Below are 143,334 nucleotides of genomic sequence, written 5' to 3' on the forward strand. Positions count from 1 at the left end.
ATGACTAGGTCGGAGTCAATAGGAGAGATGAATCTCTTCAAGATCTTTTCATGCCTCTATAGAGAGAACTTGTGTAATCTATGGTTATGTTCAATATCTTTGCTGTGCGTGAAAACAAATTTATTTCATTTCATTAAAACCTGAATCCAGTTGCTTTATTAAATCAAGTACTATCCACTGTGCATGATAATGGCTGTGTGTTACTATGCTTAATGGATGTTGCAGAAAGGAGAACGCTTAGCATCACACTGGCTGAAATAATGGACAGCTGGATTTCTTACCTCCTGCACAACCACCCTTGCACACTCACACCACATACGTTTTCTCCTTCAAAGCACTCCTGTGCAAGGTCCGTGGTTCCCTTCTCTATCACCCCAAAACCAAGAGGGGGATTCCCCAGCTTCTCTGGTGGGTTCTCTTCCAAATGCTGTTTTCTGCTTCTCTGGCTCTGTAGCTTGGCTTCAGCCCCTCAGCAGTCTTAGTGCAGCCTTGCCCTACTGCAAAGCCCAGAGATCACCTCATTTTCCTTTATAGAGATGTCATTGGCAGAATTTTATCATGTGGACTAGACCTCGGATTGATAATCCTGGGTTTATCTGCAATATAAAACGTTTTATTTGATAAAGTCAAAGCACCAGCTTTGAGTATTCTTAGTTCAGCAAATTAGTGAAAACATTTGAAGTTCATAATATGAAGAAGCTTCTGTTGAGATCTTTGAAGAATCCTCATAAGATTCTGCAGAATCTGGGATTTTCTGTTGAGGAGCTTTTCTGCTGGAGGAAAAAAAATAATAAGGCAAATCTGTTGATATTTCCGTCAATCTCTTGCCACAGCTAAAAGAAACATATTTTATTTTCATACATAACAAGGTGCTCTGACAGACAATCCTATTGTTTTTTCATACATCTTTTACTTCATATCAGTTGAAGCTTCTGTAGTAATGCTGTGGCACAGACCAGCACCCCAGAGATTTCACGCAGTTACACGTGGTGGTTGCTGCCAGAGCAGCCTCAAGTCTCAGTGAACGGCAGAGAGGGCGCTGAAGGAGGAGGACAGATGGAGATGGGTCAAGGCTAGACCACGGAGCAGCAGCTGCTGGCCTGTAAGAGGTGTCAGTGCCTTTCAGGTGCCTTGCTATCAAATGCAATCGTGTCATACCACGGTATGTATTAGTTTTACTTCTAAATTCATTGGATGGCTGGAGGGATGTGTTGTAAGAAATGCTGGTGGTCAGGAGATTTGCTGGCATTGCTTTTGCTGTCTGCTTCTAGGAGAGCTTCACATCAAAAAGAGATTTCTTGCTCCCAAAGGTCATGCCTTGGAAAAGGGTGTTACAAATTTTTAAAAATAAGCAATTAATGGACTTTCTTCAACTTGTCTTAGTTGACCAAAACTCACATCTATGGAATTTAAATTTCTAACTTACCCAGTTATGGAAGAAGACACATGTAAGGTACATATTAAAACTTTGCAGCTGTGTATGAAGTTGTTCTGTTCTAGACTTCAGTTCATTGCTTTATCTTCCATTTCATCACAGAAAGTGTAGGCCCAAGGAATAACATAAATGTGAAATTCCGTACTGTATGAATACTGCTTTCATACAAACTGTGAGTAAGCGTTAAGATTGAGATGACTCAAGCCTTAAGTCATATCTTCGTGGGTGATTTAATATTGCACAGATGTTTTTGCTTAACAATAGAAATATATTTCCACTTCATTCCTTGGTTTGTGTCTTTTTTTTTTATGTTTGTTTGTTTAATTTTGCAAGCTGACATACTCAATTTTATTTCTATTCTTACCCTGGGAGGTATTGTCTCTTCTGGTTGAACACTCAGCCAGGATAGTGAAATGCATTTACTGAAGGATGAGCAAAGCAAAAGGAAAAGATTGCCACCCTGTTCCCCCTCCTCGTGTTTGACTTGTAAGTATATTAGCTAAAGCATACTCCCTAGTATGCTAGAGACTTGTTTATCCCAAAGCTTCATCTAAAGGGTTAAACTCAGTTTTGTCCTTTTGTAAGATCTCCAGGAGGTGTGGGCTTACATTCAGAAGTGCCTGCTGTACTTTCAGCCTGTGGGCCAGATCTGCACTTAATCCTCTGCGCAAGTCTTTCTCCTGTCATAATGTACTCGAAAAATAGTACAAAGTTGTTGGGTGGCCAGGCTGTGTGTCCTTCAGGGAGTTTTCACTGGACAGTCAGGCTACTTCTTGGATGCAGTATGTAGCCTGACCCTTTGGGGAGCATGGTGAGCCTCAAGTTCTATGCCAAGGAAACAGAAAATGTGGCACATTTACTTAGATATAAATGCTTTCCCGTGTTACCTGAAGATGTTTTGTTTTTTTTTTTTTTTAAGGGCTGAAAAATAAACACAGGGACGTCTCTTGTTAGGAGCATGGTTTGAATGAATCACTGGCAGTGCTGAGCCTTCCTTGTCACTCTCTCCTGGTACAAGTTAGGCATTTTAATTTACTGATTTCTTTCATGATAAGGTAGAATGCTTCATAGGCTTATTAAGCATTAACATTATTGCTTTAGACATTAAAAACTTAGGGGGTTGATTTTGAGATTTTGTTACAACCATGTTGGAAATTAAATGCAACTTGAAGGCATTGACTGTGGCTGGAGAAAAAGCGGCAGTCTTGTAGCTAAATATGAGCTTTGCCAAGAGATTATGAGAAAGCTGGAATGGTGCCTGACCTAAAAAAACAAGCCTGCTTCTGAATCTATTGTTTTTGTTTGAATCTTTATTACTATGAAATCAAACACAGACAAAATGAGTTAAGGAGGCTGAGACTTAGAAAGTCATATGTTTTGGCCTTTCTCTCAGCTTACTCTCATATCTAAAGATCTGTGGAGTTCGGTCATTGTCAAAAAAATAACAAAAAAAAAAACATTTGCCTACTACTTGCACTATGATATTGAGTAAAGCTCTCAGGCTAATCTGTGTGCCATTAACAGAGATCAAATTTGGTTTTCTTCTGTTGCCACTTGACTTTAGCATCTGCCAAAGAAGGAAGAGTTGCTTTTCCTTACATTTCATATTTATTTGTTTGGTGCGACAAAGATTTCCTGGTGTTTCGATACCTGCTGGTTAGTTAGCATACTTGGGTGTGTGTGCTGTGCAAACAGACTGTTGAGAAGGGTAGCTGGTTTTTCTTGCTCCCGTATATGGTGTGCTAGAAGCAGTCTGCTTTTGTTAAAACAGTAAGAAAGGTGAGTTGGGCAGTACCCTCTGAACGTGGTAAGTTTTACCTTTGCTAAAGGTTCTTGATATGAAATGCCTTTTATGTCTTTCTGCCATTTTATGAAGCTTGTTAGTAACAGTCCTTCCCATCCTTCTCCCATCAGAGATTTGTATACAGCTGTGGGCCTCAGAAGAGAGAACTGGACATCAAGCATTGATGGCTACCTAGTAATGCCATCTTAGTTTTGTCTTTCATTTCAGACCCCTGTGTTAATGACCTCAGGCTACGTAGGACTGGAGTGTTTTAAGCAGCACACATGAAATGTGCCCCTTTTCATTTGTTTGACAAAGTTGGGTACATCAGATCAGAGTCCAGCATGTTGTGTTACATCGTGCCCGCACTGGGATTGGAGTTGTGGCCTCTTGAAGCATGTGCAAGAGGCAGCAGTGCTGTCATGCCTGCTCCAGCTTTGCCATCATGCTTTGGGCAACTTCGATTCAATTTGTGGTCGGCACCTTTATGAGAGACAACACATCTCAACTTGTCATCTGGTCAGTTACTGCCCACCACACCGTGCTGTGTTCAGCTGCTGTTGGTAAGAATTTCTTCGCCAGTATGGAAATCCTGTTTGTGCTTGTCCCAGATACTCCTGTGACAGTAACTACCTGCAGCGTAGACCACGTTTCTGTGCTGGCAAAGGAATCCCGACCAGCCAGCAGCAAGTGATGCTGCCTCAGTGGAGCATCGTGAGGCAATGCCATGGTCCCCCTGCTGCTGCAGCACGCATGGAAAACGCAGCCCCTGTTGCTGAGTCACGAAATGGTTCCTCGTACCAGCTTCTGACTAAGTAAACATAATGGCTTGGTGGCAGGAGTCATTTCCTGCAGCAAACCTCTTGATAATAACACCACTGAAGAAAAGAGGATGAGTCCTCACCTTTCGTCTCGCTGCCTCCCAGCTCTGCCTCGCTCCCCGGGGCAGGATGCTTCCCCGCCTTCCTGTGGAGACGGGAGAGATGGGGAAGGTGTCAGGGAGCTGCCGACCTGCTGCATTCAGGGCACGTGCAGCAGGGACAGTAGCAGTCACCGTGCCCGCAGTGGCAAGCAGTGTAGCAGGCTGCAGTGGGTTCACTGTATTCCTCTGGTTTTATCAGCATCCCTCACAGACTCGGTTTCAGGGGTGCCGCATTTCTAGTTGTCACAAGCAGCTGTGCTAACCATTAGCAAGAGGAAATGGCATGTTCTTCCATGCAGCAATGCTGGGGTTTCTCCTCTTTTTAAAGAAGCCTTAACCAATTCTTTTGCTCTGGGGGAGTGAACAAATGCTCTCTGGATGGGCTTGGTACCCACGTACAGTGGGGATAGAGAGAGTATGCAGTGGATACATAGGATTCAGCAGAATAAAGTGCACCTTATTGTTCAGCTGTGTCTAACTTTTCAATCATTGTGCTAACAAGTATTGTTTCTAATGCATCTTCCCTCAATAGCAGCTTCAGAAAGGGAGTCTCTATTCTAGAGATACCATTCCCACAGGGATCACAGAAGTGGGAAAAGTACACAAATAATCCCCTTGAGGGGTTCTTTACCCCCTTTCCATGAGGCAAGGGAAAACAAACCCATACTCAAAAGGCTTGGTTATATATAGTCTTGCCATTGTGGCACTTCATTCCTCTCTAAACCTTTACTAGCTCTACTGCAAGTCCAGCAGCGGGTCATTGCCTTACCCTGAATGAAGAAATCAATGCTCTGGCCAGAATTAGACGTAGATGAAAATTAACCCCATCCCATTAGGGGGCTTTGCATTTTTCCATGTGCTCTAATTTGTGATTTAGCGTTCACCAAATGCTCTGCTGTGTGAGATCTTCATTTGGCTTAGGATGAAAACAATGACAGTTCCTAACTATCCACAGGGCTGCTTAATAAAACATCAAAGGTCTGTTAAAAGGAGGACGTGCTTACTTAGACATTGTCAGTTTCTGAAAGTTAGCTGGTTTGTTCTGTTTTCAAGCTTTCAAGCCCTAGGTTGGTTCATATATTCAGCTTTTGTCAGCTGATTTATTCTGGAGAGAGAACAAAAGGCAGTGCAGGAGAGGAGCCATATTTTTTGTTAAATCTTAATCTGAAACACAGGCCCGGTCTCCAGTCATGTGTCGTCTGAAGCAGGGAAGTCTTAAGTGCTAGTGTGTTAGAAACAGTATCTCATTTACTTATTAGCTTCCTGTTTTTATGGAGAAAGTGTCTCTGTTTTTTCTGTAATTGCTATTCTTTTCTGTTATACATATATTTGTTAAACAAATCCACAGAAGGCATGGGAGCTAAACCAAAATCTGCTGCTATAAAGTAGGTGATGTTTTGCGTGTACCCATGCGTGGCACCTCGTGTTACAGTCCGAGGAGCAAGGAAGACAGTGTTTGAATTTCAACACATTTTTTAATGATGTCCTTACCATTGTAATGTTAACTAAGAAGTGGGGAAAAAAATTAGCTTATGGGACTGAAGGACCTATTATTCCCAGATACCGGGATTTTGTTGACTAGGCTACTGTCCATTGAGTCTGCTCTAGTGTTTCTAAGCCAATCTCATTTGGCATGCCAGGCAGTGGTACTCTGGAGATCAACTGCAGTGTTATGTTGTGGCTGTGGGCAATAGCCATCATTATTCCTATCTCTCCTTCACTGCCCTCTTGCCGTGTGTTTCAAACCAATGCTCCATGGCTTCAAACCAAGGGCACTTCCAGCCACTTCCCCTCCTGTTCCTTACCATGGCTGGGGTTTGCAGTGACTGCCTGTTGATCTGTGGCTCTGAAGTGTCTCCATTCACGTGGACGTCAGATCCTACCAGCTTTTCTACCAGCAACTGCTTTCCCTCGCCCTTAACTGGTACTTAGTTCTGCTCCAAAGTCTACATCCTTGACCTTACGCTCCAAGTGACAAATGAGCTAACCTTGGATTCTAAGTTTGTGGAGTTTTCACACTGATGGCTAACTGAACTCCAACACACCACTCTTCCCTTTTGGAGCTGGCTGGAGCTGGCTCTGGTCTGTCATGGGGCAGCTGCTGTGCTCTGCTCACAGAGGCCACCCCTCAACCCCCCTGCTGCCATATCCTTGCTGTGTAAGCACTGTATTATACACCCCTCACCTCTGTGAAAAACACATTTAACAATTTATCATTAAAAAGTACATTCACTGGCATTCTTCATGCAGTCTTCACAAATTTCTCTTACAACAACAACAACAACAAAATTCCCCACACCAAAATGAACATAACATCATAACACTGACAAAGGTGGACAATTTATACACGTTCCACCCATGATCCCTTCACCACGTTACAACACAAATTCTTCACCATTATTATATTCTCTAATAATGGCCGTTCCATGTTTTGCCTGTTACCTCTCCAAATTACTGTCCTTATCTCTTCTCACAGAGGCTGCCCTTGCAGCCCACCCCCTACCAAAACCATGCTGCATAAGCCCAATACACAGTTGTGGCATGTCACCTTAGTAATTTTGGACCTCATATTTTGGAAAAACCTGCCTCCCCCTGTTGAGGGCAAGATCACCCAGGATATCCAAGGATAGGCATTATGCTTAGTCAGAGCGAATTTTTGAGGCTTCCAGATATTCTGCTAAGAGTTCCAGCTTCTTTAGAGTTAAATAAAAAAAACTAAGAGAATATGTCCAGATATCAAGGTAAGTTGCAGTCAGAAGGGTCTTCTGGAGTGTTTTTTCTCAACCCCGAATTCCCAATACCAGAATATATCTTACAAGTTATGCTGTTCTTATCAGCCTGCTTGTCATACTGCTGCATTGTTTTCCTGGGAGAAAAAAAAAAGAAAAGTTACCTGCAGGGTATCATCATGATAGAAATGGTGCTATCAGAAGCAATTTTTAACACTTTTATTGCACTCAGTTTCTAATTGCATTGCTCGTTCCTTACCCTTAACCTGTTGGTTTTCCATTTTCCAATAGAACTTGTTTTTCTCCATCAAAAAAATAAAATTGCTGGAATTATGCTATATGCCACCTACTCTACAGCTGCAAGGCAAGCTTGCAATCAGAAATTCAGAGCACCCTGACCCATCAAACAACTTAGCTTCTTCTCTGACTACTGAGCTTGGGTCTCCATTCTGTGCCAAAGCCTCACGCTCCCTGTCCCACTGTGATGTTAAGACTTGATTGGGATGAAAGTACTGCAGTACTGCTTTCACCAGCCCTTTGGTAGGCAGTTCAAAAAAAAACTTACCCTTATCTATAAGTTACATGTTGGATTTCTCCCTTTACTTACAAATAACTTGGCCTTAGGGATGGTACTGAAAAAATGCTATTTTCAAGGATCTAAGGATAAGCATAATGGTCTTTTCTTTTCTTTTCTTTTCTTTTCTTTTCTTTTCTTTTCTTTTCTTTTCTTTTCTTTTCTTTTCTTTTCTTTTCTTTTCTTTTCTTTTCTTTTCTTTCTGTTCAAAAATAAGCGTAGAGAAACAAAGTAGAATTTTTCCACGTGTTGTTCATTCCATGACATTTATATGTTTAATATTACAATCTAGCCAGAGTTAGCACTCTGTGGTTAATGTTTGTTTCCCACTTTTCAGTGACAGTTAGTCCATCATTGGCAGCCCTGAGTTGTATTTCAGACTTGCATTGACTGTGTGCTGCTTGTTCTGTGACTTTTCTGTCCCATTTTCTTACCTGGTAGAAGTGACACCAGTATGGTTCTGTATTGCTGAAATAATCCCAAGGTTTATGTTAATATTGTACTGGGGAAGAAATAAAAGAAAAACTAGATGAAAATACATACATTGCCATTTGTGTATAATTTATTATCATCTTCATTCATTTGAAAAAAAAAAAAAAGGTTAATTGAAATAGACTTTAGGAAATATCCAAAGAAATTCCCATGCAAGAATACTGTAAGGATCTCATTTAAACTTAAATTTTGACTTCTGGTATCCTTTGCTAATAAGTAGTCAACTAACTTGGGGAATAAAGTTAATCAAAACCAAGATTCTGAGGTATATTAATGAAAAACAACACAAGAATTTAATTTAATGCTACTGGCAACTACATTTGCTTCTTTAGCAGTTGTTATGAATGAAAACTGAAGGATATTTTGTCAGATGCCCATAGCCCTTTTAGAATGTGAGCTCTGTTGCTCCAATTCTCTGTGCTATTTATCTTTGTCAAAAGCTTTCCAAACTGTTGAAAGCTAAGGAAGCAAGGGCTGCCATTAAAATAAACATGTCCTGGAAAATGAGGAAGAACGCTAACAGGTTTTATAACAGCATTGAGCATTGTGGTTGGGCACTCTCCTGTAAATGACAAAATTCTTAAAAGCTCTTTTAGTTCTTCCAGCATTCGTAACAGAAAATAAACCTGCATTATCCATAGCCCATGTGCACCTATATTTGCATATAGTTGTATTTGCTCTTACGATAATGCAGATACACTTTTTTCAGTGTAAATGTGTTTAATGTTTATATATTACACGTAACAGGCATGTGCTTTTCAAAGTACAGTATGTATTCACATAACTATTTTTTATTATTTATCTTGGAGGTCGTGCATTGTTTCAATATGAAACTTGATGTGTACTTACAAGACTGTGAGGGCTGGATGTTCCAACTAGTTGACCAGAAGTTTTAGATGCTTTTTCAAGCAGCTTCCTGGTGACTTTTTCCAAAGAGGGTCGAGCTCAATGCTCCACTGCAGGGTAGGGTGCCTCTTCTATTTTCACTCGGAAGTTGATTTGTGCTTAGATATGACAAAACATACAGAGTGACGTGTGTCTTACTTTCAGGGTGGCTGCACATTAACAAGTAGTTCTTGGGTTTTGTTGTATTTAGTGGGCTCTTCTAGGACTTGTAATCTGAAACTAAATGTCTACAGTAGGTGGATAAATCACTCCTTAAGAGTGTAAATAAATCACTCCTTCCTGTTTCTCCGAATTGACTGTGAATTGAGCGTGATGGGTGACTTGCTGAGACGCAGATAAATACATGTTGTTGGGCGAGTCTTACCTTCAGTGCAGCCTTTTGAAGTCTCTCCACTTCTTAATTGTTACTTTTCTCTTAACGTGATTTCAGAAGAATGAATAGATCCCCTCCACCCCTGATGCTTATTACTATTAGGATGGAAGAATTACAAGGTGAATACAGTCATTTAAGTGTATTGCAGTAGGGAAGTAATTGTAAATTGTATTGCACTAGACAGAGCCCTCGTGGGAGTATGATAATCATCCATTAGAGTAAGTAAACAACAACATAGCAAATAGGAGATATATGCATTCCCTGAGACAACCTGACAGTGCAAGTAGGCATTCCTTCTTTGGTGGTTTTCAAACTAGTATTTGATTAAGCCTTAAATCAGACCACAATGGTAATGTCAAGATGATTTCCATTTGTTTCTTTTGCTTTTCAGATAGTTTGAAATAATTATGCCCAGCTGTTTTGGGGCTCCAAACTACAGTTATGCCAGGAAGTTGATTCTGCGGCTGTTTCTGAATACAGACTGAAGGCCTGCAGTGTGCCAGAAAGCATCAGCCAGGACACAAGGGCACTCAGCAACCAGGAAAATTACTGTCTTTTTTTGAGGAAGAAGCAAAGGGGAAACCTTTATTTCTTGTGTAGCTGGAAAGCAGAACAATACAGCTTTGACACCTGGTTAACTTAAAGAAGCATTTTTCAAAATACCTTGACTGTGAATCTTGTAACTGGGACACAAAAGAGTCTTTGGACTTGTGCAAATAATTCACTGGAAGAATTGCTTGGACAGAGGACTCATTGGAAAATCATGGCGAAGCACTTAGAGATCATCAATCTGTCATTTTTGTTGGAACACGAAAGGGAAATGATATTGGGAGTATTGAAGAGAGATGAATATCTGAAAAAAGTTGAAGATAAAAGGATAAGGTAACCCTTTTTACTATTGTTCTTTAAAAAATAATTCGCTGGTGTAGATATTTATATGGCCCTCAGTGAAGATTTTCTAAATGTCTTGGGAGAATGATCAGTTTTGTGAGGTGGCACAGTTAATTAGAAGGCAAAATGTGTTAAAAGAAAGAAAATTGCTTGCTTGTGTGGCCTTCTGTCAATGGAAGATTTTGATGTGTCCATTGCTTCAAAGCAAAAGAGTAAGAAAGCTAATAGACCTCAAACTTCAATCCCAGGCTATGTATGGATGTAGGGAACTGTAAGAAGGCTAGCGATTTTGTCCTGGTAATCATTTTTGTCCTGGTAATCAATAATAAGTCTAATTTGCAATGTATTGCCTATTCATAGTTCAAATTTAATAACATTTAGAACTACAGTATTTCTTGGAAAGCTGCCATTCGATTTTCATAAGCTTGTAGAAAGCTTAAAATGTAATGGAAATACGGTGTAATGAAAACTGAGTGCTTACTCTAAAAGTACATCCAAATTCTCTTGCTTGATATTAGTACTACGTTTAAAATCCCAGAATTCGTTTTCATTCTCTCAAATGTTCAATTAGCCTCAAGGAAATGAATATATAAGCTGGGTTTCTGCATGGATGCCCTGAATTCAAGAACATCTTTCAAATACTAGAAATGTGTTTCACTAAAATAAAAGATGGTTTAATTTTCCTAGAAATGAAATACTTTATTTTCTAGTAGACATGTTCAGAGTGTCCTTGAGAGCTTAACACTTATGCTGGCAACAAGTGCGAGAATATACAGCAGTGGTTTTTGAATTTCAGATTCTGTAGATTTTGCCTGGTTTGGCTAAATTTTTCCCACGTGAATGGAAGGTTTTAGTCAGGCTCTTGAAGCTTTGTCCTCTGAGAGCAGCTGTATGCATTGTGTCTTTGTGTGGGAGGGGGATACTGTGAGGTGTCACAGGGAGAGAACGTGTGTGTGCGTGTGTGGCTGTATACAGGAGGGCCATACAACACAGGGGAAATGTGTGATAACAACCTTTTTCTTTCTCTTGCAGTATTTACAAAGGAGGAGGGACACTTCATTTTTCACATGGCTTAGATTTACTAATAAATTGAAGAATAAAACTGAAGGTCTCAGGTGTGGTTCAGAACAAACTGATGGGCAACATAGAGACTTCAGGGGGTGTTAATAGAGCTCATGTGTTCTTTTCTGAGAAAAAAAGGTAAAATCAGAGTTGAGAGAACAACTTGGGGAGGCAGTATGAGCTTCTGTTATTTCAGATGATGACTTAAATTCAGTTAGTTCAGCAAAGTACCAGTTCTGCAAAAGTTCAAATGCTTTTCCAGTATGTTATTGCTGCTTCCCATCACTTCTCTCTGCTGTCTTTTTATCTAGTGTCGGTTCTGAGAAACAGGCTCAGTGTGGATAATGTGCAGCACTTGGTGTCACACTCGAGGCTGCCAAGCATAATGGATTACAAAGGGAAGATTTCCAGCATTTGCTGGTTTCTGTCCATGAACTCCAAGGCCAGGCTGCATTGTTCTTCCCTTTGATTTCCTAAAAAAGCCTTTTAGGCATGTGCTGCTGAGGCTTCTTTTGTACAAAACTATTATTTGGGAAAATATGCAGAGTTAGCCACTGGTTTTGGAAGGCTTCTTCTCTTGAGATAACCCAGTCTAAGTGCAGTGACCCTGCTGGTGTGGAGCCCTTTGAACTGGGCAAGCACAGTGGTTTATCTAAATGGAGTGGGCTAAAACTGGTGTGCCTGTCCTGGTGCAGGAGTGGCAAGAAAGGGAATTTCTTCATGATGGAGTGGGCAAATTAATTGTTTAACCTCTTCCATCGTTTGTCAGACGAAGAAGAAAACAGAACACAAGAAAACAGATGGAGCACTGTTTGTTCTAGGCATTGTGCTCTGTTTTGTAATGGGATAAGCATTTCAAAGTAAGTTTTTTGTTTTAGAAGGCACTGGCCTCAGAAATGTATGCCATGTATCAGCCATCTATCAAAGGTTTCAGTATTAAGAGCAAGAGTGTAACAGGTCACTAGCTTTCCCAACCCTCCCAAACCTTTCTTTCCTATTATTGCTGTGTACCAGTCTCAAGTAGGACATGGCAGTAATAGGTGAGTTAAAAATTTTGTGTGTTTTTTGTTGTTGTTTCTTCTTCTTTATGATGTCTTAAAAAATGCTACTTACCTGTTCCTTTATTTTGTGGTACTGAAAATCACTCTGCCAAACCTAGTGAGAACCAAAGGCACCTCTGCAGGACTTGGTTCAGTTAAGGGACCGGTGGCATTAGGGTTATCTGTGCTTCAGTGCAAATGGAAAGAGCACCTTAAGAAAAGGTTGGAAATTAAGTTCATCTGAAATGTGATGCTAATTAGGATAACTCAGGTGTTGGTATTAGGCTCATACATAATTCTGGCACCTATACTAACCAGTTGGTTTTACATTTAGGGCATTTTTGGAGTATTGTCACTGGAACATATTGTGTCTGATAAGGGTGGAATGGAGTCTGTAAATGGCTTCCAAGATATGCAAACTATAAAAAGCTGGGTGGGTAACTGCTTCCTGGGAGGCTTCATAATTTTTCTTTCTGAATACAACTTGGCAAGGATTTCTTTAATTATGTCTCATAAGTATACTTCAGAGGAACATGTGTTGTCTTTGAAATTCCATTTGGTGCAATCTGTTACATATTTTATTGAAGTACTTTTCAGAAGAACAAGCCCTTTTGTATTATTTTTTTAATGCATTTTTTTCATTCTGGCAAGATACTTGCTCCTAGTCTATACTGAAGAATTTTTATTTGTCTGCTGTACTCTGAATCTGTGTTGATAACTTTTTATTTCATTTTATTTTATTTTTCTATGCCCATGTCTTCAAAAGCCATCAGGAAAAACAAAACAACAACAACAACAAACACAACACAGTAATAATACCTTGATTCCTCTTAAAACAAACAAACAAAAAAGCGGTATCAACTCCTTACAGTGTCTTTCTTTACAAGTCTCTATTCAGTGTGAAAGCAACAGTAAGTGTAGGAGGACGTCCTAGTAATGAAATTGTTAGGAGTTATATTCACTCTGCTCATGCTTCTGTTCTGGAATGCAGGTGGCTGTTCTGATATTTTGATAAGATGTATAAATATTTCACCTACGTGTGAGAAAAACACAGAAGGCAACATGTATGCCTTCTGTGGTCTAGTTTTGATACTATAAAAATGTAATAAAAAAAGTAACCCATTTTAATAAATACTAGGATTTAGTTGTGTTCTTAAAGTGCATGTTGTATGTCACTGGAAAATTTGTTTGAATATGGATTTAAAGTTGCAGATTACTTGTGAAAATAGCCTACAGTGTCTTAAATATTGCTCTACTGTACATTTGATATCAGTTGAGTAGTCATCATGATGGTTTTTAAGACAAGATTGTTAGGGTCAAATCATTCAATCACACAGAGCTAAAATAGCTACAAATAGTGAAATGGAGCATAGTGGGGGAGAAAATGTAGGGTTGAACATCTGACTTGCTGGGAGAAATTAGTATCCAGAGTGAAATCTGCATCCAGAGTATGTCAGTGAATAAACTCTGAACTGAATATTCTTGACTGAAATGTATATTTTTTCCTATTGTTTTACTGGTTTTGAAGTTTTGTTCTTTTAAGACCCCTTTTATGCAAACCCATATGACATCATGAAATGAAAACTAAACCATTAGAAGGATCTATGTGCTGAAAGGGAGGCATGTCCTGTAGCAGCTGCATTTCATCTCTTTCTTGGTTTACTTATGTGCCCTGCTGCATCCTCCCCAGCTGTGGTGTTATGGAAGCAACTGGGTCTGATGCCTGTGACACTTGAAGCATTTGGAGCTAGCACTTCACCTCAATATGAATATGCTACCACAGAACAAACGCACATGACACGCTTGCTGCTAATGTACACTGCTTTCTCACCTTGACTGTGTTCCTAGACAGCTTTTAAAATACAAAGGCTCGTGTCACTGTTTACAAAGCCAAGCTGTGAGTTGCCAGGCTTTTAGAAGAGGAGACACCAGTCTAACAGTTGCTGAACTGAGAAAACAAAGAAGGAACATGCCAATTTCTTCCAAGAGTAAGGCCTTATTGAGTAATTACCTAAATCATTCCCCCTGTGTTTAGGTTTCCAGAAGGTGTACAAGGATTGCATCAACCTCAGTTCTGTATAGCCAAAGAAAGTTGACATTCCTGTCTCTTCGCTTAACTAAAATGGCATCTACTTATCAGTCAGAAGCAATTTAACATAGTAACTCCATTACAGTATAGGAGAAACTTAGCATGGATACCACCCTGTGGTAACTACAGGCAAATACTTTGGCGATTTTATTTTTTTTCAGTCTGAGTAACAGGAGTGGTAAGTGACTTACCTGCTGATTATATATTTGGACTTGTTTGTAAGCACAAAATGATTATAAATCAGTATATAGTATGGTATATGGTCTGTGTTTTTTGTAACACTGATTATAAATAATATCTTAAGGGAAGAGTTCACATGTTAAAGCATATTGTTCATCCATATGGGAAGGATGAGAAGAAGGGAGGTTGTGTGTCTGGCATCTGTGACTTTTGAAAAGTAAATTATTTTTTTTTTTAACACACTGTTACTCTTTGAACCAGAGACTTTTCAAAATAAAGTAGTTCCTGTTGCTGGTACTCTAAGGGTAGAGGTGCCTGTTTTGCTCTCCATTGTTCTTTGTTCTGTTGCTGAAAGAATTTCTGATGGTGGTTAACTCTGATATTCTTATACTCTGCTTGCAATTGACTTTATTGAAGGTAAGTGAGAAACCAACAGACAATTTGTGCATTTGGGGTGGTGTATTGTTGTTGGGGTGTGTGTGTGTGTGTTTTGTTTTTTTAATTTTGGTAATAGTTTTTAGTGGAGAGGGTGAAGAAAGGTCATGAAAACGTTCATCTGTGGAAGGTGTTGTTATTCCCCTCCAATGTAATTTCAGTTCCCATGCCTCCTTTCCATTCTGCTATTCATTGCTCCAGTTCTTTTCCTTTGCACATTCACTCTTTGTCATCCCCTTTTCATTGTCACCAGTACACCTCCATACTCAGATATCCTTAAGACAGTTTTTATCATTAAAAAAAATCCCTGTTCTATAAGCAAAATGTGGAAATCTTTGCTTGTAAAACAAGTGCCTAACACATTTTAGATACTCAAATGGCTATATTTTTACAATGCAAGGAGAAGCCAATGTAAATATGGTAATAACTCATCATTTTCTGCGTTGTCAAAAATATTTACTGTTACTTTCCAGATATCATGTCAGACAGTGAAGGGAATCTGGCTGCATTTACAGAAGGCATTTGGAATCAGTCTGGTGAAGAAATTTCCTTTCTCCACAGCTCCAGGAATTGTTTTTACCACTTTCTGCTCAGAAAAAAAAATAAAAAAAATTGCCTTGCATCTGAGTTAGCAGCTGCCCAGCTCTAAATGGAGAATGTGGGGACCCACTAGTGCAGGAAACATAACTTTCTGATGAACAGGTGCAAGATTCATAGAATCCTAGAATGGTTTGGGTTGGAAGGGACCTTGAAGATCACCCAGTTCCAACCCCCCTGCCATGGGCAGGGACACCTCCACCAGACCAGGCTGCCCAAAGCCCCATCCAGCCTGGCCTTGAGCACCTCCAGGGATGGGGCACCCACTGCTTCTCTGGGCAGCCTGTGCAAGGGCCTCACCATTCTCAGAGTAAAGAATTTCTTCCTTATATCTAATCTAAATCCTCTTCTAGTTTAAAGCCATTGAAAAGATTGGAGCAATTTCATATGTTTAAACTTTTTTTTTCTTTCCCTGCTTTGGTCTTCAATTATAGTTGAGTGAGAGCAGTTTCTGTTTTTTAGTTTTTTAGTTTTTTTTTTTTTTTTTTAATGCAATTTTTTACACTGCTTGAACTCTGGGAAATTTAGAATAGCAAAATAAAATTAAGAATACTTGAATGTAGGAATACTTGAATTCTGTTGCTCTATATCTTTTAAGATTTTTTTTTTTTTAAAGGGGGAGGAGAAGGAAGATGCAGGAGCAATTTTAAAAATCAAACTGAGGAATCATGTATTCCATGCTTCCTATCGTGCATATCAAAAAAAAAAAAAAAAAAAAAAAAAAAAAAGTAGCTGTGAAGTAGATTTTTTTTTTTAAATGTTTTCCAAAATCCTACTGAAATTAAAAAAAAAAAAAAAAAGGAGGGGGGAGGGCTTGAAAGAAATGAGTTACCTGAGTCAAAGCAAGTAGATCATGCTTACAGCGATGACATTTGTTTAAGTGAATGGCTTGAGCAGTGCCTGTCTCACCTTGTGGAGCAGTATAACTGTTCAACTTTTCTAAACTCGGGAATAAATGTTCTCTGAGGTAAAGCACATTAAGAAAAATGTCTCTCTTAAGGCTTCTCTTCACTTCTTCGTCTCTGCAAGATGGTAAGGGTTTGTGATGTTACGTCTCTGGAGGCTGCAATTGCGAGGGAACGAGCACCTTTGATGCGCAGAGCCAGGAGGCAGTCGGTAGGGAAGGGCCAGGCTCTTTCAGGGGCTGTTTTGTGCCTCTTGCAGGCAGTTGGTGACAGAGCCTACGGTTGTGACTGCTCACCATTCCTTGGCTTTGCTGCCTGCATGTTTTTTTCCTCATGTTTTCAAGGCCTCGGCTTTTCATGTTGACTTTTTCGATGGACCTAATTTGGGATATGAGCCATTTCTTAAATCTGCTGTAGGTTGTCTTCTTTGTCTCCTGCTTTGATACTCTGTAAGGTATTTTAGACCCCATATGGAAGAGTTCAGATTAAGTCATTCAGTGCTGCCTGGAATACTAGTTACAACAAAACTCTTCTTCAATGCACTTCTATATTTTGTCAAACAGGAGAGAGATCTTAATATAAATTCACAGCTAGAGGAATGGCAAAATATTCTACTATCCTTGCCAGTAACAATTTTCTTCTTAATATCTATCATACGTCAAACAGCTATTATTATAGACAGTTTAGAAACTTCAGTGTATTATAGGACTCTTTCTCCAATAACTTATTAAACTGGCTTCTGCAGAGTTTATTTTCTGTTTACTATGGGCATGGACCTATTAGAAGCAGTCTTCAGAGGAGGGCCACAAGGATGATCGGGGGTGGAAGCACCTCTTCTGTGAAGAAAGGCTGGGAAAGCTGTGATTGTTCAGCCTGGAGAAGCAAAGGCTCCAGGGAGACCTTACAGCTACTTTACAAAACCTAAAGGCAGCCTACAGGAAATCTGGGGAGGAACTCTGTCAGGGAGACTAGTGATAGGACAAGGGGGAATGGCTTTGTACTAAAAAAGGGTAGATTTAAATTATTTTACTAGGTTAAAGATTGGACTAGATGATCTTAGAGATCTTTTCCAACCTGAATGACTCTATGATCAGATATTCGGAAGAAATTCTTTACTCAGAGGGTGGTAAGGCGCTGGCACAGGCTGCCCAGAGAAGCTGTGGGTGCCCCATCCCTGGAGGTGTTCAAAGCCAGACTGGATGGGGCTTTGGGCAGCCTGGGCTGGTGGGAGGTGTCCCTGCCCATGGCAGGGGGTTGGAACCAGGTGATCTTCCAACCCAAATCATTCTGTGATTCTCTGATTTCATAATATTACTAGGAGAGGATCAATAAAGGTTGATTGTTGTTTAATATTTGAGATTAAAAATGTCTAACTGCATGATTAATTAGGTTCCTTTAAAAATAAGGAGTGCTCAAATGTTGAATAGCAAAAGGAAATTGGATGTTTACGGTACAGCTGGTTCCCATACTGGGGAGATAAAGGGTATCTATCGGCAAGTCAGGCCAGCTACGTGCTTGACTTACCACGTACGTACTTACGCACATGCAATCCCTGTTCAGTATTATGTAGCTGGTGCAACTAGGCTGTGGCTGTTATGAGGATGGATTTTTTTTTCAGATGACTCACCTACTGCCTTCTAATCTTTCTGGCCCTCAAGACATTTTGTTCTTTATTTTCATAAGATACAAACATATTTGTTACAGTCAATCGGTAGTTCAATTCAGTAAGTGGTTTAGGGAATCCCATAGTTCAGATTCAGTATATCTGTCCATACGTTGTTTGCTTGCATTTTAATTTTTGTATTTTACATGTTTCAGTGAGCAGGGAAGTTGTGGATTGATTTATTTTACATGTATTTTGGTTTTCTGATAGTCCTTGAAGGCAGATCTGTATTCAAAAACTAACAAATCACGCTTTTCAAAATTCATGGTGTTGGTAGATCAACCAGCATCTGATAAGAATTTGAGATTTTGTATCGCATGAAGAGATGAAAATACTGTTGTGGCCACCATCAATAATAACAAGATAATAGGAACAATGCCTTTGTAATGCCAAAGGAACTCTGAAACACTGATAAGTATTTCTCAACATGTTGCTCTCAAAGAAAGCACCTTGTTTAAAAATCTCTGCTTGTTGGTTTGGGGGGAGAGAGATTTCCTTATTTAAAATTGTAACTATTTAAAACAAATATGTTGTGCTCGGTGATGCTTCTTGTTAAGGAGGGACCTGAAAGCTGGGGTGGAGAGTAGGCAGGGAGGCCAGAATGAAAGGAGTTCAGTGAAGGTTTTGTTTTGACATTAGATGCTAGGATCCAGCCTGAGGGACACACTGCTAGGTACTAAAAAGATAACGTCAGTGTCCATAGAGTTCCTGAAATGCAGTGAGTCCCTGATGGTTTGTTTGTTTGTTAGGATAAATGGTCCCTTGCTTCCAACACCTTGCCGCGTAAACTCAGCATTGATGCAGAGGGCGGTTTTTTTTTGTTTGTTTGTTTTTTGTTTTTGTTTTTTTCAGGTTTGGGGGAAGATGAGTGAAACTAAATATGCCTTAGTGGCTGGCTGATGGTTGTACTACTTAGGAGAAATTGGACATGGACCTGTAGCTATCTGTATCTCTGCAGGAGGTAGAGAGAAGTGAGATGCAATCAATGAACCGCAAGAACAGCTAGAAAAGCTCAGACTGGACAAACTCTTGAGGTCTATGGCATGGGAGAAGGTCTGTCTGGATTGAACATGGAAAAGGAGAATCCAAAGCTGAACCTTGCATGAAGAAGAAATCACTTCTGAGTAGAGACCAGCAGAGGAAAATGCCTGCCAGGATTTGTAGTTACTACCCAGAGGAATGGGACATGCCCTTCTGAAAAGCTGTCTGTGGCTGAGCATCTGTGGACCAGGTGGCTGCAGAGCAGCTCTCGTTCCTGGATACCCCAGTGGGAAGCAAAATGCCAGCCATCCCTGTAACAAGGCCACGTAGCCACAAATAACCCACTGCTGTCAGAGCTTAGCCCCTGGTGACCTACACAGTGCACTCAGCCTCCTTCACTGGGGCTGCAGCCCATAACCTCTTATTGGTTTTGTTTTCACAAGGTCTTTTTCTTCCTGACCTTTTCACTGATCCTTAAGTGAAACTGGTAACCAGGTGTTTTAAATCTCTCTTGAGGTATGTGTGGAGATGGTGAGTCCAGTTAGCTGCAGTGCTTCATGGCAGAGGGGCCCTGGAGGCTGGTGGCAGTGCATGAAAGACAGCATGGAAAGGAATGGGATGGGGAGACAGCAATACCCAGCTGCATAAAGCCAAGGGAACTAAGCACTGCTGAACTGGGGCCCTGGAAAGGGGATCTTCTGGGGTAGATTGGAGCATGGAAAGTGTTTGAAAAGGCAGAGGAACTTGAAATGAGAGAGGTTTCGACAGAGGGAAAGTCAGGAGAGAGTCTGGGGTGGGCAGGGATGTATTGAGAAAACTGAGAGGATAATAGGAGCCTGGGGGTTGAGTGGACAGAGCTTCTGCTGAGGTGTGTTGAGAGGACGTAGCAAATTTGACCCCATGCAGGGCGTACGTTAGCAGTTGAAGCTAATGATTATCCCCTCTGCTGAGCACTTGTGAGACCATAACGGGAAGAGAATTTCCAGCTGGGGGCTCCCTGGTACAAGAGAAACGCTGACACACTGGAGCGTGTTCAATGGAGGACCATAAGGATGGTTGGAGCCCCTTCTACATCTTGTAGGCTGAAGGAAATGGGTTTGCTCAGCATTAAGGCAAAGGCAAGACCTGGTGGCTGTCTTCAACTGCTGCTGCTCTCAGGCCTGTAGTGGAACAAAATTGTTCTGGTCTCCACGACAGTAAAAGAACAAGAAGCATTGTGAACAATCTGGAATATGGGAGATTCTGATTAGATATTTGGAAGCTTTTTTATTCCACTCCTTGTTTTGTAAAGAAAATCATACAGTTGGTCGGACTGTGGGACCGGTGTCCAGAGACATTGTGTGCTCTCTTCACTTGGAGTTACTCAAGGTTCATTTGAATGGGGCCTTGAGCAACCTGTTCTTGTTGGCCATGCTCTGAGCACCAGTTTAAGCTATGTGACCTCCAGCCTAGATGGTTCTGTGGGTTGGGGTGTGAGGGGTGAGAGCTCAAGGCTCTGGTGTGGGAGGGAAAGCTCTGGAGTAGAGGTCAGGAACAGAGGTACAAGGAGCTGTTAGTGAGAGGTCTGGGTTATGACGGAGTCCTGCTTAAGTCCCTAGATAGTATTATTATTATTGTTATTTTTATTTGGGAATGTTGTAGTAGTTATTTTTCACACATGGTTATTTTTCCCTTAAGGACTTGACTCGTGCACCCTTGAAATTGCAGTCTATAAAGCAGGTCTTAAATGCAGATACCTTTATCCTTCAGGGTCAGTGGTTGGAACTGGTAGCATTCAAGTTGCATTATTTAAACTGATATTCTCTCTCCCCCCCCCCCCCCCTTTTTTTTTTTTTAATTTAGTGGTGCTATGCTGTGATGCTACATCTATTTAGGTGCTTGCTTTTGTTTTCTTTCAAGATTTGAATGGCCAGTGCAGAATTGCATTTGTTTTCCTAGCTAACTCTACTCTGGCAGAGTATTAAATGCACACTAGTTACAGGAAAGATTTTCTTTTTCTAACGTAGAAGCACAGAATAGTCCCAGTTTTGAGCTGCAGTCAACCTGGGCTCAGCATGACTTGAATTATTGATGAGGGACAGGCAAAGATGGTTTGCCAGTGGTTCAGAACTGCTCAGCTGTCTGCACACCAACCTCAAGGCTGCATATTTTCCTCTTGGCTTTATGTCTGAGAGGTTGAGGATAGATGTATTCTTCTTTGCCACGTGTGTGTTAGAAATACAGTTAATATATAAAATACAGTTACATTGTCCTTATTTGTGTCTTGTTCTTAGTGCTAAATCTTAATTGGTTAGAAAGTTTTTACAAATCACAGGAAGATGGAAATGTTGCTTGATCTCCAAAAGGTTTCATCCTAATACCATGCAAAAATCAGATGTATCTCCAAATTCAAGCCCTTTATTTTCTTCCTTCTAGGAAACTGAAAAATGAACTTCTGGAAGTGAGAAGGAAAGGTGGAAACCGACACTGTCAACAAGACAACAGCAGAGTCTGTATTCGCTGTCAGAAAAGCCTGGGCTTAATCTTTGACAGAGGAGACCTGTGCCAAACCTGCAAACTTAGAGTGTGCACTAAGTGTCGTGTCGTGGGAGCTGATGGGCACTGGAAATGCTCGGTGTGTGCTAAGATCGCGTAAGTTGTGCAGTTTTTATGGATACATTTAGAGATTAATTCTCCGTAAGTAATTTTACGCTGGTGTTAGTTCTATCTCCTCTTAGCATACAAGTATATGCATAGCAGATAAACAAGGTAAGAAGCTTTCTGCTGTTTTGATTTGCTGCACTATTTTGCAGTATCTTTTTTTCTAGTTCCAAGTTAGTTTCAACTAGCTTGCTTTCTAAAGAAAGCTGCAAGCATCACATATACTAGGTCGTTGGTGTGCAGTGCTCTGAAAATCAGTTACAAAACAGTGACAGTCTATTCACAGTAAGACATAAATGTAAGAATCTTGTAATTGAAAATTAACAAAACAAAATTAAGAATAAGCGAGGATGGTACATTCTAACTGATGTGGTAGGTGGATTTGTAAAGAAAGAGATGTAAAAATCGTGAGTCCAAGCATTTCAAGGCATGGTTTTATCCTTGCTTTTCACTGTGTTTACAGTAACTGAGCATTTCTGCATAAAGGGAGAAGGGTGTATTTACAATATTTTCCCCCCTGGTTGTTCAGAATTAGAGAGAGTTCTAAAGTAAGCTGTGCCATGGTGGGAGGTAAAACAAAAGGAAGTAGATTAATCTTCACATTTCTCACTGTTAGAATGTTAAGTACAGAGAATGGAGGAGGATAGAAGAACACAGTGCTGAAAAGCAGATAATTGGTATTTTAACACAGGATATCAAATGAATAAACAGAGATTTTATATGTTCAAAAATATGTGTATTTACTTCATATATACTTGAAGGAATATTGCCCTTTATTGGGATAGTAATATGGAATTTCGTAGCTTGACTCAGCAAGATAACCATGAAGGAAAGGAGAGGTGTATTGTGCAATAGGACTCAGTTAAGTATCGTGATGTAAGAACTGGATGTTGTTACACCCATAAGGGAATTACATACATCAGGAAAAGATGTGATAAAATAATTATGTTAAAAGGGGAAGAATCAGTAATGTCACAGAGGGAGTGGGATTTTTGTTGTTTGTTCATTTTTTAAAGGCTATCAAACTAATATCAGGAAGGTAAAGCTTTTTGTAAGCTGTATCAAAAAGTGAATCCAAAATAGTAGTTATGTCAGACTTTGGCTACCTAGACAATTAATGAAGAATTAATGCAGCAGGACATGGAGTTTAGGGTTTGTGTCCTCTAACTTCAGCTTTAGAAGGCTAACCTCTAAGGGTTATTAGTTAGATCCCTTAAACTTCTCTTGCATTCAGTGGGGGATGCAACCAGTGAACAATGTTTCACCTCTTTTAAGATGAATCATGTTCAAGTACTTGATTTTGTGAAATGTTGAAAAACTACTCCTTGTGGTTTGCTTCAGCCAGTTCCTGAGGTGACCTGGGTGTTGTGCCTTTCAGAAATGATGGGGCTCAGGTGAGATGACAGAATGGAGAATGGCAAATAAAATGTTATTCTTTAAAATACAAAGAAAGGAAGAACAAGGGATTTGTTGGCCCTGTCAGATTACCTTTAACTTCTCTAAAAATACTGAAACAAATGATCATGACTGTCTGAAAGCTGAGAGAAGCTGACAGGATGATGAGTAAGAGCTGGCTCAAAAACAAATAATGTCAAAAGCAATTTAATTTCCTTCTTTGATAGGATGAGAGACCTCATGGATAGAGGAGGATCTGTAGATGTCTTATAATTTGACTTTAGTGAACCTTCTTTCATACTGTTCTCAAAAGCTCATAAACAAGGGGGACTGTGCCCCAAAACAAATTATGTCAGTGTGATTGCATACCTGCCTGGAGAACTACGAAGCTCTGTTCTCAGAGCGTTTCATTATAAGCAGTGATACAGAGCAGAATTTTCACTGGGTTTTTACTGGTCGGTGTTTTAGTTTAGGACTTAGATGATGCAGCACATGAGTTTACCAATTACATTTGCTGGTGACATGAAATTGTGAGGTGTTGCAGACATGTTGAAGGACTGACTTGGGGTTCAAAGTGATACCATTTAGAGAAGATGTTTGACGTAAAAGTAAATGGTGGCTCCCTGTGGGCACGTGCAAGTACCACTTGGGCAAAGACAGCTGCAGCAACACAGAATGAGAAAAATAAAAATAGCTTATGCAGCTGTTCCTTAAGAATGAATCTGGATGTTGTACTGAATAAAAAGCTGAACATGGATCAACAGTTTTCTGCCACTGTGGAAAAGTCCTCCATCACACAGGATGTCAAACAGAATTACAGTCTACAAAATACATGATACAGTCCTGTTTTGTTAGGAGTACTTTGCCCCATTTTGCGTAGCTGTGGTGGTTTTAATTGGGTGGGCAGCTGAGTTCCACCATGGCCGCTCTCTCACTCCTCCTTCTCAAAGAAGAAAGGGGAGAACATACAACACAAAGAGCTCAAGGTTTGAGATACGGATGATTTAATTAAAGGGAAAAGGAAGAAGGAGAAAGAAGAAAAAAAGGCCGTGCAGAAGCACAGGGAGAGAGGAAAAATATTCCTCTCTACTTCCCATCATTGGGCGATGTTTGGCCATGTCCTGGGAAGCAGGGCCTCAATACATGTAACAGTTGTTCAGGAGGACAGGCCCTTTCACCACGAGAACCCCTCTTTGTATTGCTGTGTGACCCCACATGGTATGGAATATCCCTTTGGTCAGTTTAGGTCAGCTGCCCTGGTGATGTCCCCTCCCCATCACTTGCCCACCCCCAGCCTGCTGGCTCCTGGGGGCTTGGAGGGAGTCCTGATACGGTGCCAGCACTATGCAGCAACAGACACAACACTGGAGTGCTACCAGTGCTGTTCTAGCTACGAGTGCAGAGCACAGCACTGTGTGGGCTGCTGCAGGGAAAGTTAACTCCATCCCAGACAGACCCAGCACAGTAGCACACATCATACTGGTCAGCTGGAGAAGTTTCAGTAGAAAATAAAGATCACAAGCCTAGGACATGCTGTGTACAGAGTAATGGAGGCAGTCAGAACCTATGCAAGGAAAAAAAATGAAAATAACTGAGTTTTGAATGTACAAAGGTAGCTGCATTGTAGATGCATGTAGGCTTTTCTATATACTGACTATGGATAAGAAAAGCAGTGAGATACTTAAATTGCAGTGAAAAAGATTAGGTTAGGTGGTATGAAAACGAATTATTGATATAATTTGGAGAGGTTGCAGAATCTTGTTTTAAAAAACGTTTGGTTAAACTTTTTTCAGGAATGATGACATCAGTAAAGTACATCCTGTTTTGCGGCTGAAAAACGGGTAGGGAAAATTCTCAAAATGTATGCCACAGCTGTTTCTCGTGATTGTGTTGCATTCTGTATGCCAAGCAATGGTCCTAGCAATCATGTAGGAAACCAATTCCATTAGAAGCCTGCATCTAAGTTATTATAGACTGTGGAGTGATTTGTTTAAAATGCTAAGGTATCATTGGTGTTCGATATCAATACTAAATTGAAATCTATTCCTGTCCTTTCTTTTCTTTCATATCTAGTGCTTTTGCAGGGCCATAATGGAAGTTAATGATCTCTAAAATGCTTTTTATGCTCCTAGGAGAACACAAAGAGATTATCTTCTGTATGGACAGTGTAGAGGTGAATGCTGGAGACGGGTAGTTCAGTTAAATCCATTCACTGTGCATAACTCTAGTTTAAATTCTTTCATTTCTGCTTTTCTCTGTCTCACTTAAGTGAGAAATGCAAGGAAAAATGGGATTTTTAGGGTTTTTGAATTACATTTGAAAAAGGAGTTGATTAAGTTAATAGAAAGAGGGCCTTTAGCAAGACTGGAAGGCAGAAGGCAAGGGAAAAAAAAAAGGAAATCGTGTTAAGAGATTCTTAGTTATGTTTCGTGAGTAGGAAACGAAAGACAGGAAGGAACAAAACTTAGCTAGTTAGCATTTATTTGCATATGGTGTTTGAGTCTGTTAAACTGAGTTGTTTTACTCTCTTAGTGGCTTTGCAATATGTGAATGCGTGCTAGGAATTTTTTCCTTTTTTTTTTTTTTTTTTTTAATTCATCCTTTTCTTTTAGCAACCTTGATGAATTAGGTTCACATTGATACCAGCATAGACACTAGCACCCGATATAATATATGTATGTTGTTGTACATGCTGTGAGACCCTTAAAAGACACTGGGAAGGATTCATGGCCTTGATGAACTTTTTCTGGTTTTGGTGCTATACTAGTTCTTGGTTGTTCTGCCAAAATTGTTCCCAATAATGTCTTATTATTATCTTATCTTATTATCTTATCTTATTATCTTATCTTATTATCTTATTATTGTTCCCAATAATGTCTTATTATTAATGTCTTATTAATGTCTTATGTCTATCACCTTCCACTGAAGGTGATGGTGGTAGCAGTAACTGGTACAATACACTATACAGACATCTCCTTTACCTGCAGGAATACATTCAGAACATTTCTGAGCTCTTGGGAAGCCTGCTGTGTTTCATCTGGTGTCACTAAAGAAATTTGGATACTGGGTATTGAGTGTATTTAACGAAGGAGTTGTTGACAAGTACTGCAGGATTTGCTGGAGAAATCCCTTGAATTACACAAATAATAATCCAAAATTGTTGCTGAAACAAATAAGATCAAGTAATAAAGGAAAGTGTGGATAATATCGGCCAGCTTCTGTCAGTTACTTCATTTAGTGCATGTTGATCTTTCCTTTCCTCTGAGCATCTCAAGTCCTGCCTGTCCACTCACAGGACAGGAAGTTGGGATATCTGTAGTACAGCATGTTCTGTAACATGGCCTGTGATGAAGTGTCATCATTGATTTAACATTTATGGTAGGCTTATGTCCAGCTACCAAAAAAAAAAAAGAAATCTGAAAAAAAAAAAAAAAAAAAGATGAAGGCAAATTGCAAGTATGCTGAATTTGATTTGAAGATCAGGTCATTTCAAAATACTTTTTTTTTTTTTTTTTTTTTTTTTTTTTAAGGGTGTGTATTATTTTCTGAACTAATTAAAAAATTGCATGATAGCATGATGGTAGCTGAAAGACTAAGATACCAGTTGGTTTAATACTAAAATCTCTCTCTGTTAATTTTTCAACAAGTGTCTTTGGCCACAAGCAACTCTGAATTATCTCCTCACTGCCAAATAATATTTAAAACCCGTTTTCTCCTGTTTCACTAAAGTCATACTTGCTTGAAGAACACCTTATGGTGATGGAGAAGTTCATTGCAACACAGTAATTACATTCAAAAACACTTTCAAAAAGAGATTTAGTGAATTTGAGGAAAGAAATTGGAACATGAAAAGTGAGAGATGTTTCTCAGGATTTTTAAGGATAATGGACTGAGGTTTGTATATAAATTGTCTTACGATTTCCAGTTACTGAAGAAGGATATTCTCCTTGAGTGTACATAAAGAGAATATTACTGTTTTGTTTTTATTTTTTCCCATGAGAGTTGTTACCAGAATATAAAGTTGCAAGATGAATCATTCAAAGGTCAGGAAAGGTTAGAGCTGAGTCTTCTCCCAAATTCTAGGGTCTGCTGTCACTGAGAGAATAAGATAGTCTTTATTAATAAGATGAAATGAGATGTTGTAGTATTTAATGAGGCAAATCGAACCTGTATGCAGTGATGCAGTTGATGAAAAAGAAAGTTTTCTACTCCATTCCCTGCATAAAAGAAACAAAAGCGGTCATCAGTAGCTTTCAAACATAGGTGCTAAAAGAGAAACTTGCCATCAAGGTCACTTTGCTCCCCCTGCATCTTCTTAAAATGTGGTTTGTTGGTGTTTTAAATTTAACTTGAAAAATGGTCAGTGATAGATTGAGGGAAATTATGTTCTTTGAGCAGTCTGCTGACAAACCAATTTTGCATCTCAATGCTGTCTGTATTTTTCATTATGAATGTGTCTAGATATCTACAAACAATTTTAGAATTATTCAGCAAGATAAAATGCTTAGGTGGCCTGAGTTATTACAGCAGAAAAAAGCAGTAATGGGAAATTTGTCTTCATCCTTGAAATAATTATGTTGTTTCAACGCGTCATGAAAATTCATCAGTATCTTAGTAATATTTATGCACATTAGGAGCCTGAAAATAGATACTTCAATTGTTTTAGAATACAAGTGTTCTTCAGATTCTCCCCTTTCCCCCCAAAATAAAACAAAACAAAAACTTACATGCAAGTTTACCTTCTTTTAATAGGGTCACAGATTTCTATTTATTTAATAAGTCTCCCTAATTAATGAGAATACTCTGAAATTAATTTATGTTATAGAAAATATTCCATTCAGTTGAATGCATGCAAAGATGGGTGTGTATGTTTTGGTGTATTTATTTATAGGCTACACTTTATCCAGGCTTTTGTCTTGCCATATTTTCCAAATTTTTCTTCCCAAAGAAGAAGTGAAACACTTGGACAAGTGGAGAGGGAAAGGAATCTGGAGTGAATCTCTTTCTTCTACTGTAAGTGTTAGGTTAGATGTTCAGTCACTGTTTGACCAATGTTTGTTTGTTTGTTTTCTACAGAAAAAAAAAAAAAAAAAGAAAAGAAAAAAAGATTAAAGTTAAAAATTGGGACTTTCCATCTTAAATGGAATTTTTATAATTAGATGTTTAACGATAAAGTGTCTTGCAAAAATGAGAGTGCATAATCACGAGCTGAGTTCTTGGCAGGGACATAGTCTCATAGAATCATAGACTCATTAAGGTTGGAAGAGACCTTCAAGATCATGTGGTCGAACCATCATTTTCCACTTCGTTTTAAAACAGCTGAAGGCATACGAAGATGCATCCACATTACTGTGCTCATGATATGCTGCACTGAGAGCTTTCCAACTACAGCTTAACTATCAAGACCATTTATTACTGAAAACTAATACCCACGTAATCATCCATGCTGTAACCCTACCTGATAGCCAGAGTAAGAGCTATAGGCTGAATAAGACAAATGAATATGAATGCCAAGTAGTACTTTCAGCTTAAATAGACATACTCAGTTTATAAAAGCTCTACCATTGGCTTGCATTAGTCATACCTCTACCTAGTGGATGGTCAGTCAGCACATGCTGCAAACAGCTTTCCTGTAGTACAACATACGTGTACAAGCCAACATTTTTCTTAATTTGTGCTTCCAGAAAACAGTTAAAGAATTTGCATTAATTAGCTTTTCTCCAGAGTCTAAGGTCTACCCATGCTTAATCTAAATTCCCGACTTCATCCAGCTCTTTGGAGTATCATTAGGAACATACTAGCTTACAAGTTAAATAGACTCTGTGGACAACTTACCTAAATATAGAAGTGTTTGAGTTCCTGCATAAATTTAGCAAAAAAACTGTTGTTTTCTAGTGAGTATCCTACGAATGTCCCAAACTCATGAGTATTTTATAGTATTTCATTCCACAGGTTATGTTCTGCTTTGAAACTGAGCACTGTGTTGATGAACTTAATCTGTTTATTGGGAGATCATAGAGGAAGAAGCATGGAACCATAAAGTAGTCCCTCTCACATATCTATATGAGTAGCTCATTCATTAATTAATGTATATAATGACTTCACCTAATATCTAAGGTATTTTGTATTAAATATAACTACTTCCACATGATTTTCTTCAAAAATTTCTTGGCTGTTTTTGTTAGACTGTTTTTTTCTTTTTTTTTCTTTTTTTTTTTTTTTTCTTTTACTTTGTATGCTACATGCTAACTGAAAAAGGAAAGAAAATGCAGATAATATACCATGATTACAGTCAGCATGGAACTTGAACCCACTTTAAAAACAAGAGAAAACAAACCCGCAAACATTGGTTTTATGTAATGTTGTGTATATGCCATTGATTCTCTTCCCACTAAAACAATTATCTAGATAGAAACGGTTCATTTAAGTTCTGCATCAGAAACAGGAGAAAGATTTGCTCAGTAGGAGAGACAATAATAATTATAAATGCATAAAAATAACATTAATGTAAGATGGTTAGGTCTCATTCTCCAATTTTTGTTTCAGAATGTCGATGCAGTTATGAAGCTCAAACCTCAAGCCAGAAACTAGGACAGTCATTTAATCTGAATTCACTTCCATTTGTGTAGAGCACAAATTATTTTTATAGGTATTCCCAAAATATACGAGTGATTAAGATGATACAAGCACTAGTCTTTGTATGAATTATTGAGCATCCATGAAGAATACGTATACACATATCCCAACCAATATTAATGTTCTAGAAAGTCAGAAGTACAATGCTTTTTCTTTCACCCCCTTATTTCATTAGAAGTGGTAAGTGGTATTTCTGTAGAAGTGGTCTTGGAAATGGACATTTTCACAAAAAATAAGAAAGAAAAAAAAAAAAAAAAGGACTGCTAGCAGAAGCTGGGGACCCAGGACTGAAAGTGGTGTTGGTGATGATAAGGACAAAGGTCTGATGTGAAAGTTGAGGCCTCTAGGCTTGCTCCGGGGAACACTTGCAGTGGATGGCTATTGATGTTTTTTTTTTTTTTTCCCCCTTCACTGTGGGTAACAAAGTTGGGTAAAGCTCTTGTCTAGAGCAAAACAATTCTCCCTTTATTTGCTGCTTCATGCCACAGTTGTGTTGTGCCTCAGACCTGGTTGTGCTGGTGGGGTTGGAGCAGAAGGAGTGCAGGCCTCCCTCAGGGCAGCCTTGCCTGAGGAGCTGGCAATGTGAAGGAGTGCATCACTATTCACAATGCAGTATTAACTGCTTAATAAGATCAGCCTGCTGAAGGAGGTTTGTAATTCAATTTACCATCATTAGCTGAACCGCATGTAGTCCAGCTCCGTCATGGTACTGGCTGTCACAGCCTCTAAGCCTCTAATGCCCACTTGGACCTGCACAGGGGATGGCTGACACCTTCATCTTCTTGAGGGACCTGTTTGTGTTTGTCACAACAGGCAGCGATGGCCTTGAGCTTCCTTGGCTAAAAGAAGAAGAGGGCAGCAGCTGTGTAATTAGAGGCTATTTGATGGCAGTGGGCTACAGCCTGCAGAGGGACATTACTGAGAGTAGATGGCTGATTTATCCTTTGCCAGGAAACACAGGAATCAACTGTTGTTGCCTGAATAGGCTAACCTATCTGGTGTGGCTTTTGGAGGCTGCAAAGAAGGCAACTGTGGGGTCAGTCATTACTTTTACAGGCAAGAGAAAGTCCTTCTCCACAGTCATTCCTCATGGGCTGGTGGGACCATTCAGGGCTGGATGTGGAAATAATTGCAAGTTCCCGTTTGTAAAAGCCTGTAGCTTTGTGTGGTGCAAGCTTCCATGCTTCAAAACCCCTGATCATAGGTGGTTCTGAGTATGGAGAAGGATGAAAATGCTTGCCTGGATAAGGGGGTGGGGAATACTCTTTGTCAAGCTGAGCATTGCTAGTGAGACGCTAGACATAAATAAGATCTGTATCCAAGGGGAGAATGGCACTTGGGGAGCTTTGTGGTCAAACATGGCAGTAAATGAGGAAAAATGAATCAACCACTTAGACCATGTAAACTGTCATTTATATTGTAGTAGAATGTGATGTCCTAGTCAAGGCTATGACAGATTTATGTTGTGATATAAAGCAATAATCTTGCTGTAAACCTTGGCATAAAAATAACTGCACAAAGAAGTGTGGTGTAAATGAATTGTGAAAATAGACATTCTGCAAACATTTTTCATACAGCGTAGGTTCTAATGCAATGAATCCTTTTCAATCTATGTATCTTTAAAATAAAATAAAAAGTATTTTAAAAATTCTGTGTGAAAATGTAGAGATTTTATTTAATGCCTAACATAATGACTGTCTGATTGTGATGATGACAAATTATATGGCTTTTTGTCATTACAAGTCTGCAACAATGAGATAAGACAATCTTCTACTATCTCATTTGTGCACATTTTGTATTTTGATTTTCTTTTAGAGGAATGTGAAGGTGCATAATTTGTTAATAGATGAGGAAGAACTGAGGATATAACGGTAGTTTTTTTAGCAGTGACAGAATACTATTCTATAATTTTTAGTATTTTCCCAAGTCAAACTCTTCATTCAACCAAGGAACTTAATAGAGGAGATATTGATCAGTGCTCTAAATCCATCTGCAGTAATTTTCATGCCCAGAAGACTAGATGATTTCTTTTCTGGTATTGGTTTGTAACTAATTTTTCTTACTGAGCATAAAGTAATCAGGAACGTGCCTGGAGCTAAAGGTTTTTTTTTTGTTTGTTTGTTTGTTTTAAGTATTCATTTAGCTTTTTGCTATCAATTGTACAGAGTGGGGCAATAGAAGTGGTGATGCTTTAGCATAATGAAACTCATTCAGGGAAAGGCTAGCAATTAGCATCAAAAACATACCTATGGAAATCAGCAGTGACAATACCAGATTATTTTTGGTGAATATAGGCAGAAGAACTTGAAAATTTTCCAGTTGCCTCCAGTATAATCAGCATTATCCAAAACAGTAGCAAAACAAAATTTCATTGCTCTGAAGCTCAGACATGTAGCTAATTCATAACAGTGCTATCATGTGAAGAAACTGCATATACTGTGGCAACATATGAAACTTGGAGTACTGCATGAAAAATATGGATGAGCTTGCAGCAAACTGTATATAACCAAACTGGGTCAATGAACTGTTGACTTGGGTGGCAGGTTGTGGTTCTTATTTTTTTCCCTCTATACATTGTGGTTGTTTCTACAGCTCTTACATTTTTGGAGATGCTGAAAACTGTGAAGTTAAGTAGCTCCCTATTCAAAGGACAAGGGAGATAATATGTATTATCTTGTCTATCTTTTAATCTTTTCTGTGGAGATCTGGTAAATGTGCTTGAAACACTTTTTACTAAGTAAATTTCCATTTGATGAAAATTACTTTTAATTCACAAAGCAAAAGGATTTCTTCTGCTACCTGTCCCCCTGTCTCAAGCTTCTCAGTCGGTCTTTTTACTCGTTCTTTTGAACTGTGCAAATGGTGTCCAGAGGTTGTGAAAATAATGGGTCAATGATGAAATATGTGGGTTTAAGCAGCAGTTTTGGTTGACTAAGTTTGTTAATGTGCACGTCTCCCTGGCTTATTTCTTTTTTCCCCCATATAGACAGCTAAGGATTGTGACAGGGGAATGGTTTTTTGAAGAGAGAGCCAAGCGCTTCAGACAGTCAAATCTTGGAACCGATGTTGTCAGACAGTCTATCCTACGCAAATCCCCAGGTAGGGACCTCGAGAGAGAGATTTGTTGTGTATGTTTAATATAATACATTCAAACCTTATTTTCAGAGTTTTGTACTTGTGTTATATTTCATTCTTCACTGTAGAAGGTATAATAAATACTTTAATCTTAAATTCACATTTTGGTATTACTATGCATTGTTTTGTGAATGATTAGTATATAGGAGAGGTAAGCTATAGATGAATAAAGAAGTAACTCAGTGGGGCTAGAGAGCTGCTCAAAATCTCACTCTCCTAACAGGTGGACATCATTGTTCAGCTGCAAAGCCAGAAGCAGAGACTCTTAACATTCATTCTCATTTCTTGCCAGGAAGTATGGCTGTATGCAAAGATCTAAAACCAGCATTTTTTTGTCTTTGCCTCTCTTATTTGTAATGGTGATACATAAAAAGTATGATTCCATTTTATTCATTCATTTATTTATTTATTAATTTATTTTAACTCTGAATAGGAAAGATAAATGTTAACTCCTGTGCTGTATGCTGCAGCGTGGGCTACATCCAGACTACTTGGAAAGCTGAGAATGGAGAGGCACCTTTTACCCAGATATCTCCAATAAATTGCACCTGCAAATTAAGGAACAGAAAAAAGTCCATGGTTCTGAGTGAAGCAAGCATACCATGGCTATGAGCTGCTGTGGTATCTTGCCTGGTATCAGAGGACCACTGGTTTAATAAACTGGAGTGTTTTTTTTGAATCCTGATGCTTTTCTCTTCATGTAACTACTTCACTCTGAACACAGAATCTGGTATTTAGGTAGTCTATTTTCAGAGGTATCATTCATCAGTTTCAGTAGGAATGTGGTAGTTACTGGAAGTTTTTAGGGGAAGGACAGGTTTACTGCCCTTGGAAAAAATTATGGGGCAAATAAAGTGATTGGCAAAATGCTCATCTTTCCATTATCAGTGTGCTTCAGAAACTGTCAAACTGGCATGTGTCTAATGTTCTTGTTTTTTTTGACACTATGCAACCTGTCAAATTGGGTATTTTGTAATTTTTTACTATATGTTTACATTTGATGTACATAGTTGAAAAAATAAGCCATTTTTTTTCCCCACATTTTGTTTCCAGATGAACATACATTTTAATTAAGAAAACATTCTTCCATTTAACACAGAAAATGCTTTACACTGCAAAATTGCGTTTTGGGTCCTTCGGTTTTTAACTTCGTTGGTAAATTCAGAAGCATAGTTCAGCAGTAAAGCTGATAGTGAAAAACATTTCAAACTACTTAAAATTTAATTTCCCTCTATTAAAAAGAGAAACCAAAGCCCTCCCCAGCTGTTTTTGTATGATGGTTTATAATACATTTTAATTTAGCATTGAAAAATGGAAAATCTATTTTTGCAGGTTGTTTGACGTGAGCTGCCTTTATTTGTGCAAACACTGATTTTATTTTATTTTTTCTTTCCCCCTCCACTGAAGATACAGTTTCCAGTAAGGATGAAGAAAGAACATTCGCAGATCAACCCCAAGAGAATGAAGAAAAAGGGCCAGATATATCAACCTCCTCCATAACTGGGCATAAATCAGTCTTTGGAGGACACAGAAAGATAGGGTAAAGCCTTTTCTTTTTTTTTTTTTTTTTTTTTTTTTAAATGATAAATCAGATAACAGCTGCATATATTGGATGGATTTTCTTTTGAGTCTCTCCAGCATTCCACATCAGTCCCAAATTTTGCAGTTAGAAACAATCTTCATTTAAAATCTGCTTACTATAAGTAAACTGCTGTCTCCTAGGAAATGCAGCCGTAATTACCCTTCAGCTATAGAGGTAGCAGAAAAAAAGGCAATTTTACCCTGTGATTTTTCCTGTTTATACTTTGAAGCAACAGTGGATCTCTAAAAGCAGTTTTGCTGAGGAAGCAAACAAAAGAAACAGTATTTGAAAGGCCTGTTTTGATTGATTTAGTTTACAAGTCATGTTTTCCTTTGGCTTCCATATGTGCAAATTTAGTCTAAAAGTCAAGCAGTGCCCCTTTATTTTGAATAACCAGATATGTTGCTGGTCATTTTACATACTGTGATGTGTGTAACGCCAGTTAGGGTATGCCCTTAGAGGACATAACAGATGCAGATGGTTTTGTGGGTGGTGTCTGGACATAGCTTGAGGCTATTGGGTGAGTGGAAAGGAAGATTGGAAGAATGTTTCTGTCGTGGCTGGAGCTATGGATCCTCCCAAACATAGAGTAGGTAGATAGCTTTCTACACCTTTTTGATTTTTGAGGAGTTCTGGATATGGAGTTCCTTGCTCTAGTCATTTGACTACACAAGTAATTTTTCTCTCTTTAATAGTGGGAAAAGAGCATCAGAAAACCTCTGCCTTCTCAAGTGAAGGTGAGGAAGGAACTGGTTTAGGGAATCTACTGTAGTGGAACCTTGACATTGCTCTAAATCGTGCTAATCGGTAGCAATAGTGAGAGTGCATTAAAATTTACTTTTCTAATCCTCTTTTAATTTAAATTCATTGTACAGATCTAGTAGTCATATTTACTTATGAAAAACAAAGTGTTTTTTATTGTCTGCTATTTATTTTAGTGATTTTCAGCATTTTTTTTTAGTTTGCAGCCTGAAATGTTTTCCAGTGGTGACATTCCCCATAAAAGTAATCCTACAAGATATAGGCCACGTCTCTCAGAAGTAATTAATTACTTCTCTTCCTTCCTTGCTCCTTCTTCCTCACTCAAGTTCCATGCTCATATATCTCATGAGAGGATTTGCTTTAGCAAAGCCAGTTTGGGACCAACTCCTTCTGAAATATAGTGTCATGAGAAACCCTACCACACTATTGTTGTTTGTAAGTCCGTGAAACATACTGTTACTTTGCAACACCTCCTTTCCTTTCCGGCTTTTTAGACCACATAGTGCAGGGTAAGGGGGTGACATTATGTTTCTGGAAAGTAGTGTGTTTGGGGCATTGCTGTATATAATTGTAGAAACTGCAAAGAGATCTTTAAGCGAAAATACACATTGTGTAATTTCCTACAAGAAAATATGCACATTTGATCAAAAATCCTTTGCTGTGTATATACTATACAAATATGAGAATTTTCACAAAAGGAATTTTGGTTCAAGGCTGGAAGTCACCATGTTTTGATGTCCTGTCTGTTTATTGTAAATATGATATTGCTTTTGTTTATAGGAATCAGCTTGATATCTAGATTGGGTACTTTATGGACCATTATATCCAGAGTTGTTCATAGTTCAGACATGAAATGAATAAAAAGTGCACTTTGTGATATTTCAGCCAGTTTGCAGTTTCTGGGAAAGATCTTGTGACATGTAAAACATTATTTTTTTATTCCCTGTTTTCATCAGGAAGCTAATTAAGGCAGTTACCAAAGGAGAAATTACATATACAAAAGATGAAAGTGGAAGGAACATAGGCTCAGAAGCTGAAAGCCAAAGTCTGTGCAGTGGCAAGTCAACACCTTGCTTTGAGAGGTAAGCAGCAGAAATCTGTTACAGTTTATGGTGGGGTGACCTAAGGGGATGCTCCAGTCACCAGACTTGCTTTGGCTTTGAATGCCCAGCGTGAGCACTACCTGAGAAGCAGAGCTTATGTTAATAATTAAAAAGAAACAAACAAAAAACTGCTGTCCATCCCCCTTTGTATTTTTTTCTCGCCTTATATTTGCATGTTGATTGCTGTCAGTGTTTTGGGTTTTGTTTTCTGTTGTTCAATTCAACAAAATGTGCTCCTGGTACAGAACTGAGGCCCTTTGTTCCAAAGTTTTTCTTCTGTAATGACGTGTTAATTGATTGTAATTTATATTTTCTGTTTCAAAGGCTCTGTTTGCCCTTCTTTTTCCAAAATTTTTGTCACAGTTATTTCAAATAGAATTCCATTTATCATTCTTCTGGGCCTAATCTCTGTTATTGCTTCTGTCAACTGCATTATAAAATGCTACATGCAATATTCCTCTCATGTCCCACTTCCAAAATGAAGGCAAAAAATGTCTCACTTTCTTCTTGTTCAGTTGGATAATCTATACAGAATATAGACCTATATATGTTGGTGAGGTGTACACACCTAGAAATTTTACAATCTAGATTTCTGTGGAGGGATGAAAATTCCCGCCTTGTATATGTGTGGTTAAATACATAGTAAGATATACAAAGATGCTTGCTTTAGTTCTTCCATTGTTAATTTATAGAGCTGAGTAGTAATTATTAAAAATAACAACCAACTTTCCCAGGCTAACCTCCATAACTCTTTTGAGTTGAAAGTTAAAGGAATGTAACAGTATATTGTGACACTGCAGCTGTCTTAGGTTTTCTTGCATATTTTTGATTTTTGTAATTGCCCTCATCCTTTAGCTCTGCCAAAACTGAAGTATTTCACTTACCATCAGGGAGACCGAAAGAGAATTTTTATTCTTTCCTAACGTTTTGGTTTAAGAAAAGCTGTACTGAGCTGTGAACAGGGAGGCCTGGGCCATGAGTTCATCTCTTGGACTTCTGTTCCAGCAACAATGTTTACTGGTTTTGCAACTGAATGAACTAGGTGGTTGCATCAGGATGCTTCTTGGAGGAATAGTATAGGAATATCAGACTTGTCTACACAAGCACACTGCCCCATCCATCATACTGAGGTCTTGTCTACCACATGGAAATGCCTGGTATAGTCACCTTATAACAGGTTCTTTCTTTTGTTGTCTACTTAATATGTGCATAAAATAAGATAAACCTCTCTCTAATAGCAGACTGGAACAAGAACAAAAGACTAGAGAGGTCTGTACAGTAGATTTGATGCTCAAGTGCTCAGTCTGGCTGATAACTACAGAATCCCTTGTAACACATTTTGAAAGCTTTTTTTTATCCTCGTCCAGTATGACTTCTGAACACTTCTGTTGATTTACATTAGTTTACAGAGTGAGGAAAAAAACTGTAACAACAGCTTTCATAACAGAAAGTCACAACAATCCATCAAAAGTGGTGTGATGTGCAATAAAACTCATGTTTTCAACATTTTGGCTACTTGTCATGCACTGACAGGTTTAGAAATAAATTGTGTGTGCAGCTAAATACAGGAGCTTTGACAAAATATAGATGACAGTCAGGAGCCTTGATTTTCTGACTTTACAGCACTGAAAGCACATCTTTGTGTGAGCAGATAGGATTAAAATTCAATCAAAACGCATTCTTTAGGGTTTGTTGATCACTGATTCATCAGATTAAAAAGTAGAAGTGCATGTATGTGAAGTGCACATGCGTAGGAGTGTGTTTATTGTGCATAATCTACTATTGTTAATACAATAAATTGAATAGCAATTGCTTAAAAGGTTACTGTATGTTCACTAAGGGACAAGATATGGTTGTGCAATATCAATAGACAGTCCTGGTGTTCGGGGTTTTCCTCTGTATTCCTTTTTTTCAGTAACTCCACTGATGTGAATTCAGCAAATTCAGCATCTGTGTTCACTGCTTAGTGTAGTGGTGAGAGTTGAACATATTTTCTCAGTTCAGCAATAGTTCTGATAAAAAAAAATTCCATTGTGGTAGAGAAGATTTTTACTGGAATTACCCTAAACATGATATGACAGGCTAAGCCAAGTGAACGTGAAATTCAGATGTTGTTTAGCACAATGAAGATGCCTGCAGATCTGAAATATTTATTAAGCAAGCTTATTTTTGCTGAAAATGTGCTTTAAGTTTCAATAGCATTTTTTTTACAGCAAAATTGCAGTACCCCTATCCTCTGATGCTGTATTTTCCATGTGGTAAAGACTGCAGTTCCTGCCTCAGTTGCTATTGACCAGTAATTGTTTGAAGCAGTAAGTAGGAATTTATGCAGAACTGTTACTGTCTTGCAAGACTCTTTGAGAATTCTCCAAATTAGGAAGAAAAATGAAAATGGCTGAACTGATGTTTGCAGAGAAAGAGAGAAAAGTGGATTAGCCAGGAAGTTCTACTTTTGCTGCAAATCAAATTTGAAATGAAAATAGAACTTCCACTGGGAACATTAAAATACATTTAAAAGTAATGTTCATTGTTTCAAGAGGCCAAACTTACAAACACAAAACCAGCAGCATATACTTTATTGCACCAATTGTTCACCTAGAGTACTTGATATTTTCTAATAGAAAATGTCCTATGGAAAACAATCTGCCTGTTGTGGTATTAGACAGCGAATGGATTCTGGTATGCTGATGATAGATTCTTTTTTGTCACTTTTACTGACTAACAGGAAACCTGGCAAAGAGCGTCATACAGCTTTCCAAGCTAGTTGAAATAATCAGCCAGTTTAGGTCAAGAGTCATTATCACAATACAAATAGGACAATGCTCTTCTAAGCAGGAGTGAGGACAGTTGTTTTTCTGTAGAGGAAGGAGAGTGTACAGCTGAGGAATTTAGACTCTGTAGGGTTAGTGCAGGCAATACCATCAGCTGCAGACATGGCCAGAACTATCATGGTCTGGTAGTTTTCCTTCAAAATGAGGAGCAGCTTGGTGGGAAGTGTCACACAGGAGGCCTTGTACCTACTCTTGGGATGTGAATGGAGCATGAAACGAACACACAGGAATGTAGCTTCTGCAGCCCAGAGGGCAGCCTGGACAAGAGATGCCTGCACAGGCTATTTACATGTCTGGCAGAAGTGCTGAAAATAGGTGTAGGTATAAAGTAATTAATTCACCCTCGCTTATGTTTGTCTTTCCAGGTGACCATTTCCTTGCAGTGGATCACAGTTCATCCAGGGCGATGTAATTCTAGTAAACTGTTTTAATCACTGTTTTATTACATGGTCTGCTAAAAGCAATAATGCTTTATTACTCGTATCTCCTTCCCAGAGGGAGCACTCTTTCGCTGAACAGCAGCGATATAGAAGCTGCTGCAGGCCATCTGAAAGGGGCTGTGGGCCCTTCAAACAGAAGCAGCGTTTCCATATCTACCCTCCCGAGGTCTCCAGCACTGAGCACACGCAGCATGACTGCAGATTATGGCAGGGTAAGTTCACTGACATAGGACTGACACCAAATACAGCTATACAGCTGGCACCAAACAAGATGGTCTGGCTGGTATCTGCCCTGTTAGATCAATTTGTAGCTCAGGAGGGATAAGCTCAACAGAGAAGATTTTGTTTCTTCCTTAATTCTGTTGGGTCCAGTGAAGTTATCTACTAGAAGAGAATTTGTCATGCTCTATCAGTGGTGTGGTTTGTGGTTTGGCAGATGTTTTTCTTATGTCTAAAAATTGCTGCTAATGTCCAGAATTATATAATAAGTTACAGATTTTCAAGTGGGAAGCACAAGGGATGGGAGTACGCACTTTTGGCACTGCAGGGTCTTGAGTAAGTGCTGTGACTAAGGATGTGACTTTCCAGCACATAGGGTCCAGCGTGCTCCCGCTGACTTCCAAAGGAAGGAGATCAGCACTTGTAGAAAATCAGGCCATACCAATTTTAGCTTTTTTTCTGGATTTGGACACTGGACTCTGTGTAAATTTTGGCATAGCATCTGATATGCACTAGATATTTTATCAAATAGAAAGATGGGATTCCTCTTACTTGCTGTTATGTCTCTAAGGATGTGGATAGCCATGTCTGAGTCAGCAACCTTGGCTGATTCATAATAAGCAGAAGGACGTGGCTCACCTCAGCCCGAAGCAGAAGTCGTCTTCATTCCCGGACAGCCTGCCAGTTTGCCAGGCAGCTGTTCCTGGCTGTGTGCTGGGTGGGGCACCCTGAATGTCTTTCAGTCACCGCTCCTAATAAATCAGGATCATTCTAGAGGGTTGTACAAGTTGCCATGACCTAAGTGTACAAGGAAAGTCAAATTTATAGTCGGAGGTAATGCCTTTTATCATTAATGCTTGGACAGAAGTAGATGAGCCTTTTTGCTCACACCCTCATTGAAGGAGCACATCCATTTTTTCCAGCTTCCAAATACTTTTTCTAATATATTATCCTTCCTAAAAACAAATCGGTATATATGAAGGACAGCTTTGGGAGCTGTAAATATGTTAATACTTGTTTTATTTATATTTTTCTTGGCACACGGGTTGACTTGATTTCAGATACATTAGATCTGGTTGAAAAAGACAAATCCATTTAATTTAGATACAATTATGTTGTTAGCTATTCCTTTACAGGAAGGCAAAAAGCCATAATGATATCAAGCATATTAGCTTTATTTAAGTAGTTATGCTGGCATAATTTAATTAGTTCAAGTCCACTTAGTTTTACCCCGTCTTAAATTATTATGCTAGTATAAAGCCAATAGTTTTTATTTTTATTCTTTTTGTTTCCTTTAGTTTCTAGGCTAAGTTAACATTGAAAGGATTTGTTTTACTTTCCTTCTGTCACTTCTGATGTGTTGCTCTGATTCTTCTGTTGCAAGCACAGGAAGTACACATGAATTGCATATTTGTACAAATTTTATTCATGACCAGTGCTAAGCAACACAGATTAGAATCTATTACAGAATATATCTTGATTATGATCTAAAGGAGCTTTGGAGTTCTTTGAATTAATAGAAATGACGCTTTTGTAGACTGATGGTGAATAAATTTGCTTTTTGTATTGATGGGATGTGCATTTTTTTTTTATTGGGTAGAACACTGGCTTAGAAAATGGCATGGTTATTCCAGCAAGTGAAAGTGTACCTGAAGATTTAGTAAAGAAGCAGCATAGGAGGAAAGCATCTGGAACACCTTCCATTGCAGTTTCTAGAGTATCTTTGTCATCAGGCAAGTATTAAGTGTTCCTTTTTTCTGCCACCCTTTATCATCTGAGGATATTTCCTATTCTCACAGCTCTGCAATTTTTGATTTTAACTCATACTGTACAGTAAAATGTGTTTCATATACTTGTTGATATTCCTTCTGCAAATTCTTCATTTTTACCAATGAAGCTTATGCCACTCTATTATGTTTTGTGTTTGAAAAAATTGAAAATAATGTTAGCATAAAGTTAGTATTTGAGTGAATCACATACTCTTAGTTTTGTTACTAGGTTTAATCCGTGTTTGCACTTTGTTAAATCATTCCCTGCATGGTCAACTGTATAAAATACTACCTGTGTGCAATCTATATAAAATATTGCCATGCTTCTTCAATTATGTTTCACACTCACTTTGACCAGAAACAGATAACCCTGAGAAACAATGAGCTGTCAGAGAACAAGTCCCTTATAGCCTTCATGTCATTTCATTTTTACACATGATGCACTGAACCCGTTGATTCGGCTGTTATTTACCTCGTTTCATTGGAGGCTGTTAGGGAAATGAGGCTTGCACAGGAAGGTGCTGTCAGAGCCACTTTGCAACAGTTGCTGGAGATCGTCCTTTTTCTACCTGAAATAGGAGGCAGGAGTGACATGCACTCTTTTGTTTTTTACTCAGTCATCTCCTTCAGGCCTGAAAGGTGGGTTCAGATTTATAGCTTTCTCTGTGAAAGACAGTAGAGCTTACTTGGTTTCAGCTGAATTTAGCCCAAAGCAGAAGCCTAGTGGTGTATCCCACAGAGCTAATCAAAGGAGTTACATTCTTCACCTTAGATTTTTTTCTACTTGAAAGCATCAGGGTTTCTTTGAGAATATAGGATTATGCAACTCCCGACAGGCTTTCCCGACTACTCCTTTCTTTCTGAAAACATTGATTCTCCTGTTTCTGCTGCCTTATAAATTAAAGGGCTTCTTAGTAATTAAGAACTGGCCTCATGTTACCAAAGCAGATAAAAGCTGAACAAAATTGCAGACATCCTGGGAGCATGCCTCAGACTCTTCATGGTCTTCTTGCTGGAGGATCTTAAAGGACATAAAGCTCAGGAAAGTGACCTTTCCTGTCATGTCTGCTATAGCCCAGGTAGAGAACAAACAGTTGAAACTTCACCAATTCCTACCTATAGGATCTAAAAGTATTCCTTTCCCTCACTTTTATTCTCAATATCTTGAGCAGTGCCACAAAAGATTTTAATGGGGAAGACTAAGGAAATATTTCTACAAGACATGTAAAATCTCTTACGCCATTAACTATGGGATGAGAGATTTGTAGGGCTGAAAAAACTTGCGTGGGATTTGAGACTTAATTACTTTGTCCTTTTCTGCACAGGGAACGAACACCAGTGATGGCAGAAGCACTTGCTATGTCCAGCTGTATCTCTAGCTGCTTAATTCTGAAGGAGATGGTGGAAGGAGTTTGGTGGTGGTGTGAGATGCGATCATCACTACAAATGCTTGGACTGCAGGTTTTGCAATATTCCAAGCTAATAGGTCTAATGGACAAAGTCAAAAGCTTGATTTATAGTGTCGTCCATAAGAGACAATTACATCAGAGAACAGTGCAGGGTAAAAAGTGTTGGCCAGAAGGCTGAGTAGCATCATAAAATACATTTTTCCATTTTTCATCTTGACGTTCAGTTGTCATAGAGTTTGTGACTGATACTTGCAGAAATACGGTTTTGATTTTTTTACTTAAAAAGAAAATTTGAGACAACGCTTATAAAAGAGTGTCAAGATGAAATAGAAGGAATTTTAATACAAATTATAATGGACATTTTCATTATTTTTATTTTTCTAGACCGTAGTCGATCTGAAATAGATTTGAGTGAATCTTTTTCTGAAGGAAAAGAGGATACCCTGAGCATAAGAAGCAAATCTGTACCTAGTGCCTTAGATGAGGACTTGGTGAGTTTATAAATATGTGAATGTTTATCTAGCAGAAATCCTGTTTGTTCAGACTTAGAAAACCAGCACTATATTATTACAAGTAATTAAAAAAACATAATTTTAGTATGTTGGCTGTAGAATGATTTCAATGAGTAACAGTTTGCTATTAATTTCCTGTTTTTTGAGTTTTCAAGTGAATGAAAACTGGCTGGAAAAGAAATTTCAGGTACTAGGTTATACGTGCTACAAAGTTCTGTTAATTCTTACTTCCCTAAATTTTAATTCTGATGTTGAAAAATGCTATGCTTTCAAGGCTTTAATCTTCATCAGTTTCTGGTTTTTACCCCCACACACCTTTTTTTTTTTAGCAGACAAAGCTCCATCCTTCTTTTCCACCACTGTTGCTAATCTCTTCCTGTTTAACATTTTCTCCCATACATTTTCATGCCTCTTTCTATGTATTCTGTATGGACTGCCTTTCCTGAACTGATGATCAACTTCCCCCTTGTATTATGCATGTATTCAGGATACACAATTAGCAGATGTGCATCAATTCCATAAAAAAAATACCAGCTTGTTAAATATACACAAGGAGAAAAAAGGAGTAATTCAAGTATTTCTTCATAGTTTGTTTGGAAGTTTCCAAATGTGTGTGTTTTTCTAAAAAAGAAAGAGAAGAGAAAAAAAAAATTACCTGCTGCAACAGTAATGTTTTGTTTGTTTTCATAGTACTTCCCTACCTATCTGATCTTTTCAAGGGGGCATTGGCCATGGGGATTGTCTCCCTTTCTTGTAGAATTTGATACTTGGAAGTTGCTGGAAAACACGTGTTGGGATTCCCATCTATTTTTTGGTTTGTAACCACTCAGAGAATTTGCCTGCAGCATTGCTTTCTTTGGATTGATTACCTAAGAAATAAAAAATCCATTCCTATGTGTCAGATTTATGTTGAAATAAACTTTCAAAAATAAATGTTTGGGGTTGTAATTTAGAAAAAAGTTGTGTTCTTTATTAAGAAGTTGGGAAAGATGGAAGAAGAAAAGCATGCAATAAGAAAATAAAAACTTTAAATATCTAACATTGGTTTCCTGCTATAGTTGTACAGAGCGTGATAGTTAACACTTAGGGATTTTTCTGAAGCAGACACCAGAAATGCTGAGTCCAGAGTGGTTTTCTGTTGTTTGATTTTTGTCTTCCTTGTATTCGGTGTTGTTTTTTTTTTTTTTTTTTTTTTGCTGACTCCAAGTGCAATTTCAGATTGCATCTCAGCAGCTCTCCACTTCCTTTGGTAAGAAGTTTTTTTCTCCAGTGTTACCATGTTTTTTTTTTAGGGTAGCTTGATGCGTGGGACTCCTTCAGTGTTTGCCTTCATTGTCTTACCTTCTGGCATTCACTGTGTTTTGAGATGAAGGTAGAGCTCCTGCTGGAGTTTAGCTGTTGTGGTGCTCGATATAAGAGACAAAAATGAGGATGTCTGATGAAAGTAATGACAGCTCCTTCAGTCTGGGAAAAGTTATGCCTTCCTTTCTCCTGGCTGGCTGGTGGATGTGGCTGAAGTCCTTTAGGCTCTTACTCCCAGGTGATGGGAGTTGGCAGCAGTGGTGTGGGAGGTGCCACATGTCAATAGGAGAAGCAGATTGCTGGAATTTGTCAGCTGACAGGGTTGGAAAAGCCTTTTAGCTTCTTTGCTCCCAGTTTTATCAATAAAACCCCTTAAATTTGCAGAGAAATGATCTGGAGGACTGAATGGGTATTTTCCTTCTCTAACTGATACTACTCTTGGTAGGGAAAAGGGACAATGCTCAGAAACCTGCATGCTGTGGGAGGTGTTTTTCAAGGAGTACAGGGGGACAGTTAAACATAGGGCTGTGCTCAAGAGCGAGCACCTTATCTAGAAAGGTGTGTGCCAAATTCCTGACCAAGTAGTGTTCATTACATGCTCAGCTGCTGTATTAGAAGTAATTGGATAATGTGCATTTTATAACCCCCCGCTGCAGACCTCGAGATTAATGTCCTACCAGCTCTAACTTTAATAAGCTTTTATAAGCTAATAACACTAACCAATTATGTTGCTGCTGTTCTGTAACACCTCCTGAGAAGCATAATCACGGTAGTGCAAAATGATTTAAGAGCTTATGTTAAATATTAGCCATTTGTCTTTATGTTACATATGTGGTTGAAGACAAAAATTGGTGATCAGCTAGCTGTCTTTGTGAAGCACTGTCAGTATTTGAGTGTCAAAACCTGAAACATAGGGTTTTTTTTGTCCTGTATCTAATTATACAGCAATCAAATTGTAGCATTGTTTATTTTTAAGTCCACACATACGTATACAACAGTGTAAAGGAAAAAGTTTGGGATGTATTACCAGAATTGCTTCTTCCTGATGTATTGGCAGGAACAAAATCAATGAGGAGAGTAGAAGTGAAGTGGTTCTTTTGTTTGTTTTATTTTTGTTTTTGTTTTATTTGTTTATTTTTTGAAGGATTTGGCAACCTGTCTCCCCAGAATAGTTTGCTGCATCTCCATGGACTTTTTCCTTAGAGTGTGAAGTATCCGTGATTTTTCTTTGTTCTGTGGGGTGCCGTATTCAGAGCAGAAAGGAAAGAGGCCGACAGAGGAGGCTCATTGCAAAAACATGAAGCTAAGAGGATTTTTTGCTTCAGTATGTGAATTTTGGTCCCAAATAAAGTGATGGCTTGTCCTCATTTCCCCTTGCTCAACATTAAATATGCACAAATGCAATTGGAAAGTAGTAATAGAAAATTTTGCATCGCTTTCAGCTGGTTTTATTTCAGTACAGTCACTAGAGGAAAGGAGAAGAGAAGTAACAGCTAGCTTTATGCATACTAATAATGAACACTATGCAGATCTTTACAAAAAATGTGACAGTTCAACTCTCCTGCAGCATTTCTTTTCTGTTCTGTTTTTTTCTGATTAGCACAGAAGTCCGAGACCCCTTACTTCAAATACACTACATCTCTGCTTAGTTTAAGGGAGGGAGAGAATGAGTGAGCAATAGTGAGGCAAGTCACCACATGGGACTTCATAGCTGCACAGCAGATATAAGGGGTTTGAACATTCAATTTCAATTAAAACTGAAAGCAGGCCTCAAAATACCTGCCACAAGGCTTCAGGAAACCTGAAACTTCCAAGCTACTTTCAATAGGATGATAGCTGTCTGATTTTTTTCATGTAACTTCAAGTTAACAATCCTATTAGGACTGTCAGTTCGACTTTAAGTTTCATGTTGGATTTTACTTTATCGCTGCATTTGAGAAATGAAAATATTTTTCCCTGGATATAATCTAAAGGTGTTAGAATTCAGTGTTATTAAAATTCAAGCATATATATGAAGGTGTGCAGTTACTGATTTTTCTGCTGTTTTTATTATTGAAATAGCACATGAAAGTAATAATTATAAAAAATATACACATCTGTTGTTTTTTGGTTGTTGTTGTTTGCACTTCAAATATATTCAGTTTGTATGATGTCAGGACAAGTTTCTTTCTATGTGGTTTGACAATAACCTGAGACTTTCAGCCTTGCCTGTTCATCTGTCACCAAAGATAGTATGGAGGGGTACAAGTGTAATACTAACTGTGAGCTTGTCTGTTAGTGTGTGAGAGCATGACTGATATAAATGTAGACAATAATCAGAAAGCTGGATCACTGGATTGTGAAAATAAACCCAATAAAAACATGGAACCTGGATTATAACCACATCAGTCACCTATTGGTGGTAGCTTCTGACCACAAATGGCTTCAGGTAAACCAATATCAGTGATCCCCTGACTGGTATCAGAGCTTAATTTACTGGTTCCTTTTGTTAAGGTTTGAAAAATGCTGACTACATCCCTCTTAACATTTCCAAACCAAAACTCCTGAATGCTAATAGCACTAAGTAAAATAAGGTAATTTGAAGGGGATTGTTAGCAGGTGTGGAAATAGATTTTGTTTATTAGTACAGTTATTGGGCATACAGAGTTATATGCCTACAGAAGAAGTCAGGAAACATGCGTGGCATTTTTTTTCAGTTCTTAAGCAATTGAAACCTGAAATCCTGGTGACCTCTTTTCCCTTCCTGCTATGTGCAAAGATGTGGAAAATGTAAATCAAAATCCCTCTAGAGATTAGAATTTTGAATGCATCATGTACCATCTTCCTGAAGTAGAAAATACATGAAACAAAACCAATTTGGTTGACTAAATATAGAGCAGAACACAATGACTGAATTCCCTGTTGTTGTTTTTTTGTCATATAGGATTACCTAGATGAAACAGAAGAAGATATTGATGACATAGTGACCTCTCGTTATTCAAGGAAACATGGACATCTGAGAAGTGCATTATCAAGAGTAAGTTCCTGAGTGGAAAACAGATGATTTTTCATCTCATGTAAGACTATTCTTCCAAAATGGAGTTTAACATCATACCACTTAGCAACATTCTGTTTTATATTTTAGTAGTTTTCTTAACAATTTATAACAGATCATTTTTCATCCTGCACTTGGGAAACATCCTTTAACTTTTAGATAGTTTTTCTGACTCTTATATTTTTAATGCCATTCAAAGCTAAGATGCTGTTCTGCAGAGCACATGGAAAGCAAGAACCATGTCATGTACTGATTTGCAGATTTCTCTACATATTCAAGTTACTACCAAACTGATGTTTGGGAAGGCAAACCATAGATGTTTGCAGTATGTGACTACTCAGTTTTGCAGAGGAGAACTTAATCTTAATTTACTTGAAATGAAGAGAGCAAGGCTGTGGTGTGATCTGCCATCTGATTTAACTTTCCAAATGTTAAGTTTCTTGGGACACAAATAGTTGTTTGTGCATTTGCATGCATGCCATTTCTGTCCACCCCCCAGCCTAGCTTCTCCCATTCTCCATGAGGTGTTGGGGTTGGATTTGTGACAACTTTTCTATTTCCTGAAATAATTGTATTTTTTTCTGCCATACTTTTTTTTTTTTTTTTTTTTTTTTTCCCCCTTTTGTCATGCCCACCAACTATATAATGCAAATCATCTGTTCGAGTCTCACGGTTATCTAACTGTTGCAGCTTAGTGTTGGTCTTGAAAGGATGGTTGCATTTTCAGGTTGTTACAGGTGCTTGAGATGCAACAAAATTGGTATAACAAGCCCTCTGTAGCACTTTTTACAGTCTGTTATTCACTGGGAAAGAAAATAATTGATAAAAATAGCCTTTAATATGCTTATAAATACCTGCTGTGTTGCACATTTCTGGGGCCTGTCATGCAGGATGTGAACAACTCATAGCATCTTCAGTAAAGTCACAGAGCCCTCTCTGGCCACTGTTCTTCATGCCTTGTGCTAAGAATAGCTCTGGTGAGCACACAGAGTACCAGTAAGCTGCAACAAACACGAAGAAGATGAGAGAGTTCAGGAGGATGAAGAGACCTGAGGAGTTTTATACTAAAAGGAAAGAGATAATACGGTCCATGACATCAATCATTGAGCTGTCCTTTCTAGACTGTATCTGCATCAGTCTCCATGCAGGTAACACCCAGGGAATGCTCGTTTCAATTCTCGATCCCAAAGAGATGGTGTTGGCTGAACACAAGCTCAGCTTACCTGGGGAGGAGAAAGAGCTGAGAGAATTGCCATTGAAGAGCATTGTGGTATTTTAGATCTGACCACGTCCAGACTGTTTTCTGTTCTAATTTCTGTAATTCACAGAAACAGATGCAACAGGGATGTGTGGCACTTCGCACCAAATCAGACCTGAGTAAATGTAGCTTTTTTGGTATTGGTCTAACATAACCCACTTCCCTGAGGTTGACTGTGACTCACTGTCTTCAGTCCTTGCTGGTCCCATTGATTCTGTAGGCAGAATTATTTTTCTTTCCTTTGAAAATTGATATGAGGGTTGCAGATGCTTAAGTGCTTTCTTAGTTTAGCCCATTAACTGAGGGACGGCATTTAGAGAACCTTCCATCTGCGTGCTGTAGGTAGTACTCTGCATTGGGTTTTGTCTGTTTCTGTAGATTTCCCTTTGACCTTTTTCTTAAGCAGAGCACAGCTTTTCTTCTGCTGTAGGTTTGAGGTAATCTCAGATCTCAATGCTCTTGTTTCTTTGTATTCACCCTGAAATGAATGTCCTTGCATCCTATGCTAATGGAGAAGTTTTGAATGGCAAAGCTGCTGCTCCCTGCTGGAGCAGGTCAGTTTTACAGGTTCTTTGTGACTTTCTTTAAGTGTGTTTTACTAGTTATTCCCTCTCTCTCTTATTTTGGCCTTTTCTCTGCTTGTTGTATGCCTTTGAGCCTTCTGTGCTGTAGAGAATTTTCTCTACGTTATTATGTCACATTGAAGTAATGTTGTTATTGAAAAGTAGGTTCTGACTGCATCTTTTTTATTAAATACGATAATTTAAAGTACTGCATAGGTATTCTAACAGTGAGCATTTGAGGTTAGAGGTTATTGAGGTTATTTGAGGTTATTTCAAGAGGGTAAAGACACTTAAATCTGCCTGTATTGCGTGTGAGCTAAAAATGGGAATGAAAAGTGACACTGAACAGGAATTGTATCTCAGCATTAGGGTATTGTTGCCTGTGTTTACCCAAAGCTAATACATGAACTTTGTATTGCATTTTCCCTGCATCCTTCACTGATTCCTCTCCTAAACACATTAATGTGTTGTTGTCAAGGACCATTACGTCAATAAATCTGAGTTTTTCCAGTGTCTTACTGCACCGATAAGAGATGCAAAACAAATGTAATTCTTAGTGAGGGGCTAAAGCGAGGCTCAGCAACCTCCATACATGTATGTAGTGATTGTTTACTATGAAAGTGGAAAATAGGTAGATTTCCCAAGGATATTGCATTTAGCATGTGTAAAGGCCATTGTAAATGCCACAGAAGAGAGTCTGTGGGGAAAGAAGTCAAATATGTCAAATATTTCTACTGAATATATGTTGTTTTGTTTGTGGATTTGTTTTCTGAATGCAATTCAGAAATTACATTTGCATAAATTCTAGCATCAGAGGTCACCTATTTGTTTAGAACTGTTTGTTTGTTTTCCCGGTCATTGCCCCTTTACTACCAATGTACCTAAAGATAAAGAAAAGGAATACTTGGATTCAGAAGAATAACTATTCTCCCTCCCCATGTTGGTGTAACCTTGTTAGTTTTCTGAGGTGGGCACATGCACTGTTATTTTCCTGTTACAGGGATAATGTTGACATTTTGTAGCACATACTGGGATCTTTGAGTTCACTAACAGTGCCCAAGGATACCCATTTTATCTGTGCTAGAGGTGGGAGTGCATAAATGGTAAAGGCTGAAATTTAGCTTGAGCTTGAGGCGTGTTAAGAATAGGAAGAAATATGACACATTTGTCAGTGTGTGCTGCTAATTGTCCTGCAGTCTTGTTCACAGAATCTCAGCCAACCATACAATGTAATAAAAAGACAAGCTTTATTTCTTCTTCTTCTTTGTTGTTGTTGTTGTTTAAAAGAAATTATAAAGAAAGCTAGCCCAAATTAGAAAAACAAACAAAAAGAAAAATACAAAAATTATGAAATTTTTGCTGTTTATTATTTCTACATTATGTATAAAATTAACTTTTTTGGATTTTTATTTTTTTTTTTTTATTTTTTAAGAATGATTGCTTGTTTAGTTTCTAAATCTCCCCTGCTGTTCACCATGTTGACACAAGCCTGCTTATCACTCCAGCTTTCTTTGCTGCTGAGCCTTTAGACAAGATGGTTGGAGATCTGCATTGTCACAGACCAGTTCTTTTTGTGTGGCCCTTCCTTTCAACTCTGTCCTTCCTTCCTCCCTCTAGCTGCTAGGGAACGAGGTAGCTCAAGATGTAGTTAATTTCCCATGAATTCATTAGACTGCCAGAAATTGCTCAAATGAGCAGAGGTGGTAAATGCTTTCCCCATCATTCTGTTACCGTACTTTTTTTTCCCCCCCGAGTGACATGTTTAAACATGTATATGTGTTTTTTCACATATCATTACAAACTCCACAGAGAAACTGCATTTTTTTTTTTTTTTTACAAAGGGACCAACTCTGCAATATATGAATGCTCACCTTTTAATGAGATTAAAAAAGAACTAAGTTCATGGGAACATAAATCGACGACATCCAAATACAATCTAATACAAACCCGAATTTGCTGAAATTTGCTGAGTTGGTGTTCTAAAATATTTTTTTTTTCTTTTGATACAGCAGATACTTCAATTCGATTTTATTACTTTGAGCCACGTGCCCTTCAGTGCCCTTCAATACTTGATGTATATAGAAAACACTTTGCATTTCCTCTGATTTGGTCATGCCTTTTTCCTTTTCTCTCACTATGGCTTTGCAATGCAAACTTTATTTACCTGTCTGTATCAGTAAAGCTTTTTCACTGCACTTATTCTTTCCTATTACAGCTACCTAATGCTCTTTTCTCTTGACCTTTTCCACTGCCTTCTTTAAAGAACTTCCCAGAAGCCTCTGACAGAAAATGGACCTACTTAAATGTGCCTGAAACAGATGGTGATACTGTGAGTTCTCCTCAATCCTCTGCTTAACTTTGAAGGTTTCTCTCTTTTATCCCTCTGTGTTCAAGACTGTGCCTGTCTGTCTTGCAAGCTTCCTGTGTGATAGGATTTATATGGTTATGCATGTTCTTGAACAGTCTTGCTCAAGGACTCAAACCAAAATGTACACCAGATTTCTGGAATGCCTTTGGTTCCAGTGGTATGCACATTGCTCCAATTTTCTTTAAAAACATTTAGTTCTTTCCTGATTGTCATCTTTTGAAAGAGAATATCCACATAACAATATAACATAGGGTATCAGTGAAAAGAGATTGGGTTGCAGTATATTATGCCACAGTGGAAAATTTTGTGGGATTTTTGCTAAACCTTTTCTGGCTTTAGGAAAATTGCGTAAACAATGGGTGTCGGAAGTTTGCTTATATGGGAGATTGGTGTCACTTTAACCAAACATGTTTTTTATCATCTTCATTACAGGAATCATCCTTATAACTTTTTCTAATGGTTCTGTCAGCGGTTATCTCATGAGACTCAGTAAAAATCAGGTGGACAGCGGAGGCAGTGAGGTCATTTTTATCTGCTTAGAACTTATGTGAGCTTACAGTTTATGTAGCCTGACTGCTCTTCAGCTCATGCATGAATTAAATGGCAGTAATTTAGATTAAGTCATGTTTATAAATAGATTTGAGTCCTGTGTGTAAAAAACATCAACAGTCTAGACAGACATTTATGCTATTTATGCTAGTTGTAGTTCCTACTCCCTTTACATCAAATAGACTCAGGTAGCGTTTCTCTTCTATCCTATGTCTCTTTTCATAGGAAGTCCTAACAAGGGAGACAGTATTGCAGGGTTGTGGCTGAATGAAAGAGCAGATTCGGGAAATAAAAATTGTTTAAGCTTCTAAGTCCTTTCTCTCTCCCTCCAGACAAGCATAAACAGCATGCTGAGCGTATATAGTGAAACTGGTGACTATGGTAACGTGAAGGTCAGCGGTGAAATCCTTCTCCAAATCAACTACAGCTACAAAACAGGTGCCCTCAACATCTTGGTGAAAAGTTGCAGAAACCTGGCTGTTGCAGATGAGAAAAAGCAAAGGACTGATCCGTAAGCACAGAAAATTCCTTTTTAGGCCCCGCTAGGGCTGTTGTCTGACACATTGCTCTCTGTAGTCATCAGTGATGTAGCCTGGGGTTGTGATACAAACCTGGAAATTCATAAGATCCAGTTGCTACAAGCCAGCGTTCGGGTGATGGTTGGTTTTGGATTCCCTGTGGGAAATGCATTTCCAATATATTCCTTAGGGCAGCATGGACATATTCTGGGGAAAAAATAATATTACTTAAATTATCAACCTGTTTGCTAGCAATCTCTGCAAAAGGACAAAAAATATGGATGCATAGGGAGACTGAATTGATTTCTTACTTTTAGAAGCAACACTGAAGTATATGATGGTGTTTCAGAGGGAGGGAGGGTAATAACTTTGTGGTTTTCATGCTGTGAATCCATAGATTCACTTTGCAAGGACTGTGTTTTGTGAGAGTCTTTTAGATTTCTGAGTATTTTTAGTTTTCAGAATATAATGTAAACTCTTTCATAGTTAGAAATTAATAATTTATATCTCTAATCATGTCTAATCCTGTTATATGTAAGGTATAAAATTTTTAATTCTCCTGTATTTTCAGTGTATGTGTTGTCAGATGTAATCAGTCAGTAATCATATACTACAAAAGCTGAAGTGCTAGGAAAGCTTTCTGCAAATTAGTTCTGTAAATTAATTTAGCCCTTTTGTTACTCTGAGCCTATCAGAACAACATCACAATGTTTCTAGATAAAGTCCATACCTTTCCATGTTTCACAAAGTCTGTTACATTTGTGTGTTGTTTAGACTGCAAAAATTAATTTCCTCATATATTTTACTGATGCAGGAATGGCACGTCCTTGCTCAAACTGGTCATTTCTATTCCTTGCTAATAATTTACTACTTGATCTGCAGATATGTCAAAGCATACCTCCTGCCTGATAAGTCCCGCCAAAGTAAACGCAAGACCAAAATTAAAAGTAACAGCACCAATCCGGAATTTAATGAAACGCTGAAGGTGAGAACACTGTCTCTCTCATGGGCTGTGATGAATGTTCTACTTGTGCTCACAGGCATTTTCTGTAAGTGCTCCAGTATCGGGATTAGACTTTGGAAGCAATGCCTCAAAGGGAAGGTATTTAAGCAAAACATCTAGGAATCCTATGAGTTTTAATTTCTGGTTTTCAGCATTGAGGAATTGTTTTTGTTTGGTTCTCCCCTCTACAGGTAAAACTTACATTACTTTCCATGGATCTCTTCCAAAACTGTTGATGTTCCCATCTAACCTGAGCTCAGAGTTCTTATACATACCTTAAAGATTTTGAAAACCTTAAGTTACAACTGTACTGAGGTAGAACTAGCTTAAAAAATCCTGTCTAACTGAGTTCTAAGAGAAAATAACCTTTAGCAGTAAAAGCTCTTTGATAGCTAGCAAAGCTGTTGTTGGCATTTTACTGTGTTCCTAAAAAGCTGATTGAAGTGTATTTTATGTTGCAAAAGAAAATGATAGACTACTGCCTTGACTGGTGGAGCCCAAGTGCCCGTGATCTTTCAATTCTTTTCTCATACTCATGTCCAGCCTGCAGAGGCTGGAAAGATTTTGTGCTCCTCACAAGCTGCTTGTTTATCTGCTTGGCTTTGTGGTGTAGGGCGGAATGGTAGAGTGTGAATGCCCAGCTCACTGCCTGGCACCTGGACCGCAGGCTCCTGGTGATTCTGCTTGCTGTCAACCGACAAGAGTCATCCCAGCCAGCTGTCATGAAGCCAGAAACTTTCCTGTATTATCCTGAAAGACTCTGAAGGGAAATTCAGTGATTAAGTAAATAAGTTTCATATAATAGATGCTAATAGATGTTCCTTGGCCAGTGTACTTGACCTAACCTGGCTACAAAACTATTTTGCAAACTTACACATACATGTACTTGGTCTGGCCAGGCTGCTTTCCAAGGGAGAGTAGCCTGCACAGCCTCATTTTTAAATGGTTTCTAGTAAAGTTAAGATTTGCCTGAACTGGAGGGGAGAAAAAAAAAAAAAAAAAAAAAAAAAAAAAAGGTGTTAGACTCTTTTTAGCAGGGAATGTAGTTAGCACTGAATGTGTTTGCTAGTAGGGAACTGCAGGAATAGGACCTAGCAGCTTGCTAAAAATGCAGATTGTGTCAAAGAGGGCTTACTTGTATTGTTGATAGGTAAATGAGAGCTAGATCTATTTGCTGCAACTGGTATTGCCATTAAAAAAAAAAAAAAAAAAAAAAAAGAGAAGAAGAAAAATACATCTATATCTTCCATCTTTGGCTTGTATTCTAGTATTGCTGAATAGTGCAGCTCTCACAGTTGGCATCTAAGATATGAGCATTACAGACATATCTATGCATTAATAGCCTACTTGTGTGGCTAGCCAACTGACTTGAATGTTTCAGCTTCTGGAGAACACGTCTATGTCCAGACATTGTTCCTGAGAACAAACAGAAAAGAAGACATCTGGATCTCCTCAATTAACACTAGAAGAAGGGTGAATTTCATGGAATTAGTAGGCCTTTCCCTGAAAGCAGAGCAAGAATTCCAGATGTTTATAATTTTCTATGTATTTGCTAGAATATGTTGCTACCTCAGAGGAGTTTTTAATAGCTTTCAACCAAGCTGCATGAAAGGTGCTACTGAGACATTTTGGTGAATGCTTTGCAGATATGGTTTTACTTGTTTTCAGAATAATTTTTCACAAGTTACAAAGATAAAACTGAATAGGAAAAGAAAACAGTGTACAGCAACCTCTCTTTAGGGATGAAAGATCCAGTGGGGCTTCTTACAAAATAAACTTTGGTGTTGATCTACTTCTTTTACATAAGCTATACGGAATTAACAGGATGATTGTTTTAATCATAATTATTTACTTTATAGCCATAAATACCCAGTAAGTAATACAGAAAAAAAAAAAAAAAAAAAAAAAAAAAAAAAGAAAAGAGATTTAACAGTTCCCTGTGAGATTTCTAGCTATAGACAGCTTATTTGCAATGAAAACAAATCTCTCTTTCATGCTCCATTTATTAACTGCTGTGGGCTTCATGAAATTCAGCTATTGCTGTAAAAGGCTCCATGGAAACTATTATTTGTGCTTATTCTGAGGGTTCTTTTTTCTGTTTTTCTGTTGGTAGTATGTCATCAGTCATACGCAGCTAGAAACCAGGACCCTGCAGCTTTCTGTCTGGCACTATGACAGATTTGGACGCAACAGCTTTCTTGGAGAAGTGGAAATTCCATTCGATTCCTGGAACTTTGAAAATCAGGGCGATGAGTGGTTTGTGCTCCAGCCCAAGGTAAGGATTTCCAGGGGCCAATGAAACTGCTGAGAAGCAAATTTAGCAAGGCTTAGTTATTTTTCCTTTGGAACACGTTTGTAAAATGGTGATTTTGTGATTGTCAAATGTGGCAATAAAAATAGTATCTTTGTGTTTTATTCAATCAAAACCCACCGTTCCTCAAGTCTTCATGAAAACTTTTTATCTGGTTGGCCACTTAAACAAACAAAACCCAGCACTTTAAATAATATATAAGTTTGTCTTGCAACAAACTGCAGAGGAAAAATGAACTTGTAAAGAAATTGATTTATTTTTTTCTTCCAGAAAATAGCAGATGAACCAAGGAGCTTCTTTGCCACCCCCCCCTATCCAACCCTGAACAGTTCAGTAAAGCAAAAGACCTTTTTTGTTTCAGTTCAATGTGCTTCACACTTTTCAGCGGTAACAAAATGACTTATTAAGCTCTTATTCACCATGACTAGGAAGGTGTAAGATGAGGCTTCTCATCAGGCAAATCAGTTGGTTTGTGAAATAGGACTTTCACTGTACTTAGCTAAGGATAGGATGACTTCCATCTTTAAGGCACCCCCTGCTTTGGCAAAGGTGTTTATTTTTGGAAGAGATTCAAAGAGCTGTTGTAAGCTCGAGAATTAAAGGCTTCTCAGTTGTTTGCTTCTGCAGCAGCTGGAATCCCTAGGAATTTCAGGGGCTTAAATTGCTATTTCAGAAAGTTTATTTTTCTTGTTGTAGAAAAATTGAAGATTGTACTGCAGATGACGTGGAGATAGACTCAGATGACTCCTTTGTTCTGTGTTCATTATATTTAAAGAAATATTATATTTAGGGTTTAGGAGGGACTGTTTGATTTGTGTCTTGTCCTCAAATGTCAGATGAGTCTGATTGCTTTATAATTTCCTGGTATAGCCCTTTTTGGTGCTAAGCCATCACAAATTTATACCTCAGTAAATAATTAGCCAGAAAATACATAAGGAAACTGGCCTCCTTTTAACACTCAGACACCTCCTGCTTTAAAACTGGCGTGGAAGATCATTCCTAGTTTCCTCGTTTAGCTTTATTAATGAGAGTGACCATCAGCTTTTCCGTCGTAGCCCAAAAGGGGGATGGGATACCAGGAAGAGAAGGTGGCTAATGAAGACAAAAAAACTCCAGTCAGTGCTGTGTCTGGGCGAGGGTTATACTATCCTTCTTGGATAACTTGGAGAACTTTCACCCAACTTGCATCATGTAGTTTGCTTTTGTTGGGTCTATGCTTGGGGTAGACTAAATGTCTGCTGCGTCTCTGTTATGTCCTTGGCTGGTGTTAGATGTTGCTCTTATTTAGTACCAAGCATTCTACCATGGTCGATGTATCTTGTATTTGTTTCGCTTACATTTTGTATGCAACATTGGTCTGAAATTGAGTGTCTTTTCATGCAGTAATCTCTTTGTCTTCTCCGTTCAGTCTCCGGGGGCTTTCTATGGGTGGTTTCTTTTAATCTAACAAGAAAAAAAAAAAAAAAGTCTTGAGACAGTCCTGCTCAGGAAAAATAGTAATGATGTGTTAAGCATTTTAGCCATTCCAACTGGAAGGTCTTGTCTGGTTATTTCCAAAGCTGTTAAAAGGACTTTTAAACTTTTTCTTTTTTACCAAAGAAAGCAAACACAAAATTAGTCTTGTCTGCTTCCTACATTGTTACAAATTATGTTTCTGAACTTAAAATGCTGCTAAGATTGTTGTCTGGCAAAGATAATATTGTTTCTGAAAGATTAGTTATTGCATTTTGAAATAAATTAAAAAAAAAGTACAGGTTAGCATACAAACAAGTTACATGCTGTTCTCCCATATGAATTGCATGATATAGAAAGGAATGGCAGTGAAATATTCCCTGTGTTTTACTACATTGCTTTGTTTTATCATGAATCATTTAGCTGCCTTAGTGAAAGTGTTGGAGACTTAAGACCTGTTTTTTTTCTATGAGCACTGCGTGGCCTGTTTTCAAGAGGAGTACGGTTAAATCAGAAAATAGTTCTGTGGTTAAAGAGGGGAGCAGAGTCTAGAGTCATGGTATATGCGGCTTTGGAGAGGGGAAGGTTGGCAAATTGTTCCTGATGTAAGAATTTATGCTGTCATTTGTCTACCAGTAAAACAGAAAAAATAATCCTTGCTGACTTTATGGGAAATTTGATGCTAAACCTACATAGTTCAGGCCCTAAATGAACTGCCTAACTAGCAAGATTTAAATCATGATTTCTTGTTGTTAAAATTATTCCACAGCCATTTGCTACAGCTTTTATTTTGTCCTCTGTTGTAGCAACTGGCATCAGTCACTGGTGCCATCATGCTACTTCTAAAGACCATTGTGTGTTGTTTCTGGGCAAAAATCAAACATTTCAAAAGAAAAGGAACCTGAAATATTATTGGGTGGAAAAGGACACTGAGAATAACCTTAGTTTTTAGTTTTCTGTTTCAGAGCTGGACTCTGCTCTCTTCTGCTGTCATAGTTCCCCATATCTCTATTTCAAGAGTGACTCAAGAGTGACACTTCTAAAATAAATTAAACCAATTATGGATTTAAAACCCAGTTGGGGTAAATAAGGCCATCAGAATGTCAGCTTAAATTAGCTACAGTTTATTTCTTCAGAAATAAGTTCGAGTTCTTTGTTTATTTGCGTCACTCATTCATGTTAGGTCTCTCCTTCCTGCTTTTGTTCTCTGCACTGTGTCTAATGCCGTGTAGCTTTGTTCTTCTGAGAGCTTGAACTCTCTGATTCATAAAGTTTTCTAAAATGCGATTGTATTCAATCTGAAATGTTAAATTATGTGAAAGCAGGAAGATAAATCTTGATATATTTAAGAAACATTTCAAACAGTATAGGTACAATAAAATATCAAATGGAGAAAGTGAATGATTAACCTTAGCTGGATTTATGTTTTTTTCATTATTTTTTTTTTTTTCCTTTCAGGTGGAGGTTGCAACAGATGTTGGACTTCAGTATAAAGGAGAACTGACAGTTGTTTTACGTTACATTCCCCCAGACAGAAACCTAATGCTTCCTCTAGGGCAGTTTCAAGGTAAAGCAAACATTAATGGCAATTTATGATACCATCCCCCTGGGTATTAAAAATTCTCAACTAGTGTGAAGTAATGGAATTAGAGAAGATTGAAATTAGACTTAAATATATTAGTTGTCTTTATCTGTGTAACTTTTGAGTCGTGAGTATGTTTCTCTTCCTCTATCCTCTTCTATTACATTGGACCTAAGGAGAGGGAAAGGAAAGAGGAGTGTGCCATAGTCAAGTATTGGTGCATCGATTTGACCTAATTAAAAAATGCTCAGACGTTAGTTAATATCACAAAATCACAGAATTTCTAGGTTGGAAGAGACCTCAAGATCATCGAGTCCAACCTCTGACCTAACACTACAGCCACATACAAATAAATCTTCTAAATTGTAGTCTGTGTGTTCTTTGTTCAGCTGGCTACATACAGTGTATAGCTGATCAAAGTAACAGACTTCCCTTAGTTCCTCTTGCTTAATTGTCTATAACTTTACCTATCTCCTCATTTTAAGTCTTTTTCATGCTTCTTTAACTTCTGTTCAGTTTTGCTGTATTACACTTCTAATTCAGTCCTGTAAAATGTTATTTGAATTGTTTAGGGCAAGCTATTATTTTCATTAGTAGTTAGCAATGGATAATACAGTTACTTACTCCTTGCATTGTAGTAGCATGAGGAAGTAGCAATCATCTAAAGAGAAATCAGTCACTGGATAGCACCTGAGATGTACCAGGTACAGGTAGTCCAAGAAGAGTTCTTTCTTAGTGACAATATTGCTATTTAGCATTAGGATTAGATAGGTATAAAAGATATTTTTTTAATTTTTTTTTCTTTCTTTTTTCTTTTCTTGACAAATGATATTGCCTCTGCTTGAAATAATCCCAAGGTTTTTTCTCTTGAAAGCTAATTGCTGTCTGAAAAGTATGGACATACACTGCATTTTTTTTAGTTAGTATCACTTTAACATCACTCTTCATCCTTTTTTTCTTCTGATGTTTCCAGTCCCAAACAGCGTGCATGATCCATGATTATACCTCCTTTAGAATCCACAGCATCAACAAGTACATGTGTCCTCATGTAGCTGTTCAAATGCAGCACCATGTCCTTTGCCATGGAGTATGAGGAGAGGAGCAGTTTGTCCTTACAAAAGGAATATACACAGTATATTTCTGCATTTTAAATTTTGGGACAGATGTTACATACCTTGCTTGTGGTGTCAGACTGCTTTAGCATCAGAGATGGAATTAGATTCTGAAAAGAGATCGGGGCTTACAGGATGTGCAGTTCTTTCTGTTCAGCATAGTAACACACCAATGATTACATTCAGAAAGGACTTCAGTTAGGATATCCAGTTGTTTGCAGCAAGGGATATCTGGTTATACAGTCAAGTTCTTTATCAAATATGGAGTGATTTTCTGCCCTTGCCTTTTCAGTTTCTATACCCTTGACAATCAGGATCTGCTCGTAAGAAATGTTTTAATCCCACTGAAGGAAATGAGTGAAATAATCCAGCCAAGAGAATTTAGATGTCCAAATCAGTTTTTCAGTGTATAGTTTCTGATTATGATAATGATGTTGCAACTCTGTTGTATATGTAGGAAAGAAGAGCTTTAAAAAAGGAAAAAAGGGAGAGACTCATCTGCCATCTGGGGGTATATTAGAAGTCCTCATCAAAGAAGCTAAGAATTTAACAGCGGTGAAATCAGGAGGCACATCAGACACTTTTGTGAAAGGGTCAGTGGTTTTTTTTCCTCTGCATTTTAATGGCTGTACTTGAAGAGCATTTTGACTGATCCTATTTTATTCAATATGTCTGTATATGTGTCTGGGGGGGGGATGTCATTACTGAAAAGCAACGGGCACTTTGAAATGGTATGGCGAAGGATGCTGTTGGCTATGGGCAGAGAGGTATGAGTTGTCCTAGTGGTTAAATACCAGCATGTCTGGACTCAGTCAAGAAAGAGTATGTAGTCTGTATCACTGACTCCATTCAAACATATGTGTTCAGTGTGCTAAGGTGCACACTGTTATAGAATATAAACAAAACACTTTCACTGAGTTGGCAGAGAAAGGTAGGTGAACATTGGTGATTCCTGAAGGCAAGAAGATGTAAACTGGGGTTCACACGTTGGAGATGACACCTGTACCGACAGTGACATTTACATTTCCAGCAAATTGAAACTATATGTGTGTATATATATATATATATATATTGACTAGGAGAAGTAGCCTTGTTTTCAGGAAGAGACAAGTCTGTTTGGATTCCTCATAAAACTGCAAATAGCTTGATGGCTGCTCCATCACGCTGAGGTTCTTTCTGGTGGATGTCAACTGAAACATGCAGAAAGAGAAAACTCATGATGTGTGTGAGGAAATTCTGTTCTTAGTCGAGTATAAAAGAATGCTAAATGAGAAGATTTTTCTCTCTTTTACCATAAGTATATATTTTTTAGTGTTTAATTGGGTAAGATCTTTGTCATGCGGTACATTTTCAAGGAGCACGTTTAAGTCCTAAGGGTTCCCAGAAAGTCTATCACTGACTTCAAACAGTGTCTTAACTCTAATTGTATCTCATTGTTAACATTTAATATTCTTTGACAGAAGACATTTAAAAACTCTGCTCTAATGGCTTTGAGGTTTGATTTTAAAGATGCATCATTCTGAAAAATGTAGTGTCTGTGTCACTTGTATGCCTATATGCAATATATAGGCATATATTTACATCTTTTTATTCAATAAGCAGCATTTCTGTTGGACAGTCAAAATCCAGACTATTGAAAATGCTACACGTAGGACATACTTGCATTTGAATAAAATGAGCATATTCTTGCATACCTCATCATATTGGATTTTTCATAAATTAAGAAAATAATGAGTTTAAAACATTTTTCTTTGCCAGTTTTTGCTCTCAATGCTGTTTTTTAAAATTACTGATTTTTAGATATGCTCCAGTTTATCAGTAATGGTTTGAGTCTCGTTTACTAAATAGTGACTGTACAAGAAATCCTGCCCTTGACTCCTAAGCAAAGTTGAGACTTTGTCTTAACTTTTTAGTGTGCTTCGAACACTCACTAAGCTCATACACATCATATAGAAAAAGTTTGAGCTATTCTTACTATGGATTTGTTCTCCTATGCCATCTCTTTTCTGTTACATGTGAGGGCATTTCCTTTTATTGAAAAATAGTGTGTCTGATCTCGCTGTGGCTTTTTTCCACTTGGATCTTGCAACAGGTTTCATGGAGAAAATGTTTTCAAAGCCTTTTTATGTTAGCAGTAGCAACGTGTGGCCAATAATTCTGTGGAGTATTTTTAGTTAGTGGCATCTGCTCTTGCTGACATGGATTATTCAGTGTGGTGAAACAGGCGTCTGTTTTCCTGGGACTATTGATTGGTTGTCTGTCGTGTCATGGCTAAATGCATAACAACGTTGCCATGAACCCATAGAGGTACAGCAGTAGTCTGATCCACACAGCTAGTTTGAGACTAAATTAAAGTAATTTAATAGCCTGCTGCAGTGAAATAGCTCATGTTTGTTCTCAAGTAAAAGCCTGGACAGGAAGCCTGATTGAGGTCTACTGATATAATTTGTTTGTATGCCTGACCCTTTAATATTCATGTGCAACTCCGTAGTTACTTTATTAACATTGCTGAAAAACATGAAGGTACAGACTGTGAAAAATTGTACTGAACTCTGATTTTGAAACCAGAGTATTATTTTTGCTTAGTTTCACTAAGGGAATTCTTCACTAAAAAATCAAATGTGAAAAAGCATGTCAGACTTTATGGTATTAGTGTTTCTGCTCTCAGTAGGGTGACAAGCAATTCAAAGTACTGGTGCTAACCTTCTGAAGTTCCTTCTTTATTGATCTTTTTTTTTTTTTTTTTTCCTTTCTGGAGGACCAGCTTTGAGAGGAAAGCTGGACAAGGTGACTCTAGAGATTCCTTCTGGCTAACGTTTTTATGAGTCTGTCTGTATTTAGTCTCACTGAAATAAAAAGTATTTTTATAAAAAATGAAAGGTATGGGACAAGGAGACATAATTTCATTTTCTGATAACTGACATTGTAACAAACGGAGCACAAATGCATATGCACTTCCGGTATACACTTAATTTAATTACAGTGGGAAATGGGCTCTTGATCTTATTTGAGATCTCATCACGATTATTATTCTTCGTTGATATTATCTGACATCCTATTGACATATTCAACTTTCCTTTTCTATATGTTCCAGATACCTGCTCCCAGATGACAGCAAAGCTACAAAACACAAAACTCCCATAATAAAAAAGAATGTGAACCCCCGGTGGAATCATACATTTGCTTTCAGTGGCTTGAATTCCCGGGATATACATAACGTCTGCCTAGAGTTAACTGTGTGGGACAAGGAGTCACTATCCAGCAATATTTTTCTGGGAGGTGTCCGTTTGAGCACTGGAAGTGGTAAGGTCCCATCTAACAGGTCATTGCTTTGCTTGTTTTGCTCTTATCCTGCTCTTCTTTTCCCACCCCAAGTGATTCATGTACATGAGGGATAGAAACGTTATTGAATGTGTGGATAGTATATGCCAATTTGGAGAAACTGGAAAGGGAGAGAAGGAAACATGTCATATGTATAGAAGATTTAGTTCTTTCCTTCATTGAGTGAGACACAAAAATGTGGTGCCCAATTGCACTTCTGAGCAGCCTAGAAGAACCAGGAATAGCTTGGAAGCATTTCTCAGAATCCTGATGAGGAGGAAGAAACTACTTTTAACCAGCAGCAGCCTTTCTGCTGACAGTGGTATGATCTGGAAGACATGTGAATCCTCAGTTAGGAGAAGGTTGCTTGTGGTGCAGAGTGGGGAGGTTTATGTGCATCTATCCATGTACCACAAAGGAATTGAATAACTGGTACTCAGTGGGAGCAAATGTGTATATAGGCAGCCATGTAAAGTGCTTGCCATCTTTCTATAGACTGTTGGAGTGAATGAGCAATATTAAGTAACTGCTTGCTAATATGCCAAAATGGTTTGTGTTTTGCAATTGCCAGGTGTAAGTAATGGCAAGGAGGTTGACTGGATGGACTCTCAAGGAGAAGAGCAGCACCTCTGGCAAAAGATGATTGACAGTCCTGGAGCATCTGTGGAGGGGATATTAATGTTGAGATCCAGCATGGGAAAACGTAGACTCTGAAAGACTTTCAACTACTGAGGGGTACCACAGGTACTCCTGATTTCAGTGGTGTTCAGCCCCTCACACTTTGCCTGTTGGAAAGTGGTGAAGGGTTGTACTCTTTGCCTTGGATATTAAGGCTCCAAGTGAAATTTTAATGCATTCTGCACTTTCATGCACATGTTTTTAACCCAGGCTTTTTGGACAGATTATGTTTCTCCTGAAGCTCGTGAGAATTTGACCTTGTACAGAGATCAGGCTGGCTTTTTCTGTCCCTTCTGGTTACTGGTGTACAGATGATGAACACCTCTGCTGGTGGGGGACATAGAGCTAGCAACTGTATACGTATTCATTTAGTAAGTAAAGTTTGCTTTACATATCTCCTCCTGGGTCAAAGATGGCCTAGAAGACAGTAGTGATACAGTACAAGCAGATTCAGAATGAGTCTGTGCTTTGTTATTTGCAAAATGAGAAGCCATAATGTTCTGAAGGATAACAAACATTTTTTTTTCATCTTTGCTTTTTGGGCTATGCAGTGTGCAGGAAGGCAGGCTTGGAACCAAGCAGCCCTCTAAGGAAAGCCAATGCACTCATCATTGCACACTAGAAATAGTCAGCAGATGAAGGGGTATAAAGTGCCAATGTTGCAGCATTCTCTGGGTTATTTCAGTGCACTGTATATAAGGCAGGTTTGGTTCAATGTGATTAAAGAGCCTCTAATGAAAATAAATGATAACAAATCCCTATAAGATTTCTACAACTATGTGGTATTACCATGTTTTTCATTCAGTTGACAGCTCTAGCCAAGATCTTCCAATGTCGTTGAACAGAGGGAGTATGTTCACATGCCTGTCGCACCTGATGAGTTGCTGAGATGAGACACATACTGGTTTGGGGCATAAAAAAAAAAAAAAGTGGAGTTTTCTCTGAAGGGGCTGGGATCCTGTAGGTTTTGGCCAATTCTAACCTTATTAACCACAACAAGTGTTCAAGAGTAATTTTGCTCTTTGGTTTCGTAAAGTGATCTTTGTATCTGCTTAGATCTGTCATCCTCTGCAGACTTAGTCAGGTCACTTGTGAAGAACATGCTGTTTTGTATAGTCATGGGCTACTGCAGCATTTAAACAGCAGTAGTACCGTAATAAGAGAGGATTATAATCTCTTTCAAGGACAGCACAAGTTTGGATAAAAATATAACTGCATCACACATAATTGCTCAGGGTATGAAACAAAGGAAGACTGGTAAACTGAATGAAAAGTCCTCTGAATCTTTCAGAATTGGAACATAGCTTCCTATTTGAATGGGTAAATTAATCTATAGCTACACTTATCCCTTATTTTTCTACAAATGTTTCTCTTTTGGAAGTAATATCTTATTAGTACCATGGAAACAAATTTGAAAATTTGTAAACATAATCCTTACATAAAATTCTGATGAAAAAAAAAACAAGCTTTCAGAGGATGTTTCATTCCCTGTACATCAAAACACCAGTGTTTTAAAGATTTCTGTGAAGAATCAAGGCCATAAAATCTTACTTGTTTGAGAGATAGAAATGCTGTTCTTCACAATGTAGAAATCACAGGAATTCTAGATGGAACAACAACATATGGAGAAATGATAACTAAGTGTAGGTTAAGATTTTGTCATCCATTGCTGTTCTAGTGTATAGTCAGTAAATGTGCTTACAGCTGAATCCAAAATGTTAACATTTAATATCCATTCCTTCCCACCGCTCCCCTCTTTCCCTCCTCTCCCCAAAATATACTATTTTTGGTTTGAGTGGCTTGAAACTGTGGGGAAGTTTGCAAGCAGTCTTTAAAAATCCCGTTATTATTAGATACATTTGGTTTATTTATTTTTGTCAAAAATAGAATCTTAGCTTTAATAAAAACAGATTGATTTTAATTTTTTTTTTTTTGGTTAAAATTATGATATGCCATTGGAGGTAATGCTTTTGCCCAGTTTGATACCCCCAGTTTTTAGAAACTGCCAAGTCATCTTTGGAGTTTCCATAAAGAATCTCAAGTAGGGAATCAAATGTCAATAGTTGTTCCAGTTGATTTCATTTTCCTTCTTCATCTGTTCTTCATTTTCATCTGAAATCCTGGTCATATTGGGCAACGAAGCAAGCTTACTTTAGTTTTAGCCTACTTTTCATCCTATGCCACAGATGCTGTGAGCTGATGAAGTAGAGCACAAATATCAATCACGTTTTATGACCTTTACTATGATAAAATAAAGTTTCTTTAAATAGACTTTTTCTATCAGCATCCACAAAGTGAAACCAAACCTAACTTCTGGCACCTAAACTCTGTCTCTGTTTACAGAGTCAGAGCCTGAGTTGTCTTGCTTGTTTGCACCACAAACCAGAATTTATTTGGGGAGTAATAATATGTTGATGTGGAGCCACATGCTGGATTTTTCACTTGCCGTAAGTTGATTTAAAAAGATAAAGCTTGGTAAATCTAAAGGAAATGATTCTTCAGGGTAAAATTCCAGCTAGGCTTATAGAGGAACAGCAGGAAATCTGATGAGTTGTTTTTGTTTCATTTTGATGTTGAAACTGGGAAAATGGTAACATAAAAAATCTTCTGTGTTGGACCCCACAGTGAAAACCGTTCTTCCACCAGATTGCAAACCTTAAAATAGTTTGGAACTGAATTAAACCTCTTACTTAAAATGGTGCATAAGCATTTATCTAATTTTTGATGGGTATTTTCTAACCTTCTAAGCATTAGCATTGTAGTTAAATGTAGTCTTGCTTCGAAAGGAAGTAGTCCATGCTTTACCTTTAGCTTCTGCCCAATTTACTCCCATTTTTAGGTCCTGTGTTAGAGTTTATAATGAATGTACTCACCTGGAAGGCGCCACATGGCTCATTCATGGGCTTTTGGAAGAGCCAAAATTTCTATTTCGGCCTGCATCTCAAAGCATAGACCAGGCTATGAATAGATTCTAGGCATCACCTGCAGTTCAGCATATGAGGGGAACATTTTCAAGTGGATATTTATTTCAGCCAAGGCAGTGCTGTTTGCATTGATAGGATTTGGAGTATGTACAGTGAAATTACCTCTTAGGTTGGCAGTGACAATTCTACATTATGTTAACATGCAATGCATATCATGCTCTGCCTCAAATGAGCCTCAGAGAGATGACGATCATTGGTGTAAACACCAGAGCAGTTTGGAAGGTTTTGCTATTCTGTGATGTTATCGACGGGAAGCGTTTGATTTGTGGAAAATGTCACATTTAATTATCTCTCTTATATCCTTGTTCTCTTCCTTTGCAAAAATGATTTATGGTTTGGAAAAAGCATGAGATGATTAACTGCAGATGTGATTTCTTGTTTCCCAGATATTTGAACAAATTGCCTGTAATTGTGTGTCATCGTGTACCATGTATTACTAGGCTGCACAAAAAGATGGAAAGCCAGGAGTCAGACTAAAACCTTCCTTATGTATGTATGTTTGTGATATTGAGGATGCATGGCTGGTTTACGGCCAACTTTTAGGAGAAAATAGCCACAATTCTAACACCGATTCATAAACTCCTGTCCTAAGTAATTAGACACAGAAGAGCTGATGCTTCTAAAATATTTCTCCACGCAGACTTGAATAACTTAAGATGCTTCAGTGGAGAAGAAATTTTCTCAACACTGTTTTTAAAAATGTGAAACATGATGCATGTTACTAGCAATGGAACTACAGGGCTTTCATTGCTGTCTTCTCCCTCCTTGTGATCAGATTCTGAGGGTTTGACCCATTAAAGAAAAACAAAAGTACAACTTTGGCTGTAAAGTGTTAAGTAAATCTCTTGACAGTGTAGTTGTTGCCAGTATCCATCAGGCAGAGCCAATGCTGAGGGTTGTCCAAGCCCTGTTATCTAACGTGAGTATCTAGACCTGTTTTCTGGAAGTTTCTCAATTCAGCTTATCAGGGACTTGAGGCTTCTAAATGTTCTTGCTTACATTTTAGATGCTAAAATAGGTTAAAATGGCCTCCTTGTCTCCTCTACCTCCGTCATATTACATTTGAATGAGGGTGGGAGGAAAGCTGCAAAGGCAGTGAGGCTATTGCCATCTTCTTGTGCTGATCAAAGTGCCATTGCCTTCTTTAAATGCCTTTTAGACACCGCATTTTGATTTTTCTTTCCCAGCTGGATGCTTAGCAGATGGTTTATGAGAAAAGGCAGTGGGATGGTGACCATGATAATAGAATTGTTAGGGTTGGAAAAGCCCTCCAAGGTCGTCTGGTCCAACCATCCCCCTACCACCAATGTCACCCACTAAATCATGTCCCTAAGCACCATGTCCAGCCTTTCCTTGAACACCCCCAGGAACGGTGATGCCACCACCTCCCTGGGCAACCCATCCCCATGCCTTACTGCTGTTTTTGAGAAGAAATGTCTCATTTCCAACCTAAACCTTGTGTGGTACAACTTGAGGCCCTTCCCTCTAGTCTTATCACTAGTTACCTGTGAGAAGAGACTCCCCCACAGCTCCCCACACCTTCCCTTCAGGTAGACGTAGAGAGCAATAAGGTCTCCCTGAGCCTCCTCTTCTCCAGGCTAAACAACCCCAGTGCCCTCAGCCGCTCCTCACAGGACTTGGGTTCCAAGCCCTTCACCAGCTTTGTAGCCCTGCTCTGGGCATTTTTAAGTATTGTTTTTTGATTTTTTATTTATTTATTTATTTATTTTCTTTGTTAAGCCCTGTCAGGTGCAAGTGTCCAAAGCTGTATTCTGCAAATATTAACTAAACTACAACAATAGAGCAGCCATTGAGCATCCACTGGTTCCAATTGATAAGGTGAGGTAACAGGAGGGTTGCATAAAGACTGGCATTATTTTGGCTTCACAAGAGGTATGCACATTGGCCAACTTCTGACATGTAAAGCTTGTGGTTTGCTTGAGTCGATGAAGGCTCCTTGGATCTCTTACACCTTAAAAAAAGAGCTGAGTCCTGTCTCCACAATTGCCTAGTCTGCAGGTTCACATGAGACATTAAGGGTTGTACCTTAATCTTTGCAGGACCTTTTCCTTCCATCCCTCTCTTCAGTTCAGCAACCCTCAACAAGAAATTCTCCACAGATTCTGTCAGTATGTCAAACTACGACTCCATGTCCCACCCAAACATGGATCTCCAGTACCCAGTAGTTAAGTGATAGCTCCGCTTACTTTCATCTGTATGAGGTAAAAACTGGTATTATCCTTCCCTAACACATGATGTTGATTTTTGATGGACAGAAACAGTCACCTCCATGTGTACTTTATAAACACTTTTTTGGATACATTTTTTAAAGATGATTTTAATTTATTTATTTTTACACGTGGAAATGTGACCACTTGAGAATCCTAGAGAACTTGCAATTAATTGTACAAACATACATGCAAATAATTCCAAAATAAGATGCAGCCTTTTATTTGCAGAGATGTCTTTTACCTTAGCTCAGCCTGAGACACTGAGAAGCCTGCTAGCAGAACCTTACCACTGTGTCCCCTGAATTTCCCACCAAGTGATTTCATGTTTGCAAATGCCGTTTGGTAAGTGGTAATAATTCAGTGTTAATTATACCGTGTATATTGACACTGGAAAGTGAATCTCAACTTGCTGTTAGGTGTTCTTTAGGTTGCTTTTGAAACTCACCCCTGCTATATATTGGCCCCTTATTTAGATTACCTATTTCAACAGTTCTGCTTTGTGGCAATAACACGCCTATGTCTGTGTACTACTGCTCCTGAGAGTTGGGTGTATATTTTTGAGGGTAGCTCTAATCGTCAGGGTTTGCTTAAAGCCAACTGTAGTCATTTGTTGCAGCAAATAGAGAATATCATGCATCCCTCGTGCAGCCTTTGTTCTGCTTAAAATCTGTTGCTAGCTATTTGTTTAGTTATTCTGCTGGACTTGAACAGAAGTAGCAGTAAATGGCATCGCAGCATGTTAAGTTCTGCCCAAATCTAGACAAAACAGAATGTTTCCTGCCCAGAACATTTTTGTACTGTGCACTGTATGTTCAGTTTTGTGGACAAAGATGGCTGGTAATACATTTGCAGCTGTTGTCAAGATTATTGTTCTATCTTTTAAAATTAAAATAATGAAACATTGCAGTGTCACGTCTCTTCTAAAATTCATTGCAGTCAACTATAAGCATGTCTTTCAGGAATATCCCATATTATCTTAATAAGGTAAGCACAATTGCTCCATTTATATTATAATAACAGCAGAGACCTGGCATTTCTGAAGAGATGGGACTCCATTGATAGTCTTTCCCTCTGCTGTTTTTGTCTTCACTTCTACAGCTTACATCATTTTTATGTTTATTTTTATTTTTGTTTCATAAGCTTTATTTTCTAGCTAAGAATATTGGAAACACACTCTTTTCCACCTTGCTAGAGAATTATTTTACCTGTGCCTTAACCCCGTGCTTTCAGTTCCTTTCCTCCATCTCCAGACTTCCTCCCCAATCCCTAGTTCAAGCTCCTGCCCACCTGAAAAGTCCAAGCACCTGCTTTGTCCTCGCTGTGGACGTGCAGCCCCGCAGCCACTGCCAGGGGAGGCCAGGAACAAGGTGAGTGGCTGGAAGTGCTTGAGCACCAATATTGCATAACCCGAGCTCCATTATTTCACTGCCTTAATTTAAAAAGCGGATTGTGATTGTAGGAGTATTTAAATGCACTTCAGGTTACTTTTTGGCCTCTGTGTTTTCATTAATTATGCTATGCCGTCTGACTCATGCTTTTATGCAAGTACTGAGCTGTAACGAAACGACACACTGCAGTCATTTAGCACAGAGCTGCACTTTGGGGCTGCAAGGGTCGTTGGTGCTTTCATTACAAAGTGAGACTTTCTGTCCTGGAGGGAAAGGGTTGAGCTTCAAGAATCAGGCACATGCAACTTTGATGTTAGTCCCTGCCTGTGTCGATGTAGAGTGGTTGTGTGGTGTGCGATGGCAGGGATTGTTCTCATCAAATAGGTGGATCCTTGGGTAGGACTGGGGGAAAATCAGGCCATTGGAGAACTGTTTGGGGTCATGAGAAATTGCTGCCTCCTACAATGTATTGCAATGGGTTTGTTGCAAAAGATGTTATGTGATAGAAACAGTACTTCTGCTCAGTTCTAAAATGATCCAGCTCCTTTGGTTGTTGGGAACACGTTCACAACCGAAACGTTATCTCCAGATTGATGCAAAAACCTCAGGCCCGTGGTGCTATCTGCACGCTGCGATCTGTCACTTGTGCAGTGAATAGCCTGGAGTGGGAGAGGAAAGGACAAGAATCGCTGCAGGTCTGGCTTCTTGGAAACAGCCTTTAATCCTCCCAACCCCATTTGTGCTTTAAACAGGATTTGTGTTTTGTCAGCAGTGGTAGGATTAACAGCTGTGGGAAGAAGAGCCACGTTGGAAGTACAACAAAGACTCAAGCCTGTGTGATTTTGAGGGAGATAAATTTTCTGTTAAACATTTTAGTGCCTTTTATTTTATTTTTTTTTAGTGTAGGTACTGCACCTTGTTTACACAACATTATTTTTTTGGGACCAGAAGTCTACAGGATGAACTACTTGAATATATTTGAATATTTGGCATTTATTTAGATACACAAAAGCTGGGCTAATGCCAATAATACCAAGTCTCTTGTTCAAACAGTCCTTTCCTGAAAGGCAAATCTGCCACGTTCCTGCATACCGTACTTGCAGGATGATTTGACTCCAAAACAGAGATGACACATGATGTTTTTCACTGTTCCATTCCTCCCCACAAAAATGTACAACAGAAAATGCCAAAAAGCTTATATTTGCAGTCAAGAACAGCTTTTGTTAATCACAAGATTTCAACAGATGTTCTGTGTAGAACTATAACCAGTAAGCAGAACACTTATGCACTTCCATCCACTTAATTCAATTTGCTCAAACAGCCTGGTGATTGCAATCACTTTCCTGGTTGTAGTGATTGTAAAGCCCCACTCCTGTTCAGCCAGTCATTAAAGATGACTGGATGCATTGATTCTGCACCCAAATCAAAACGGAGCAGCAGCAGATTGGAACTGCAGGAATACAACAGAAAAATCAGACCCATCAGACCTCCAGACTTACGTATTTATTCGTCAAATCATCGGGGATCAGCGGATGTGCTTTTTGGCTGAGGAGAGCTGGGGGAAACCACCTGCCCACTCTCGTTATGAGTGCATGCCTGCCAAAGCTGTCCTTGTGTCTTGGAAATGCCGGGAAAGTTCATTCAAAGGAAGGCCTCCTTGTCCTCCAGTCAGCCATGCTCACAGACGTGGCAGCACCACCTGCAGAGGCCAGGGTGTATCTGGATTTTCTTTGCCTTTGGCATCAGCTCTGCAGGCAGTCACTGCTTTGGCTGCATCGTGCTTTCATGACTACTCTCAAGTGCTCAGTAAGTCTCCTAACGATCTTGCAGGCAGACCATTCTGCTCAGAAGATCCCTCTGCCTCGATGCCCTTGCACTTGTCTGCAAATTAGCTTTTCTTAGCTAGTATCAGGACTGAATTCCCTATGTGCACATTCACTCCCTCATTAATTCATTTGCAAGAGCAACATTTTTAAAAAAATACCCTAATTTCAGAGAGTGTGAAAGGTTGTATCCTTTGGTAAGGATTGCTTTAAGGATACTGATAAACTGTTCCCCTGCTGACACAGGAGCATAAAATCGAGTAGTTGAAGACAAACAAGCATTTGGCTGAAAAGAAAAAAAAAAGGCTTTGCTCTGAACAGTATGAACAGCACAGCCACTGAAGTGCTGTTCAGTGGTGGCAAATTATGCACCTGATCCTGTAAGCAAGTGTCCAAAGCTTTAACTCACAATTTTAATTCCTTTTGGGTTTGTATTCTTCATGCATGATGTATATTCTTTGCAATGGCTTGTCAAGATTGTGGGTTATAACAAAACACTAGAGAACTATTTCCTTTTTTGATTGCCTCTTAACACTTTTTGCCAAGCAGTGAACTTTTTTTGTTGTTGTTGTTAGATTGTAAATGATGCGTTGCAAAAAACTGTTTTCACAGATCTGGAAATGACAAATCCTTGACAAAGCTTCCCTGGAGGGGGTGTTCCCCTGGCATCAAATCAAGAGCCTGATCTGTCTCCAAGATGAAAAGGGAAAGAAATCTGTTACTCCAAGTCACTGGACACGTAACGCCAGGAGCAGACACACACCAGGTAGGAGCAGATCTTCTATCAAGTATTGCAGTACATAGCCTCTAGTAACTTACCACCCATTTTTTGTGTTGCTCACCCTTCTGTTACTGAATTCCTTCTGGAAATATTTCTATACTCCTGCCACCACCTATTTTCTTCGCCTCTGCTCAGAATAAGTACTCATGTTGCCTTTGGCTTATGCTTGGTGTCTGTGATTGACTGTATTATAGTGGGTCTGAAAGACACCTGTGGGTCACTGTACGCTACAGACAGAAACATTAGCCTCTGATTTAAATGGTTTACAGAGGGGTGGCAGCTTGATTCAGCTTTTGAGTAAGTCAGTCAACTTTATCTCCGAGGGTTAGACAGCCATTTCTTTGCAAAACAATATTTTATTAATAAAAAGACTTATAAACAGTAAGAAAGAAACCCCAATTTTACACTGAATGAAAAATCCAAAATAAACTCCTAGAGACGTGCCTCAGGTCTTTGCTGTCTGTACAAGAAACTCCATTGGGTAGTAATCCTACGTACACGTTTCTCTACAGATGGCTGAAAGTACAAAAAAGCATCATGCATATGTCTATGCAGAGTAGCTACACAGCTGGACAGACCTAACAGTAAACACAAAAAATCTGTACATCAGTGATTACAAAAGCCATGCTTTGTGTAGCACCAAGGGGAGAATTACGTGGATAAAAAAAAAAAAAATCACTGGCAAATACAAGCCCTGCAATTCTCAATTAGGGGCACGACTGGCCAATTTCTGCTTGCAGTTTCATCTCTTCTTTTCTCAAGGGAAAATTGTCAATAAGTGCAAAGAGCTCGGCTGGCGTTGCCGGGAAAGGATAGCGTTCCTTGTCCATGCCGTGCTTGTCCATCACCACGATGTTGAAATTATAATGGGGGATCCTCAGCAGCAGCCTGCAAAATAAGGAAGTCATTTTGTGAAAGCCCATCATGTGCCCAGGCACTTCAGACAGCAATAAATGGCAGAGCCAGGCTGCTGGCTCCAGGCAGAGGACTCTGGGGATGGTCAGAGGGGGCTGCACGGGGTCTGCTTTGTCTCAGCTGTAAGAAGGGAGTCAGCAGTGAGCAGGTGTCTGCCCGTGCTGCAAGGCTGTACCTCTGCAGGAGGGAAGGGTCAGGGTAACTGCACTCAGCGCTGTTTTCTTCTCAGACGTCTGATTTGGCAGTATGGCACATGCCCTACCTATTGCTCTCATAACAGAAAAAAAGACAAAGAAAGTACAGGACTATATGCACTGCCTAAAGAAAAAACGTTGTGATGGAGCTCAAGAGTTACAGGTAGGCTATTCTCTTTTTTTGCTGCCAGGCAGTATAAAACAAACAAAGAAAAAACAATGAGAAAGAGCAGAACAAAATTACTTGAGTCAGTTCTCCTTGCTTCCTAATAGTAACTACCTACCTGGTGGCAACTCCAATTTAGCAGAAAAAAAAAAAAAGCCACCACTAATCAGAGCAGAGTCCTTCCTTTGGAGTGGTGAAATGGGTCATTCAAGCTCCTCTGGAGGTGCAACAGTAAGAAAAGTATGTCCTTGATGCTCACTTAACTCATCCTTGGAGGAGTTATAATTTATAAGATCCTCAGACATGCATGCAGTCAACATCACTGGTGTAGGGAAAATAAATTCAGGCATCTCTGATGGAATGGGGTCAGGACAGGAAAGCTGCTGTGAAGAGGAGAGTCTCTTGGGAGCTGAATTTCAGAAAGGTTTGAAGCATAAAAATTGACCTTCCTCTGCCTTCCATTGGATTCGAGTTCTCTAGTTGTTGTTTTGTTACGGTGAGAGAGCTCAGCCATTGATTTCAAACTGAAACAATGTTGGAGTTAATTTATGGTGATAGGTGAGATAAGGCAGAGGAGGAATGTGGTTTCTTAATGAAAATGTTTACCCTCTACAAATCCAAATACGAACCCTTTCGAGGTTGCTGAAGTTTTAACTATGGTACCTGTGACTGGTTTAGTTTACAGAGTACTAATTCTGGGCAGCATCTCTATTCAAGATGTTTCAGGGAGGGAGTGTTTCATTTTGATTCAAGTGCCTTCCAGAACCAGAATACTACCTCACACCATGGTAGCAACAGAGTCTAGGTAAAAAAAAATAAAAATCAAAAGGAAAGCTAACTTCCACTGAGTGCAGGGCAGGTTTTAGACCATCCCAATTTCTGAAATTGAAGGCTGGGGGTGGGGAGTGGGGTTGCAGGCAGCAGGAGGACTCAGGGAGCAGGGTTATTACCAGAGGTTATTTTCTACAAAGCCACAAGAAAACCACTTCAAGTTAAAAAAAAAAAAAAAAAAAAAAAAAAGTACATTTACTAAAGTAAAAAGAAGCTCTTTGTGTTCCCTCTTTCATTTTATAGGGAACAAATGCTTTTATTTCTTTTTTCAATCCAAAAAACTCTCAGGCTTGTCAGCACCCTGAGAGAAGAGCACATTTTTATTGTTCCAAATTAAAATTTACACCATTTTCTTAGGCATATCACAGAAGATGCTGCCTAAAATGCTCCTGGACTTCTTTCCTAAGTAACAACTTCTTTCCCTGCCAAACAGGCCTTCATTTTGGCTCTGGTAGTCCTCCTAACCCTAGGCAGTGCTGGCACTTGAAGTCTCCCTTTCAAGTGAAAACCAACCCCCTGCTTGTCCAAAACTAAGTCAAAACAGTTTAGACTTCAGTAAAACCGTTGAATGTCAGTCAGGCTGGGGAGGCTGAGATCATCTGCCCTTTGAAATGCTGCCTGTATCATATCTACATGTGGGACTTCAAAGAGCAACCACTGCTTCTCCTCTGGCCCGGCCGCAGCCACGATGAGGCGGTGGGGCTGTGTGGGGCTGCGCTGGCAGCTGCTCCAAGGCTGCTCTTGCAAAGTGATTGCAGGCCAGCAGGACTGCAGCTGCCCAGCTCCAGCACAAATACAAACACGAGGTGTTTTCAGTGACTCGAACCCATAAAGATATAAGGGGACGCACAGAGAGCTCACCTAAATTCAGTATCATTGGGTTTGAGCAAAGACAGCACAGCACTTGACAGAGTCAGCCCCTTTAAATACGAAACGGACTGAAGCCTATACTCTTAATTTCATAAATCCCAAATGCCTATGAATTTTCAGCAGCTATTGCACAGTTAATAGAGAGGAAACTAATGCTGAACCTTACTCATGAACATCTACCTACCTTCCAGTGTTGAGCTAAGTACACTACAATGTAATATCCCTATTTAGATAATAAGATGCAGGAAATCAAAAGCAATACATTACAGATGCTACAGTGCACACACAACAGTAGTCAAACCTTGCTTTACCTGAGTTGCAGTGCAAGTGATGGGGGCAGCAGCTTTACCCCTATTCTTCCTATCTGTGCGGGGAAGACACCAACCAATTCAACAACGGTAACGTGCCGGAGGTCTAGACCACACTGTGCTGGCTGCAAGGGTTAAGAGAAGAGAGATGTTAGAGAGAACATTGGGTTGTTGCTCATAAATGGTTTGATCTTGTGTTAGTGAGATGGTTTAAATTTTAAGGAGTGTACTTCGAAGGGTCTCTCTCATTCTCTCTGCAAACAACTACAGCCTCACGGCTCCAGGAGCTGTTAAATGATGGATTCTGAGCTACCCTGAGAACACCCCCACGCAGGGACCACCTTGGAGAAATGCATACTTGTGTTGTAATGACATGAAGAGATGCCAGCGTATCAGTGCATTGAGCTTTGTGCCAGTAATCTCCTTTGGTAATCAAAGCAAGTATGTGAAACGGAAGGCAACTGCAAAAGTTTGTTTTTCATGCCAACTTGTTTGACCAAGCAGTGGGAAAAGTAATACAGCCATTAAAATAGTATTTTAAACTACCTCATTTCAATCAATATATTGAATTTTCTTGCCCAAGTAATCTACTGTGGGAAAAGAAAAGCTTTTCATTTTGTTTCTAACACACCTGTGACCGAAGCCAGCAGTTAAAAACGTTATCACATTCATATCACAATGACTATTCTTTTTGGACGTTGTTCCACTTGTGGGAAAAGAAACAACGTGCAAGCACTTGCCACAGTGAAAGAATACAGGACTGGCTGCTTCCCCAGGACACAGATACATTTTTGAGGTACACCCCTCAGTCTAGCAAGAACCCAACACAAAAAAAAAAAACAACATAAGGACCATTGCCTGAAGGTTTTTTTTTAATTTTTTGGGAACAAAATACCACAGTAGTATCACCCAGTGTTTCACTCTGGGTGATTTCTATGCTGAGTCTGCTGGTACACAAGTTATTTCTATTCTATTTCTATCTATTTCTTCACATTTTCATATTGTAGTTACAACGCCTGTAAGCCTGGTTTGCATGAAGTGTAGCCACTGAAGTGCTGAGTGGATTTTTTTTCCTAACTCCTCTAGGAACTGACTTAGGGAATGCTTATTAGAGCACAAGTTAATATTAAATTAATCTTAGGAGGGTGGAAGAGGGCCAGAACTGCCTGGGATTGAGTAACTGGTCAGTCAGAGGCAGTACAATCCAGAACAGAGCCGAATTAGAAACTGGGGAGATGTCTAAAATAAAACAAACATTAAAAGAATTAATCCAGAACCACCACCACTTCAGCTAGATCCTCTTCTGGCTGCAGTGCAGCCAGAAGTTTACAGATTTATACCAGCAGTGGAGCTTCTTCTCCTGTGTCTTTAAAAAGAAAAATTGGTTGCTACAACCCGCTGCAACCCCCCCTGAACTGTGCTTTACCTGCAGCATCCCCAACTGCATCCTGTAGAAGAAGTTGGCTGCAGTAGGAGTTGAAATAATTAGCAGCCTCCGCTTCTCATAAAACTGATCCAGAAGTGCAGCTGCAGTCCTCACATTCACATTAATATTCATGGCTAGAATTAAATTTAAAACAAGAGTTATAGAGCAGAACTGAAAAGAGATCTAGTTTTAATAGGACAAACAACTGCTAGATACCAGAAGCACAGGAACAAGAGAATAATAAAGAGGATACAGGTGAAAGACTGGCCTCATAGAAGTCAACAATTTTATCTTAAGCTGTACTCTGTCTTAGAAGATGGATCAATTCCAGTATGTAAAGTTTTGTACAAAGGTCTGGGCTGAAACACACCGCCAGTTTTAAGGCACCATCGTTATCTCCTAGGACACAACAGCCAAAGGTAGCAGATGTTTCAGGTGTAAATGCGAACTGGCAGGAAGACAAAGATGCTGAGTTTCTTATCTCTAGGGCATTAGAGTTTGTAACTGTTCCTCCCCAGGCTCCCTTCCCAAATTCTCTCTTCCGTGAGAACCATTGCTCTGGTAGCCCTTCCAGTGAAGTGGCGAAATACTCACTTACGTGCACAGGTTGGCTCCACGCCCGACCAGCCCAGGTTGTACTGGCACACTCTAGCTGGGCTTCCTTGCAGCTCGTAGCCACCAATGCAGGAGAACTCGCACGTAGCCCCGTAGTTATTTCCATCACCCGAACACTTGATGTAGCCATTATCTGGGGCGTTCAATTTCACACAGCGCCTGACTTCAGGCATGAAAGAGGTGAAAAAAAATGAAAAACAAGGCATGAATCACCTTGCTACCAGGGTAGCACGGCCAGTGGAACACCAGGATGGAAGATGTTTTTCTTTTGCTAGCTCTATTGTTAAAGGATGTAAAAACTAAACAAAAAACAAAAACAAACACACACACAAAAAAAAACCCTCATATGTAAATTAAAATGATGCAGATACATGTGTGTGTACATGTGATTGTGGTTTAGGGTGACAAAAGGTCATGGTGCAAAAAGAGATCTCTTCTCCATGGATTTGACTCCAGATTGCAACACCTTGTGAAAGAGCAACCCTTCTTGAGAGATGTGAGGCACAGCTGAAAGAACTCCTTCAGGTATTTGTTTCAGCAGCCCACAGGCTCAACGTTATGCAGCAGGACTGATCAGCAGAGCCCTTCCCCAACTTGCAGAGTGTCTGGTGCCCACTGTGCTACAAGCCTGGGTCCCCAGGGTCCCAGCAGGAGCAGGATGGTGCACTCAGTTACAGAGTCAACATAAACTTTATATACACCTATTTATGCAGACAAATATAGAGCTGAGGATGTTTCTAAAACTGCCTCCTAAGCCAGATGCAAATCAGTGAGTGTAGGTAGAGTGTAAAACATCAATCTTACCTCTGACTTTAACGAGAAATTTGCAAGTGCCTTTGTTTTCAGCTCTGTCATATACGGTATATTGGATTTTGTGGTCGCCTTCTGGAAAATGTGACCCTGGGGGCAGGCCTTTCAAAATAACACTAAAACAGGAGATAAAATGGGACAAACATTCATAAATTCACCAGGATTGTCCTCCTGCCAAAGCTGTAAAAGCCTAAAAAGAGTGAAGTCTGGGGCATGCTGAGCTTGTCTGGTTGTGCTACATGACTGAAGACTGAGAGCAAGCACAGGAAGAAACTGCAAAGCAGAGACCAGGGCAGTCAAATATTCAGGTCCCGTTCTTAACAACAGGGACCTGTCCTGCTGACAAGAAGGGAGCAGAGCAGTCAAGGACTGCTTGTTTCCTAAGAGACAATTCATAGCATAGCTAACCATCATGTAATGCCCAAGAAATTTTGGTTAAGTCCACTAAGACACTTTTAAAAGATTTAACTTGCCTCCTGAAAGAAGCATATATATATGTATATATACACACATTGTACTGCTACCCTTACAATAAGCTAGCTAGATGGATAGATGGGTATAAATCCTGCATGATACAGGGCAAATCAGAGCCATCGGTACCATCGCACATGCACCTTGCTCTTCTGGAAAGCATAACTGCGAAACCATAAAGATGAACAGGATTTTTAAAGAAAGTGTTAAGTTTAAATGAAATATTTATAGCTACCTAAGTTTTAAATGAGAAGCATTGCTTGAAAGGTAACCGAAGAACTCTTTAACAGCAGTTAGAGACTTCTGACAGCCAGCACTGCTTCAGGAAGAAGCTAAAAAATGATCACAAATATTGTGACACTATTTTATTTTATAGGCAGTCAAAATTGTCTCTTTCTCTACCTCCAGTGCAGTATTCTCTTTCCATTGCTTTGTGTAACAGAACTTCTTGACTATGAGAAGAGACCCACGAAGAAGCTCTGGAAAATTTCACAGGTGCAATCAAAATGCTACCATTATCTGTTCCATCAGCTCTGCAATAACCACACCAACCTGCTACCGTTCTACATGCCAGGTCCTGGGGGATTCACCTCCCAGCTGTCAGATTTTTCTCTTTCAGTTAAACAAAGCAATTCTTTACAGGTCATTGAAACACGACAGCTAGAAATAAGCATCGTTAATGAGTGAAGAGGAAACAGTCCTGGCCACCCTCATGAGCTGAATTACTAACCAAGGATCCTAGGAATAAAAAAAAAAAAAAAAGAGAGAGAAAACACAGGCATTACAGATTTCCACCTACTCTGTCAAAATCCCATCGGCGGTGTCCCTTCCCTCCGGGGTGTCCCAGAAGACTCTGGCCGTCAGCTTGTTGGGCTCTGCGGTTTTCTCCTTCACGCTCGGGCACTGGATTCTCGGCGGCTCTGTATCTGTAGAAATAAACCCCAGAGAAATGAGCACCCGTGTGTCTGTTCTGGCTACTTATGTTCTTCACAACTCCCTGCTGTCGGTGTAACCCGGGGCCACCTTCAGGTGGCCTCCTCAGCACCAGAGCTGATCCAACCAAGGCAGGCAGAGCCAAAATACCTCTCATAACTTTTCTTATATAGTCACCATTTGAAATGTGGTGTCAAAAAATTACGTGCCTCTAGCTTTGAACTCTAAGGAAGGCTGCCTGAGATTGTACCCAAGGACCCCGGACCTTCTGTTCATCTGCTCTGCCTGTCGTTGTGCATCTCTGCAGGGGATGTCGGGGTTAACTGTGTCTGTAAAGCACTGCACATAAACCTGTCTCTGCATGTCAACTTTGCACGTTGCCATGAACTTGACGGTTGTTTTTTTTCCTGCAGCAATGGCAAAAGAGAAGCAGCAGAAGATGGATAAAATCATCATCTTGCTGAGAACTGCCGCTGCATTTGGTTTTCTCAAGTAATTCTTGTAATAATGCCTTACAGGTAATGCGAAGCAAAATGTAGAGCTTGAGTGAAAGTTTGATTAAGTGCTACTAAAATGCTGCGACTGTCATTCAGCAGAAAGAGACCAGTGGTGATGATAAGAGGCTGATGTGCAGGATAAAGGTGATGCACAGCAACTGGTCTTTCCTTGTCAATACAGCTTGCAGAGGAGAAATTCACGGGCGAACCAAGCCCCAAAACCACCACAAGCATTAAAACATCTACTTTAAATAACTTAGTCTCAGTTTTTTGACCGTCTCTTGGGTTATACCCAAAATGAAGTCTAAATCCACAGAGTCACACACCAGGCTTTGCAAATCAGCAATGACATAGGATTGCTCTTCACCTACAAATAGAAGAAATCGGAGCTGGCAGTGGGTTCCCACTACACAAAGCACCGCAAGAATAAACAGCAGAGTCCTCTGAACAGCTTTTGAAGTTTCCTGTTCTTCACACTGACACCCTTTACTAAAGACACCTAACGCCCTTATTTTTTCCTCTATTGCTTCTTTTCTTCACCTTTTTCACTCGGTGAGGTCACGCACAGATCCTGCTGTAGGATGAACCAGCAGGATTTCCAAGCTCCCGCTCCAGTTGCGGGGAGCCCTTTGTCTCCTTCCCTCGTGTTTTTCACTCCCTGATTTTCAGAATACGTTCCTGCTATGTCTGGAGACCTGCTCACACCGTAGCTGAGGGCTCTGCCCTGCTCTGCAAAACTGCACTGCTCCCAGTAACCCACAGCACAGCTGAATTTGGGTGAAAACCAGCCAGATCTCACCACATCTGCTTCCTGCCTGGCCAGTTTGCTGTGGCTACAGCTCAGCACCCCAGTACTGACAGGGTGAGTTAAATAAATGTAAGGACGGAACAAAAGTCTGAGTGGTATTTAAGGACTCAGCGCTTTAAGCACTTAATTCACTAGAAAGCTCATTGCATTATTTAGCACAGAGAAGACCGGCTGGTACGACCCAGCCTGGACTTCCCCACCACCAAGACAAGAAATACAGCTCCTGCGGGAACCACATCACTGAGCAGCCAGGGCCCAGGCAGCCTTGTTAGCTGGATGTAAAAAATCCTGGAAAAGGTATTTTCTTTGGTCATTTCTGATGTCTCTTAGCATTCAACAGGCACTGAACTCTGGCATTGTTATGCCAAGCAGCTCCAGCTCTCAGGTCCTTTTTTGCATGCCCTCCTGCAGCATGAGCACCTTGTCCACTGCTGGGCAGAGGGAAGACAAGGCAGAAAAAAATCATCATTTAATTGCAGAGGCGGTGACCACAGAACATGCAGGCAAACACACAGGTGACAAAGCCGAAACACAACTCCCCAAATCTTCAATGCAAGTGTGCGACTTGAGCGAGGTGCCACCTGGAGGTTAGGATATTAAGCTGATTCCAAAACAAACCCCAGCGGAGGTGAGATTGCTGACTGCTGGGGAGGTTTTTAGAAGAGGGAAAAAAGATCCTGGGAGCTGTGGCTTGTCGCAGACTGTCACTTAGCACATAATTCCTGGCCAGAGCTGGAGCCAGGACACTCTGCAAGGTGCTCTGGCTCCCTGCAGCTCTTCCAATGCTGTTACTGCAGCATCACTGCTGAAAGACCAATGACACATCAGATCCATTTGTTAAAGCTGTTTGGCAGAGCTGTGTATTCAATGGGTGAATCTTGCCTGCAAAGTTGACATCATAGGCAGGGAAAAGGAGTTTTCTTAAAAAAAATTCAAGGCTGTTCAACCACTGCTCTTCCGTTCTTGTCAGATGTCACTTTTCTTGGCTCCTCAGCAGCAGCGACTGGCACCCTGTCCCATGCTGGGCAGCGGTGTTGCAGAAATGGCAGCATTAAAGCAGAGGAATATTCAATTTTGAAGCAGCCTTTTGAACTTTGAGGAGAAAAAATGCTAAGTTTTTAAATAGCTTTTGGATTGATTCATTTTTACATACTTCTGGGAGTCGCCCTTACTGCCTCGCTCACAGCTGCTTGTGAGCTTGGGGTGAGGAGAGAGAGGTCTTACCAGGAAAGAAGGAGAGGGGATGGTATTGAATGGCCAATGCTTGCTCAAGAGTTCGTGTGGGGTAGGTAAACAGCCTGCTGCTCCATAAAAACCCTGTCATTGCTGCTGGCTGATGATGTTAGCGATGGCTGGAAGTTAATTCAAAACATTATTCTGCGTCAAAAGCATAAGGACATTAAGAGACTCAAAAGCATGAAAGGGTGAATGAAAAACGTTGTTCTGCTCTCCCCACCCCCTCCACAAGGCACTGCTCTGTATTTCAAAACATCCATTATCAGAGCCTGTATAATTAATGACTCAGAGTGCAGAGCGTGTTTCAGGCATCCGAGCTGGAAGCTGTTCGTTTACTACCTATCGATACGATCTTCCGAGGAGGTGACAAAAGGATGACTTAGCACGGTGAGAGACATTTACCACAACCTCTCTTCGACAATCTGCAGGAAAACGAAACCTTCGTGGAAGGAAAAAAGGTGACATTTTCCAATCTTCTGGAGGAAAATACCTGTTTCAATCTATGTTACAGTGCATTATGCATACAATATTCAAGTGAGCATTGGCGTTTTTAGCTAACTGATACCCAAACTGGCTATACATTGAGCTTTTTTAGTCAAAGTTATTTCAGTGTCATGAAGGACATCCTTCTCCTCATAGGAGAGACAGGAGACAGGCTACTTTTTTAGGACAGAATGCTGTAGGAATTCTATAAGGACTTCCATAAGTGGCTGTTAAAACATACCTAATTTTCTTGGAAAAAATAATATTTTAATGAATACCTGTTTCAGCAATGATACTAGCCTGATCCCTTTCCTACATGGGTCTTCGATATTGCACTGTGACCCCCAAGTACTTTTGTGCAAACATGCAAAGCAGCACAAGTAGAGTATGAAAGGGTAGAGGAGAGCCCCATGTTTTCAAGAGGATTATAAATTCAGGTCTGGAGAAATTATCCATACTTGATGGTAATGCCTGTGGTGTTCCCAGGTCTCTTCCCTACCCATTCCCAGTGACATGAACTTCACCAGCCTCTGTCTGTGATCACATGAAACATCCCAACCGTGCACAATGCAACTAATTGCTGATATGTTAAAGTAACAAACAAATAAAGAATTAAAAACCCCCTTTGCGTTTCATTGCTCCCTTCACCTTAATTTTAATCCTCAGTTGAAAACAAGGGAGAGCCTTTGCTCAGCCAGTTCTCTTCTGGTCCATGGGAAGCTTTGGCCCAATTCACTGACGGTGTATTTGTCCTACTGAATTACAGTGAGGGTGTGTGTTGAATCACAAACTGCATTATGCTGTTACGGTCGTGTCTGGTGAGAAAAAAGTCCCCCTCCTACCTGTCAACAGGTCAAAAATAACCTTAAACAGTTTGCTAAGTGCTTAACTTGCTATGTGCACACAGGGTTTGAAGGGGTCCTCTCCATACTGTGTGGTATTGTCAGAGCTTAAATAATGGCCTTACTTTTACTGGGTTACTTGGGACTTGCAATCATATCCTGTATAACAACCAACCTGCATTTCTGGAACAAAAAAGAAGTGTAAGTGCTATCCCTAGCTTCTTTTTTTTGATCAAGCTGTATTTGCTTACCCCCTACTCTGCAAGACAGCATCCTCTGCAATAAGCACCCTGTTGCTGCAAACAGATGAGGTTCTGAAAGTGCCAGGAAATACAGAGAAACAACATTTTATCATTCCCAAACCTAAAAGGGTTTGTTTTTCTTCCTCTGCACACACCGCTGAGAAGGATGTGGCTCGTATTTGTAAATAAAAACAAGAGATAGCACAAAGAGGTTGGACCTAAGCAGCAGGACCATTTGTACATTTGTACAAGAGCAAGTCACAGGAAAACTGAATAAAATTCTGTGAATGGAAAGCCACAGTGGAGAGACTCCAAAGCTATCTACTAGCCTAGTCTGAGCAACAGGCACTCTGAGGAAAACCAAATTATCATACAGAAAAAAAAATGAGCATAAATATCCTGCCATCCACGAGCTTAGATTACTGGTAGCCAATTCAGATGGCCATAAAGTGCTTTCTTTTGCGGGTAGCTGCTGACCCTTTAATCAGAGACTTCCCAGAGAAAAGAACACCAGCTGGGACCTTGGTATCTGCTGAAATCTCATTAGTAAGAAGAAAAGTTGAATCTCAACATTTGTTTCTCTTCATTTTGATGTATGGATGTAAAAACAGTTATTCCAGCCAGGGTTCCAGGGAGACTGCTGACTACCTAATGCAGATTGCTGGCGTAACTCACATGAACTTGGCTGAAACTCAGCCTAGCTCACTGCAACCATGCTGGTGACTACAATCCACCCATATTCACCAGGTATGGCTGGAGACCTTGTTAGCAAAACTCAAACGCAACAAGGGAGGTCAGAAAAAGGGTCTAGTTTCCAACTTGTTTTATCATTAAATTGCAGGCAGCGTGACAGACAGACAGCACGGCAGCACAGAGACCTTGCTAGCCAAGCAAAGTAACTACAACCTAGAAAAAGAGTTACCCATGAGATCAGGGAGGGTTGTTTTAAGTGTTGTAAAGCACAGACCACTGATAGCAGCCTCACCGCTGGGGGTGTTTAAGGAAAGGCTGGACGTGGTGCTTAGGGACATGGTTTAGCGGGTGACATTGGTGGTCGGGGGATGGTTGGACCAGATGATCTCGGAGGGCTTTTCCAACCCTAGTGATTCTGTGAGCTTTATTAAAGTGGTAATGCCTGGAGCTGACAGCGCGTGCACTAGACAGGTAAGTGACTTTCAGCCACTTGTGACTGCGTACTGAGGGGCAGAGTGCATACTGTATCTCTTGGAAAACTGTTCCCTGTTTCCAAAAAGGACAGCCGCTTTTCTTCCCCCAGGAACCAGACAGAAGCACATTTTGGAATTCATTTGCAGGACCCAAGCAGCAGCAGGTCCAGGGAGCCCTCAAGATGCCGAGGGAGCATCAAACTCACCCACGCAGGAAGCTGGCCGGCCGCTCCACACCTTGTTGTCCATGCACGTCACTATGCGGTCGCCTTTCAGCTGGTATCCCGGCGAGCAGTAGTACTCACACCTCGAGCCGAAGTAGGCGCCATCCAGACACTTGAAGCCCCCGTTGGTTGGCATGGAGAGGGTGGGGCAGCGCTTCTCTGCAACGGGAAACACAGATTTAGGGAAATCCCACTTTTTAGAGTAATGTCAGTCAGCTACTGTCTTCTCAGAAAACGATTTACTGCAAGAGCCCACTCAGACACCCGATACAAATAGCATAAGCTTACAAAACCCGTGAGGGATGACATTCTAAAGAGGTTTTATGGCTCTTGTCATAAAACTCTCCCTAAAAATCAACATCCCACACTCATAAAATGTTCATTATCTATGTCCTCTCATGATACTTATCATGCCATGTACCCCTGCAACATCCTCAGGTGACAAGCCAGTCTGCGTAGCCAAATTGTTGATGTCTATAACACAAATGACCACCAGGAGATGGCTGTTTCCTTTCAACACCTTAGCACTCGCAGGCTGCAGCTACACCGAGCCCAAAGACAAGCAGAGCCCAGTGGCTGCCCATCCTGAGGATCAGCCCCCACGCACGGAGCTCGGCACTACTTACGTTTGCACAGCACCTTCCCGGACCAGCGTTTGCTTGACTGACAAATGAGCTGCTGAGGGCCGTGCAGTTCGTAGCCTTTCTGACAACGAATGTCGCATCTCGTCCCCAGCACGTTCTTGTAATATTCCCCTTGAGGTGTCCTGCAGTTTGCATAACCATGTTTCACCTTAATGGGAGAGCACCATGGTGTTTCTAGCACAGAGAATTCAAAACAAAAAAACAAAAAGAAAAAAAAAAAAAACAACACACACAGTACTTCACAAAATGTAAAAGGTCAGATACAAATATAAATCCATTTTCTTTATTCAAGGTCACAGAGAAGAAACAGAAAAAAAAAATCTTATTTAAAAAGCCCCCTATCCTCAATAGTGGAGAAGTAACAGTGCTCACACAGCAGAAGGTCAAGCCTTCAAAGCCTGGCAGCTCTTTTTTATTACAAACATTAAAGACCATAGCCAATATACTGCGGAGGTGAAAGGGGGAAATCTTCTGTGTTTTTTTTTTGTCCATGGAATAAGTGTGCCACCCTGTGGACAGAGTGATGACAGCCAGAGCTTTTTTTTCCCCTCTGGTGTTTAAATGGATGCATCTAACTTTTCTTTGGTAACACAAGTTTGTATTAGTAACTTACTTGGTCTAGCTATAGGTGTGATCTTTACATTTAGCTCTCCTGCTGCCCATTAAATAAAATCCTGCATAATAATAATAATAATGTGAGTAGTACAGAACATCGCCTTGAATGATCTCTGTCATTTCAAGCTCTCCCCCATTTAGAAAGGATGTCACCTGCACAAATCACATTGCTAGCGTGTCATGTCTGTAGGTAAACACACTCCACACATCAGAACAACCACACAGGGTTTGACTCCAGTTTTTCGAAATTAATTTGCAAGCTAGCACCCAGGCTTAAAGGAACCCAAGCTGCAAAAACCTAAATCGTGCTCTAAATCCAGTTCTCAAAAGTCCGGTCTTCACGTGTTGTACTCCTCACCTCAAAGATGGGCAGAGGGCCACCTTCCCTAATAACATGGACCCATGGCCTGGAGTAGGAGAACCACTTTCTAGTTGCTCCTGGATGCAGGACAGTGACGTGGATCACAGAATCATAGAATGGCTTGGGTTGGAAGGGACCTTAAGGACCACCTGGTTCCAACCCCTGCCACGGGCAGGGACACCTCCCACCAGCCCAGGCTGCCCAAAGCCCCATCCAGCCTGGCCTTGAGCACCTCCAGGGATGGGGCACCCACAGCTCCTCTGGGCAGCCTGTGCCAGTGCCTCACCACCCTCCAAGTACAGAACTTCCTCCTCATATCTAGTCAAAACCTAACCTCTTTCAGTTTAAAGCCATTACCTCTTCTCCTATCGCTCCACTCCCTGACACAGAGTCCCTCCCCGGCTTTCCTGTGGGCCCCCTTTAGCTCCTGGAAGGACGCTGTAAGGTGTCCCCAGAGCCTCCTCTTCTCCAGGCTGAACAGCCCCAGCTCCTTCAGCCTGTGGATGCATCTGCCAAGTCAGAGGAAAGCTGGAATTTTGCTGGGACTTCCCGGATAATGCTTCTGCCAAATTTGTGGGAGAAAGGGAAACCTAAAATGCCTATAAAACTAAATTTTTAATAATTAGTCATCCCTTTAAAGTAGTCATGATGCAGATACTGTCTTCTTGTGAGTACTTAACACCATACTGATGGGTGCAGTATCAGATAGATCTCTGCTTCACAGGAAAAGCTTCAAAATCTGTGTTGAGCTTTGACAACATTGTGCACTAAGAAATCACTGCCTTTTTCTGCACTGGGCAGCTTTTCAGCTGGAGTTTCCTATACAAGCAGTGACTAAGCCTGCCCCTTCTCAGCTCCAAGACTGGAGAAGGACATGTCTACAGGGATGGAGGGACTGCAAGGCAAAAGGGAGAGACAACAGGGCCGAAGATCCTGCGTGACACTGTGTGACATGCGGGACGTAGCTAACAAAACTTTCAAGGTCCTAGAGAAGTCTGCCAGAGAGATGGGAAAAGAGAAAAGAGAAAACAAACAAACAAACAAAACCCTAGGCAAAGAGTTTTAGCTTTCATCCTTACTAAGTCACAGGAGACATTTAAAAATAACTTCTGGAAAAAAAGCAACGCTTTGGCAGATTTTTACTTCTAACTCTTAATTCTTGTAGTAGTTATGTACATTTTTCTACATGATTGGGATCAGTTTCGCATACAAAAGCAAAAATCAGCACAGGCTGCTACAGTTTACATTCAGTGTAGAATGTCTCCAGGCCATATTTACTCCTTCCTCACAGACACTGGATTTACAGCCCACGTTTTGCTGTGTTGGTCGCGAAGAAGCAGTACGAGCACCTGGGGACTAAAATGAGAGACTCATTATCAGGGTTTTGACTAGTCCAAGAGCTCTAGGCTATTTGGTTTCTGAAGAAGTCTTACTGCACTGTGTGCTTACTTTTGAATTTCACCAATACATCTGAAAACTCTTGACAAAGACACATACGTGGCATTATTTGCATCGTCACCAAATGTGCCGTAACTGAGGCAGGGGGAAATCAGCAGAGGAGCCCAACAGCAGGTTGCAGCAGAGTGCAGCTCAGCTTTTTGGCCCAGCCACACAACCATCCCAACTCTTTTTTTCTTCCCCACCTATCCTGTTTCCTGAAAGTACTGAACGCCAAATACATACTATTTACCTCACAAGATTGAAAAATTAGTTTGGTGGAGGGTGGGTTTGTTGGTTTGTTTTAGAACTAATCCCTGTTCTTCACCCTATTCTGTACTCTACAGCTACCAAAACAAATAAATAAATAACATAAAAATAAAAAATAAAATTTATCAACTGACTGAGGCCCTGGCACAGGCTGCCCAGAGAAGCTGTGGGTGCCCCATCCCCGGAGGTGTTCAAGGCCAGGCTGGATGGGGCCTTGGGCAACCTGGGCTGGTGGGAGGTGTCCCTGCCCATGGCAGGGGTTGGAACCAGGTGGTCTTTAAGGTCCCTTCCAACCCAAACCAGTCTGTGACTCTGGCCACTCTCTGAAGGGCTGTATTGCCATGGCTGTCTCACAATGCTTGCTGTGAACCAAATGAAAACTGGGAGAGCCCACAGGGAGCATAAGCTAGCAGGAATTAACAGTCAATCAGCTACTGCTGAAGTCGAGAGCGATGGCAGTGGGCACAGCCTCAAGCTTCAGCTCAGACCTGAGGGCAGGCCACGCGCATTGGATTCACTGTCAGCCTCTGCCTCCTCCATCTCCTGCAGAAACCTTCCTCCTCCTCCTGAGCTAACAACACCCTTTGTATAATCACCCCTTCAGTGGGCTGACTAACCCTCCCCCCCAGATTTCAGTCCTTTCTGTCCCCCTTACTTTTCTCATGCCCCAAACGTCAGTAAGAAGAAGGGCCTAAGCCTGAAGTCAGTAGGGGAATGCCACTGACTGAAGGGGCTCAACCAGGGGAATGCAGAGTGTGCCAGGCTGGGCTAGCTGGGCATTTTTTTTGGCTAATCAGCTCTAATTATTTATGCCTAAGGTTTTCTGCGTACATAAACTGCAAACGAGCATGACCAATTTCCTTCATGAAGGGCGCTGTGCAATACGATCGGCAGGCCCGTCGGTAAGGCAAAGCAGCTGCTACAGGTACTGCAAACATGCCAGAGCTTTTCTCAGAATTTTTGTGGTTTTCCAAACATGCTTGCCTTGAGTAAACAACTACACGTATTTTACAAAAATGGCTAACAGCTAACAAATGCACAAACTGAATGCTGAAGAAGAAAAAAAAGAACAACTTGCTGCAGTGTCGTGGCAGCTATGGTGGTCTACAGAGAGAAAGAGGGCAAGGCTCCTAGGGAGGGGCAGAACTTCTTTTGCTGGCCCAAATGATACTGTTAGAAATAAAAAACAAAAACAGGCATGCTTTTGGATGCAGATAACTGTAAGAGCTTAGGAGGAACATCTGTTTGATCTAAATCATTATTATGCTTACTCTGAAACTGAAAGCGATTAGGAGAAAATGGGTGAGGCAGGGTTCATAAGGGGGCAAGGATCTGGGTTTGGACCAACTGATATCACCGAATAAAAACCAGCTAACTTGAAAAGCTTTATGTGCCTGAAAGCACATCAAACAACACTACAAAGTTTCAGATCAAAGCCTGTTTATTTTTAAGTGAAGGAGCATACTGTTTTTCAAAGGTTAAGCAGCTACATGTAGTATTTCTGGAATATTAGGGCTGGATAAGGCCTGGAGAGGTCACACATCAATTCCCTGCCTTGAGACAAGATCAACCCTGTTCATGGAGGTTTTGGCAGTAAGAGAGGCTCCAAGTTTCCTAGACATTTCTTCTGGGGCTTCATGGGGTTCTGTTCAAGCAAATGAAATTTGAATTTTTAGGTACAAGTCCTTTACAGTGTTTTTCTGTTTAATGGACAGTTCTCACCGTTCCTTATCGATACAATAGGCTGCATTATCATTTAGTAGTAAAACACTTCAAAGACTCAGCTGTATCTGAAATCATTGGAAAACAGACAGCAAGTAGAAATGGCCAAAGCCACTATGTTGCCTCTACAGCTGGGCTACAGTTTGCTCATTACAGTATTTGAGAAAACATGTTAGGAGAACCAGCACCATCGGAGCAGCTGGCATTAGAGCAGTGATGAACACAGGAACTGCTGTGTTCGGGAAGCTTTTCCTCGTAAAACGCGATCCAAGACAGCCATGCCAAGTGGCAGGAAGGAAAGCATTTTTGAGAGCATCGTTTTCCCCAGCCCCTCAGCCCTGTTTAAACACCAGTCGCAGTTTGCCTTCATAATCAGCATGCAAAATGACCTGTTGTACTGGCGGGCACACCAGCCAGCAGAGCAGCAGGTTCACCAGGGAGGGAGGGAAAAGCTCTGTAAAAATGCTGCAGATACAGAAAGTCTCAGCAATGTTTCTCTGGAAAGCTGAGCAAGCTGAAAAACATCCAGAGGGAGACAAAAGGGTTTGGTAGGAGGTCAGTACCCTCCCATAAACTGCCATTTTCTTTTTTGTTTGCATGTGTCTAGTATGGACAAATCCGTGTGCTTGCTTGTGCACTGTTTAGTGTGCAGGTGTGCAAAGAAAAAAGCACAGCACTGCTCACATACGTTAACCCAAGTCAAGCAACCTCATTTAGTTACTTGCTACCGGTGAGTTTTGTTGACCAAAGAATAGACTATAACCAAAATGCTGGGCTGCACATTCAAGGAGCTGCTCTGAACACTGCTACTTAGGCCATTTTTCCTCGCTTTGTCCTTCTCTACTCCCCTTCCCCCCATTACCAACTTAAATAAATATGCTAATGAAGAGCGAGCCTTTTCTGCTCCATGCTTTATACTCTTAGATTCACATTGTCTGATCTTCAACATTTGGCAGTAGAGCTTCCAAGCTCGGGGTAGTTTTTAATATCTGTGTGAATGAGTCATTATGTTTCACTTACCCCAGTGACATTTTGGCTGACATTAATATAATCCATTTTGGATCACCGTACAAAAGGAATTTATACAGAATCCGCATTTTAACTACTTGCCTGCCCTGGCATGAATTGGCATTGATTTATCCTCGTGATCTCTGGGATTCTTTTTCTAAGGGTCCACAGAGGGTTACACGTTAAAAGGCAAAGAAAAATGAGTTTACACAAACAAAGCTTTAGAGAAATATGCATCTGTTTTAAAGCAAAATTTTACACTGAAGTATTTTACTGGGAGGAATGTAAGAACTTTATGAAAACAGCACTATAACCACAGTATGATTGTTGCTCATAAACGTCTGAATTACCTTATGACTTACCTCATCTTTAAGGCCCATTAATTCTCTGCGAAGTAGCACTAACATACAACACGACACCAACATCCAGTGTTCTCAAGTAATCAAAACAAGTACATCACAATTCTTGAATGTTCACAGATCGGTTTACTAAAAAGCAACAGCTGCCATTTAAAGTGACAAAACAAATACCAAGTTTCTTTATTGTTTGGGCTTCTGATGGATTTTGGCAGAGGAGACCCATACTGAGACTGACTTTTTAAAGAAAATTGACATAGCAAATAGAAGATTTACAACCAGTGGCATAAAGTTTCTCAAGCTTGCTGAACAGCAAAATCTTCCAGAGTATGGAATAAAACCTTAATTCGCTTTACAAACATGCAAGCCTATTCACTCATTCATCCAGCTACAGAATTTGTTTTACAACATACGTGTTCATTTGTTAAACACACTTCACTTAACATTTCAGGTAGCAAGTTTACCTGAAATGAAAACAATTCTATGGAAAAAAAGTCATGAAAATCATCTTCTCTTGCATGTACTTTCCATACGTTACCATCAATAGGCCTGGGTTTTTAGTCAGCTTATCATTGATGGTTTTGTTACGATGCATGAAGAGAAAGAAGATAAGCTCTTCATAGATTTTCATGATCTTGCAGCCTGAACTACTAAGAGCCACTGCAGTGCAGAAGTTACTTATTCTGTGCATGAGTAGTGATCAAGACTTGGTCCAATTTCCATTGTTAAAAAAAGGTAAAATGTAAATCTTGATATCAAACCCATGGGAAAACAAAACAAAACAACAAAAAGAAACCCATGGAGTTGGATCTGCAAGATTTCATAATCCATGAAAAGAAAAAGGAAGCCCCCAGCAACCAGCTGATACTCAATTAGCATGTAAGCGAAGCATTCACCTTTATATCTATTGCGTGCATACACATCTTCATCGTCTTCAAGGGGTGAATATCCCGATCCTACAACAGAAAAATAAAGAGAGAAAAACTACAGCAAGAAAGGAAATATAAATTAAGGCTAAAAGAAAGCTTTGCCAAAAGACATGCAAGATTAGGATGCAATAATCTATGCAATGCCATTAGCATGGGCTTCTCCGAAGCTCAGATTCACAGCAGATCCAATTTATAGTGAATTTGGAAGGGGCAAATTGATTTCATAATCAAGTAAAATAATTGATTTGATAACCAAGTGAAATGAAAATCTCTCACAGCTCCCAGAGCTATGTCGTGCAATGCTGTGCTGCACAATTCAAGTCAGAGCTCCTCTGCTTTGGAAAGCCCACCCATCAGGGAGGTGATCTCTTGAGCAGAGGTGGCACAAGCGAAGGGTTACGCCAAAAGATTTCACTATAAAATGGTTCCATAGTGTAAGAGGCCATCAGGCCATTGTTAACAGCCATCAGGCCAAACAGCAGAAGTAAAATGTGTGCAACTCAAGAACAACCCTCGTGTACAACCTGTGTGATCTTCACACCAAAACCAGAACACTGAGTTACGTTACCTGCAAACACAAGTTACACTCACATCAAAACTGTTTGCAATCAAGCAATCTTCTGTGGTTGTTCAAAATAAACTGTACATTCCTGCACCTCTAAAGAGCTGCACAACAGCTATAAGCTCGTAACAAAGGTAGAAACTGTTTTACAACAATCAGAAACCGTTCAGAGTGCAAACATTCAAGCATTTCATCAATAAAACAAGGTGGTCATCAACCGAGCCTTCAAAATATTAAGTGCCATTGGTTTAAAATCAGAAGCACACTGTCTAGTCTGAATCCTAGATAAGTCTAGATAACCAGTAACACCTTACTCACCACCCCACCAGCCTCTGGACAACTTAGCTTTGTTCCTTCAGGATTTTTTGTACAGCCAACGCTTCATTCCTGCATCACAGCTTTTTTGACCTTGCCTCCCTCCATACACGTTTCCATTTATACCACCGTCCCTAAATTTCCAGCCTAGGCCACCAGCTGGAAGGAAGCACACGTTCTCCTCTGCCCCACCAGCCAGGCAAAGGCAATCCCTCCCCTCCCTGTACAGCAGCACAAAGCAATTACCAGACTCAAAGCCATGGAGCTGAAAGCCATGGCAAACCCAGCTTCCCTGACCTACTGCCCTACCATTTTATCCAAAACCCAGGAGAGAAACCCAGCCCATGTATCTGCAGCTGCTCCATGCAAGAAGCTACAGTGCATAGGGTCCTTCTGCAACGGGGCAGGTCCCTGCACAGCATCAACTGCAGCACTGCTCACCAGGGCTCAGACCACCTGAAGATGAGACTCTGCATCGCCTGTGACCCTTCTTGCTGCATTACTTGGATGTCAGGCACAAGTGCCCAGGAGTCATGACCTTGGGGTTCAGCAGCACCTCCTGGGAGCTGCAGGGAAGAGAGGGATGCGTGCACCCCACTGCAGACCAAAACCTTGCACCAATACTGCAGCTGTGCAAAACATTTAGGTTCCTGCATAAGAAAACAAAAATCAAGAGCTGTGCCTACAATAAAAGCAGTAAAAAAAAATGCAATTCATCTGATTCAAAGCCTGACTCAAAGCTTACTGTAATCACTGAGGATCCCTCTGCCAGCTTTCAAAGGCTTTGAGTTCACTCCTTGTGGAGCTCACTTCCAGTTTCTCCTCTGAAACCTGGGGTTTTATGTGGCACAGACTTCCCATCACTTGGGAGCTCTTTCTCTGGATTTTTTTATTTTTGTTGTCGCTGTCGAATTTTTGATGCCTAAACACTGACATCTTAAAAACTTCTCCACATAAACTTTGCTGCATTTGAAGTCTGAGCGTGTAATATAAAAAAGCAAGCTGTGATCCCCGAGGGCTCCAGGAAGACCTTGATATGTAAACGAGCACCTCTCTCAGCATCTATTATTCTGCCAGAAATTGGGATCCTCTTGGCTAATTACTCAGTTTGAGAGTTAAAAATGAAAACAGTGAGGTAACATTTCTATAATTGTCTGAATTTTCCTGTGCATATAAACATCAGCATAACTTAGGGCTATGTGAGCTCTTACATATTTATCTTTCCTTAGACAAGAAATAATTAAATGCTCTTATAAGTCTTCTAATAAAAAATGGCCTTCAGAGGTGTCCCTAAAATCCCTTGCCCTAAAATGAGGCCCTGTTCTTCATGATTTGCTGCCATATGCTGTGGATGAAAACAAACAAAATGAACATACCCAGAAAGCTATCATTTGACATCTTCCAATTCCAGCACATTTTATAGCTGGAAATGAGAAAGCAGTCAGGTTTCTCTTCTAACGAGCAACATTTCATTACTGTTAATAATCATAGCAGGACAGGGTTGGGGAACTGCTAAGGAGCTTTTCCTTGCCGTCCATTTGGAGACAAAGTACTCATCTGAGTTCAAAGTGCTGAAATTATCACTGTACAAACCCCAGGTGTTTCAAGGAAGGAGGATGAGCAACAAGCTACTTGATGGACATCTCACATCACGGGACGCGTAGCAAAGCCCTACAAAAACTGGCTGCAGATTTTGTTCACGCAGACTACAGGCAAGACCCACAAAGTAACACTTCCATTTCATCATGAACCTCCCATGAGATTAACCCACGGAACTTGATCCTCTTTTTGTCAGGAAAAACAATTTTTCTTCATCCACAAAATAACTGCTACGTTTTTATGACCAGAGGTTTTACAAGAAAGCTTTACCTTCTCTTACATTTTATCTTTACCTTTTCTTATATTTTATTAGGGCAAAGTGTTTTAATTAAACTTCAGGCAAGCTACTAGAAAGTATGCGGTACTGTCGGTCATCGACCACTCAGTAGTCTGTGCTGAATTAAGAAATCCACGGATAAAACTGTAAAACAGAGCAGGACAAGTGGTAGCAGTAAGCATTTAAGCCCGCTGATGGATGTAAAAATCCTTGTGTAACTAGAATTCGTGAAAAGAAATACGACCTTTCTCCAAGTATTTACATTCAGTGCTCAAACTGGCAACCCAATGAGACACTCAGACATACAGTAGTTACTCATTTGCACTGAACGTGAACCAGAACATTTCAAGAGCAACGCTGCCTTTTTTGTGCTTGCCAAATCTCCTCCAAGTGTGCTACAGATGTCAGCTGTCGAGGCTTCACCGCTTCTCCTCCAACAAAGCGCTTAAGTATCTCCTTAAGTGGGCTCACCAGCCCCAGGGAGGCCGCATGCTTGACCCTAAATCCACTCAAAATTGTTTGCAGACATTGACATTTGATGTCAGTCACCTGACGAAGTACTTTGTTGCTTTTGTACCGCAGTCTAGACCCTGTGAAGGCAGCTTTCTGACGATGGCTCTGATTTCCATGCTTACAGCCAGCCCAGCATTTGCTCTCCTGGCCTGGGCCTTTGGTCCTCTGAAAAAGAGATGGAGGGAGCAGAGCATACAGCTGCACCCGTGAATTCACACAGGTTCCAGTGTCAGCCCCACAACCAAAAACAATGCAACAAGTATGAATTAAATACAATCAGCCAAGCACGCATTGAGAAAAACCACTTGCTATGTTTCTTGGATGTGACCACCTCAAAGTTCTCCAGAACTGTCAGAGTTATCATAAATTGCTCAGCTGTCTTGATCCTACAACAAACTTTGCACCTTCTCAAGGCTAACAAGGCCAAGTGCCGGGTCCTGCACTTGGGGCACAAGGACCCCATACAGCACTACAGGCTGGGGGGAGAGTGGCTGGAAAGCTGCCTGGTGGGAAGGGACCTGGGAGCATTGGTCAATAGCCACATGAACACGAGCCAGCAGTGTGCTCAGGTGGCCAAGAGGCCAACAGCATCCTGGCTTGTATCAGAAACAGCGTGGCCAGCAGGACTAGGGGAGTGATTGTCCCCTTGTACTCGGCTCTGGTGAGCCTCACTAGAATTTATGCCTTGAATACCGTGTGCAGCTTTGGGCCCCTCACTACAAGGACAGAGGTGCTGGAGGGTGTCCTGAGAAGGGCTACAAAGCTGGTGAAGGGTCTGGAGAGCAAGTCTTACGGGGAGCAGCTGAGGTTGTTTAGGTTGGAGAAGAGAAGGCTGAGGGGAGACCTCACTGTACTTTACAATTACCTCGCAGCGAAGTGGAGATTGGGCTCTTCACCAAAGCACCAAGTGACGAGAGGAGGGGAAATGGCTTCAAGTTGCACCAGAGGAGGTTTAGGTTGGGTATTAGGAGACATTTCTTTTCTGAAAACGTTGTTAGGCACTGGAACAGGCTGCTCAGGGAAGTGGTTGAGCCACCATCCCTGGGGGTCTTCAAGAAACGTGCCGATGTAGAACTTGGTAGCATGGTTTAGTGGTGGACTTTTGTCCTAGGTTAAAGGTTGGGCTGGATGATCTTAGAGGTCTTTTCTAAAACCTGAATAATCCTATGATTATCCAAGCCGAAGTCAGGCATTTTCTCACTGGATCATTTCATTCTGCCAAGCAGCAATCACAGAATCACAGAATGGCCTGGGTTAGAGGGGAGGGACCTTAAAGACCATCTACTTCCAACCCCCTCGCCATGGGCAGAGATGCCTTCTACTAGATCAGGTTGTCCAAAGCCTTGAAAACAAGGCAAGGTTTAAAATAATCAAACTGCACAAAAAGAGGAAGCAGTATCATTTTGGTTTCTTAAAAACAACAACAACAAAACCAAAGAACCAGTAGTGATAACCAGAACACGAAAGCCTTCAGCTCCATACAAACGTTAGGAGAGTTATACAGGAGAAGACCTTGACAAAGTCACCGGGATCACCTGCATGGGCAAAGGGAAGGAGGACTCGTGCTCCCACTGTTTGGTGCCACTGACTCCGTAAGCGATGCCATGTGTACAAATTCGGGGACGTGCCCAGGAATGATCTCCCCATGGCGAATGTCCACCCAGGCGGCTCTGCTGGCAGAGGGAGGGCACCAGGAGCTAATCTCAGGGCAGACACTGCATATGCAGGTGCGTACACGAACAGCATTTAATGTGCTATTGTGTTGCAAATCCTCTATAATTGAGAAAAGGAAGGAATGTGGGCTGCGAGAGGCAGATTAGGCACGCAAAGTTGGTTTTCCCACGACTAACAAACTTCTTAACTCTTCTTGCCCTAGATCAGCTGCAAATAAGCTGCAGACCACGACAGCATCCCTCATGAAACCAGTGAGAAACCTTTTACAGTTTACTGCCCTGAGGCAGTACAAGGTCAGGCACTGAAGCAGAAGAGGCCACTGCACTTTGGCTGGAGGGACTTCAACCCAAACAGCTCTGTTCTCCCTTGCTTAGCACCAGGCAAACTGAAAAGTTTTGCATCTGCTGCACTTACTTACGGTCCTGCAGATTAATAAGAGCTCTGATGTTTTCAGGCAACTCTATTTTGTCACTTTCCACCACAAAATTTCTAAAGCCTTTTTTTTTTTTTTTTTCTCTTCCCCCATCCCCTTTTTCCTGCTCTTTTGCTCAGGGTTTACAGGCTTACCTAAGGTTGTAACTTGTGCTGTAAAAATCAGCAGCTAAAGTCAACGTGCCAGTTGCAGCTTTGTGTTTCTATTGAAGCTTGAAGTCTTAAATATAGCACCAATTTACTTAAGTATGTATTTCAGAGAAGATAAGTACATTTCCAATTTTTGGAACATTGCTGGGAAATGTAAAAAAAAAAAAAAAAAAAAAGAACACAGCCCTAAAAATACAGTGCTAAGGCCAATTCCAGTGTCAGCTGTATGGCAAATCTCAGGGAGAAAAAATAAAAATAAAAAACAAAGAGTGGGGGGAAAAAAATGAAAAAGGTCAGTTGTAATGTCATTGGGTTGCACACAGAAAAACAAAGCAAGTTAAATGAGCCTAGATAGCATCTCGTCCGACCTACAGACACCAGCTATTCCTGGTATGGAGAGGAAAGGCTGATTCCTGTATGCTCTCTGTCCTTTGAAACAGAGCACAGTAGTTGGGAATTCCTTCCACATTCAAGCAATTGATGAGTTTAAACATGTAAAAAGCAGATAATGAGTTTCCACCAGTAAGTTCATGCCATCTGCATTTAGCTCCTCCAACACGTTGCCTCAGAGTTTTAAAGCCACACCAAATACATGAATAAAAGAAGAAAACCTTAGCTTTACGTGCAGCAGACTGCAGAGCTTGCTGCAGCGAGGCAGGGCTGGGGCACGGTAGGACCTCTGAAGTCTGGAAGATGTCCATCAGGAGCCAGAAAGGGCACTGAAAATGGTCACGACCTTCACATTAGAGGGCTTTACTTTGGGTGTAAAAATACCTGCACTCCTTTTATGACAGCAGTAAAGCTAGAAAGCCAGGTTTTTGATCTCATCCTTTGCTGGTTGAATGTTACACCTCACTTTTGCAAGACTCATGCTTCAATGTCGTTGGCTTCAGTGGGATTTTGGTACTGGTTTAAAAGCTGGCTGCACGCTCAATTGTTTGGTTGCATCCAGTCCGTAAGGCATAAAAAAACACAACAAACGTAAAATTTGTTTTGTTACAGAAATCAAAGGGAAAAAAAGAGCAGCACAGGAGTCAGCCACGTGCAACTTGTATCAATGAACACGTTCAAACAGCAAAAATTTAATGGTGACTGATTGCATTAAGCAGCCTCCAGGATGGACAGTAACTCCAAAGACAACACTTGCCTCTTCTTTCCTCCAAGGATGTTCCTGCTTGGCCATGCCACCTTTCAGCCTCCTGCTTACCTCAATCAACAGTCCCAAGGGCCTGTGCAATGCAGGGGGAATAAAGTTAAAATAGAAACCTGACAATCTTGCATTCAGCAAGAGAGCTGTGCTGACCTGAGAACCACGGTGCATTCCTGCAAGCAAATCCAGCTGACTTAACCAGCCCAAGTTACCAGGTTTTTCAGAAAACCTCTACACAGTTTTGTAAGCCCAGGCGATTAACTTCCAGTGACGTCTAGAAGCTTCCCTGCCTGTATGCATGGAAATACACACGTGGGTAGCTCCGATTTGAGCTTCCGTGCACACCCATAAGCCACACGCTGCTGTTTTGCTTCTATTTCTTGCAGGTGTAAGCTCTTTCAGGCTCAGAAAGTAATCCTATACCAGGAAGACCCCCTCAGGGCTGTACGTGCATTAATTCACTACATCTCAGCATTGATTAAGATGCAAATGGCTTGCTTTAAAGCACAGGTTTTAACTTGCTTCTAGAGAGACGCCTCCTATGCGATCCCATCAAAGTACAGCTCTTTCAAAGTTGTCGTAATTAAAGCACGATCCACACGTGGAACAGAAAGCTTCAAAATTAGCAAGTTCAAAAGAGGTCAGAGAGGCCCGAAGTTTGCGTGCCAGCAGCAGCTTCTGCTTTGTGGAATAAAACCACCCAATTACTCAGAAACCATGAATCCGATTAGGAAAACGCAGGCGCAGGTTCTTGTCCCCGAAGACGGTCTCTTCCCTCTCTCCTTGCCTTCTGTGACCTACCAGGACTATGAGGAAACTGCAGCTGCCACCAAGCAATGTAGGTGTTGCGGAGGAGATTAATTACACATGTTGAGAAAACCATCACTGTGCTCCGTTCAGCTTACAAAACAGACTCTTTTCATGTGCTGCCAACTACTGAGTGAGAAGGAAAACAATTAACACTGGCATACGGTCTCGTTTATTTCAAGGAAATCACATACCCAGAACCAGGCAAGCACCGCCCGTGCTCTTTGCTCTCCCAAAAGTCAGCAGTGGGATGGAAATGGCAAGGACTCAGAAGTTAGTGCTGCTCGAGGAATAACAATTTTGCTTTGCTCCCTTTTGTGCACACACGGAGACATCTTAGATACAGTAAATCCAAAGCAGAGCGCTTTCTGCCACTGGCTTGTGTTATTTTTCTCTTCCCCTCCAGACTGGCAATAGGAGTGGAAGTTGTGCAGGTGGCTCCACGCCAACCCTGGCAGAAGTCCCTTAACAACGCGGCGGTCGAGGGAAAGGCTGGCAGACTTCACCAGAGGCTACAAACACCCTTGCCAACACATTCATGCCGTGCAGGGACGTTAGTGCTCCCTGATAATGTATCTGCTTTTACTATAATAATGCATTTAGTGCCAGGACGAGGAGTGCACACTGCTTATAGCATACACACAAAGTGACCGAAGGCCTTGGGGGACTGTTTAAATACTATATGGTTGAAGCAGAAAATATAAAACCAAAAAACCCCACGAATATCCTTCACTACAATTGTGTCCTTACATTCACCAAGAACAAACGAGGGATTTCCAGCATCCTGACGTACGCTTTGCACTGGATGCTCCCACGAGATTTCAAATGATTCAATGGGAAGAAAGGAATTTATCACATCTTGCTTAAAATACAATCGCAGAGTCACAAAATATATGTTCATACATACAGCTGTTTTTCAACAGAAAATTCATTTAAGGAAAATCTAGATGAAGAGGGGAAACACGGATGAAAGGCCTTTGTTATGGAAAACAAATGTTCATTTCTCTTTAATAAAGAAAAAAGCTAAACAGGCTAATAAAGATATACTTGGGAGCTGACATTGGTATATCCTCAAGAGAAGTACCACCCGTCTCCTGTGTTGCTCTTCCTTTCCCACACGGTCCACGCTCCCTTGAGCGCCGAGCAGCACATCCCACAGGGTACCACAGGGATTCATCAAGCAGACGGGCGATGGGGGGTCAGGCTGGCAGCCTGGCTCACGGAGAAAAATCAGAACATGACGCACACGAACAGCGCCCTCACGAAATGCTGATTTCCAGATCGGCCAGTTAGGTTTTTTCATTGACTCATTGCCAAATGAAACATGTAAATAACTAGGTGCAGAGAAAGAGGAAGAAGTTGGTTTCCATGATTTTAATTCAGCTGTCAAGAGGAGGCCCAAGAGCGTATGCCCTTCCCTTTTAAAAGGCTGCATCTGATGATGAGCTGGCTAAAAACCCGAAATCCAGCAAAAACAAAAAACCCAAAAGGACAGAGGGGAACAGAAGACATCCTTGAATATTTAGAATGGCAGCATACTATGCCAGCAGGAAGCCAACAGAAAGAGGTTGGAGAAAAATATTCCCTTTGTGCAGGCTGCGAGGCCTACAAGCAGACTACAATGACCTCCTCTAAGCACAAAGTTCGCAGCAAGTGAGGAAATTCTGGCTGTTTTATAACCCTACAGCATGTCTCCACCTGCCCTCTCTTTTCCACGCTAGCTTCTCCCAGCGCCTCTACCCCTTACATACCTGCAGCCCTGTGCTCCGCAGAGGTTTTGTAGCCTGACCAGAGAACTTCCCACCTGCATCCTGCTAGCCACTGCTCCTCTTCTGCTAGGACTCTTAGGACAGGTAACTGCCTGCTGACATGCAGGACCCGTGCTTGGAGGCTTTCAAAGGCCTTCTGCTGACAGATCTCCTTTACACATCCTAAAAATCACGGGGATCTACGTTTGGGATCTGTTTGCCTCCAGGCTGCTTGAAAGGGATGAAAACCTGCTGAGAGGAACATGATGTGTTACAACAGGGGTCTCCATCGCCGATGGCAAAGCACCTCTCCAGCAGGACAGCAGGTCCTGAGGACCTCCACGGCACGAACAGCTCACAGGCCATGCCACCTTTCACACTGAGCAGAGAGAATTGGGGGTTTGGGGCTCTGTTGTTTGTTTGTTTTTTGGCTTTTCTCCTATAATACGAATTTACAACAAATCGTAAATAAATAAATAAAAAGCGTAACTGCAATGGACTTTCGGATAACTTTCCAAAGGAAGAGATTGAAAACTGACCCTGATCTATTCTGAATTGGTGAAAGATGGAAGAAAATAGTTTTTCTTTTTTCTTCCTTAAGTACAGGCAGTGGAAACTGGCACATCTCAATATCTAACTTTTAATAGCATAGCACCAGGTATACTACTTTCCTGCCTTCTCTCTATCCCCAATTCATGTGTTATTTCTGAAGCTCTGCCATTTTACAAACATTTTTCAGATTTTATAAGGAGCCTAAAGGAAAGGCTCCCTAGGGAAAAAAAAAAAAATCCCAGTTTTAGGTATCCAACATTACTTCAGTATTTGAAAGCCAGCATCAGGAGCTATCTGTACTACACAGGAAGCCCTCTATAAAGATCCTAGAAAACAGGAGGAGGGGAGGGGGAAAAACATAAATTTAATGACTGAAGTTACTGACTGTGATCTCACCTTACTCCTTAATAAGCAGAGTCACAGTGTCTGAAGCAACACAGAGCTACTGTATACTCCATGCTGGCAGTGAGCTCCCTCAAGGATTTCTCCTCTACACTACTTTTCCTTACCTCCTCTGCTTATGTCACTGCTTGCAAAAAGTAACATATGTGTACGCTATATATATATATATTTTGTAATATATACTTAACGATGCAAAGATCCAATGTATAACTGGCTCAAGCAGGACATCTTCCCAAGTTAGCTTGCTTTTTCTCCCATCTTATGCATAAATACAATGGCAGTCCAGAAGTTTGTCACAGAGCCCCAATTCTATGTGAGCAACTTCTTTTTCTGAGAAACAGGAAGCATACACATTGTTTTTACAAAGCCCATGCTCTAGAAGATTTGCTATTTAATCCATGGCACCTGCAAAAACCCCGTGAACAGATGAAAGCATAAAGATCTGTTGGTATTATTAGTGGAGGACCCCTTGAAAACGAAAGAGACTTCTAAGGACTCCATGACTACTCACTTTGTCACCCGTTTGCAAGGGCAGCATGAAAGGAAAGAAAAAAATAAAACTCAGAGCCATGTATGGCAGTCAGCAGGTCAAAAACTCGGGAAACAAGATGGAAAAGCAGGTGGAACTTTAAAAGGAAGAAAAAAATTAGGTAGCAAGGAACTTAAATAGCAAACTAATCAGTTGAAGAGAAAAGGAAACAACTGCTGTCAAGATTCAGGAGGCAGGAATTTAATTCATCTCTGAAGACCTGCATTAAAAACAGCCTCAAAACAAACAATATTTAACATGGAGTTCACAGCCAAAAGCACAGAAGGTGTATAAAGCAACCGATGAGAACTGGCTTGCTCATTTTGTTCAAATGAATGAATGCTAGGTATATCCTCAGGGAGACTCAAAGGAGTTTGCTACAGCCAGCATAAAATAATGCAGATTTTAAAGGAACATTTGGGATGCTCTCTCCAAACCATCACTCCTTTTTCATTAATACTCCTTCCAGTGAGAAGTCCCAACTGAAAAAACATTCTCCAAGTTCTCACATTGAGAACAAGAGAATAAACAAGTTTCCTTCTGAAAGCGGTCACTAAGGTCATTTGTGAAGATATTGACTCTGAAATCTCAGCTTCACTTATGACGCCTGCATATCACAGAAGTGACAGGAGTATTAAATAAAACAAACAAACAAAACCAAAACAAGCAAACAAAAAAACTGTATTGTATTGTATATCAAACTGGCTTTTGATACAACAGACTTTGATCATTTGGTGATTCTTCTAAACTATACCTGAAATTACATGAGAAACATTAGCTTTATATTTAAAACAAACAAGCAAAAAAAAATACAGCTTTACTTCCAAAGACAATGCTTAGAATACCTGCATCTTCAAATGCCCCAAACTAGAAGATAAATACAAAATCAACACGAATGTCCTCAATCTTCGGAACCCTAGTTACTGGTTTAAGGCAAAGAGAAACCTGGCAATACCAATATAACCACTTAAATCAATCACCTCAATGCACCAAAGCCAGTTTTCCAGAATTTACACCCGAATCCTTGAGGACACAGAAAAGGGCAGTGAAAATTCACTGTGACTACCAGAAACAGCAGAGGTGGCCAGAGCAGCTACAGATGGACTTGAAAGAAAATGGTCTATAGAGAAGAGAAAGATGTGTAAAGCCAATCCATATTTTTTTTTCCAAAAGGTATGAGCTTGAAGATGGAAGGGAAATATATTTTTTCCCAGTCCTTGCAGTAGATGCTGTGGATTTCCCATCCTCTCTTGGTAACCGTGTCCCACCTTCAGCAGAACCACTCAGCACAGCTCAGCCAGCAACTGGGAGGAGACACCAGAAGGAGCAGTCCTGCTCGCTTCCTCCTCAGACACAGCTAGGACTACCAGGTCTTCTGTGAAGGACATCTGGAAACACCACCACATCACTGACAGTAGGAAGCCCAGCTCAGCCTCCTGACATCAGGGCAGCATTGCTGGGAAGCAGTGGGGTTAATCAGAAAAATATGAACCCACAGGGCAGCAACCTTTTGTTGAGGGAAGGCTGACATCTACTGCTGATGAACGAAGGAGTGATGAACGCAGGAATGACCAACTTGAAATTACCAAGGTCAGGGTTCACTTTACTTCATTGGGATATAGTCCTTCAGATCCTTCATTAGGATATAGCCCCTAACAGTCCTTTTTATAGTCCTGGAGCTTTGAGCAACCTGGTGTAGCGGGAGGTGTCCCTGCCCATGGCAGGGGGTTGGAATTAGATGATCTTTAAGATCCCTTCCAACCCAAACCATTCTGGGATTTAACAGCTAGTGCTACCAGTTTTAGCTGCCAGCAGAGGCAGTTTAGTACAGAAAAACTGCTCAAGTTTTATAAACACCCTGAAGACAGAAACTAGAGGCTCTTAACAAGCCAAACTCATAGCAAGTGAGACATTTTTATATAACAGATTTATGTGTTTGTTTGCATTCTAGTCACACCAGACACATTTCTTCTCTGAGCATCAAAATATTTTGTTACCTAATAAAATGGGCATACAGCAAAGATCAGTCATTTTGCCTTTTAAAGACAGCGTAGGGGCCCCAATCACACTTCTCACTAGGTTTCCTCCTCACCCAAGTGTCAAAGCCTGAAAGACTTGGTCGTGAGACTTCAGGGCTTGCTTTTAAATAAGGTGCTTATTTAGGTATTTAGGTTCACCCTAAATAAGGTGAAACTTAACCCAAAATCCAGCCCCAGGGTCCCAGCAGGGCCCGGTCACCACCCCGGCCTGGCTCTGCTGACGGCCTGGCCATGGCGGGACAGGGCCGCTCGGCGACGCCTCAGCCCCACTGCTGGCCCTCGCCGTGCCAGGATGGCCCTGACCCTACACTGCTACACAGAAATGAGAAATCCAAAATACCTTTTTTATTTATATATGTCCACACACACTCTACAGTCTCCTATGCAGCTCAACCAACCATGAAATTTCACAGAATGAAGTCCTGTACTGGCGTTTTTACACACATAAAATGGGATGTGGCACTGGGCACATAGTCCCGGCAGAAGGCCAGGGGTCACACAAGCCATGTCCTGCTGGTTTTTCCCCCCCCCTTTGCCCCTCACCACACTGCCCCTCAGCAGCAGGGGGCTCCTTGGCATCCTTCCCTTGCAGGGAAGCCAGCTCAATAGCAGCCTAGGACACGCCAACATCTGCCAACGTGAAACCAGACAAATGGGCAGCCTCAAACGAGGTCTGACAGTAAAACACCTCAGTGCACCAAATCCCTAACCCAGCCAGCATTGTGGGAAGAAAATATATTCTGGGAAAAAGCAGTAACATTGGGGTTTGGTTTCAACCACCCTTGGACAACCCGCTGCCCCAGCAAGAAGCATGAGTAGCAGCAATCCAGCAGTCAGCCCGATATAAAACACACTCCATCTTCAGTGGTTTTCAGGAGCCTGTTATGGGGCTGAAGTATGCCGACGGCAGAGAGCCGAGAACTACAGGCCTGGAAGAGATGCAATCCTGTATGAACTTGCAAACTGCTGTATGGCGGAGCCTGCCAAGCCTTCCTCCTCCCCTGCTCACTCACACACTTTGACGGCAGCAACTCCTCGCAGCTCCTTCCACAGAGGAAACTAAAAGTGACTAAAAAGACTTAAATAGAGTGGTTTTAAAAGAACTGTTCAAGCAAATATAACCCAAAACATAACTTGCTGCATCAGCTCTCACAAAAGCTTGGGATGGGTGTGATAAGGAGAAGAGCCTGCAGTTTGCTGACAGTGCTGGTGCGCTGGGCTTTTTGGTCGAAGTTTATTTAAATTGTGCAAGAGCTAATTTATGCAGCCACAAGATCTTATTTATGCCTTCCCTTCCTGCATTTCTGCTGTTCGTCAGTCCCTCTTACCTTCGCCTAAATCATACTCCAAACATTTTGGAGAAGACCGCTCCGCGTGAACTGGAGCCCTGAGAAGCATCAGCCTTTACACCACCAAAATCATTAGCAATAAATTAATGCATTTTGTGCCACATACTGCCATATGGAATCTTTCTGTTCCCTGTCCCCCTTCTTTTCATTGCCTCAGTTCTATAAAGAATAAACTTTGTTACAGCCAAAAGAGTAGAGAAAGACCAGAACTGTATTTCAGAAACAACGTTCATCAGCTGCAAATAAATCAAAAGCTGCTTTCACTGTGAGGGGCTTACAGATATGAAAATATTTCATACATGAAATTGAAGACTTATTTTCAATTCCTCTGTACTGATTCATTTTGACAAACTGGCTTACGTTTCCAACAGGGGAAACAGACAGCCATAAATCAATCACGTTATCTTTCTGATGAGCTACAAGTTGCCTTTTACTGCACACAAGCAATGGATGTGGTTTTAATGTATTTTACAGCTAAAGACATCTGAGGCATTTTAAAAATACGCCACACATTTAAGGTTTTCCTAAACAAACCTGCAGCCAGAAATATTACAAGAAGGTGATTTTGAGTAATAGTAAAACCAAAGAACTTGCAGGGCAGCAACGTGCAGCCTGTGCTGGTATCTAAGGGGTCTGAAATGCCTTGAGGTCATCTACAGATGCTGTTTAATATTCTTGGTTTCAACACTCAGTCCTAGACACAGAATCATCAACCAGAAGAAACAAAAATAAAAGAATTCAGGCATTCAAAATTGCAGAAAAGACCACGGGACACATTGCTGACAAGTTCTCAGGCAGTTAACTGCTGCAAACTCTCAGTGTGCTGGTAGAAAGGATAAAAACTTATTGGTGATAACACAAAGAGCACTGCTAGCTGCTCAGAATTTGGTGCATGTGATCATACAACCTCTTAAACAAGAAGCCAAAGCATGGTGACAGTCAGGGTTATCTCCTGGTTCTCCCAGACACGGATTTCCTGTCTACTTACGGTGCGTCCAGCAGCAGTGAGATACTCAGAACGTGGTTCCTGATACCTATGAAAAAAGGAAACTCATCCAGATGTTGTGGTGGATGGAGAGACTACTCAGGCGAGTGTATGGATATGCCCCAAACAGCAGTCATGCACAGCTCATACTTTTCCAGTTTTGAAGAGCTGCAGGAGCTTCCTGCAGCAGTCCCATAACTAAACACAGCCACATGTTTTCACTTAATATGATGCATGGCACATGTAATAGTGCTTGCTCCTTATATGAAGGTTTTCAGCCAAAGCCTTCCGAGTGTGCTCTCTGGTCAGATAAACCATTTACAAAAGGGATCCAGCAGACACAGGCTAACCAGCTCCCTTAATGTCTTGAAAAGAAATCAGTGGTACAAAGTAGAAGCAAATTACCAGCCAGATGCCTTCACAGAAAAGACACCTTCAACAAGCCGTGTCCTTTTTTCCTTGTTACATTAATAAGGAACATAGCTCCTTTCAGCAAGCAATAGCTTTCTGGAGCACTCGCATCCACTCCTTTCCCAGAAAAATACAGTATGGGAAAGACCTTTTTATTATATGTTTTATTATTGTTATTTTTATTTAAATGTTCCCTGCCACCATAACTCGGTGTCTGGTGCATTGTCTCTGGTATCTGTCTCTGGGCAGCTGAGAGCAGTGAATGGCTGGGAGCCAGCCTGATTTTAATCTTCAAGAATAGCTGGGTAGAGGCACGCAAATTTTGGCCTGTTTTACTTACGAGCGACGCATTATAAATAGAGAGCCACAGCGGACAGACTCAAGACAGGGAGATTCAAATTAAGCCATTATTTTAAGTGCATTGTCCAAAAAGTCTGAAGAAAAGTGTAACTGGCAGAGGCTTTTAGCTTGGTGTGGGAGTCGGAAGCAGCATCTCACCCCATCCGGCAAGGCAGTGTCAGGAAGTCTGGCAGAAGACCTCTGAGGGACACCAGCAAGGACCACAGACCCTGCTAGGTTAAAACTCATGGGACAGCCACGAAGGAAAGACTTTGCAAAGTGACTCACTTGGCCAGCCCACGCTGGTTAAGTGCAGGCTTCGGGTAAACCATGCAGCACGACAAGGCACTGCTGGAGAAGCCTGAATACACGACTGCTTCCAAACCGTGCCGCTGCTATTCTTAGTGTGCAGATTTAGGCATGCCTAAATCCAGTACCCTGAAAAGCAATGGCATTTCCTGAAAAGAAGAAGAGGGCAAGAAGTAGGGAAGACTAAAATCAGTCGTCTTTAATCACATCTCCAGTTGTTAGCAAACCTGTCTGTACAGAGCCGGGTGAAATTTAAGATTTGTCACGACTGAAAAAAGGGATTCTTTCTGTAACGGCAACATAGTAATTTCAGTCTTCAAAACAAACTTTCATTATAACACAAGCTTCTAAATCATCCAAATTACATACATGAAGTATTCTCACATATGCATATTTTTATCTTCCGCAAGATCTGAAGCAAATGATAGCATAAAATTTACTGCTATGTTTTCTTGCAGAGCTGCGGAAGTTTCTTCTGTGCCTCCCTGAAGCTGCACATCACAATTCAAGCACTGTACAACTCAAAGATCTACACACACGTGTATAGGTGTTCACTCACCAGTTTCAAATAAATACAGACACAATCAAAAATCTTTGATATGCATCTTGAATGTTTTAGTCGTGGCTTTTTGCCCCTTAAAGATAGCTCCTGACCTGCAGACATCTCACAAAAGCAACCCAGAGCACCTTCTCACTGACTAAAGCGAAATGCACGAAGCTATACAAGTGGTTATCTGCTCAAACGTCAAAATCCTTTGCCAGAAGTGCCCAACTTTCCCCCGCTGGAGTTGCGCACTTTGGCAGGGGCTGGGTGATCTGATACCGTGGGGGTGCTTCCATCTCCCAGGCTTTGGTTTGCCCTGTGCAGTGCAGGGGGGCAGCTGCTGAGTGGACACAGCGAAAAGTAGCCCAGGGGAGAGCTGCAGGAGAGCTGAAAGGAACAGCACCACTGAGAGAATAAAGCACATCTCACCCTTGCTGCTTATTTTGTGCCAAATTGCAGGGGAGGGTGAAGGAGAACATGTTGCAGTTTGGCACCCCTGGTGTAGGACGCACCAGAGGGCCCTGCTGAGAATTTGGGAAACCTCTCCTGTACTGCAGAGGCCCCTGGGAGCCTCCAAACCCTACCTTGTAGCATCTGAACCAACAGGGGCCAAAGTGAGGGATCCTGCCAAAGATCCCACACGCCAGCAGTCGGGTACAAGGAAGCCCAGGCAGCAGGGGAGAGGAGCCCACGCTGATCAGTAGAAACAGTCGTACAGTGGTTCCTGGGGGGAAGGCAAAACTCCAAAAGTACCCTGTAAAGCGATGCTTTTGAGAAGGCTGTGAAGGAATACAAAGCAGGTGCTTTTGCAAAGTTGCATTTCCTAAGCACTAGAGAAGAAAGTACACAAAATATATATATATATATATATATATATATATGTATAGCTGGTGATAAAGGCTAGCCATCCGAGCCTGGAAACAGCAGCCCGGCCAGTCTAGAGACTTCTGTACATGACGCACGTAGAGAACCCAGAACAAACAAGAAACCAGTAAGCAACACTTCCTCCTCAAGTAAGCCTTTTCGCAGAGAAGTTTAGTCCAGCCCCAGGATATTTTGACAGATTCACTTCAGCATGCTGGTAGCAGGCTATTGAAGCGCTCCCATGCTAAACGTATTCTCCTTTCATCTTCACAGAACTTGAGGGGAAGACGTAATTTTAGACTTTTCTCTCAGGAAAAAACCTGCAGCTGCCAAGAAACACTAGTTAAAGATAATGGGAGGTGGGGGAAGGATTTCTAATCATCCTCAGGTTGCACTTGCTAGAACTGTACTCTGCACATACCTGCTGCTTTCACATTTCTGTGCATTAAGTACACAGCAAAGACACCATTTACCTCCCCAAGCACAACAAAGTTTTGCCAAGATTGTTCAGGAAAACTAACAGAAGACATTGGTAAAGCTAAGATTGCCATATTTACCAACTTGGGTAGATTAAATTTATTTCCATTGTCATCTCTGAAGGAATATAAAACCCCCTTCTCTCTTCACATAGGGATATGCAAAAGGTCAAGTTAAAGTTGTGTCAAGATCTGGAAGACCTCTCAAGTGGCTCTTTCAAGTTACAGGGAAGAGAATCAAAGTTGAAACTTCTAATTTGGAGACACTTTCAAGGTATCACAGCATAAATTTTCAGTCTGCACAGCTTTAACAGTGTTCCTTTAAATATAATTAATAGTTAGAAGCAGTGGCAGAGAACTGATGGACGGTCAGCAACACTCTGCCTGCTGAGCTTTCAACTTACCCCGCTAAAAAAAATTTAAGTGAAGGTCTTGTGAAACGAACTATCCCCAGCACATCACAAGTACTTCAAATATGATATAACTTGAAGCAGTAAATCAAAGAAAAAACAAACACAGAGACATTTCAGAAGCAGAAAAATTAGCCGAGTATTTCAAAGAACATCTACTTTGTTACCCTAGTTGGCAAAAAAAACATTTTTACCTCTCCTGATTAAGGCGCTCCTGGGACCCTTGCACTGCCCTCACCTCATGTATGGCAGCACAGTACAAGGCTCAAGAGTCAGGACTGCCTAAGTAGAATATTTTTATACACCTGATAAGCTATGAGACAATCAAGTTAGTGCCTCCCACCTGGGTTACTTCAGTGACCCCTCTGAGATGGCCTATCTGCAGTAACTGAATTGCAAGAAATTCCAGCATGGGATCAAAAAAACCCCAACCAAACAACAACAAAAATAAAACACCAAACAGGAAGACTGTATTCATTCACTGTTTGTGCCATCAATGCAAATGGTGCTCTTCACACACTCTCTGGCCTTCAGTCAGTTTCGCAAAGTTTGGAGGCACTGCATCAACGCGCCTGAAAGCACGGGATGAAGATGGTGCCTGTCTCCAACTCCTCTCTTACCGTACGTCAGTACACAGCAGTATCTGCACTGTGGATTTTTTACACAGGCATCTCCCGATTACTTCACAGTGGTCCACATTTCTGCTTTTTTAATTTACAGATGTGGAAAGCGAGGAAGAGCAAACAAGTCTGAGCAACCCGCACAGGGTTGTATGTCAAAGAGTTTGAATTTTCAACCCAGTGGCCATTCAAAGAATGCAAAGTATTTTTTAACTTGCACCTTCAACAGCCACAAATTTGACTCAGTTGTTACCAATTCCATTCATATTTGTATAGTGGGGGAAAAATAAGCATATTTCAGTAATGCTACTGTTTATTGACCTCTCTTGGTTTCAACCGTCAGAGAAGTGAGGGGACTACAGCGAAACGCATCTCAACATCACCAAATTGTTTAAGAGCTGGGGTATTAGACATTTCACATTACATGCTCATTTATACTTTTTCGCAGACAAGAATCTCACCTGCACTGATAGCAACCTCAACTGCTAGTTTTTCTAAACCTGTGTTCATACGCTCTAGTCTCTCAGGAAGCCTGTCACGTCTGTTAGCATCGACTACTGCAGAGGACCAGCAGCAAGCGGCACCCAGCAGCTGGCAGGGGTGAAAAGTAACTGCGCTACTGAGCTCCACTCCATCTCCTTGACATCCATGCTTGATGGACATAAACAGGACGTTTGTTGCATTTGAGGTCACTTTAACGTGTCATTTCTGCTAGGCCTCTCTGCGGCTGGGAGCCTTGCTCATTTCTTCACATACAGCCATCCAGCTATCTGGAACTTATTTAGGAGGAGACAACTGGTCCAAAGGACAACTCTTGGGATAAAGCTGTGCCTTAGGACATACTTATCTGCTTGTATTCACGTGATGTTTTTTGTCTTTTTCTTGGCCTGCGAGCTATTTGAGGGCAGACTGTGCCTTTCTGCTCTGTGTTTAGGTTCAGACAGCCTGAAGGACACCCAGGTCTCCATCGTCCATGAGCTCAGCATCGGTGTGCTTGGCTTCAGGGGACCAGCACACACAGAACCAGGAACAGGAGTGGGTCCTGTACGTACTTCTACGAAAGTTGTCACCTAGGATTAACGGGCAGAGAGCAAACTGCATTAAAAAAGCAACAAGAAAAACCTCAGCTGACACAACGGGCCCCACCCTTGGCAGTGCAGAACACCAGCTGCTTAGGGGCTTGGAGACAGTTTCTTGACTGCTGCAGCCCAGCCTGATGGATAGGAGCTATAATTGGGAATCAAGACACTAATTGCAACGCCAGATTTTTTTTTTAAAGCCTGCCATACGACTCTAAGCCATCTTAAATATTTACTTCTTTCAGTTTTCTCCTCCAATCCCTTGTCTATTTGCAGTATAAGCTCAGTTGGGCAAGGAGTGCCGTGCTCTCAAAGGCTGCAGCACAGATGCAGCCCTTCCTCTACAGCTTAGAGAAGAGCTGCCCTTCCTGCAACCAGACAGACATCCGTCTGCTTGTATTTAACATATATCCAAATATAGACGTGTTTACAAACATACTACGCTTATATATTGTTTTTCAATTATTTAAAGGTTTTGAAAACAGTTCTCTAGTATTACATGTTCTTTAGGTGATCTTAATGGCATCTCTTGAGGTTTGTAATCCCTTCACACCAATGTCGTCCTCTAAAACACAGCTTCTTTTTTAATGTAATACAACCACTTTCCATTATTTTTGTCAGAGGTTTGCTTTTCCTTACAAAAATCTACTAAAAGTGTAAAGACTCAAGTACGACAGTCCTCAACCATGCAGCATCACTAGATTCCAGTTCCACGTACCTGTAGCACTGAACAAGTGATTTCCTATGCGCTTATATTTAGCTGTACTCTCGTCCAGCCCTACCAGAAGGTCATCATTGCTCTGCCTGAGCCCAACAGAAAAAGAATTTACCTTGGTTTTCCACAGCTCTGAAGACTAGAAAAAAAAAAAAAAAAAAAGAGGTGGGAAGAACTCTGGGGAGGGCAAGAAGAACCTGATGAGGAAAGAGTCACTTGAGTTCAAAGGTCTTTAGTTTTCTCTTTACTCCCTAGGGAAAGCCAAACAAACAAAACTCCTTGTTTTAACTTCTAAAAGGTACATCTCTAAAACCTTCCTAAAGAGCAAATGGACTTTCCTCTTAGTAGTGCCATGAAAGAAGTTCCAACAGTGCATCACAGGTTTTGAACCGAACAATGTAAAAGGACCACGTGAAATCTCTCACGATATGAAACTACAGTAACAGGTAATATAATACAGCAGCTGCTTCAAATGTTTTTCAGTATTTGAAGAATTCAGGTATTTTTCAGTCACCTTCCTAAACCCAAGGAGAGAGTTAACTCATCACTCGATGATTTTCACTGCCTAACATCAAATATGGATCACAGAACTCTGTTTATAGCACCTAAATTACTTTTATTTAGTATATCATTCACCATAGCCTTTGGGTTATGAAGCACAAACACTCTACAATAAAAACTCCAGTTTTATCAAGTTATGAATTCAATAGCTGATTAGATTACTCCTGCTGTTTAAATGACAACCTGCTACCAAAAATAAGCATGTTGCATGGCTCTGAAATAGGCTCTTTGGCTTTGTCAATTAAAAAAAGCATTAAATTCCTAGTAACAGTTCATTACAGTACATGCATGTATAGTCTGTGTTCAAGGGGGCCACATACACATACCTCCTACTGAAATTATTTGGAGAAGCTATTTCAGCGTACCTAAATGCACTCCGTCACCTGATGGGCACAGTTAGAGACCAATACAGTGTGATGAAAGAAAATACTTGGTCGGGTTCACATTGAGAATAAAGGTTTGAAAGAATATCACATTTTCTCTTAACAAAATAAGCAAACAAAAGAAACGGGATGTGAAACCTTAGCTCGAAATTAGGGTTTACAAATACAGCTGCTGATGATTTAAACAGTTTGGAGCCTTTATCACTAAGCTTAATAGGAAAAGTGGACTTTCAAATGAGTGAAAGGTGAAACAAGCTGGCTATTGTGTGGTCAGCTTGAAGATTGCACACAAAAAGTGTGTTTTTGGGATGGGAGAAGTTACATTTGGCCTTCTAAGAAGAAAGAAGAGAGCAGGATATTAGCATCCTCTGCAAACTAATTGAAGGCTGACATGCGCATGAACCGCAAAATAAGGCATTCAGTCGTCTTCCTAAGAAAATAACGAGTTTGGCAGCACAACAGTCCTCAGAGAAACGCCAGGACAGAAACTTCTGTTGTCTTTGTTGATTCAGCAGCCGATGCATCCAATGCCTTCGTGCTTTGTAAGGAACGAACACAAACGCGCCTTCCAGCATCTTTAACACGCTGGAAAGGAGTCCTGCTGCTGCATGCCAAGAAACCCAAGAAAAGCTAACTTCGACTCGCAAATACCACCGCTGGGATATTTTATGGCCCTAGGCAGACAGGGCTATCGCTTAGGCAGGGCTGGCTGCAGGGTGCAGAGGGCAGGAGCCGGCAGCAAGCAGCGGCTGCCCCCACACACAGCTGGCAGCCACCCCAGGCACCTTCCTCACCTGTTCACCACCTCTCTGCGGTGTAACACACCTGAATTTGAACCAAGACCTCTGCCCCCGCATTTTCACTGCCTACACCTGCTAAAGCCATGCCTAGTCCCCCAGCCACCCCTGGCTGTCCCCGCAGTGTGTCCCCACCAGACGAGGCGCGGCCAGCGCGGCGGGCTCCCTTTCTCTCCCCGCCTACACCCGGGCCTCAATCCCCTTCCAAATTCCCCTCTCCACACTCCGCCAGACCCCGTGCAAACACCCGGGGGCTGCCGCCCCCTTCCCTACCCTGGTAGGCGCGGCCGGGGCAGGCGGTGAGGGCGAGCAGGGCGGCCAGGCGCAGGCAGCGGCTCGCCATGCTGCGCGGCGGCGGCGGCGGCGGCCCTTCCCGGCTGAGGGCTGCGCGGCAAAGGGGCAGGAGGAGGAGGAGTGGGACGGAGACATCCTCGGAGCGGGCTCCCCGGCTCGGCCCGAGGCTCCTCCTCCTCCTCCTCCTGTGAGGGAGCTCGGCACGGCCCCGCCTCGCCTCCCCTGGCCCGCCGGCACCGACCCCAACGTGGCGCCCCGGCCCCGTGCCCTCACAGCCCGGGGTCCCGGCTCCCCCGACCCGCAGCCCGTCAGGGAGCCTTGTCCCTCTCGTCCCTCTCTCCCCTCTTTCCCCCAGCAGCCTCCGCCGGCGGGGAGGGGAGTTTGAGGATGAGGATGAGGAAGGGCAGCCCCCAAAGCACGACGCGAGCCCCTGAGCCGCGGGGTTATGAGGGAGAAGTGCGGGGTCTTTGCGTTTGCCCCTAAGGTTTTGGGGTGCTCGGTTTTGGGGTGCTTGGGGTCACGGCTGTGGGCTTCCTGGCAGGAGCACAAAGACTGGAGGCCTTCCTCGCATCCCCTGCCAGATGAAAGCGGTTCCCCAAATCCTAGCCTGCAGACGAGAGGGCTCCAGGCGGAGCATGGGGTGTTCCAGCGCTTGATTAAAGTTGGAGATCTGTCAGCCCCGAAGCTCCACTGCAGCGAGGCTTAGTTATCCTTTTATTTTTCCATGTTAGAGATGTAGCATCTACGTGTTCAAAAGTTGCCGGCGGCGTGGTGAAGCTGCTGTGCTGCTGAGGAAGGAAGAGTTTGTGTGCTAGGACAGGAGGGGACATCCCAAGGTGGCTCCTCACATCCCGCCTGTGGGCTGCCCTGTTCCCAGCAAAGCACAGACAGATGGGGGAGTCCTACCCAGTGAGTTGGGGAATATCCCTCTAGAAACACGAGGCACCAGTTTTCAGAGGAAGGATGGCATCTCAAGGGGAAATGGAAGTCAAGATCGAGAGCAAAGCAGCCCTCCCCACCTGAATCCACTGCTGCAGAAGCAGCTGGACTAGGTCAAACTTCAATATTCAGTTTTTATCATTTTGCTTTTTTAAAAAAAGTGACAGCAGTATCATCTGAGCCATTACAGTTTACCAGCCTAAGGAAAGAACAGATTTCCACAGGAGGAGAGATTAAGAAGACCAACATTACTCTGAAAGTGGAAGATTAAGGAAAATAGGCTTGCCTTAGGCTGTTACTATTGGCACAGATATTGTAGAAAATATTAAAGTAAAAGGTTAGAAGTCTGCAATAAATAATGATTATCTGTGAAGTTTATCTGTGCTGCAAGGCTTTGGTAACAGTTCAGCATGAAAAAGTGCAGGAATGGCTGGGATACCTGAAGCAGGCCGCAATGGAGCAGTCATTTCTCACTTTCTCTTTCTGGGAGCCCTTCCAGCCACCCATTTCCAAAGCAGTGGCTTTCATTTAGGATATTCTTCTTAAGAGCGTCAGGTCTGTACAGGACTGGTAGCATTGTACAAGGAGCCACTGCCACTCTGAATGCAGCTGCTGCTTCTCCATCAGCTGTCCCGACAAAATCCAAACCCCTGAGGCCACAGCCACTCTTGGGTCACCTTTGTGATTTTTTTTTTTTTTTTTTTGGCTGCTTTTTACTATCCCTGGGTTGTCAACTGCAGGGGTTTCTGCAGAGCTTAGTGCATGAGCTTGTCTGGGATGCTCTTCTTCCACTACTGCCAAGCTCTTGGGTTGTTTTAGGTGCCCTGGGAAAGGCAAAAGGATTTAATGGCTTACATAGCTTTGGAGTTACAGCTCAACTTTAGATGCAAGTGTGAGCATAACTAACAGTGTGAACGTATCCTTGACAGACTGGTTGAAAACAGCCCTGTAGACGTGGCGATACTGAGATGTGCATTCGTTCAGATGGGATTTGGCTCCAGAGCTCACCTGTGCAATGCAACCCGTATTCTGTGCCTTTGTTAGGATGGCTGTTAGGCAAAATCACCCAGAAGACTGAGGCTTGAAAGACAAGTTCAAGACATCTTTAAAAAACTTCTCCGAACTTGTAACACAAGTTAGATTTTTGTGAAGTCGTTTTCTTGCTTTTAATAGGAGAATGGATTTGGTACTAGGAATGTATTGAACAAGTATCACATTTCTTGAATTTGAAAGTATAGTCTTGGTCAATTTTTCTTCTCAGCTCAGCTTTCACACAGTCATAGAAAAAAATTCCAAATATTTAAGTTTGTGGTTATTTGCAGTTCCAGGCACTACTGGCACTGCACAAGAAATAACCACCATGATTTTCACTGAAGATTCACAGTTTCTGACTGTTTAGAGGAAATGAAATGCAGTCCTCAAATAAATAAAGCTCTTTAAAAATAAAATTAGCCGTGAGTATGGGATGGAAGCGTGTGGGAATGTCTTAGTTAATGCACAATACGACCCAAAGCAAAGTTAAGTGCTGTTGGAGACTTACAGGTATATTTGTAATATGCCTGTGACTTAATTTAAGCACATAATTTCTCTTTCATGCTTTTTTAAATAGAGGTACAGAAGTATAATTTTCTTAGTCTGTACCACAAATGCTGTCACTTAGCTACAGTTACAAAGATAATACAAAAACAGCTATTGATGGGGGGGAGAAATTCAGTAAAGTACTATTTTTTATAAAGTTTAACAATCCGATTTAAGTTTTTCACTGATTAGTAAAGAATGGTAAGAAAAGAAAAAAATAAGAAAACAATGAAACAAGCCTAAAACAACAACCCAGCTGCATGTAATTAAGCTTTGGAAGCCCCAGCTAAGACTTTATTAGTCATGATAAGAAGATGACAAACGGGGGGCCCAATCCAGGAAACTATTATACTCGTGTTTTTACCCCGGTGAATTGTCCTGGTGAACGAGAATGCTCCAATACTTAGAGTTACTCCTGCTAATTTCTGCAGAAAGCTCTAAAATATCAATAATTTAGCACTGTGCAGTTCTTACAGTTCTTGAAAGTTTATGAATGACTCTCTTGTCATGCAGCAACAGTCTGAAATGCTTGGTTGTTGCTCTGTGTTTGTTGTTACCAGACCTTCTTCTCAGCATCTTCTGCCTACCAGCTCGTGGGGCCCAAGTTTTCACTCTGGATGTCAGCCTGTTGCACGTGAACTTGGTCTCTGGTCCCGCTTTGGGGGCAGTCTGGGTGTTTGCAGGCCGGTTGGTTGCACTCCAGCGTTGGGATGTTTCTGTGACTCTGACAATGACAGGATGGAAAAGGAAGAACAGATTGGGACTGACCTGCGGAGATGATGGGAAGGAAGAGAAGTTCTGGGGTGGGCGCTGCTGTGGTGAGGCATGGGAAGCACTGGGAGGGAAAAAAGGCAAAAAAGCATCTGGGGAAGACATTGCCAGAAAGAAGCAGATGTGTCACACACAGATCAATCCTGGGAATGAAATACTAAATTTCTCAATCTTACTGCTCTCAACAAATGCCTGTGAAACCCCACCGTCAGCGCCTGTGCTTCAGTTCCCACAGAGTAGGTGCTTCATTCGGTGCTGCTTGCAAAAGGCTTCTCCACTGCTGACAGTGTGCCTGTCAAAGAGACCTTGCTCATTTTGCATTTTTAAGTGACATATTCATCTTTTCTAATAGAAAGATTTTGTTTGTTTTCTACAGACAGAAAAGAGAACACTAGAGACTAGCCTTGAAGACTTTTAGCTTCATCACTGATAAAAATATCAGAAGGATGTAGACCAATGGAAATTCTAAAAGCTTCCATAATGGAGCTAATTATCAAACAGTTTCTTGCGTGCAACACCATTCTTTATTTAATGGCTTACGCCTTGACAAAAATATTGAAGTATATACTGCTCTGGCTATATACTTCAGGGGAAAGAAATGTTTTTCAGGACGGCGTGTTCCTTCCTCAAGCATATCCCTCGACAGTGCACCCCGTGCCAGTGATCTGACCCAAGTCTCTTTGCATCTTCACAGATACTGGTGGCCTCATGCTCTCCTGTCCTGCAATGGCATAAGGACTTTTCCTCATTTTCTCCACTAAGTTGTTTTTTTTTTTTTTTCTGCATAAAATTTCAACTCAGAGGTCCGGGTCAGTCGCATACATCGCATATACGTAGTATGCATACGTAGCAAGTCTCCAAGAACACCGGTTGCATTTTCCTCCTTCCATCTGGATGACTCACAGTTTTTTCAGCAGTGACAGAACAGAAGGGAGGGGGAGGGAGGAAGAGAATATTGGATTCTTAGTTAGATACTGTAGAATATTTTCAAGAATAGTATGAGCTGTATCAGCAGATATATATATTAATGTTTGATAGATGTAATGAAGAACAAAAGCTCTGTATTTTTCTATTTTTTAAAGCTGTTAACATCTCTTAAAATTGTAACTGGTAAGATCTCTTCAGTTTTTGATGAGTTTGATTGGAAACAGCTGTGTCCAAACTGTTTCAACATAAAATGAGAATGGGCTTGAAAATGAAAGATTTCTTTGTGTATAAATAAAAGAACAGCAATTTAGCCAGATTTAGATTTTGCAATGTTTTTGTTGAGCCATTACTATCTGAAAAAGAGACTGGTAATTATATTCTGTGATTGAAATGCAATTCCAGCACTGTCTTAGAAGCAAATAGGTTGACGTTTGAGTGACACCTGATCAGTAATAAGGGATTGAGCAAAGCAGATCCACTATCAAAGCATTAATTTTCCCAATTCTCACCACTAGTAACGATCTCATCACACTTAACTAGGACACTATTTGTGTTCTTAAAGGAATTCAGATATCACGCAGTATGAAAATATCCTAATCCTTCCTTGCAAGTAGTATGAACCACATAGCTCTTAAAAACACTCTTAGGACATTTCCAGATTGTTTATATTTTGAAGAGAGAAAATTCTCCAGGGATGCTGTGAATGGTTATCATTTTCATATCCAACATCTGGGTATCTTTAAATTTGCTCAGAATTGGATTTTAATAGCCAATTCGAATAGATGTCTACTGCTAATTCGCATACTTAAGATTTTTTGAAACTTTTTTTTTCTGTTGTTTAGCATCCATGCTGCAAGGATGATGTCGTAAATCTGAGTGAAGCATTATTACTTCATCTGGAGGTAGACGTCCAGCATCCTGACAGTAGTATCAGGTGTGGTCGTGTAACCACTATGTTGCTTTACGAAGGACCCTTTTCTCAATCAGCAGGGAGTCTGGCCAGCACTTTCAATGGAAATTGAGTACAGAATGAGAATGGGTTTTGGGTGCAAGAAAGCATTCCAGATACACTTGACTAAATGAAAAAAATGCTAGATGTCAAAAGGCACCTGTAAAAGCTGGCACTTAACGTCTTATTCATGAGTTCATTTCAAGTGAACCCCTCCTAAGTTAATCAATAATCACGTAAGATTAGGTTGTGCATATGTGATTATCGGGACTTACATTAGTTTACCATTATGATATTAATTCATTTCAACTACTCTAATGACAATAACATGACTTAAAACCTTCCTTAGGGACAAAAGTTGGACACAGCTTGCCTATTATATAACTATTTCCTGGAAGAAAAAGGAAAACGTTATACGAAGTTCATTCGGTATTTTAGTATAACCTTTGGGTATAGAAAGTACTGCCTGAACAGCATGTTCTCTCCTCTTCTATTTCAGTCATCACAAACGTCCATAGGAATGATAGATGCAGGAATGAATCCTGTGCTTCTGGAAATCAGCAAACAAACATATGTCAACATACGTATGAAATGGTAATTTCTGGTCATATATATAAATTATTGATCATTTACAAACATATACTCACACATACATATGTATATATATATATGTATCTTAGTATATATACACATACTTTTATGTGTCAGCATATATATTCATGTATACATAGGCAAGATATACGAAGGGTTTTTTTCAGACCAAACATTTACCTGAACTTCTGTGTTAGAGTTTTCCCACTGAACATCTACATATACATTCAGAAATACAAGTGGTTTGTTTTTTCTGCCTTTAAATGTTTATGAATGTATTTCGCTCTTACACTTTACAAACAAACAAACAAACAAACAAAACAAAAACAAACAAAAAAAACACAATAGCACTATATAAAAATGTTAAGGTACTAGAGGACCTTAAAGCAAAAAGCGATAATCCAGACAAGATAAAGCTTTCAGATAATTCTGAATCAGAAGAATTGATAGAGTGAGTATCTTTAACTGCTTTTTGGGGGCCCGGGGAAGGAAAACTGCTGGCTGCAGAGCCTGGGACGATAGAGTTACACCTCCGAAGAACACAACCTCCACCTAGTGGTAGCTCCGATGATGAAATTTTAGAAAACCAGAAATTCTGAAGCACGATCTCAGTTGTAAAAAGGCTGTGAAATCTAGGAATAAAGATATAGATTATCTTTGGGAAAGTAACAAACGATACAAAAATATACCGCAAATGTTTCTACATCTTTTTGTTATTGTTTAGTTGATGAAAGCCTTTTCATAATAAAAGTACCTTACATATTTATCATATGGGTTGTGAACTTGTTAAAGAAGTTTTCAATTAATACACAGATACATATAGCTTGTTTTACTTGTTTATTCTTTTTTATTTCTGAGGAAGACATGTAAAAAAGACATCTGAATGGATTAATTTGCTGCTGCTTTTTCCTAAGCAAACTGGACCATCTGGTATGGACCAGATAAATATACAAGTTCCTGAAACCAGCTTTGGTGAACATCAGCTTAGACTCCATTGCGTAAACTTTGGTAGCATTAAGTTCAAGGATAATTACCACTCCAACGTACTATTTTCCTCTTAAATAGTTCACATTTAAGAGAAGTATTTGTCCTTATGGTAATAATTTCTGTGACTGAATTTCTCCCCTTAAAAATAACTAAAGCTCATTTAAGTTACTGAGGGCACTGTTGGTCTATCCCTCCTTTCCCACTTCACTGTTCCCAATACTATCCAAGCAGAGCAGAAATGACATGTACATTTTGGAAAACAAGAAAATGTGTAAATATAATGCACACTGGGAAAAAAAAAATAAAAATCTCATGTACATTTCATTGCAGAACTCAAGTATAGCCCAAAGGAAAGTAACAGTTCAAAACAAAAAGATCTTGCGTAACTCTGGCAACGCATGACCCAAACATCCAGTATTCCTAGGTTTTCTAAAGAGATCACCTGTCCCTTGCAAAGTATTATGACAAGTACTCAGTTTAGCATTAATTCTTTATTTTATAATTTATCCTAGGGCTTGTGTATATTCATAAAAACTATGCATATCTGAGTAAGGGACAAGCAGATTCATCAGAGTAAGGGTTATATTTCCTATTTATCTAGATTAAATGTTCAGAAATCAGATTTCATTTAGAGGGAATGCTGGTAATTAGAATAGTGGGTTTGTCACTTTTGCTTCTTGGACTAATTAAAACAACAAAGATTCTGCTCATCCATGCCAGTAACGGGATTCATTACTCATTCTTTCCAATCACCATCTGAAGAAAAGCCAGGTTTCCTGCAAAAAGTGTGAATGTATAGCCCACAGCAATCTGCTTGTAATATCGAGGTATTCCATAACTACTATTGCATTCTTCTGTAAGAAAAGCTTCACTGGAGACTGACTAAAGTATGGATGTTCAAAGACTATAGCATTAGGATCCAACTGAAACTACAGTAAGGATGTCCACCTTTTATTCTGTGAGGAGAGAGTCCCGTCACCTTACGTTTTTTTCAGCAGGAGTGAAGGCATTCAGCATCTCTCAGAGATGAGAAGTTTGTGCAACTCCCAGTTTGGCAGGATTCTGACTTACATATTTATGTCATTGTTAGAGGTACCGTTTTCAATGGAACTGCTGCCATTTATGAAATTAGGCACACAGTTAAGTAATTTCCTCAACGAGGGCCTACATGTTATATACACAGGGTGTTTATTGCTATTTTTCTAAGTCAAAACAGAAAGAGGCACATGTAAGTGTGTACTGTCTTTTATACCAAGTGAGTACATCTTTAAAATGTGAACTTCAATATTCTCACCCAGTTTGTTAAGTCAAATAATATCTTAACATCAAATATTTATAGTTTTGCAGTAGCATCAAACTGAAAGTGGTGATCTGTAGACTGAAACAGAATAAAGTTATTTAGCAAAAAACATGAAATGCCTGTATTCAACTTTTCACGTAAAAAAATATATTTTGTTTTACAACACTAACAGTTAAGGCCACAGAACTCCAGCAAGATTCTGATAGACATATCAATTGCAACTATTAAAATTACCAATAAATACCAAGAAAATGGTCTGCATGTTTAAAATCACAACAATCAGATCAATCAAAGCAACCATCAACAGCTTCAGTAACTCGTAACTGTTTTCAAGTATAAATTGTATTATGTGCTTTAAGACTGTCACATTCTTACATATTATAACAGTGTTAGAGTAATATACAAGTAGAAGATTTCATCCTTCTATCCTGGTTAGTCACAGTTTCCTTGGAATTCTCCAATGTATGATTCTGATTTTCATCTTTACTGTCTTCACCAGATAAATCTTCCTTTTCTTTTTCTTGTTCACTCTGGAATGGCTTTCCAGATAAATCCTCCTTTCTGTTACATACATTCTTCTGGCTTGTCAGTGGCTTTCGCTTAAACAGGGAAAACTGGAGTATAAAAATAAATAAATAAATAAAAATGCCTTTTGTATATAACAGGGTCAATTTAGGTCACAAATTTATCCTTGGTGAAATAAATCTTTTTTTTTTTTCAAAACAATATGACTATTTAAAAAATGCTAATGAAAAACACCCCGCTGCACCATTTGAAATGTGTTAAAGTAGCAGAAATTAATAAAAGAAGTTAAAATGATTTAATTTTGCCAAATTGCACATTATATAGTTTGTACATAATAATGCAAGTGGTGCAAAATTATTTGTGCTTCTTTCAAACAAGTCTGAGAAAAGAGCCAGAAATAAAGGCTCCGATCAGCAAAGCCCCAAAGCAGTTAATGCTTAATATGCTTCATTATAACCATGTGTCCCATTAAAGTTAATAACAATATCTTTTTATGTCAATGAGACTACACACATGCTGGAAGTTAACTGGTGCTTAAGGACTTTGTTCAACAGGAAACACAGCAGCCAGTCTCTGCAGAAGCCTTTGGGTCCTAAACATGTAAGAAGCTCCATGTAGAGTATACCTCAACACACACATATATATACATATATATATATCTTAAATCAGTGCATGTTGGAAACAGATACAAGATCAACTAGCTGAACTGCTGCTTTCAGGAGGAAACATGGTAGAAAAATTATTTAGCTAATAATTTAGTTTCATAAGAATTTAGTTTCATAAGAATCAACTCCTTAGCTTTCACCTCACTGAAACCTGATGTGAGTAACAACCTGTCTTTTATGGGTGTGCTGTACACAATCAGGTGATAATGGGCTTTTTCTCATTTCTACTGACAGAAATACTATGATTTATTTTAATAGAACATCTTTTCTTCTGTTCTTGCTAACTCTCACTAATACATAATAGCCATTCACTGTTCAAAAACACTCTCACTAGGCTAATTAAAACAATGTATAACAATTTGCAGACTGACATATACTTGCTTGTAGAAGAAACCAAATTAAACTAACCATCAGTTACATACACAAAACTTTTTTTTTAATAATAAATTGTAATTCATTAAATAATCTCTTTTTTGTACCAGAGGATTTCTGCCTACGAGAGGGTCAAGCGTCACACAGTTATTCTTTAAGGGCAACAGAAATAATTCTGGGAATAGCAGAGAAGTTCTTTGAAACATCAAAAGTGTAGTTATGTGGCTTACTTGCAAACTAATTATAGCAATGTCTTTCTTATTTTCATTCACTTGCTATTTCTTATTGCAAAATTTACCACTGGGTATATGCCTTAGAGAATTCCCCATTATAAGCTTCATCAGAGCAAATGTATCAACAGAAGACATTTTTTAATAAAGGAAATATATTGCATCTATATATTACATATACATAGAAAATATATAAAAAATAAAGGAAATAAAATTTAATAAAGGAAATATATTGCAATATTTTTAGCCTAACAGGAGTTAAAGTCATAAAACTGCCTCTTAACTTTTTATAGCTTCACAAAACAGTTGTTTTTACTGCAACAACACAATACTTAAAATAGCTACTTCTGTTTTGTGTTATTCACGATGTAAGTTCCAGTTTTGCGACTGTTCCATTTACATTCCCTGTTATGAAATATAACTTAGTTTTATTTTTAACCTCACATTTTTTCTCCCTCACATAAGCTGGTGTAAAACCAGAAGACAGCACAAACATATAGACGGAAAGAAGGAGCGCTGGAGATTTGGGTGATTACTTTTAAAAGACTGTTGTCTTGTTCCCTTCAGTCTGTAGTCTGAGTCGGTGTCTCTTCCCAGGTACAATGCTGTATTTTTCCTTACTAACATTTCCATTTTAGGAGGAAATCTTGGAAGATATTTTTGTGAGTTGAAAGGCTACACTCAAGTTAGCGTGGAATTCTGCTATCCCTAAATGTATTCCATCTTAGCTAAATCTGTAACAACTGGTGGGTGTGTTTGTGTGTTGGCTATTTATTCATTCCTCCTTGCAAATGGGGACTTATCATTCTCTCTCCTCCTCCTAATGGCAAAACCTTCATGAGGCCCTGGCTTACACCTGAGTCCAGTCAAGTCACAAATGAGCGACAGTTACAGCATAGATATGTGCTGGACATGCACACAACTCAACTGAAGGTTTGTGGGTGATGGGTGTAATAATTTGGATTTCATGAGAGAGGTGTCCGTTGTCCACATGCAAGGTGCACATTTACTCCTACCACGCAACCCTAATAAAATCTGCTTTGGCAATAGAGTTGTATACTTCGTTTGACTTTCATTTGACTTTATTTGAGCTTTATTTATTTTATTTGACTATATTTCACATTTGACTTTCATTATACTTTCATTTACCACTGAAGAATTAACAACTTTTTTCCTTCCCCTGTAAGACTTTTGCATTACTTCCAAGTCTAGTTTGATCACTCATAATAGAGTTTAGATACATTAGTTCCCACTATCTCAGTTTACCTTCTAGTTTACTGTTTTTAATGTTCAAATAAAGGCAATGTTACAAATGGACAAGGAAAAAAAAATCCAATGGTAAGAGCAGCTTGTAATACTTTGAGACACATTAAGACCATGAGAAGACAATGGGCTACCACATGAAAAAATCCTAACAAAAAATACTAAATATCTGGCCTTTTTCCATAATAGTAGCTATTAAATTACATTAAGCTACAGGCATTATCTATCTTCTCTATCTACCTAAGTCTATATATTATCTCCCAAGCACTAAATGATCAGATGAGGGGAAATGGCCTCAGGCTGCGCCAGGGGAGGTTTACATTGGATATTAGTGGAAATTTCTTTACTGAAAGGGTTGTACAGCACTGGAACAGGCTGCCCAGGGAAGTGGTTGAGTAACCATCCCTGGGGGTCTTCAAGAAACATGTCGATGAAGAACTTGGTAGCATGGTTTAGTGGTGGGCTTTTGTCCTAGTTTGAAGGTTGAGCTGAATGATCTTAGAGGTCTTTTCTAAAACCTGAATAATTCTATGATTCTATGATCTAGTCTACAGTGGATTATGACACTGCTGTAATTTCTGGATACGTCCATAGGCAGCAGTATCCCATCATTCTGCAGTGCAGTTCCACTAATGTTATCATCACTCTCAGCTTTCAGTATGAGCATTTTCTGTTCTTTCCCTAACTGTACCTGTCATCAACATTTTGGAGTCAAAGACGCAGGAAGTATGTGGCACATCTAAGGTTATAAGACCCTCTATAATTTTAAGGGCAGGGAGTAGAAGTATAAAATACACACCAGCCTGCATGTCTTACAATCTCTGTCAGAAAAATCTTGATATACATGCTTAATACACAAGCTTCCAATATGAAGATGACAAAATGTTTAATTTTGATCCATGGTCAGAGCATAGTAACAAACACTTCCACAGCAAGCAACACACATGGGTATCACAAAATAAAATCAAAATTTAAACAGAAACAACGGGTGGCTCAGCAGTGTAACTGGTTTTGCAGTTCAGGTAAATGTGGGCATTTGCTTCATCTCTGCAACTGACCACTGACTTCTTGGTCACTACTAAAATTAGAAGGAAAAATTAGGCCCCATACCTTCTTTCTCCCAGCTATTCCTTCAGCTATTTGGTCCTCAGTGTTCTCTGAAGAATCATTCACAGTATGATTGCCAGTGCTTTCTTTCTCTACAATAATATAAACCTTTATATTAACTTCCTTCCAATTCTTGCAAGTTCGGATCAAAAAGACCTCTTATTCGAATTATATATGAAGTAAAAGTCACTAAATAAAATGTGTATCTTAAGCAATCAGAGTATTCAATTCAACTTGATGCCCAGCCTGACAAGAATGTTTTTTATTTTTTTAATTTCTCCATATTAAGGCCCGTGTATTATTCTCCAAATGCTTGATTTTCCAGAAAAGAATAAACATGGCAGTAAGATGATATAAAATGTTTTGACTTGGACACTCATAGTTTCCTATTGTGGACATAACGCAATGTCTTGTACATAGATTTTGAAAATATATTCCAATTTGGAAAAGCTGACTTTTAGGGCAAGAGTTATTGTTCAGCATTAATCTTTATTCCACAGAATCTTCTGGTGAAGGAAAAGGTTTCCAACTGAGTTGATATTCCCAAGTTTCAATTTTCCTGTACTCTCTGCATGAATGATACAAATTTAGAACTTAATACCAAAACTTCCAGCTCACTGAATGATGGAAAATATGTAAGCATCCATTCCACGAAAGCTGTTCCAGTTATAATATTGAAGATAAATGGCATGGCTTCTTCATTATTAAAGGGAGTTATCTTTTTTTATATCACCATTATTTTTTCTTACAAAAGAACAATTGCAGATTATTCTAGAATTTCTAAAATTCTAGAGAAAGAAGCTTTTTTGAGTTGTCTTGCATATAGGGGAGCCAAATTCATGCTCCCCTGCTTTCTAAAGGAATATCTGTTATCAGCCTGCTCAACTTATCCTCAAAACTACAAGCAACATCTAGACTCAGATCTTCAGCCTCTTTGAACGGTATTCAGAAATTACCACGTTCCACCAAAAATAATCTGTTTATGCACAAACATAATGAGGAAATGGCATTGGTGGGCAGGGTTACAAAAGACTTCTGACAAGCTAGTCCACTGACATGAAGAAACATGGCACCTAAAGTTGCTTGAGAAATAATCCAGTTACCAATACTTCACAACTAGAACTGCTCTTTTTCAGTAAATCAATCCTTTTAAGAGAAAGTCCTTTTTTGTGGACTCCCTCCAAAACATAACTGGGAAAAGCATTGTGTTTTTTGTTTTGTTTTGTTTTGTTTTGTTTTCTTGCAACTCATTAACAATTAGTAGTATTTTTTGCCTCTCAAACTTCATTTTCTCTCAAGAACGTCTTAACCAACCACTGACAGTAACTGTATTGTTCAGTATTTTTATAATAGAGATTATTTTATCTTTTGAAATGTTTTATATTATATTTAGAATTTATACAATGGTCCAGTTCTTAGGAATTGTACTCTTACCCTGCTCAATGATGGTCTCTTTCTGAGTAGTCTCTTCTGTCTATAGAGAGACAAAACAATGAAATTTCTACTTTCAAACTTGCTAAAAAATAAAATGTTTAACTATAAACACCTACCTATGTATTCTTCCCTCTACTAAAACCACCCCAAACAACTTCACATTTCTAAGATAGCTATATTAAAATAAATGCAAGTTAAAGAAACAAATTATTTCACAGACAATAATTTAAAAGGAGTAAAAGATTTTACCTCTACAGTTTCCACTGTGGTATTACTGCCTTTCTCTCCCTCAGGTGTTTTACTATGATGTTTCTTTTTTTTGGATTTTTCCTCCATTGCCTCTTTGTCTGTTTCTTCTCCTTCACCTACTGCTTCTCCTTCTTCTTTTGCTTCTCCTTTTTCTTTCTCCTCTTCCTCCTCCTCTTCCTCCTCTTCATCCTCGTCTTCATCCTCATCTTCCTCTTCCTTTTCCTCTTCTTCTATTTCTTCCACTTCTTCCACTTCTTCCTCTTCTTCATCTTCTTCATCTGTCTCTTCATCTCCAGATGAGTTTTGTTCCTTTGACAAGATGGCCAAAAAAGAATTTTGAAATGCATGCTGCATGATACTATTGTGCTGCTAACCATACACCAATTCATCATACACACCACTACTTGACTAAGAACAAGAAAATGCAAAATAAAATGTTCTAAGGTAGATAAAATCAGACAGGAGTCCTTATTCAAGGTTCACTCTCAAACAAGGACTCTCAGAAATATAACTGTGCCCTCAGATCTGTGCCTTCAGAAAAGAAATATTATGTCTCTTATCTGTGAGCACAGTTGACTTAGCTCATGTTTACACCACAAAGTCTTACATTTTGATATGCAATATCAACTGCTTTGCCACTGCATGACTTACTTTTTCAAAATGGGGAAAAGACTTCTTTTTCATCAGAATAATTCTGCCTATGTTGAAAAGCAAGGGTTAATATTTTCACAGATCCTTTCACCTGAAGAAAGTGTTTAACTCAGCCAGAACTTTCGTGATGCATGGAACAAATTTCCTGTTACCATATGTAAGGCCAAAAAGTTCATGAGCTGCATGCTTCTGCATCAGCTTCCCCTTCAGCATCTAATACCTGTGGAGAACGTGCTACATTCTGTGAATGGCTGTGAAAGTGGGCTATCAGCAAAGACCACACACTGATGCTACAGGGAGCACCTGGACACCAAAAGCATCCTAGTAGTATGTTATATTGTCAGCTACATATGCCAGGAAAAAAAAAAAAAAAAAAAAAAAAAAAAAAAAAAAAAAAAAAGGGAAATTTCAACTCTAACAAAATAAAATTAAGTGCGAAGTATTTGGGTGAGATATCTTTTCACACAGCATGTAGACTGAACAGCACCACTGACACACTCCATCCTGTTTAGACATACCGTTTTTACATTGCCATCTGGTCCTGTGACCTTGTGTGCTATTGGGAAGTTTCCCAGGAGCAGTGAAAAAAGATTCCATGTGGAGATCCCACTGTGGTTTCCCTGGGGCTCTGCACAGTGGAAAGTCATCAAAAGAACACTAACAATAACTGCAAAAATCCTGTCTGCTGGCATTTGGAACAAGGATAAGGAAAATGACAGCAGGTTTCTGGAAGGGTGTGAACGTTTTTTGAAATGTCCTTGATTTTTTTGTTTGTTTGTTTTAGTGAGAAATTTGATTAGGAAAATAAACATGACAAACTCTTTATGCACTTGATTCTTCTATAATATGTTCAGACATCTATGATGGAAAGCAAAAGCAAATAACTCTTTCACCTCTCTAGGAGATGAAAAAGGTTGTTTCTTAGATATCAGTATATCAAATAAAAAACTGTACTCAAATAAAGTATTTGAAATAAAAGTATTTCAAATAAAAACTGAAAATGTTTTCATCTTAACTCCTTTGGAAGTGGTGTTATGTATCATTGGTATACTTTACCTGTAGGCTTCAATGTACCACTATAGGACACTGCAATATTAAATACAGAAGTGTTTAGAGATAATGCATGCACAAGATTTGCAAAAAAAATGTAAAAATAATTCCACTAGATAAAATTCCGACACACAATCTCCCAGAGGACCGTAAGGTTGACATGGAATTACTCAGAATGGACATCTGTGAAAAAATAATTTTCTATTTTTGATTTCTTTACAATTAAGACAGTTTTCAGAGATATTAAGCATATTAATGGTCTATGGAAGAGACTCCATTTAGTCACTGCAAACTGGAGAAAATTTATGATTAATAGCACATGTATGCACTATGCAACATTCCTCTACTAAATGGAGCATAAGGTCAAGATAGCTAAATGTAAAAGAAAAGTTTTGTCCAGCTTTGAACCAACAAAACCATTTATCCCAGTTTATAAACACATATAAGTATCTCTAGCTGTGCTGACATGGGGATATTATTCAAGCAATCAACAACAAAAATGCTGACATTCTGTATAGTGTAGTTAATAAAAGTAGTTAGGATTTGAGTTCTGAAGGGCCATGACATATTCACATCAAAATTAGTTCCCAAAGCCAAACTGATTTGAAAAAGCTCTTCTTCCAATCCTCACTTGTTCAATTACATAATGCAATCTCAAAAATCACCTGTACTTCTGGCCTCACCTTTATTCACACTTCATCTCCAGCTTTCCATCTACTCACTCCTGCTTTCTCCCTCATCTAAATATTCAGAACATAATATAACAGTGCAAAGCATATTTTCTTCCAAGACCATTTCTTATGCACAGATAATGTGTCTAATGACAAGCTGCATATCCACCAGAGGTAACTAAGAAAAGCTAACTTGGTGTTTATACCTACTGTTAAGCTGAACGGCCTCCCAGCCAGACCACATTCCCACCGGCTATACTTGCAGCTTGGCAGAGGTGTCCCTGGCTGTCACCTCATCTTTTCAACTTCTAAAATAACCCATTTTCAATGATAACTCTTGATAGCATAGTTTACTTACTGTCACTTTTGCATGCTCATTTACAGGCATGTTTTGGAGAGTTTTTACCAATGTAAGTGAACAGATGAGCATGCCATACTACAGACATCCTTTTTTCTTTAAAAGATGAAACGTCAGGCCATTAAAAATACCTGAATAGTTTGACAGTACTATTTAAAGCAAATATACATCCTAGCATAAACACTGCACTATTCTCCATCATCATGCTTTAGAAGGTTTATCTTCTTGTTTCACTTTATGTTCCCTGGTCATAGAAAGATAAAGCTGTAAAAATAGCTTCAAGAGTTTTAAATCTAAAGTTGAGACACTGAAAAGATGACTTGGTCAAGGACACACACAGAAAGTCAATAGCAGCAAAGAATATACATGGAAAGTACTTGAAATGGCTTTCATTTAAGCCTGAGATTTCAGTTTCTTCAAGGCCAAAAACGTTGTCAGCACTACGAAACAACCTTTTCCATAATGCTGTCAGACCTCTTGTCATGCTCTAGCCAAAAAACAATCACAGTGAAGCTTGAAGACATGTCCCATGGTAAACCTTGCTCAAACGACAGCTGGGAACCAAGTTTCTCGATATTGCCTTCACTGTTTCACATAATTTACAGAATCTGAGCTCTAGCAGCCTGGCTGTCCATATTGAACATTTCAGAAGGGGAAGTCTTATGGTATCTTTCCAAGTCTCCTCAAGAAGTCAAAATATTTTTGGTTTGCCACCATCAATTTATGTTTCTAGGGAAGAAAATCTCAGAACCACTGACAAAATATATCTGGATCTTCTCAAATCTTTTTAAAATCTTGTGAAAACTCACCAACAAAAAGAAATCTGTAATTCCTATGTGTACCACTAAGAAATTCTAGGAAGTTCTGGTCTACAGAATAGATATTTCTATTTGTCCAGGAAACTGTTCATAATCCACAGAGGAGTTTATTATAGAGACAGCTGAGAATGAGGTAGTTAGCTACAGGTTTCTTTGGCTACCTTCTGCCAAGCAGCCACAAATTTGCAATTGCTTATCAGAGTTTTTAATCATGGAAGGAACAGATTCCCCCCCTTACCTGTCTAGCCTTTAGATGCCCCAAAGTATCCTGTGGGTCTCTTACATAGTACAACAACTGAACTAAATACACACCTAATAGGAGTTTCACTGTGAAGAAGACTCATGGAAGACAAGTATGAGCTCTATAGAGGTTGATCTATGGGCCACAGCACATAATGCTGTCATATGGGAGTTAATGCTCACTTTGTAAAGCACTGGTAAGAACAATGACAAAATACACTTCTACAGACCGATCCTTCTTTTTTGATGCAGGATTGAGGAGGAAGAGGTATAGGAATTACAACTTCTGAAGATCTCTGAAACACTAATGCTTGTCAATGTCACTCCTGAATTGTCTATGCTGGGAAAATACACTATGCTAATATTTTACTAACAAGGCATATAAAGTAACAATGTTAACCATTAATTTACATATAGATGAAGAAGACAATAAAAATAATTCTGTTTACCCTTTGTGGGTTAGAAATATATGGATGGGTAGGCACATAACATTTTGTTGATATTGATCTTGCAAGGATGTCAAGTTATAGAATGTGAAGTGACTGGAAATACTTTCTTACAAAATTCTTCATAAGGCTAAGATACATACCTCACAGTTATTTAGGGGTTACAGCGAAAGCTTAATATCTTAAAACCCATATAGGGCTAGCCATGTCATTAGGAATTTGAACTGGACTTTAATTTTGTAGCTATTAATATAGAAAAGCTATTAGCTCAGCTATTCTAACCCTTAGAGAAGTATTTTCCACTTCAATGATTATTAAAGAAAAAGCTGTACAGATTAAAGATAGAAGTATTCAAATGAGAGTACTCAAATGAGAGATTTAAAAGCTTATTCTTTCACTTACAAGCAGTGAGGCAGTCAAAAAGCCAAAGCAGGCTTTCCTTGTATATTATCATGAAGACAAACAGGGGAGCTCAGCTGAATACACGCAAAAGAATTTTCAGTAAACTGCAAAGCCCATCACCATACCTTGTCTAAAAATTAAAATCTGGAATCCTACGAGGTTTTATTTGTTTGGTACTTGGATAATTCTATGTCAAGAGCATTTGACACAGATTATCTGATACTTTTAACAGTCCCTTAACAGGGAAGACTTGTGTCATGCAAGTGTCCTGGAATATTAATGTAATGCTGAACTCGTAATTTCCTGCACACTGTGCAGACAGTCAAGCAAATGAAAGTAATTTTTATGTAAGGCATGAGTTTCTGTTCCTACATGTCAAGCAAAAACTGAACTCTAATGATAGCTGTGTTTTTTTTGTTAATATGATGGAAGAAAATGTTTCAAAGTATTTGATGCCCACACCGTAATTCAATGACTACTATGAATATGTAACGACAAATTACTACAATAGTATTTGTGACACTACAATTGCATCCTCTAACAGGACGGTGTCACTTGAGAAACCTTGAGTAAAATAGTGAATAGCTGTAAACAACGTAGATAGAAACTGAACAGACTCATTTTCGTTGTTGTGTTCCTAAGTCATCTCTGACTGCACTTTACTAAACAAAATAGTTTGTTTACCAGAAACCAAACAAGAGGGCCTGTAAGTTTCCACAGATCTGTCCACTTTTGTTGCAGGCTGGCAGTATAGATACTTTGCATTAAAAATAAATCTGATTGCATTTTCAGGACTTCAGATATCACTCAGAAACAGTACAGTGATGTTCAGTACACAGTACTAGACAGCCCTTTGTTGCTGCCAGTACCTTATAGATTATTTCAGCTGGCTGGGATGTAATTAGTCTGTGGCTTGCCGGCTTGTTATTGTAGGAGTAACTGAAGAAAGATACCTCTCTGAATTTTTGTTTGAGTATAAACAACTCCTTAACAATGCTTGAAACCTTAATGTAAAACTACTTTCTAAAAAAGGCAGCATTTGTACTTTCAGGTTTGCTTTAGATTTTGACTTTATCTATTAACTACAAAAATGATTTAAATAGAATTACCTAAAAGATACTTTCTCCAGCAAGTCAGAATAAATTTTTATTATTCATTTCCCAAGATAAGTCAACATGTGAAATAGCTCAGATGCATTACAGCTTTCATATGCAAAACAGTATCTTCTCCAAAAAGTCCGCTTTCTTTGGAGAACAAATAAAAAATATCAGTTTCAAAGGTGAAAAGAAAAATAAACAAGCAAAAAAAACCAACCAACTCTGCAGAAGTAGCGTGTTTTATGAAGAATCACAAAACAAGTTGAAGACGATTTACGTCGAATATAATTTCTTATAAACCATTTTACATAAATACCCTTTAATCTTTAATCACTTGAAAAAAGCATACCAAAACAAATCCTAGGTACTTAAGCAAAACAGATGAAATATGAGCAGCTTCAAATCAGAATATATTATCTCAGAAATTTGGTGTGTCTTTGAAAGATATTATACTGCGTAAAAAAAAAAAAAAAAGAATTCTTAATGTTAACAGACAAAGGGTCTGTCAAAAGTATGTTGGGAATGGATGGATGCATTTTCTGCATTTTTTTGAAATTCTTATAGAAAAATGTTTACATTGTTCTGTTTTTTCTTGGAAATGACAGTAAGTGTCCATTTTGCAGTAGTTCTGCTGCTGCGTTTCTAATAACGAGAGGCATTTTGCGACTTGGCTTAACACTGGATAAAATGAAAGTAATTATTTTAAACTTCCTTTTAAGAAAATCCAGCCTCTGCCAGGGCGGCTCACAGCCCCAAACTCGTATTAAGATGATGATGATTGCTGAGTTTCCAGATGAGTGTCCCAGCAGTCTCTTGTAACATCACTGGTATAGAGGAAGAGGGAAACATTACTCTTCAACACTAGAGTGATCTACATCTCCTCAGGTATAAATGCAGATGAAGGCTTTGTTTAATACATAATTCTAGTTACAGCTACCTTTGTTTAGCTCACTCTCAATATGTAACCACAAATACTTTACATTTCACACAAACCACTAATACAATTCTGTGTGAAAGGAGGACTACTTATTACTAATTACAAAGCTCCAGACCCAGAAAATTAAACCTGGGACATTCCATCAGGCTGCCCTGTAACCTACCCATCACCCAGAGGAAGAAAAGTGCACTTGCTTTGTCTTTTTGCAACAGAAAAGTAAAGCCTCAGTAACTCTCAGCAGTGCAATTTTTTGACGCCAAAGATATCTCACCAAAATCTTTCACTATGCATAAGCAAACCTATCTTCTCTGCATTAAAACATATGAAAAAGTATAAAATATTATAAGTGTAAAATATTATAACTTAATGAGTGACTTCAGGTCAAGAACATATCACAGAATCACAGAATTTCTAGGTTGGAAGAGACCTCAAGGTCATCGAGTCCAACCTCCAACCTAACGCTAACAGCCCTCCACTAAACCATATCCCTAAGCTCTACATCTAAACGTCTTTTGAAGACTTCCAGGGATGGTGACTCCACCACTTCCCTGGGCAGCCTGTTCCAATGTCTAACAACCCTTTCAGTGAAGAAGTTCTTCCTAACATCTAACCTAAAACTCCCCTGGCTCAACTTAAGCCCATTCCCCCTCGTCCTGTCACCAGGCACGTGGGAGAACAGACCAACCCCCACCTCGCTACAGCCTCCCTTGAGGTACCTAAAAAGAGCGATAAGGTCACCCCTGAGCCTCCTCTTCTCCAGGCTGAACAAGCCCAGCTCCCTCAGCCGCTCCTCGTAGGACTTGTTCTCCAGACCCCTCACCAGCTTCGTCGCCCTTCTCTGCACCCGCTCAAGCACCTCCATGTCCTTCTTGTAGCGAGGGGCCCAAAACTGAACACAGTACTCGAGGTGCGGCCTCACCAGAGCCGAGTACAGGGGGACGATCATCTCCCTAGCCCTGCTGGCCACACTGTTCCTGATACAAGCCAGGATTCCGTTGGCCTTCTTGGCCACCTGAGCACACTGCTGGCTCATTTTCAGCCGACTATCCACCATCACTCCCAGGTCTTTCTCTGCCTGGCAGCTCTCCAACCATTCCTCTCCCAGCCTGTAGCTCTGCTTGGGGTTATTGCGCCCCAGGTGCAGGACCCGGCACTTGGCCTTGTTGAACTTCATGCAGTTGACCTCAGCCCATCGGTGCAGCCTATCCAGATCCTCCTGCAGAGCTTTCCTCAGAACTTTGCTCAGAACTTAACTGAGGACAGAACTATAGGTTTGCCATTGGTGCAAGAAAAACATTAACTCGGTTGCTTGTAGAATGCTACAGGACTAAACATCACCATTTATCTGAATTGCATACCTAGAAATGAGTTGAGAATTTGCCCTTGTGTATCAGATACCATGTAGTCTATTACAGGCTACAGATCTGACAACATTCTTTTGTCTGAAGATCCTGTTACTTCTGAACTTGATTTGGCTTCCCATAAAACTAATTTTAAAATTAAAGACATATACAAAAGTTCACAGTTCATAAATCTAGTCTATATGTCCTAAGAAAAAAGGTCAGATTGCATTAAAAATATAAAAATATGCTTTGCCCTTTAATTTTTTTTTTATTTATTTGTACCAGAAAGGGTATCTCAGCCATGCATTTGTCAAATGACTACATTCACACTGCAAATTCAGTTTGCTGTTCCGAGAAGTAAGATCAATAAAGTATCATTCCTTTATGGAGAAAATAAGCTAAAAGTTACCTTTTAGCTAAGAAAAGCTTGGGGGAAAATGTAAAAGCAATGGAAACAAAAGCTAAACGTCCTTTTCCTAATGGCCCCATACTGAAGAATAAGGATGTACCTACCCAGATAAGACACCAGAACAAAACATAGTTAATCCAAACCAGGTATTTTCTGTAGTTTGGAGAAAGACAATTTTGTTTTTCAGTACAAATTACACAAAGAGAACAATTATTTGAATAGTTTGATATTTTCAGGTATAACATGACAAAATCTAAATGCTGAAATTTTGCAAGCATGAGGGAAAATTTATGGTACAACTTATTCAGAAATAATTTGGGGAGAAGTGAACCATGATATCACAGGGCTTGCTGTTTTTCTGGAGAGTAAAGACAAAAGCTCATGGTGAAGAGTTGCAGAGGGGGTTCATTATATAAAGTGAATGGGTGATAAAATTCAGTGTTGACAGATATAAGTGCGTGGAAGGTGAATACCAAAAACTTGAGCATTCATTTGCCCTCAAATTGACAAAGAGAAAATTGACAATGTCAAAATATGTTTAAAATAAGCATTGGGTGGATTACACGGTAACAGAGACTTGAAAACCCAAAGAAAGTCAGAGTCAGCTTGAAAAGAAGTATAAAAGCACCAATTTGTGACATTAGGGGAGGGAAGTGGGAATAGAAGAGTGAACAAAACTGGTTGTGATACTGCTATGGGCTCCCTCACCAGCACCAGGACCTTCCTCAAGGCCTGAGAGAACAGCCTCTCTGCCAGATGCCTGCACGCCAGCTGCTGGACAGGCTACACTGAAGAAGCAGACTCACACCTCGTGTGTATGGGTTGTTACGGGGTGCTTTCTCACCAGTATGGGGATTAGCAGATTGAAGGAAGCAGCTTGGGTACTGATAAATCTCAAACATGCTGATCTCTAACAGGAGGTGTTTGGCAATAGCTGATTTGCCCGTCCCCCTGAAAATCAGGCATGTGCTTGTAACTTGTGCCTGGTGTGAGGAGACCTGTATTTATGTGCAGTTCTGTGAACGTGCTCTTGAAGGTGTATGTGGGGATTTGAGTTTCTGAAATCAGCAGCAAAAGGCTGCTCAGAAATTTGCATCTGCTTATTAACATATTATGGAGGTCTAGTATTGTTTGTACCTGCTGTGTTACTGCTATTGATCTTGGATGTGCAGTTCATTGATTGCTGGTTAGCTATTATTAACATATCAATAAACCACTTTGATCTCATCTTGGTTTCAACCACAGAGTTGAACACTTTTTCCCTGTAACAACTATGAGGGAATAAATCACGAGACAATTAATGCTCTTCTCTAATACAGAGACATCAAATGAAAGTATCACGACAGATTCAAGACAAAGAGAAGAGTTACTTCTTCATACAACATTTAAGGTAATCTAAGAATTGTTTGCCAAAACATGGACCAGACACAAAATGCTTCCATGGGTTCAAAAAGTGAGTGTAAGAAATTAATGAAGGAAAAAAAAAGGCTATTATATACAACAGATACAACTTCTGAAGCAAAGATTATTGAAGGCTGAGTGGTTATACAGGAAAAGTATCGTTACATACTTTTATTTATTTTTTTGCCAGGCATTCACAGGTTGCCTCTGGCAGAAATAAGACATCGGGCTAGATAAACCTTTGGTCTGGGCAGTTATGTCTGTTGTTTTCTCTCTCTATTTCAGGATTTTTTCTCCACTAGAAACTAGTTTGAGAGTACTTCTGCCATGTTAAGTACTGCACATAAATCTTTTTTTCTATAGTAAATACCAAGGACGTGCTGAATTTCCATAAAACCACAACTACCAAGCTTTATAAATCTGCATGAGTCAAATAAAACAAAATTCCACTCTAGTTATGCTGATGGAGTTCCAAAGTCCCCCCAAACATTGGCATAGTGTACAATTTATGTAACTGTTCAGTGGAAAACCATCAGAAGAGATGCAGCAATGCTCTGCTTTTCCCCTACCACAGGAATGATCCACAAAGCAATATAAAATCAGTTCTCATTTCAAAGAATTTTTATCCAGACAGAATAAAGACGAGGAGATGCCCACAACTTGGCTTCTTTTACACTCCAAGGAAACATTGGGAAGACTTATACTACCAGCATGTGTAAAGAGAGCAACAACAAATGGTCCCAACTTACCTAAGGATCTAGATTATAAACTACACCAAAACAGTAAATGAGGATTTATTCCCATGTGGAACCTGAAATCACTTGTTTCAAAGTGTTCTCGTGTTGTTGTGTTTGTTTTTTTTTTCTCTCTCAAATATTATTCATAAAAAATAACAGAATTTTCTTAGCATACAGCATTCTTCCAAGACTGAATTTCAGAATCGCAAACAAGTAGGCATCGTATCCAAGATGCCCATGGTCAATAAACATGGTTTTAGGTCTATAAAAATACTTATTACTATAATATTAATAGTTAATATTAATAGTATAGTATTAAGTTTAGTCACAGTAACATCCTAATCTTTCCTAAGAAATAAAATAACACAGTTTAGTTAGTTTCAAACATACGTATTTTCACAGCACTCCATTACTAGAGTAAGCTGCCTTCTTAGGAAGTGCATTTAACTGTTAAAATGTTCCAGTCTATCACAATATCAGGATACTTACCCTTTTCCAAAGACTTACACATACTCATGTCAGCATAACATATTCCAGAAAGTTCCAAAGGTTGAAAGTAATTTCACGGGGACAAAATACAGTCACAGGAGTAAGTATTCTTGCTATAGTTATTGCATGTAGCATGTTACTGAAATCGATCTTACCTTCAAACATGGTACATGAAAGGGGTGATTGAAGTAGGAAAGGTTGAACTGAACTAGAAGCTACTGGCAAATCATTAATCTACCACAGTCTTTAGAGAAAATAAATTCAGGAGACACTGTGTCAAAGATTGTTTAATGTCAGTTATCTTACAAAACAACATTAAAAATGTTTCATAATCTCAATATAATCATCCATTAACATTTTTATTGAGTGATGTTTACTCATTTTGGCTTCTTTCTTCTCCTGCACTCATTTTAAATAAGTTTTAAATAATAATTCTTCCAGAAAACGTCAATACTGAGATCTGTTTACAAAATTTCCTCAGACCACCTATTATCATAGTAATAACTAATAATGCTGAATGACGAGAGTTCATTTCCCTTCTTTTGCTGGTTCAACCACTATGAGCACAGTATTTCAAAATCACAAAAATAATTTTCAAGATCTTTTTGTGCATTTTAAGGAAGCCTTAGGAATATTAGCATACTTTGTAATTTACAAAAATAGTTTAGACTTTCACACCACTTTTGCTACTATTCCATCTAGTTTCTTGGTTTACTACAGTATCTTCTTTTTGGAGATCACTGACGTGACTTTTAGGAAGGGTAAACACAAATCTCCTCCAATGAGAAGAAGCTTAAGCTCTGATCCTGAAAACATACATATATACTTCACACTGCAATAAATACATTCCCCTCCTTGGGAACCTTAAGAGTTAGATGACTAATGTAGTTTAGACTTTTGTAGGCAGCTATTGAATCTTTTTCATCTTTTCTGTCAAATTACCTAACGTGAGAGTCAAAAATTATCACTAAGCAAATGTATTCTGACTACACTGCAATATAGGCCTAATTCTGAGGCTCTTGTTTGTCTTTTTGCACATAATTGTGCACACAAAAATAAGAAGTCAACCTTAAGGCCTTTGGAAAAGCCTAGGCCACCATTTACCCCAGTTTGCCTTTCCATTTCCCTCTCATATACTGATCCATGCAGATTTGGCAAATTGTTCTTTCTTTAATTTATGTTGAATACTCAAACAAACATTTTATATAAACAGAAGAAAAGTAGTGAGAATTAATATGGTAAAATAACATTTTAAGATGTGTTTCTTTTATGATTTACTGACACTTTTTTTCATATAAGGCACATTAACAAGTAAGCTGCAACTAAAATTCATGTATTACTTCAAAAAATCTGATTCAAAGGCAAAGATTACACTATTAAAGTGTG

The 143,334-nt window shown here is 40.1% G+C and overlaps 2 protein-coding genes across 2 annotated transcripts; one reads left to right on the forward strand and one right to left on the reverse strand.

Moving 5' to 3' along the window:
* Positions 1-9,977: 9,977 nt before the first annotated feature.
* Positions 9,978-64,577, forward strand: SYTL5 (synaptotagmin like 5; the record flags this gene model as incomplete). The annotated part of the gene is made up of 17 exons (XM_084306412.1): positions 9,978-10,096; positions 21,473-21,688; positions 32,715-32,827; positions 34,271-34,403; positions 36,164-36,289; positions 39,637-39,793; positions 41,401-41,533; positions 43,363-43,469; positions 47,716-47,808; positions 51,911-51,976; positions 52,897-53,075; positions 53,965-54,067; positions 56,199-56,360; positions 59,307-59,415; positions 61,000-61,135; positions 63,637-63,845; positions 64,435-64,577. 17 exons carry the CDS (start codon positions 9,978-9,980, stop codon positions 64,575-64,577), a joined length of 2,304 nt encoding a protein of 767 aa, XP_084162538.1.
* Positions 64,578-74,455: 9,878 nt separating this feature from the next.
* On the reverse strand, positions 74,456-117,061 carry SRPX (sushi repeat containing protein X-linked; the record flags this gene model as incomplete). Its single annotated transcript, XM_084281865.1, has 10 exons — positions 74,456-74,636; positions 77,036-77,157; positions 78,459-78,592; positions 79,057-79,236; positions 79,878-79,999; positions 81,154-81,280; positions 86,768-86,944; positions 87,412-87,603; positions 94,095-94,154; positions 116,992-117,061. 10 exons carry the CDS (start codon positions 117,059-117,061, stop codon positions 74,456-74,458), a joined length of 1,365 nt encoding a protein of 454 aa, XP_084137991.1.
* Between the last annotated feature and the right edge of the window lie 26,273 nt (positions 117,062-143,334).

This window comes from Netta rufina, assembly GCF_964035555.1.
Source record: "Netta rufina genome assembly, chromosome: 1".
NCBI classification, from domain to species: Eukaryota; Metazoa; Chordata; class Aves; order Anseriformes; family Anatidae; genus Netta; species Netta rufina.